At 43.6% G+C, this 143,737-nt stretch overlaps 1 protein-coding gene across 2 annotated transcripts; it reads right to left on the bottom strand.

Moving 5' to 3' along the window:
• Positions 1-31,918: 31,918 nt before the first annotated feature.
• LOC119970334 (hippocampus abundant transcript 1 protein-like) lies at positions 31,919-136,620 on the bottom strand. 2 transcript variants are annotated; one of them, XM_038804776.1, is made up of 12 exons: positions 136,207-136,620; positions 95,788-95,883; positions 82,388-82,450; positions 79,822-79,949; positions 78,579-78,693; positions 68,404-68,622; positions 67,022-67,135; positions 63,990-64,061; positions 60,695-60,807; positions 60,325-60,422; positions 40,192-40,337; positions 31,919-34,852 (listed from the first exon to the last, which is right to left on the bottom strand). In XM_038804776.1, exons 1-12 carry the CDS (start codon positions 136,582-136,584, stop codon positions 34,643-34,645), a joined length of 1,752 nt encoding a protein of 583 aa, XP_038660704.1. In that variant the 5' UTR covers positions 136,585-136,620; the 3' UTR covers positions 31,919-34,642. The 2 variants fall into 2 exon arrangements, with proteins under 2 accessions (XP_038660704.1, XP_038660705.1); XM_038804777.1 differs by having other exon boundaries at positions 95,788-95,880; positions 136,207-136,619.
• Positions 136,621-143,737: the final 7,117 nt, after the last annotated feature.

Here is a 143,737-nt window from a genome sequence, read left to right as displayed (position 1 = left end):
TCTACATCTATAATTTGGACCGAGGGACATGTATAGTTGCTAAATTTGCTGATGACACAAAGATAGGCAGGAAAGTAAGTTGTGAAAAGCATGTAGCCTGCAAAGCAATAGGTTATAGATAGTGACGTGAATGGGCAAAAATCTGGCAGATAGAATATAATGTGAGAAAATGTGAATTTGGCCACAGTGGCATGAAGAATAGAACAACAGAATATAGTCTAATAGAGGTTGCAGAACTGAGGTATATGGATCTGGGTGTCCTGGTACATGAATCACAAGTTAGTACACAGGTTCAGCACGTAATTAGGAAGGCAAATTAAATGTTAGTTATTGCAAGAGGAATGGAATATAAAAGTAAGAATGTTTTACTACAGTTGTACAGTTCATTGGTAAGACCACATCTGGAGTACTGTATATAGTTTTGGTCTTATTTAAGAAAGGACATAATTACATTAGCAGTTCGAAGAAGGTTCACTCAACTGATTCCTGGGATGAGGGGGGTTATCTTATAAAGACAGATGGGCCTGTATCCATTGGAATTCAGTAGAATCAGTGGTGATCTTATTGAAGCATAAACAATCCAAAGGGAGCTTGACAGAGTTGATGCTAAAACAATGTTTCCCCCTGAGAGACCCCAGAACTAGAGGGCACACATCAAAACTGAGAGGTCTCCCATCTAGGATGGAGATTAGGAGAATTGTTTCCTCTTGAGGGTTTACATCTGTGGAACTCTCTTCCCCAGGGAATGGTAGAGGCAGTGTTATTGAATATTTTTAAGACCAAGATGGATAGATTTTTGACGAACAAGGGAATCAAAAAGCGTAGGTAGGATAGTGGCTTTGAGGTCACAATCTGATCAGCCATGGTCGTATTGAATGGTGGAGCAGCCTTGAGGGCTGAATGGTCTACACCTAATTGTATGTAACTTTTCCAGTTATTTGGTTTAGCAATAAATGTCAAGATGCATATGAATTTCATCATTGAATGTATTTTCAATTTGCATCTGCTTCAACAGAGTTGAAAGTGAAGATGGAAAAGAACTGTAAATGGACAGCCACATCAAACAATGTTCAAGTATTTCACTGTTCAAGTATTAGATGTTCATTTCCTAAACCCATTTAAATCCATGAAAGCTATATGGTTCGACTTTCTGTTTGATGTTTTGAAGTACTGAAGTATGGATCTACTTAGCCATTTACTTTATGTCCTAGTTTTTTAAAAACAAAATATTATTTTTGGTAAATCTCTGACATTAGTTTGTGGAAATTCTGCTGTTACCTTTGTGCAGGCAGCTTGATGTCACTGTAGCAACAAGCATAAACATTTAAATTTATTGCTGCCAGCTTGACCCTTTCTTGGGTCGTAAAGGCAGTTGAAGCGAATAAATCAACCTCTTTTGTTTGTTAGATGTTAAATCATTTTATCTTGTGCGGTAGTAACGACAATCCGATTTCAGGTATTTTGTTGGATAACATTAATGACAGGATCAATCACTATTATAATCACTGCAGGTTTTGGCAGCATTTTCGACCAGTGATTTCCATATAAGTGGCAAATGAAGTATCTGATTCCAACCCATGGATTGAGTGTGAAATGGACCCGTTTTTAGCCAGGCAGATTCCTCAAATTCACTGTAGAAGGCGATTTCCCCTTGCTGATAGCTGGCCACCCGACCCCACTGCAGTATGTCTTTTATTTGACTTTGGGTACTTTACTTGGTGTACGTGTCACCAGACAATTAGATAGAATACGGTTTTTTCTTGAGCTCGTCAGTGTGAAGTGGTAGTATGCATGTAGATAGTGAACAGAAGACAGTTTTGTCCTCTCAAAAGCATGCCTGTTCAGTCATCGGTGATTTTAATGGCTTTGTGTCCAGTATTTTACATTGAGGTTCATGGCTGGGCATGACTGCCACCATTCTAGGAAAAGTTGATTAACCCATTTCAATCGCTTTGGTGCCATACGTTTCCGAGCAAGGTATGAAGATTTTAGTGGAACCAGATTTCCCTGGGTCACGACAATAACTGGACTGTTTTTTAAAAAATCTTGATTTAGTGAAACAAATGCAGAGAAAATGAATGGAATAAACTAAAAGATTGTATGAAAGTAGATTTGTACCATTGTACACCAATGCCAGTACTCCCTTCTTGCAATGAAGTGGTAATGCTGCTGAACTATACCTCTACTTCTGCATCACTGACACATTATTGTTTCTTGAGGTTCGCAGGCAATGCAAACTGGCACCTTGCTGAAATTTGGTTTAATCCAGCTACAGTTTTGTGCCAGAATTCAATTCAGGACTAACTTTCACTTCAGTGCATAAAAGTAGAAGTGTAAGTATTTGAGTAGATGTACTAAATTATTTAAACTCAATTGCAAGAAACCCAATTCACTAATGATTCATTCAGGTCTGAACAAGACTGACCTGAAGGTAAGACATGACTCTCCAGGCAGTAAATTAAAAGAAGAATGCTTATCGATACAGAGTGAAGATATAGAATTACTTAAATCTGAATGTTTGAGGGATTCATACGGGTAAGTGCACTTAATCGAACATACAATACACAGGTCTGCTTTTTCAATCAATTCAGTGCAGACAGTCCTCAACTTTACAAAGGGGTGGCATGGTGGCGCAGTGGTTAGCACTGCCGCCTTACAGCACCAGGGACCCGCGTTCAATTCCAGCTTTGGGTGACTGGAGTTTGCACATTCTCTCTGTGTTTGTGTGGGTTTCCTCTGAATGAGCCGGTTTGCTCCCACAGTCCAAAGATGTGTAGGTTAAGTGGGTTATGGGGATAGGAGAGGGGAGTGGCCCTTGGGGTTAATGCAGAGGGAGTGATGAGGCTCCTGTAAAACAACTTAACCCACGACACATACTTCGGCCCTATCCCGAATCGCTCCAGCACCGCAACAGATATCTCCACCTTATCAAAAGCCTTCTCTGCTTCCAGCGCCACAATCACTTCCCGTTCATCGCCCTCTGCCTGAGACAACGCCACATTCAACGTGCACTGCACATTGGAAGGCAATCGCTTACCCTTCACAAATCCCGTCTGATCCTCCCCAATGACCTGAGGGAGACAACCCTCCAACCTGAGCAGCAACGGCTTCGCTAAAATCTTTACATTCACATTCAACAACGAGATAGGTCAGTATGAACCAAGTTCCACCGGTCCTCTATCCTTCTTCAAATGGAGGCCTAACTCATCTTTACACAAAACCCCAGGTCCGCTAACAGCCCCATGACCAAACTCCATGCCGACCATCAAGCCAGCCCCGTCTCCAACACATCCACCAGGAGCGGAGAATGGTCGGCAATTACAATCGCAGAGTACTCCGCTCTCCCTACCCCTGGCAGCAGACCCCTCCCCATTATAAAAAAAGTTGATCCGCGAGTAGACCTTATGCACCGGTGAGAAGGAAGAAATCCCCCCCCCCCCACCCCCAGTCATAAATGGCACCAATATCTTTGCGCGCCCACCCTGGCCCCGATGGGGTAAGGACAATGTGCATCAGGCCTGGAGCGGTCATCTTTCGGGTTCAAGACCGTATTCAGCTTTCCCCCCCCCCCCCCCCCCCCCCCCCCCTCTTGCCATCCTCTTCATAAAGCCTACAATGTTACAATTCATCTCACCAAAACCACCAATTTACCTTCCAGCACTCCCACCACCATCACATACCTCCCACCACCCCCCTCCGCGATCTTCCACCACCTTCTCCAACTGGAAATAGATTCTTCTGTTTATCCCTGCACCCTACTATCAAAGCCGGGGGGCCCACTCTCAGCTATTATCCTTCTGGGTGCACTGTAGGAATTCAACGATATGGTGAACGGCACTCGCACGTTTATAAATTGACACAGTTTGGACTTTACAATGCCAGTTGGACTTTATGATGCCACACCAGCTGGTCTTTACCACTATTATATTCCTTATGTTCCGTGTCTCTCAATCTCAGGGCAGATTGCTTCTCCGGTAAAGGATAGAAGTGTCTTTGAAAGTGTAGGGAAATATACTACCGCAAGGCAACTGTCCATAAGGAAGAAAAGCTGCTGGAGTTGCTGGTGAGACATGGAATTTGAAGTGGGAAAACTGGGAATGGAAGTGGATGGCTTGCTATGACATGCATTCATCTGTGATCAAACAACTGTTGGAAATCACACTGGGACAGGCCCAATCAATTAGCTCGTAAAGTGGAATATGCAGAAAGCTATAATATGGAATTGGGGGTGGCACAGTGGTTAGCATCAGCTCCAGGGACCCAGGCTCAATTTCGGCTTGGGTCACTGCGGAATCTGCACGGTCTCCCCATGTCGTGTGAGTTTCCTCCGGGTGCTCCAGTTTCCTCCCACAGTCCAAAGATGTGCAGGTTAGGTGGATTGGCCATGTTAAATGGCCCTGACTGTCCAAAAGGTTAGGTGGGGTTACGGGGATAGGGTGGAGGTATGGGTTTAAATAGGGTGCTCTTTCCAAGGGGTCGGTGCAGACCCGATGGTCCGAATGGCCTCCTTCTGCATTGTAAATTCTATGATTCTATGAATTGCACTGAAGCAAGATCTCAAAACTCTTCGCTATTCAGTGACAATAGTGTAGGCCAATGTCAATTTTAAACATATTAATATGCATTTCTGCTCTACTTCGGATTGACACTTACCCATTATTTATTGGAGATATAGTTTAGCATGAAATGAATTGAGAAACATAGTAATATTAATCACAGTATATTACTCCTATGTTTTACATTTTGACTTACAAGTAAGCGCATACAATCTGATCCCAATGAGGAATTGTAACTTCAGAATCAAACTGTAGGAACCAATCTCCCATTTATAACATTGTTCCGACGAGTCAACCGGTTCCAAAGATGTTAAAGTAATACTTATCAATCCAAAACTGACTTTTACAACTTGACCGTTGATCAGGCTACAAAGTGGTCACCTCAGAAAAATTTTTGACAACACTTCTTGTCCAGAATCTTTCCTCTTCAGGTACTTCCAGTACAAAACCAGCAAAGAGCCTATCACAGCTTTGGGTTTTATCCCTTTTCATGAACATCACGCTATGTCAGGTCAGACTACTATTAGCTTATTGATTGATTCCGGCCGTTGTTTGGTTAATTTAATTGGTCTTTAATTACATAACATCTCAGTTCAAAACGGACAGTTTATGGAAGACAATAACTGCTTATTTACTAATCACGATCAGATTGTGAACGATGAGTGTTATTCTTCAACTAGATCTTGGCAGACCATGATGTTCCGTGGCTTATCAAAAGTCAGAAATATTACATTGTCTGAGCTGTTTTCTTCAGAAACAGGCTTACATTAATTTGGAATAAGAATCCATTCTTCCCAATATAGTTATCAATTGCGTTGTTTCACTATAACTCATTCAAGGTACATTTCTTTAAAAGGTTACTGGCTGTAACTTCCTCTGAGTGACAATCAGCAGCGGATTGTCATACACATCCACACCGCTTATCTGCGCTTAAATTCTAAAGCACCTGCCTTGTCTGACCTCAGGCTGAGAGAGACCCGGACAGTGCAGTGGGTCCAGTGGCAAAGTGTACAAGGAGCAGTACAAATGAGGACATGCTCCCTTTTATAGCACTTGCTGCTGTAAAGCAGGTGAGTTTAAAGGTCCAATTGACAAGGGACAAAATAGGTTTCAAAGGGAGGTGAATGAGATGTGGGGGGTTCAGACATCATGGAAGTTCAGACTCATGGGGATGGGGGTTCAGACATTGGAGGTGTTGGAGTGTTTGGACATTGGGAGTGGGAGATCTGGACAAAACCGGGGTTGGGGGGGGGGGGGTGGTTGGACATCTGGGTGGTGGAGGGTTTGGACATGGGGGGAGTGGGGTGTTGGACATTGAGGGGGAGATCCAGGCCTCGGGGGAGTTGGGAGGAAGGAGTCAGACATTGGGGGGTGGGGTTCAGGGGCATGGGGTGGCCGGGGTGGGGGAAGCATGGTCTGGCCTATTGTGGGGTGGAGGAGCCTTTTGGTCGAAGCAGAAGGTGGGGTGATTAGGTAGAAGGTGGGGCATTGTGTCCATGTGGGGCTCGATCTGGATCTGTAAATAGTTAAGCTGATGTTGGAAAATGCTTTTATTACCTCTAATTCTTTCAGAAGTGCTTTTATTACTTCTAACTCTTTCAGAAGTGCTTTTATTACTTCTAACTCTTCAGAGTAACTAAGTGTAAAACTGCAGTACCCTTCCCGAAGTTAGTGCAGTGCAATTGGTCCAGTGTAAATACGCATTTCTGGATAATTGCTGGGTAAACCCTTCCCTTTCAAGAGGGATTTGGCAGCACATCTTTAGGGAAGCCCAAATTTGATGCGGGGAGCCGGGAAGTTACAGGTCCTTGTGTTTCATAACTACTTTAATTATAAAACCAATATAGTAGTTTGTGAAATGAATACAGGAAGACGCATGCCTCGACTTAAAATGGCTTCTTTGACCATGTCAGCTTACTCTAGGAAGATAAAATGAAACTAGTGTGAAAATGGTTAAGTTTTACTAAAATCACTATTCAAATCCACTTGGTATCAATAATTTATATCAAATCTTGACTTACTTAAATGTAAACATGACAACGTTGAAATATTTAAAGAAGACTTAAAGAAAAAAACACGGATCTGTAATGTATTTAGAAATAAGTGGATGAGCTGCAACAAGTTGAGGCACCTATTGTTGGGCATTTTTTTGTTCCACATAAGAATATTATAGCTACTTGACTATCAATTTAAAAAAGTTAACATAGAACATAGAACAGTACAGCACAGAACAGGCCCTTCGGCCCTCGATGTTGTGCCGAGCAATGATCACCCTACTTAAACCCACGTAACCCGTATACCCGTAACCCAACAATCCCCCCATTAACCTTACACTACGGGCAATTTAGCATGGCCAATCCACCTAACCCGCACATCTTTGGACTGTGGGAGGAAACCGGAAGCACCCGGAGGAAACCCACGCACACACGGGAAGGACGTGCAGACGCCACACAGACAGTGACCCCAAGCCGGGAATCGAACCTGGACCCTGGAGCTGTGAAGCATTGATGCTAACCACCATGCTACCGTGAGGGCCCCTATATATTAACTACTATATATTTAATTCATTTGTGGTATTTTGTTTTTAAGTACCCAATTATTTTTTCCAATTAAGGGGCAATTTTTAGCGCGGCCAATTCACCTAACATGTACAGCTTTGGGTTGTGGGAGCGAAACCCACGCAGACACGGGAAGAATGTGCAAACTCCACACGGACAGTGACCCAGGGCCTGGATTCGAACCCGGGTCCTCAGCGCCGTAGGCAGCAATGCTAACCACTGTGCCACTGTGCTGCCCTTTCATTGTAGTATTTAACTACCAAAGTATTAACTCCCAAGAGGACACTTGCATTTAAATACATTGGCCTGCATTTTGCGATAGTATGACCGGCAAATGGGCTGAATGGCCTTGTGTGCCACAAATGTTATGATTTCTGTAATGATGGCAAAACCATCAACCTTTACGATCAATACTTCTCTGAAACTGACAGCAACTCCTTGAATCTCCGCATGTGCAATTAAATGTGCAAATTCAAAAGATTATGGGTCAATGATTCCCTATAAGTGTGCTGTTGAAATACCATCTCCCTCACTTCAGTCAAGTAGAAATCACTAAACCAAGGAAAATTTACTGTGAAAGCCAGTGAAATAATAATCTTCATTATTGTCACAAGTAGGCTTACCTTACCATTGCAATGGAAGTTACTGTGAAAAGCCCCTAGTCATCACATTTTGGCACCTGTTTGGGTATACTGAGGGAGAATTCAGAATGTCCAAATTACCTAACCAGCACGTCTTTCGGGATTTGTGGGAGGAAACTGGAGCACCCGGAGGAAACCCACGCACACATGGGGAGAACTTGCAGACTCTGCACAGACAGTGACCCAAGCCTGGAATCTAACCTGGGGACCCTGGTGCTGTGAAGCAACATTGCTAACCACTGTGTTACCAAATAGTGGCACCTTGTTAAAAGAGGTGTAACAGAGGGCAGCACGGTGGCACAGTGGTTAGCACTGCTGCCTCATGGGACCGAGGTCCCAGGTTCGATCCCAGCTTGGGGACACTGTCCGTGTGGAGTTACGCACATTCTCCCCATGTTTGCCCCCACCTAAAATTTGCCTGGTAGGTGGATTGGGCAAGCTTAAATTTCCAATTAATTGCCTCTTAATTGGAAACAATTAACTGGGTACTCTAAATTTTTTTTTAAAAGAGGTGTAACATGGTTTTTAACAACATACTGAGTTCTTACTGTTGACGAACCTCGCTAGCCCTGGAAAACAAATCATTGGTGGAGTGCAAAATTTCTCCATTAAGATAAATTTTATGTTTTTATAAAACTGTGATTATATTTCAGCTTCTTCATTAATCCCATGTGTATGTTCCAATCATTTATTTTGCTCTCTATAAAATAGATTTAAAAGTGAAGGGAAGTCAGTGCATTGTATTCAATGATTTACTGTATGTGAGAATGCTTTCAATGCTATTAGTTTCTTTACTGTGCTTGATGGTTTCAGTGCTGTTGGATACTTTATGATTCCCTTGACTTGGTGTCAGATTCAAACTAGCATCAGGAAAGGGGAATCACCCTGCAGAGAGTATTAGATTGTCGGAGCAAGTGTCATTGCTTTTGCCACTAATTGCATAACCTAGGGCGTCATAAAAATATTTCTTCAGTGAGTGCTTGGCTCAATGGGTAATACATGAGTCAGGAGGTTGTGGATTTGAGCTCCTTTCCAGGAGTTTGCAAGGAGTAATAATCAAAGTATCGTCTTGAATCATTGACTTTTCTATATGTGTTTCTGGAACCCATCTCTTCATTCACCTGAGGAAGGAGCTGTGCTCCGTAAGCTAGGGATTCTAAACAAACCTGTTGGACTTTAACCTGGTGTTGTAAGACTTCTTACTGTGCTTACCCCAGTCCAACGCTGGCATCTTTACATCAAGAGTAATATTGAGGAAGTGCTGCATTTTTGGGCGTGCAGTCCTTTGGATGAGATGCCAAATGGAGGGTTTTTTGCATTTCCTTTAGTATGCAGAACAATACTTTTCCCTGTACCTCGGTACACGTGAAAATAGATCAAAATATATTTGAGACTAATTGAAGAACTATACAGAATTAAATCAATATCCTGACCAACATTCATCCCCCGGACACCACCACTAAAATCAGATTGACTGGTCACATCATTGCTATTTGTGGGGTCGTGCTATGTGATGCATTGAGAGGTGTTTCTGATGCTAAGTAAATGTTGTTTTCTGGGGTGTTCTTTTAGGAATATTCCTTCCTCCTCCTGTGCTCACTGTTTCTTTGCTAAGTTGCCTTGATTCTTTTGTCACACTCTTGGTGAGAAAAATAAATCTTACAGTGGCATTAGCACCTGCTTTGATGCCTAAACATACAATTAAATTGTCGAGAGGCAGTTGGTAACTTTGATGGTTAAACAAACATATGGTATTGTTTTTCTCCACACATGCTACTTTCTTGATCTTAAATTGTGTCTCCTTGTAAAGCAATAGGAACAATCTTACTTTGTCATAACTATTTGTCATTTTGAAAAGTTCCATCAAGTCATCCCTGAACCCGTTCAATTTTACGGAAAAGTCCCGAACACCTCTGCATTCTTCATCCATGTAATCTCTTATCCTAGTCAGTCTACACTGCACATTTGCTGCTGTTTTATATCCTTGCTGTATTGTACTCCACTGCAGTGAAACACTAAGGTCTTGTTTGCACAAATCCAGCATTGTCTTTGCCCTTTTTGGATCCTATATCTCTACCTACAAGAGCCAAAAGTTCAATGTGACCTTTCATGGTATAATTTACTTGATTGCCATCTTTAATGATTGCAACACCAATTCTTTCACCTTGAAGTGGAAAGGGACCTGACTACTGTTCGTGAGAAACTGATTGAGGGAGTGTAACACAAAAGAATTACTAAATTGGACCCAGATTTTAAAAATTACATCAGTTTTAACTTATAGTAATATGCATTTCTACAAGCTGCTGCAATTTGGATTGACAATTACCCATCATTTATAGAAGAAAATAGTTTTGGCATTAAATACACAGTAATATTAATCACAGTGTATTCTCTGACAATTTATATTTTAACTTCTCAAGTAATTGCACACATCGGACGCCCAATGAGGAAGTTTATAAAATAAATACATTTAGAGTACCACAATTTGTTTTCCCAGTTAAGGGGCAACTTAGCATAGCCAATTCACCTACCCTGCACATCTTTTTGGGTTGTGGAGGTGAGACCCACGTAGATACGAGGAGAATGTGCAAACTCCACATGGCAATGACCCGGGGCTGGGATCAAACCCGGGTTTTCAGTGCTGTGAGGCAGCAGTGCTAACCAGTGCGCCACTGTGCTGCACTCCCAAAGAGGAATTGTAACTTCCGAATCAAACATCAAGGTTATGCTGGGATTTTCAGATGGGTATCTTTATCTATTGAGGATTTAAGTGCAACTTAATTGGTAGGTAATTATACATATTTCAAGGTTAAAATACCATACAGTAAACTGATTTTGCGAAATCTTTCTGCCTTTTATTCTTTGTTAAAGAATAAAAGTGAACAACACTTTTACTGCGCTAGGAGTAAATTTCTTTCATCTCTGCTTTTGAAGTTGTTGTCCAAACACAGGAAATTATGCTTTGAAAAGATCACAAAGGTGTCCACCTTATTCAGAAAGGCAGCATAAGACTGGTGAAACTGGAGACATTAGATCTCAACATGTACTTTAAATGGAAGTTGATGTCCATCAAAATACATTAAAAGTTTATATGCAAAGAATGCAAAGCTTTCATATTTGCATAATAAGCCTGTAGTGGCTTGCTGCCCCCTATTGATAATTTCACATAAGAGCAGAATGAATAGCATACAGCAGGCTTGTCCAACCCCCAGCCCATGAAGCTCACCATGCTTCTGTATTTAGGCCCACCTACCCCATTTTCAAAATGTCAGTAAGTGAGGTGGAAGATTTTGCAAGGATCAAGCGTGCCTGTCAGTAGCAAATGTGAGAGAGAATCAGTCTCTAAATGGAGGAACATACGACTTCGGAACAGGAATAAACCATTCAGTCTTTTAAGCCTGTTCTGCCAATCATAGCTTTTTAAAAATAAATTTAGAGTACCCAATTCATTTTTTCCAATTAAGGGGCAATTTAGCGTGACCATCCACCCAGCCTGCACATCTTTGGATTGTGGGAGCGAAACCCATGCAGACACGGGGCGAATGTGCAAACTCCACACGAACAGTGTCCCGGAGCCGGAATCGACCTGGGACCATCAGCCCGTGTGGCCGCAGTGCTCACCACTGTGCCACCGTGCTGCCCTCTGCCAATCAGAGCTAACCTGGTTGTCGTTTCAGCTCCAGCTTCCTGTCTGCCCACCGTAACCTTCGACGCCCTCACGATCCACTTCCATTTATCCAAGCACCTCAGCGCTATGGCCTAGAGCTCTATTGCCAGTGCAAACAGAAGGGGGGACATAAGGGAACATAGTATGCAACACAAAGTACCCTGATTCATCTATTTTGGGCGCATACATGCCGTCGATCCTTCTACAATTTCACCCATTCACAAATTTAGGCCCAATCCCAAACCTTGCCAACACCGCAAACAAATAACTCCACTTCACACGATCAAGCTCCTTCTCTGCATCCAACGACACCACCACCTCCAACTCCCTCCCTTCTGCCGGAGAAAGCATCACATTCAACAGACACCGCATATTAGACGACAACTGTCTGCCCTTTGCAAACCCCGCCTGATCCTCCCCAATCACCTTCAGGAGGCACTCCTCCAACCTAAGCCTTCGCCAGTATCTTAGCATCAACATTCAACAAAGATGTAGACCTATACAACCTACATTCCATCGGGTCCTTGTCCTTCTCAAGTAACAATGAAATGGACGCCTTTCCCATTGTCTCCAGCAGTGTGTCCTTAGCCACCACATCCTCAAACATTTCCACCAATAGCGGCAACAACTCCACCATAAACATTTGTTGCTCTTTTATCTTTATTAATAAGAACCACAAGGCACAAGTATGTTCCTTGTATTGGAAAAATGACCACACAGTATATTAGTTTAATTATTGTTTATTATTAAACATAAGCTTGGCTTTATGCGTAATAATCTACACGTGGCTCCACTTTAAACTATACCTAACGGCTTAACTGACCTTTACATAACTTTCAAGTGACCGGCTCTGTGCAGGTTAGACAAGGCCTCTGTCTAAATCCCCATGTTGTGGGCTGGAAGTTGTCAGGTACACCTAGGCTGCAGCTCGTCCTTCAGGTAGCGATCGTGGGTCCTTGAACTTGGCTGGTCATGGTGCTTCAGTTAGTAGGGGCAGAGGCCGGTCCCAAAAGAGACAGAATGTTGGTCGTGCAGTTCTTCTTATGGTCTTAGGGCAGCACGGTAGCATTGTGGATTGCACAATTGCTTCACAGCTCCAGGGGTCCCATGTTCTATTCCGGCTTGGGTCACTGTCTGTGCGAGTCTGCACATCCTCCCTGTGTGTGGCGTGGGTTTCCTCCGGTGCTCCGGTTTCCTCCCACAGTCTAAAGATGTGCAGGTAGTTGGATTAGCCATGCTAATTGCCCTAGTGTCCAAAATTGCCTTAGTGTTGGGTGGGGTTACTGGTATGGGGATAGGGTGGAGGTTTTGACCTTGTGGAGAGTGCTCTTTCCAAGAGCCGGTGCAGACTTGATGGGCCTAATGGCATCCTTCTGCACTGTAAATTCTATGAAAATCCTCCAATCTTCACGCTCTTTTGGGCGGTCTCAACAAGGGATCCAATGGATCGATAGATTTCGATCACCCTAATCGATTCTGGCCAATTAGGGGCAGGTACCTTGATAGCTGGGCGGGTCCTAGTTGTTATTGTCCAAGGCACACAGGCACTCCCAAATAAGGTAAATAAGTGTCCTTGAGTCTGTTACGGTTGCTATGTTTTAATCTGTGTCCCATTGTCCTGGGAAAATCGGTGATTAACCTTTGGCAGGTGCAAGTTGATGTGTTCGGCAGGTTGGTTCGATGTGGACTGCACTCGATGCAGGGAAGCTAGAAGCAGACTCTAACACTGGAGAAGATCCACACTGTTTTATTCAACGATAGAAACGGCTATACATATTCAGCTGTGGGTCAACACTATACTGAACTGACTGGAGACCTAGTAAGCCTGACCAGACTTACTACCGCATGGTGTTTGCACTTGCTAGCTCGTGGACTCTGACTATCTCATGGCTGGGTCCAGAGAGAGCGGGAAACCTAGTGCCCTCTGGCCTTATAGTGGTAGTGTCCTGTCTGGTGATTGGCTGCACTGTGTTGTGTGCTTACTGGCCATCCTGTGTGTCAATCACTGCCTGTCTGCACCTCATTATATTCATGAGTGGATATTATAACATCTCCCCCCCCCCCCCCACTTTTTTTTAAGATACATATCGTAGGCGGCGGGGCACTTCGGTCAGGTAGCGGGCGTAGAACTCTTCGCAGTGCCCATCTGTTGCGCCATAGCAGGGAGCCATCAGCCACATGGACAAGGAACGATCTTGGGGCCACTTGTTTGATCACAATAGCTGTGGCTGACCAGCCGCCCTCAGGCAACTGGACACAAACATGATCAGTCGGGGCCAGCTCGGGTAGATCCGTGGCATGAACATCATATGTGGCCTTCTGTTGGGCCCGGGACTGCTTGCATTTTCGCATGACCGTGAGGTGGTCAAGGTCTGGAACATGGATGACTGGAACTGTGGTCCTCAGAGTGCGATTCATGAGCATCTGCTCTGGGAGACAACCCAGTGGACAGTGGGTTGCCCTGTAGCCCGCATCGCCAGGTTGAAGTCGGAGCCTGAGTCTGCAGCTTTGCACAGCAACCGCTTTACAATATGGACCCCTTTCTCGGTCTTCCTGTTTGACTGCGGTAGTGGGACTGGAGGTTACGTGACGGAAGTTGTAGGACTGTGCAAAATCAGACCATACCCGGGCTGTAAAAGCAGGGACCGTTTGTCACTCATATACCGTGAGCGGTATCCCATGCCCGCGAATGTTTCTTTGCAGGCTTTGATTACCGCCTTCGACGTGAGGTCTGACAGTTGCACCACTGCTGGGTATTAGAGAAGTAGTCGACCAGGGTAGGTATCACGCCCCTTGGCATGGAAAAAGGGTCTACAACCGACTTTGGACCACGGAGAGGTCACGATCTCGTGCTGTTGCAACGTTTCCTTGGGTTGAGCTGGTTGAAACTTCTGACAGGTAGGGCAGTTGAGGACTGTGTCAGCAATGGCCTGGCTGATGCTCGGACAATAGACTGCTTCCTGAGCTCTGCGTCGGCATTTTTCGACCCCAAGGTGACCCTCATGGAATTGGCCCAGCACCATAGCTCACATGGTCTGAGGAATTAAAATCTGTCGAGTTTCAGAAGGATTCCTCCACCACCGTCAGGGTCATCGTTCACGTTATAGAACTGGGGACATTGTCCCTTCGGCTAGCCAGTGGTAAGGTGCGTGCATCACAAACGCTGCAGCAGAGGATCCTTGGCCGTCTCCTCACGAATTTGGACACCCGTTCGTCAGAGGCCGGAAGGTTGTGGCATACAACTGCACTTGCGCTTCTGCATGGCAGATTAAGTCACATTGTTCACACAGTGTGGTTAATGGACCTGGATAGGGCCTCTGCAACGTCAGCTCTTTGCCTGGCGTGTCGACAAGTTTCGAAGTTGTAGCGGCGTAGTTTAAGAAGAATTCGCTGTACTGAGGTGTCATGTCATTTAAATCCGTCTGGATTATGTGGACTAGAGGCCTGTGGTCCATTTCTACCGTGAAGTTTTGGCAGGCCATAAACGTAGTCCGTGAAACTTGACAATCCCTGTCAGGAGGCCCAAACATTCCTTCTCAATCTGAACGTACCGTTGCTCAGGTGGCGACATGGCCCTGGAGGCATACGCCACTGGAGCCCAGGACGAGGAATCATCTCGCTGAAGGAGCACTGCCCTAATGCCGTCCTGGCTTGCATCAGTTGATATCTTGTTTCCTTGGTTGGGTCGAAGAACGCTGGAACCGGGGCTGTGGTTAGCTTTGCTTTCAGCTCATGCCATTCCTTTTCATGCGTAGGCTTGCCACTGGAATTCCGTCGACTTCTTGACGAGATGGTGGAGGGCCGTGGCATGGGAATGAATTTCCCGAGGAGTTGACCATCCAGAGGAAGCGGAGGACAACCTTCTTGTCCTCCGGGTCTTCATGGTCGTTGATCGCAGAGACCTGTCGGCATCTGGCCGCACGCCCTGCTGCGAGATGTGTCACCTAGGAACTTAATATCCGATTGTCCAAATGAGCACTTGGGCCCTGTTGAGCTGGAGACCACGTTCATGAATTCTCTGGATACCTTCTTGAGGCGAGCAATGTGTTCCTGGGGCGTTGTGGACCAGATAATTACGTTGTCAACGTATACTCGTACCCCCTCGATGCCGCCATCATCTATTCCATGATGCGGTGAAATTCTTCGGAGGCAGTACGATGCCAAAAAGCATTCGGGGTTGTAGCAGTAGCGACCAAATCGGGTGTTGAACGTGCACAGCTTGCGACTGGACGCGTCCAGTTGTATTTGCCAAAAACCCTTTGAGGCGTCCAGCTTTGTAAAGAATTTGGCATGAGCCATCTCACTGGTCAACTCTTCAGGTTTGGGTATCGGGTAATGCTCCTGCATGATGTTGCGGTTTAAATCCTTAGGGTCAATGCAAATGCAAAGCTCCCCTGACGGCTTCTTTACGCAGACCATGGAGCTGACCCAGGCTGTTGGCTCTGTGACCTTCGATATGAGCCCTGGTCTTGGAGGTCCTGTAATTGCTGCTTCAGACGATCCTGGAGGGGTGTCGGCACCCGGCGTGGTGCATGAATTACAGGGGTGGCATTCGGCTTCAGCAGGATTTTATATCGGTATGGGAGCGTGCCCATTCCATCGAATACGCTGTGGTACTGCGTGATGATGTCATCTATGTAGGCTTGCAAGTTTCCATCAGACGAGGCCGGTTGCGTGTGATGATGACATGGTGTGGACTCACTGAACCAGGTTTCAGGAGCTTGCAGGCTCGAGCACCGAGCAGGGATGCTCTGTCAGGCCCGATGATTTCAAAATCGCAGTGGTTGCCTTGATCGCCTTATTGGATATCCCTAATTGACACGAGCCACTGACAGCTATGGCATTGCCATTGTAGTCAAGGAGCTGGCAAGCCGGTGGAAGAATGCTTGGTCTGACGCAGATGGTGTCGAGGTCGGATTTTGAGATGAGGTTCGCCAATGCATCGGTGTCCATTTTAAATCGGATGCAAGCCTTGTTAACTGTGAGGTCAGCACACCACTCGTCGTCGGGATCCACACTGAGGATCGAGAGGCGTTTCGCCGTTGTGGTGGAAGGCAACACATGCGTCGTTATGATGCCCACCCCGGTATGGGGACTTGAGGCACTCAGCATCTTTCTGTGACTCATGCACTAGCACACCCAGGTCTCTCTGCACAGCGGCATGCTTTAATATTTTATCGTTTAAATAATAATCCTGTTTGCTGTTATTCCTATCAAAATGGATAACCTCACATTTGTTGCGCAAGCATTCTACTGGCCTTCTCCCCATGCACATAATCACCCCTGTTACCTTTCTAGCTGCTTTACAGCCCTACCCTACCCCAAATTTGCCTGCAGCCTCTGCCGTTTCCTGAGTCACTCTGGCCTCGGTGATTCCGCGTAACTCCTGTCCCTCCGTAGAATTTCCTTAATCAGTCGGTCCGTCACTGCCCTATCTGTCCTATCCTTGTGTGCCCAGATTGAAATCAGCTCCCCTCTCATCACTGCCTTCAGTGCCCCCCAGAGCATCGCTGCCGAGACTTCTCCAGTATCGTTCACTACTGCAGGTAACTCTGCATGCATTTCCTCAGCCTCTCACACACCACCTCATCCGCAAGTAATCCAACTTCCAGCCTCCATGGTGGGCCCTGAAAGCTGTCCTTACAAAACTGCAGGTCTACCCAGTGCGGAGCATGGTCCGATATGGCAATTGCCGAGTATTCTGCCCCCACCATTTCGGCCAGCAGGTCCCTACTCGGGTCCATCCTCACAACAAAGTAGTCAATTAGGGAATACATCTTGTGGACGTGGCAGTAGTACGAGAACTCCCTCGCCGTCGGCCGGCTAAATCTCCACGATCTGTTCCCCCTATTTGCTCCATGAACCCTCTCAGTTCCTTTGCCATCGCTGGCAACCTGCCCGTTCTTGAACATGACTGGTCCAGGCTCGGGTCCAGGACTGTATTAAAGTCCCCGCCCATGATCAGCTTACGCGAATCCAAGTTAGGGATCTTCCCTAGCATCCTCCTAATAAAATCCACATCGTCCCAATTAGGGGCATACACAATGACCAGGACTACTCTCACCCCTTCGAGCTTACCCCTCACCATAACGAACCTGCCACCCCCCATCCACGACTGTGCCCTCAGCCTTAAATTGTACCTTTTATTAATCAGGAGCGCAACCCTCCTCATCTTAGAATCAAGCCCCGAATGAAAGATCTGACTGACCCAGCCTTTCCTTAACCTAACCTGGTCTGCCACTTTCAGGTGCATCTCCTGCAGCATGACAATGTCCGCCTTCAGAACCCACAGATGCGCAAGCACACGCACCCTCTTCACTGGCCCGTTTAAACCCTCTAACATTCCAGGTGAACAACCTGGTTGGGGGGCATTTCGCCCCCCCCCCCCCCCCCCCCCCCCCCCAGCAACACCATCCTATCACCTAACCCCTGCTCTAATCTAACTATATGCAAACCCCCCACCTCGGCTTCCGTTGACTAGCCCCACTCAGCTAGCCTGGGGCTTCCAGCCTTGGCGCCAGCGTGTCTCCCGCCCATTGTTCCCAGTCACCCCTCCCCAACCCATCCATACCACTTCCCCAGATCAGCCCTACTGAAGCAAACATTCTATACAAGTCAGAAACAACCGCCACAATAGCACAATTCAAGTTAAACAAGAAAAAAAGAGATAAGTAACAGGCACTCAGTCCTTCCCAGACAGACACAGAAAAAGATTGCACAAAGTTCCCCTGAAGCATCCATTTTTCCCAACCCTTTAAACTGTTTTCTTTATTCTTTTCCCCCAGCCAAACTCCAACTAATCAAAGAACCCAAACAGGAAACATTCAGGTAAACCACGCAAAAAACATGCAAAACAAAATACATCCCTACCACCTTCCAACCCCCTAAAAAGGTCTAAAAAGAAATGACAAAAACAGACCCAAACATGCAGGCACTTTCAAAACGGGAGAGACACCACATATACTTAAAAATTCTAACATGAGTCCAAATGTCCTCAGCTCAGGGCCAGCCCTTGCTTCTTAACTAAGTCCATCGCCTCTTCGGGTTCCTCAAAATAGTGGTGCTGACCCTTATACGTAACCCACAGTCGCGCCGGAAAAAGCAGCCGAATTTCACCTTGTTTTTATACAGTATCTCCTTCACTTGCCTGTAGCTTCCCCTCCACCGGGCCACCTCAGCGCTCAAATCTTGGTAAGTCCAAGTACAGCTTTGTGTGCTCTTTGCCCATTGCAGCACCCGTTCCTTGTCCAGGTACCTGTGAAAGCGTACCACCATCGCTCGTGGGGGACCCCCTCGTTGTGGCTGCCTCACCTGCACTCTGTGTGCCCTGTCCACCACCGGCGGGCGCGGGAACGCCTCATTCCCCTGCAACTTCTGAAACATACCCCCCACATATGCAGCAGCGTCTTGCCCCTCTGCCCCCTCCGGGAGGCCAACGATTCCCACGCTGTGCCGGCGAGATTTGTTGTCCAGGTCCTCCAGCCTTTCCAGAAGCACTTTGCTGGTCCCTCAGCCTCTGAATCTCCATATCCCCACCGTTTGAAAGTCAGCCTGCTCCTCCACTGACTTTTCCAACTCTGGAGCTTCTCAGCCTGATCATTCAGTCTTTTTTCCATCCGGTCATTGACTTCTGTAGCGGCTCCAAGTGTCACGCTTCAGAGCCAGAAAGCCCTCCTGCATAGTCTGCATCAGCTGCTCCATTGTGGCTGGGCTGTCAGCACCTTGCTCTGAACACCAGACATGCTGGTCTCTCTCACAGCCTCCCTGTGCCCTTACTCACCACTTCTTCTGTTTACGGTCCCTCCGGCTTCTTAGATCCATACAATTCTGTATGGGTCCTGTGCCTGAGCACTATTGCTTTCCAGTTCCCGCGCTCAAAGCAACCTTTTTGGGGGCAAAGGTCCAAAGGTCCGACCGAGACAGGAGCCACCAAATGTGCGACCTACTCTCTCATAGCCACCACCGGAAGTCAACATCATGGGCTCTTAACTTATTTAGCAGTCTCCTATGCAGAAGGAAAGGCCTTCTGGAAATCTAAATAGATCATAGACCCTAAATCGGGGCATATATATGCTGACCAACATCACCAACCACCCCTCCAAAGCACCCTTTACTATTATGTACCTATCTCCCTGGTCAGCCACCAACTTCTCCATCTGGAACCTCACCCTCTTATGCATCAGAACTCCAACCCCCAGGCCCTACTATCAAAGCCCGAGTGGATGACCTGACTCGCCCAGCCTGTGGGCGACATGGTGGCACAGTGGTTAGCACTGCTGCCTCACAGCTCAAGGGACCCGGGTTCAATTCCGGCCTCAGGTGACTATGTGGCGTTTGCACTTCTGCCCGTGTCTGCGTGGGTTTCCTCCGGGAGTTCCGGTTTCCTCCCACAGTCCAAAAATGTGCAGGTTAGGTGGATTGTCCATGCTACATTGTCCCTTGGTGTCCAAAAGGTTAGGTGCAGTTACTAATTTATGGGGATAAGGTGGAGCGCAGGCTTCAGTCGGGTGCTCTTTCCAAGAGCTGGTGCAGACTCGATGGGCCGAATGGCCTCCCTCTGCACTGTAAATTCTATGATTCTGAAGCCTCACCTGGTCCTTCACCTTCACGTGGTTCTCTTGCAACATCACCATGTCTGCTTTCAAGCTCTTCAAATCAGAGAAATCTCTCGCTTGCTTCATTGCTTCCCCCAGCCCTCGCACGTTCCACGTCACCACCCAGACAGGGAGTCTCTAACTCCCCTGGCCCTTCCTATCAGTCATAACTGCTACTCCTGGCCAGCCACTAGGCAGGACCCAGTCCCACCCCTAGACGCCGTCAGCCCCCCCCCCCCCCCCCCCCCCCCATCCACTTCCTCTTGAAACCACCTCACCAAGTATTGTCCCCATCTCCCACCATTCATACCTCCCAGGCTCATCAAAACCTGTCCATACAGGTTCCAACGACCGCAGCCACTCTCCCCACCTCACTCCCATTCACTAGCCAACTTGCATTTTCTCCTTCCCCACATTAAACAAACAAACCCCCCCCCCCCCCCCCCCCCCCCCACCCCACCCCACATACCAAAACCTTCCAAACTCCCAACACTGTAATACCTCAAATCCAAAAGAAACATCTCAACCAATCACTATAAAGTCCCTAACCATCCTTTCCCAAGTACAACGTAAGCAGAGAAAAAAGATAATCCCCAAAAGACAAAAGAGAAAGGGGAAGAGAAGAAAAACCCAATAGAACCCAATTGGGGCCTCACGGTAGCATGGTGGTTAGCATCAATGCTTCACAGCTCCAGGGTCCCAGGTTCGATTCCCGCTGGGTCACTGTCTGTGTGGAGTCTGCACGTCCTCCCTGTGTGTGCGTGGGTTTCCTCCGGGTGCTCCGGTTTCCTCCCACAGTCCAAAGATGTGCGGGTTAGGTGGATTGGCCATGCTAAATTGCCTGTAGTGTAAGGTTAATGGGGGGATTGTTGGGTTACGGGTATACAGGTTACGTGGGTTTAAGTAGGGTGATCATTGCTCGGCACAACATCGAGGGCCGAAGGGCCTGTTCTGTGTTGTACTGTTCTATGTTCTAGAAAAAAGATTAGCACCATCAAAGTCCAAACTCACCTCAGTCCCAGTTCTTCAGCTTTCACGAATGCTTCTGCCTCCTCCGCTGGCTCAAAATAAAAGTCCACGGAGTTGTGTGTGACCCTCAGCATTGTTGGATAGACCACCCCAAACCTCACATTGCTTTTATACAACGCCGCCTTCACCCGACCAAAGGCCACCCACCTTCTCGCCAGCTCTGCCATGAGATCCTGGTATCTGAATACCAACACCTTCCCACCTCGCCTCTAGGTTCACCTCCGGCTATATCGATCTTTTCCTTCATCTAATAGCTGTGAAAGCAGATGATGACAGCTCTTGGTGGTTCATTTACCTTTGGTTTCGGCCAGAGCGACCAGTGACCCCTGTCCAACTCATAGAGGGAGGGGTCCTTCTCCTCTACCATCAACTTGCCGAACATCTCCGCAAAGTACTCTATTGGCCTCCAGCCCGCCAGCTCCTCAGGCAGTCCCATGATACTTAAACTCTGCCTTCATTTAAAAAAAAACTTTAGATTACCCAATTATTTTTTCCAATTAAGGGGCAATTTAGAGTGGCCAATCCACCTACTCTGCACATTTTTGGATTGTGGGGGCGAAATCCACGCAGACACGGGGAGAATGTACAAACTCCACACGGACAGTGACCCAGAGCCGGGACCTCAGCGCCATGAGGCAACTATGCTAACCACTAGGCCACCGTGCTGCCCTTTAAACTCTGCCTTCATGACCAGATCCTCAACTTTGGCTCTCAACTCTTTGTTACTCTCCACCACCCTTAGCAGTTCCTCACCCTGGAGGTAAACTGGTCACTGTGCTGCAACAATGCCTCCTCTACTTCCTTCAACGCCTCTCCTTCCTACTGCACCTCCCTCAACGTCTTTGCCAAAGTCTCTTTCATCGGGGCAAGAGTTTTATCCACCCACTCCTAACCCTAACCTGAGGATCACACCTCAGGCAAGGGACAAGGTTGAGAATGCAGGGCCTTCATGAATAACCTCAGCTAGTATGGGAATTGAACCTGCACTGCTGGCCTTGTTCAAACCAGCTGTTCAGCCAACTGAGCTAACCTAGCCTCCAAGGAATAAAATGGAATACAGTAGTGTTGGGGGGAACAATATAGTCATCTGCAGCCAAAAGCCCAAATCATGTTGATTACCCAGTTAATGGATTAAGGACATTCCTTGAAGGTGGAAAGGGACTTAAGAGTATGAGGGAAAAATCCAGTTGTTGTGGTGCATGTGGGTATTAATGACATTGGGGGAACTAAGAGCTGGATTTTTGCTACTGAGGAGGGTAGCTTGAATAAGGAGTGGGTGTGGATTTAGTTGGGTTTGCTGTCCCTGGAAGCTGATCAGTGTTGCCCATAGGGATGGCTGGGGCCTGCCTCAGTTCTCTGGGACTTCAACTCAGTTGTTTCAGTAAACTTTAAACCCTCCTAACCCATCACCCCAACCACTGCCTCCGGCCAAATTCATGTCACCATACACTCCATTCACCCCATGTCCCCTTCTAACCCCCTGCCAACTTAATGCCAAAGATTCACCACGATTTATGCCAACTCAGCCAGCATCTGGATAGAATGGGCCTCATGAGCCACGTTGAGATGTAATAAATGAAGGTTTAAAATTGTAATAACGCCTTCACTATATTTTAAAAAAGGACATTCAAAGCTAATCTTAAATGGTTAGCCTTATAAAAACAAAGAGCAGAAATAGACCAGAGCCTGCTCTGCTGTTCAATATGATCAGTTGATTTTCTGCTTCAACTCCATTTTCCCACCAGCTCAAATAACCTCCATCTGTCTCTCTCAGCCTAGAATATGCTGGATGTTGGAACATTCCTAGCCCTCCGGGGGAGAGAATGAGAATGTTAACGTCTCACAACCCTCTGAGTCAAGATATTTCTCCTCATCTCACTTCTAAATGATCAATCCCTTATCCTGAGACTGTATCCCAATTTCGTAAAATTTCCCAATGGGGGAAGCAAGTTCTCATACCTATCCAATCACGCTCGTTCAGAATCTAGTATGTTTCGATAGGATTGTGTGTCATTCTTCTGATTCGGAGTATAGGCCCAATTTACTCATCACAGTATAACCCTCTCCTCCCAGGGACCAATCTAATGCAATGTTGCCGTGCTTCCACCAAATAGAAGCTGAAGATAGAGATCCAAACTCATGTGCTTAAATTGTTAGATGCACTTATTTATAATTTATTGAATCCTTATTTATAATTTCTTGAATCCCTTATTTGTGTAGAGGTAAAATATTTGTTGAAATGGGTTTTTGTTTCCTAGGTCACTTCTTTAAAGTAATTGAAGTAAATCATACTCATGTGCGTACAAATTGAAAAATTTAGACTTACTAGTTTCTTGTTTTAAGATTAATGTTAATCAGTTAAACAATGACAAGTAGTCACTTACTTTAATTTGCAACCTGTGACCTCCTCCAAATTGAATTCCCACCTAGCTTTGTATTGTGAACAAATGTATATTACACTCAAGTGGTTGGTATATTCCTGTCTGTCTTTACCATCAAGTCAGGGAGCCAAACTTGGTTCAATGAGGAGGGTAGAAGACAAAGCTAGAAGCAGCACCAGGGGTACCGAGAAAGGCTAGACCAACCTGATGAATCTACAACATATACATATTGTATGCATGGTATAGGCAGAGGTACATCGTTTTACAAGCAATGGAAAATTTACCTCAAATTTAATTTAATTTGGGAATTCAGGTGGCACGAGGATGGGACCAGCTACACAAGTTAAATTTGACCCGGCTGGTTGAACAAATGAAGGAGGCCTTCTGGAGATGGGACATGCTCCCGCTGTCACTGGCGGGGAGGGTACAGACCGTTAAAATTACGGTCCTCCTGAGATTACTGTTTGTTTTCTAGTACCTCACTATTTTTATACCAAAGGCCTTTTTAAACAGGTGATCTCTGGTTTTGTGTGGGGTGGGTAAAATCCCACGAGTAAAGAAAAGTGCTGCTGGAGTGAGTCGAGGGTAGGTGGGCTGGCACTGCCAAACTTTAGTAACTACTACTGGGCGGCAAATATAACCATGATCAGGAAGTGGGTAGTGGGGGGTGTGGGAGCAAGTAGAAGCAGCATCGTGTAAGGGCACAAGTTTGGGGGCATTGGTAACGGCGCCTCTGCCATTCTCGCCAGCCCGATACTCCACAAGCCCGTGGTGGTGGCGGCTCAGAGTTTAGGGACAGTAGCGGAAGCATACGAAAGTGGAGGGAGCATCGGTGTGGGCTCCAATTTGTGGTAATCACCAGTTTGTTCCAGGGAGGCTGATGGGGTTTCAGATGTGGCAGAGAGCAGGGATCGATAGGCTGAGAGATCTATTTATGGATGGGAGCTTTCCCTGTTTGGAGGATTTGAGGGAGTTCGAATGCCGGGAGTGAATGGGTTTAGATATCTGCAGATAAGGGATTTTGTGCGAAGGCAGGTTTCGACCTTTCTGCTCCTACCGCCACAGGGGATACAGGACTGGGTATTTCTAGAATGAGGGGTGGGGGAGGGGAAGGTTTCAAATATCTACAAAGAGCTTATGGAGTGGGAGGAAACCCAGGCAGATGAGCTAAAGGTAAATGCGAAGATGAGCTGGGGGGGGGGGGGGGGGGGGGGGGGGGGGGGGGGAAGAGAGAGAGAAGGAAGAGAAGAGGTAGAGGCTGGTCTGTGGGTGGATGCTTTGAGCAGAGTGAACACGTCCTCATCATGTGCCAGGCTCAGCCCGATACAATTCAAGGTGGTTCACCAGGCACACTTGACAGTGGCCTGGATGAGCAGGTTTTTCAGGATAGAGGGACAAGTGTGTGGAGTGTGCGGAAGGGCCAGCAAACCCTGTCCATACGTTTGGGCATGCCCGAAGCTTAGGGAATACTGGCAGGGGTTTGCGGATGTCATGTCCATGGTACTTAAAACAAGGTTGCGGCAAGTCCAGAGGTGGCGATCTTTGGAGTGTCAGAAGATCCAGGAGTCCTGGGGGGAGGGGGGTGGAGGAGGCTGACGTTTGGCCTTTGGCCTCCTTGGTAGCCTGGAGATGGATATTGTTAGCGGGGAGGGACTCAAAGCCGCAAAATCAGAGGTTTGGGTAGCACATGGCTGGGTTTCTCAGACTTGAGAAAATTAGGTTTGCCCCGAGAGGGTCAACGTTGGGCTTTGTCTGGAGGTGGCAGCTGTATATCGACTTCTTCGGGGAAAACTAAACTATCAGTGGAGGCAATAAAAGGGGGCGGGGAGGGAGTTAGGGTACTGTGTTTAGGGCAGGTGGGATTCGTGAGATGTTTTTGCACCATGTTTATGTTTGTATTGTAGTTTGTTATAAAATTATAAATGCCTTAACAAAATGTAAAAAAAAATTACAAAGACCCAAGTGACGCTGACCGGAAAAAAGAAACATGCAGGAATTGAGAAGAATCAAGAAATAGGTCAGGGTGACTGAATTAGAGGACAACATAGGTGAGGAAGGAAAGAAAAGGGTTACAATGCAAGAAATGCTAATCGGAGATCAACTGGTATTTTATAGAATCATAGATTCCTACAGTGCAAAAGGCCTTTTGGCCCATCTATTCTCTGAAAGAGCACTCAACCCAGGCCTACTCCCCACCCTATCCCTTAACCATTCTATATTCCACATAAACACGGATGATCCCAGGAATGGTAGGCCTAACATACGATGAACGTCTGAGGATCGTGGGATTATATTCATTGGAGTTTAGGAGGTTGAGGGGAGATCTAATAGAAACTTACAAGATAATGAATGGCTTGGATAGGATGGACGTAGGGAAGCTGTTCCATTAGCAGGGGAGACTAGGACGCGGGGGCACAGCCTTAGAATAAAAGGGAGTCACTTTAGAACAGAGATGAGGAGAAATTTCTTCAGCAGAGAGTGGTAGGTCTGTGGAATTCATTGCCACAGAGGCGGTGGAGGCCGGGACGTTGAGTGTCTTTAAGACAGAAATTGATAAATTCTTGATTTCTCGAGGAATTAAGGGCTATGGGGAGAGAGCGGGTAAAATGGAGTTGAAATCAACCATGATTGAATGGTGGAGTGGACTCGATGGGCCGAATGGCCTTACTTCCGCTCCTATGTCTTATGGTCTAAACATTGTGCAACATTAACATTGAATTCACCATCCCAATCTTTGTTCTGATGAGAGAAATTCCATCAATCTCGCATAAGAATAATTTGGAACTCCTCCTTGCTGTAGTTCAGAACACACAATGCAAACCAAATGAGAGAGGGCAACATCATTATATACATCAAAAGACTGGCAATGTTTGCCACTAGAAGTCACTGTTACTTCACCATGTGGGTGAAAATGACAAAAGGCATGGCAAGTACATGCTCCAAACTGCAAATTAAAGGCTGATGATAAGTTAGATTTTAAGGATGCTGAACCAGGGAAAGTTCAGCAATTTGAAAATCAAAACGGAAAACTAACATCTTTCCCAAAATATAGAATACTTAAATCATAAATTACCTGAATTAATGGTTGCTAAATAAAGACTCCAAGGCAAATGTATTTTTAAATCTTTATTTAAATGCAATTTGGGCCACCTGAAGGACTTTCATCTTTCAATTTACCATCTGATCTGTATATTCCGAGGAAATAAAAATGTTTTTCCATTACTTTCTCCCAATTAATTGCCATTTATACTTAATGAAATTAATTATTTGTGGGTCCAACACAAAGTATGCTATTCATGTGTTCAATTTGCAAATTTAGAGTCATTATCTACATTTTGTCTACTGGCATTATGCAATTCGTCATTGGAGACATTTCACACCACTGCGGCATAATGTACAGTTAAATTCTTCGCAGCCTTTACACAGAATTTGCACTACTTCCATAGTGATATTTCCTCATTTCTGCAAATGCTGCATTGCAGATTTGTAGGCAAAAAAAAAAACTGTTCTTCAGAAAAGCGGTGGAAAGAACAGAAAATAACGGGCAGGTTGGAAGGGATAAGGAAGTAAGAAAAAGATTAACTACAGTTTTAAAAAAATATAACCATTACTTCATGCAAGAATATCCTGCATTGCAGTCACCATCAGAAAAGTAACAAAACCCTCTATGCATCCTGGAATTGGACCATCGGCAAGTGTGTTAACATTTTATTCTGTTACGCAGCTACCAGATATGCAGTAGGATTCCTCCATACCCCTCTCCCCAATGAAAACACGATCAAGCTTCTGTTTGCAGATGTTACACAAACCACAGAATTCTGCAGCACATGCTGCTATTGATCTATTTTGCCTCAACATTAGGTACACACTAGGATTTCTGTGTAGCAGTATCAGATATTATTTAACAACAATGTCTGAGCCAGCAGAGATAAATGCGTTAATGGAGGACAGAAGCAACTGGTTTTCTGTAGCTATGTACAGCAGCTTATACATCAGAACCTATGGTACATAGCAATTTGAAGACTTAAAGGGAACCAAGTAGTTTAAGATGCTTTTTCCTCAAAGATTGATGCGCCAGCAGGGGCTAAACCAACACATGCAAGCTTGGTGCTCCTTCCCCAGTTCGGAATTGTGGGGAAAAAGACTAATCCAAGCAATTTCTTTTCATTAGGATAGGTACAGTGGTCAGTACTGCTGCCTCACAGTGTCAGGTACCGGGGCTCAATCCTGGCCTCGGGTGACTGTCCCGTCCGGAGTTTGCATGTTCTTTCAGTGTCTGCGTGGTTTTCCCTCCCACAGTTCAAGATGTGCAGGTTAGGTGGATTGCATATGCTATATTGCTTCTCAAGTGTCCATATGGGCGGCTTGGTCGCAGTGGTTAGCATTGTTGATTCACAGCACCAGGGTCCCATTCGATTCCCAGCTTGGGTCACTGTCTGTGTGGAATCTGCAAGTTCTCAAGTTTGCAAGGGTTTCCTCCTGGTACTGACTCCGGTTCCTCCCAGCAGTCCTGAAAAACGTGTTGTTAGGTGAACTGTACATTCTGATTCTCCCTCTGTGAACCTAAACAGGTGCTGGAATGTGGGGACTAGGGGCTTTTCCCAGTAACTTCACTGCAGTGTTATGTAAGCCTACTTGTGACAATAAGATTATTTTAAAAAAGACGAGTTGGCATTATGGAGACAGGTTGGGAATTGGTCCTGGATGGGGTGCTCTTCTGGAGAGTCAGGGCTGAATGGCTTCCTTCTGCATCGTAGTGATTCTATTCTATCCTTATGGTGCTTGTTCATGTTGTGACCAAGTTCCATAGCTATAGGTCCTCAGGACCTTCATTCATCAGTTTACACTTTGAATGATAGTAGCCTCATCAAACAGTGGTTTCAAAGAGTCGAAAGGTTGACCATGTTTCAACAGGGGCTGTTTAGCTCACAGGGCTAATCGCTGGCTTTGACAGCAGACCAAGGCAAGCCAGCAGCACGGTTCGATTCCTGTAACAGCCTCCCCGAACAGGCGCTGGAATGTGGCGACTAGGGGCTTTTCACAGTAACTTCATTTGAAGCCTACTCGTGACAATAAGCGATTTTCATTTCAATTCAAACTCGAGGATTGAGAACCCTCAGCTAAATTTTTCTGCCCACTGGTACTCCAGCTGAGATCAGTTAGATCAGCAATTTAAGGTGATACTGCAAATTACCGATTCATATGATTCAATATATCACTGCATTGTCATATACTCATCAATTCATCATGACAGCAGACTGTGTTTATTAGATCAGTGATAATGTGCCATCATTACGGGCAGCACGGTAGCATTGTGGATAGCACAATGGCTGCACAGCTCCAGGGTCCCAGGTTCGATTCCGGCTTGGGTCACTGTCTGTGCGGAGTCTGCACATCCTCCCCGTGTGTGCGTGGGTTTCCTCCGGGTGCTCCGGTTTTCCTCCCACAGTCCAAAGATATGCAGGTTAGGTGGATTGGCCATGATAAATTGCCCTTAGTGTCCAAAATTGCCCTTAGTGTTGGTGGGGTTACTGGGTTATGGGGATAGGGTAGAGGTGTTGACCTTGGGTAGGGTGCTCTTTCCAAGAGCCGGTGCAGACTCGATGGGTCGAATGGCCTCCTTCTACACTGTAAATTCTATGATATCTATGAGACAATTCTGTATTACATATCAGAAACAGAGGGTAATCTAGGGGAATACAAGAGTGTTGCCCTTCAGGTAAGAAATCCCAGCAAAGTACTGGAGAAATCACAGTTGACAAATTAAGAGTTTTTTTGAGGGTGTAACTAGTAGAGCAGATAGGGGCAACTCGTAGATGGTAGTATAATTGTATTTCCAAAAGGCATTTGATAAGGTGCCTTACAAAAAATCAATACCCAAGATAAGGACTAATGGAGTTGGGTTAAATATACCAACATAGATGAAAGATTGGCTAATAGGAAACAGAATCCAGATAAATGGTTATTTTCAGGTTAGCAAACTGTAGTGGGGTTCCATATGGATAAGTTCTGGAATTTTTGCTCTAATTTAGATTAACCATAATATATCTAAGTTTGCTGATGATTTAAAGCTAATTGGGGAATGCAAGCTGAGGAGGACACAGGCTGCAGAGTATGGACAGGTTAAGTGAGAGTGGACAACAGGCTGGCAGATGGCAATTAGAAAGGCAAATGTCATGCTGGTCTTTATTGAAAAGGATTAGTGTACAAGAATAAAGAAATCTTGTGGGCAGCATGGCGGCACAATGATTAGCACTGCTGCCTCACAGCACCAAGGACCCGGGTTCGATCGCGGCCCACTGTCCGTGTGGAGTTTGCACATTCTCCCCGTGTCTGCGTGGGTCTCATCCCCACAACCCAAAAAGATGTGCAGGGTAGGTGAATTGGCTATGCTAAATTGTCCCTTATATTGAAAAAAAAAATTGGATACTCCAAATTTAAAAAAATTAAATATTGTTACAATTGTAGTGTTTAATGAGACCACACCTGGAATACCATCTTTTTGGTCTCCACATTTCAGGAACGATTTACTTGCATTGGATGCAATACAGGGAAGGTTAATTGCCCTATGATAAGATGTTGAGTAAATAGGTTCTATATTCTATGGGAGTCTAGCACTCAACTGTGCAAGATTCGCAAGGGATTTGAATGCATAGACAGAGGTTGTTTCCTCCCTGCCTGGGGGAACTGTACAACACTAGACTGTCTCAGATAGGGGCCAATCATTGAGGACAGAGATGAGGGGACATTTCTTCACTCAGTATTGCGAATCTTCAATCTTGAATATAACGAGAGAAGGAAAAGAGAGAGAGAGAGAGAGAGAGCGCGCGGAGAGAGAGAGTAGAGAGAGAGAGAGAGAGAGAGAGAAGCGCGCGCGAGAGAGAGAGAGGAGAGAGCGCGCGAGAGAGAGCGAGCGCGCGAGAGAGAGAGAGAGAGAGCGCGAGAGAGAGAGAGAGAGAGAGAGAGAGAAAGAGAGATAGAAAGAGAGAGAGAGAGACAGAGAGAGAGAAGAAAAGAGAGAGAGAAAAAAAGGAGAGTAAAAAAAGAGAGAGAGGAGAGAAGAGAAAAGAGGAGAGAAGATAGAGAGAGAGTAGAACGGAGGAGAGCGGAGAGAGAGAGGAGGAGGAGAAGAGAGAGAGAGTAGAGAGAGAGGAGAGAGGAGGAGGAAGAGAGAAGAGAGAGAGAGAGAGAGAGACGAGAGGAGAGAGAGAGAAAGAAAGAGAGAGAGAAAAAGAGAGAGAGAGCGAGGAGAAAGAGAGGAAAAAGGAGAGAGAAGGAGAGAGCGAGAGAAAGAGGAGAGAGAGAGAGAGAGGAGGGAGAAGAGATGAGAGAGGAGATGAGAAGAGGAGAGAGAGAAGAGAGAGAGGAGAAGAAGAGGAGAGAGGAGAGAGAGAGGGAGAGAGAGAGAGAGAGAGAAGAGAGAGAGAGGGAGAGAGAGAGAGAGAAGTAGAGGGAGAGAGAAAGAGAGAAGTAGATAGAAAGGGACAGAGAGAGATTGATTTTTGGTCACTTGAGGATATCACAGAGAATAGGGGGGTGGGGGGGTTGGGGGGGGGGGGGGGGGGTGGTGGGGGGGCAGGCAAGAAAGTGCAGTTGAGCTGAAGATTGGCCACGATCATAACACCAGCCATGATTCAATAGGCTGCATGGGCTATTTGTGCTCCTATTTCTTTTTTTTTTTTTAAATTTAGATTACCCAATTCATTTTTTCCAATTAAGGGGTAATTTAGCGTGGCCAATCCACCTACCCTGCACATCTTTGGGTTGTGGGTGCGAAACCCACGCAAACACGGGGAGAATGTGCAAACTCCACACAGACAGTGACCCAGAGCCGGGATCGAACCTGGGACCTCAGCGCCGTGAGGCTACAGGGCTAACCCACTGAGCCACCGTGCTGCCTTGCTCCTATTTCTTATGCTCTTACTCCAGGCCTTGAACTCAAAACACAATGCATAACTTAGCAGTGACTTTATCCACAGTATGTGCAACTAATCATGTTCCTAAAGTAGAACTAATTCAACTAATTAGAAATCACAGAATCACTAGTGCAGGAGGCCATTCAGCCCGTCAGGTCTGCACCAACCCTCCCACCCGAAAGAGCACCCCACCCAACCTTTTGGATAAGATAGGGCAATTTAGCATGGCCAATCCACCTAACCTGCACATCTTTGGACTGTGGGAGGAAACCCACACAGACACAGGGAGAATGTGCAGACTCCACACAGACAGTCACCCGAGGCTGGAATTGAACCCGGGTCCCTGGCTCTGAGGCAGCCATGCTAACCACCAAAATCATGTGGGTGAATTCAAGTGAAACCAAAATGCCATCAACATTATTGCTGAAAGAAATGACAATGCTAGCGTAGGTTCTAGGTAATAATCCTACATAAAAATGGAGATTGTGATCCTTCAAATAGCAAAATAAAAAACTGGCAAGTGAATTATAAATGTCACAGGTACAACAGAATACACAGTACTACATGACCAGTTTGCTGGGTTTACTTATTTTAATAAATTACTTTGAAGTTTTTTTTTTTAAATGTACATTTTATACAGTTCCAGATGAGGCACATTTGAAGAAAGTGGTAATATAACTAACAGGATAGGAACAATACCAGTGCCAAGATGCCTTTAATCTCTGCTTTTGTGAACTAGTTCAGAAAAATATATTTTATAATATATACTTTTTTTAAAACTGGAAATGACTTTCCTTTTTAGGAATTTTCTTCACAATATACAACACATTGCACTTGAGCACAATCTGTGTGCATACAGATCATTATCAAACTCCACAAAAAGTGACCAGAAATCAGATGAGCCACATTTTCAGTAAATTTAGAAATTCTCAATTAAAAATTTAATGCAAACTTTAGTGCATCTGAAAAATAATGAAGGAACCAGTTATTTTCTCTGAAATCGAAAGCCTATCTTGGACTGTAATGGATAAGAAAATCAATTGGGTGGTTGAGGTTTTGTTGTGGAAAAGACCAATATCAAAGTGCCAATAATGATCTAACAGGTGAATCTGCCAGTGGCAAACTACACCTTGTATTGCCCTTCAGGAGCACAGTTTTATTAATGCTCAATTTTAGAAAATCACACCTCCCCCAACACAATCGCGTGATTGATGACAAATTCTTGCTCTTTGCCACTTTTCTCCACATCACTTATCCAAGTAGAAACTTTATATGGTTTCCAACCAGATATAGGAGTTACAGAATTTAACAGGAAAACTACTACCAAGTAAATTATCACCGTATTTTAAGGCATAGCCTATCCTCAAAATGACCATGTTTAGTGCATTTCTTTACTTGGTATTTGATGGCAAAATAACTCCAGTATAAAGGAAAAATCAAAAAGGATTGATGAGGACATCCATATAGATAATATTGAAAATTTGATTCACGAAAATTTGGGGGGGGGCTCTGAAAATTAGATTTTTCACTAATTATATCTGATCATTTAAACACAGCCACGGGGAAACCATTTTCCAAAGTTTACAAAAAAACATCTGAATGAAATGCACAAGTTATACATTTTTATAATCGTATCTAATATTTATTTCTACCAAATTAAGCTTTCTTTCTGGGATTACAAAATTATATTCAATGGAACTGTTTAATTAGTCAAGCTTACCCAAGTACACTGGGTCAAAAGGTCTTTCATGGGAATGTGCTTCTTCCATCAAAATGAACTTCTGGCAAAGCAGACGGTTCAATAATATCGAGAGATTTTAAGTGCCAAAAGAACCGCACAAAACAGCATTCCACTGGTTCACAAGTGAACTCAGTCCAGTTGGTTTATGCTCTAACGCACATAGTAGCAGAGAAGAGATCAGAATTAACGGTAGCAGGCCTACAAAGCTGCTTGCATATAGGATAAAGCTGAGGTAGCAGATTATGTGTTTGAGGCTATGCACGGTTAGCAGCTGAGGCCAAGTGCAAGGAAAGAACAGGGACATGGTTAATCTGCCAAACTGTGACAACTTTCTGCAGTTTTAGGGAAATCTTTTTGACTTTAAAAACAAAAAGCAGCTTTTCACTCCAGTACAAAAAGGTTTCTCTAAATTCCCCACAATATTTGCTTGAAACATTAAATATAAAATTCATGTCAAAAATAGTATTAGATAATCCATACATATTTGTTCTTTAAAAAACTGCAGTTACTTTCGCAGGTAAAGTTTTATCCTTACCTGAAAGTTATATGAAAAATAATCTCCTTTTAATAGATACTTCAAACCACAGCCTTCTCAAAATTAAAAAAAAAGAGATATGCAGTAGGCGCTTGAAATTTTCTTGCTTAACGAGCCTTACAAATGAAAAAAACAAGCGTTTCTTTTAATCTTAGTAGCTCAATTGCCTGGGATGTCGACACCAGAATCTACAGCTTAGTTATTACAACTGTTGCTATTGAATAACTTTTGTTCAATTCATCTATAAGCCAAAGTAGTGAATTTAATATTTCCACAATGTACTGTATTCAAATTTTGTAAGAAGGCTGAGGGAAGTTAGGGTTGTAGTTTCACAGATTGCCTTCTTTAATACTTTGCAAAGTGAAGTTACTTTGATTCTTCCTGATTTGCATAGCCATCTTCAAAAATCTATGTACACATTTCTATGCAAGTCATTTGGATCCCTTCTCTTCACTTCCCCACCTGTGGCATTCTGTGGAATTTCATGAATTCAACGGAAACAAATGCACTGTGATGTATACAGACTTGGTGGATTGGATGATTTTTCATTTTAGGGGTAATAGTATAAATTACCACAGCTAAAGGGAACACAAACTGAAATCCAATTGGTAAAGAGTTTATTATTACAGGGGTAATAAAAAGATCAGATCAACCTTAACAAAATTTTCCTTCCCTGTTTCAATTGGTGTACAAGTTACAACCCTGAGATGTGCCTCAATGTGTCCCTTCTCCAAAATTATCTGGGTGCTGATCATCAGCATCCAATGGAAGTTCTTTTCATCAGGATGACACTTTGGATAGTACTTTAACTGGCAGTGCTGAATATTGGATTCAAGTAGCTTGCATTAAAAATGAAGCAATTAAAACCACATGGCTACATCCACTTCCACAGATCTCAAGGTAGCCCTTCTTCAAAACGTTTCCAATTTTCATAGGCCATTTGGTCTTTCTATGTCCCGTAGATACAGTGGAGTCAACACATTTCTTTATTTAGATCTGCAATTTTTCTTCAAAGCTAATATCCTCACACACTGCTGTCCTGCAGCAGTGGCTCATTGTCCTCGTCACTGCTAATGGGGGGAGTGGTGGGATTGTTGCCAAGACTGCTGCTATGCTTCCTTGCAGTACTGGCTTTACCAGGGGTGCCATGTTCAGGAATAAATAAGGCGACCATAAAAGCTACCAGGACTGTAATGGCTCCAAACAAGAAAGGTGGTCCAGGGATAATGGAATCCTGAATGAAGAAGAAAGGAATGAAGGAATCAGCAATTGCCAACAGCTCACATTTATATTGCATCTTTATAACACTGGAAAAATATTCAAACATGTTTTACTTTGAATATTGGAATGGGGATTCAAATTTAGTCAAAAAAGCTTTAAGGGAGTCTTAAAGGAGGTGGTAGTTTTGGGAAAGAATTCTAGCAATGGACACCAGACAGCATGGATTTGTTAAAGGAAGGTCCTGCTTCACAAAAATGATTGAATTCTTTGAGAATCAGAAGGGTTGATGAAGGTAGTGCAGTGGATGTTCATAGAATCTCCACAGTGCAGGAGGCCTTTGGCCCATCGAGTCTGCACCAACCATGCAAAGCCCAATCCCCCTGCCCTTTCCCCATAACCCCATCTAATCTTTTGGACACACTTGGGGGCAATGATTATGCCCAAATGACCTAATTTGCACATCTTTGGACTGTGGGAGGAGACCAGAGCACCCAGAGGAAACCCACGCAGACAAGGGGATAAAGTGCAAACTCCACACAATCATCTGAGGTTGGAATCAAACCCGGGTCCCTGGTGCGGTGAGGCAGTAATGCTAACCACTGTGCCATGTACATGGATTTAGTAAGGCATTTGACAAGGTCCCACATGACAGATTGGTCAAAAAAAGTAAAAGCCCATGGGATACAGGGCAATGTAGCAAACTGGATAAAGATTTGGCTTAGTAACAGGAAACAAAGAGTCACCGTCAATGGATGCCCTTGCGAATGGAAAGTTTCAAGTTGTGTTCCACAGGGCTTGGTGTTGGAACCCTTACTGTTTGTTATATATTAATGATTTGGACAAGAATGTGGGGGGGGGGCACAATTGGGAAATTTGCAAATAACACAAAGATTGGCCCAGTAATAATCTCTAAAACAATATAGATGGTTTGCTGGAGTGAGTGATGAAGTGGCAGATGGATTTTAACAGAGGTGCGAGGTCAATTTAGGGCAAATATTTATAGAGAGTACACAATAAATGGGAATATACCAAGAGGGGTAGGTGATGAGAGATCTTGGCACACATGTACACAGGTCCCTAAAGGCAGCAGTTCAAGTAGACAAGGTTGTGAAGAAAGCATATGGAATGCTCTCCTCGATTGGCAGAGGCATGGAATATAAAAGTACGGATATAATGTTGGAACTGTATAAACACTGGTGAGGCCACAACTGGAATATCGTGCACACTTCTGGTCGCTACATTATGGGAAGGATGTAATTGCTCTGGAGCGAGTGCAGAGGCAGTTTACAGGAATGTGGGCTGGGAGAGAAAAATGTAGCTACGAGGAGATTAGATAGAGTGGGGCCGGTTTAGCTCAGTGGGCTAGACAGCTGGTTTGTAATGCAGAACAAGGCCAGCAGCGCGGGTTCAATTCCCAGTACCAGCTTAACTGAACAGGCACTGGAATGTGCGACATGGGGCTTTTCACAGTAACTTCATACTTGTGACAATGAAAGACTATTATTATCTTCCTTGGAACAAAGGAGGCTGAGGGGTGACGATTGAGGTGTACAGAAATAGAGAGTGGATAGGATAAAATTGTTTCCCTTGGCAGAGAATTTTAGAACCGGGACATAGATTCAAGATATGTGGCAGAAGGTGGAGAGGGGATAACAGAAAGATTTTTTTTTCGCGCAGAGGGTAGTGAGTGTCTGAAATTTGTTCCCCGAGTTGGTAGTGGAGGCAGATACCCTAAACTCTTCTAAAAAAAAGTACCTGGATCTGCACTTTAAGTGCTGCAAGCTACATGTCTATGGGTCGGGTCCAGGAAGGTGGGATTAGAAAAGGCACCTGGGTGTCCTCTGGCTGGCACGGATAGGATGGGTCGAATTGTCTCCTTCTGTGCTGTAATTTTTCTATGATTCTATAACTGAAAACATGTCAGGGGTTGGGCACAAAGTCGGTAATGCAAAGGCAGGCAGAAGTGACAGTTTGAGGGCGAGAGTTATAGAGCTGACAAAGGTTACAAAGATAGGTGGGGCTATGGAGAGATTTAGATATTCTCATTCTTGTATTTAAGAAATTGGGGGAACAGGGACCAATGAGGTTTAGCAAAGGCAGGGATTTCAGGTAAACGGGACTTCATGTGGGACAAGATATAGCTTTAGATGAGCTCCAACTTAAAAAAAAAAAAGAGGGTGAATAACAGAAAGCCAGCCTGTGGCGTTGGAATAAGCATTAGAGTAACCAAGTCCAGAACAAAAGGGGTTTTAGTGGCAGATGGACTGAGAAAGCATCTTGTTATGGAGGTGGAGCCAGCCAGTGTTTGTGATACAGAAGATATGGGGTTTGAATAAGAGCTGAGCCAAATAGGATGCTGAGATTGTGAACAATATGGTTTAGCCGGAGACAGTGACAGGAGTGGGAAATCGTAGACAGCGGCTGAAGTGGAATACAAAGGCTTGAGTTTTTCCAACAATCAGCTGGAGAGAATGGCAACTCAGACAAGGCTGGTTGGCGTATAAATAAACCAGCAATATAGACGCTCTAGTGCGCTTGAGAGAGGGTGTAGAAAAGTTAATCAGGTGGCATCAGCATGTAAGTAGAGCTTGATCTCATATCTGCAATGAAATCAGCAATATTACAATGAGGAAAAGCCAAGACTAGAACCTTGGGATAATCCAAAGATAATGATGGAAGGGCTGGAAGAGAAATGTTAAAAGGAGAACAAGCACTCATGGAGCTAGCCAATTTTACTTTGCAGATGTTAGGTGTTATTTTCCTTTGTGGCTAGTATTAGTTAAAAGCCACAGAAGAAAATGTCTTCCTTACAGAACAGAGTACTGGGGAAGATCTTCAGTTCACTAACTGCCTGAGGATAGGAGAGGAGATGTGGAAGAGAGAGAGGAAAGTACATTAAAATAGGTACTCGGTGGGCTTCCTGAACTTCTTGTGCAAAGAACAAATTGCAGATTTTCACAGAACAGAATTAGTTGCATTTTTGAAGTACGAGATTTCCGTAAACTGGTGATAAATTAACAAACTGTCCCATCTTTATGACAGAAGTTAAATACGGCACAATACTGAAGCATCAAAAGGTTTGTGCAACATGCCGGAAAATGATTAATAAAACGAAATGCAGCAAATCAATGTTCATTAGGTAAGGATTAAAGCACTTCATAGTCAAGACAAGGGCAAAAATAACGGGTAGGAATTTCCCACAGAGTGCTGACTGAGGTGGGAAAACAGACATGAAGCTCACCACTGCAGTCGACTTTTCTCTTCAGATAATAAAGCACTTGGTGCAACAAAATATGCAGCCATAGCCACGCTGTCATGGTTCAGGGCCCTGTTTTTAAAAAGGGCACTCCAAAACAAGATCTAAACCCCCACAGGCGAAGGGAGACCGCCCCTACCACAGAAAATGGGGACCCCTCAACCCTCCTGCAGAAAAGCGAGATCGCCCCCAAGCCCCCCACCCTCCTTTCCCAAAAGGAGCTTATGGAGGTTTCCCTTCATACCTGTGGGCAGTGCTGGGGAACTGCCTGGGTATGTTCCCGTCCCCTGAGGGCTATACTTACTTGAGCATCCCTGACTGGTTTTCAAAAATGTGAACTAGGTACTGGGAACCTTGCCAACGTGATGAGAATTCCTAAAGTGGAGGGATGATATGGTGAGGAAGTCTGTGAATTATAATTAAATATATTGTAATGAGGTTTCCTTGTTAAGTTACTGGCTGGGGGGCAGGGAAAATCAAAGTGAGATTTTGCAGGCGAGACTCTCGGTTTCCAGCTCTTACAGGACTTTGCGTCTTTGTTGCTATTTGTACTCGCGCTCGCGGTGAACACGGGCACAAAATTCCCCCCAACTTCATACTTTCAGTGTAATCAAATAATTTTCTTTTCTTTTTAAATAAATTTAGAGTACCCAATTATTTTTTCCAATTAAGGGGCAATTTAGAGTGTCCAATCTACTTATCCTGCACATCTTTGGGTTGTGGGGTGAAACACACGCAGACATGGAGAGAATGTGCAAACTCCACACGGACAGTGACCCAGGGCCGGGATTCGAACCCGGATCCTCAGCGCCGTAGGCAGCAATGCTAACCACTGTGCCACCGTGCTGCCCTACGTTATCAAATAATAAGTAAAAATCTGCTTCCATTTCAAAGGGAATTACTTGCCTGAAACCATGCAGAGGATATAAAAATGCTGCAACAAAGCATTAAATTGCAGATGTTAGAAAGACTATGAATGCAAATGTTGTTGTTTCTTTTGCATGAAGCTTTATCAATTAATTATTGGGAAGTGTGATCATATAGCATTTTTACTTATTGATTGGAGGATTGGACATAATAATAATAAACATTCCATCTCAATTTTCTGTTGACCATCTCGCTGGAGTACATTAATGCTCTGATTTAGGAGCTTGGGCACAGCACCACTAATAAAAACATGGGAGCAAGTTACTTTACCATCCTGAAACTAAGAAAATGCTGCATTGCAAGAGATAACAAGGTGGGAATATTTTTTTCAAAAAAGATCAGCTTTGTGATACGATATTGAAGAGATGACAAAGGGAGCGATTTAATGGCCACAGGAAGTTAGAAAGCTAGAGGCAGTTTCCCCTCGCTACCAGACGCAAAGCCTTTTCCACTATGGGGCTGGTTTAGCACACTGGGCTAAATCGCTGGCTTTTAAATCAGACCCAGGCAGGCCAGCAGCACAGTTCAATTCCCGTACCAGCCTCCCCGAACAGGCGGCAGAATGTGGCGACTAGGGGCTTTTCACAGTAACTTCATTTGAAGCCTACTTGTGACAATAAGCGATTTTCATTTCATTGTACCCAAAGACCGATTAAAAAGTGAAGTATTGCAATTAGCTTAAGATCCTTATTTGATGGTGCCAGGTTCGATCCCGGCCCCAGGTCACTGTCTGTGTGGAGTTTGCACATTCTCCCATTGTCTGCATGGGTCTCACCCCACAACCAAAAAGATGTGCAGGGTCAGTGGCATGACCACGTTAAATTGCCCCAATTGGAAAAAAAAATTGGGTACTCTAAATTTATAAAAAGAAAAAAAAAATCCGTTACTTGGTCTGTAAGCCACATGATCATTCATTGATATTAGGAGTCAGGCAGAAACGGATTTGTTTTTGAAATTCAAATTGAAATCCAAGGTTGATTTCAATGGAATTGAAAGGTAGTTCATATCCAAATAACAACTCAAAATACTATCAGAACTTAGGGTTACTGATGGTAGAACAAATTCAATGGAAACCAAGGTTTTTTTTAAGACCTTCAGTTGAAGTTAAATGTGAAATATTCTACTGTATTAGAATACAATCTCCTAACATGTCAGATGTCAAAATTTACCTCCATTTTGGAATTTTGTACATGGACCTTCTCGTCAGGGGTAGCATCCAGCTCCACATGAAACATGTAGAAAATAAAACCATATAGAGCAGGTCCAAGGCCATTGCACAACCCTCTGATTCCTGTGACCATTCCCTGCACAACACCTAAAGAAATCAAAATATTAAAATTATTTGAAAAGATACAGAAGCTTAACTGGCAACTTAATAATGATGTCACAACAATAATTTCCTTTCCTTTTAGAAAAAAAAAAAGAGGGAAGAAACTCCTGGTCTTAAAAAAAAATCCACCTTTTATCTTTGCAATTTGGTGGCTACAACAATAATTAAATGTAAGTTCAATGTTGGTATTACACTGGCTACCTCAATTCTTTTCAGTACCATCAAAAACCCATGAGGCATATTTCAGAGAGATCGGAATTTGAGGAAGTGTTGCATTTCCAGAAACGCATTGCGTAACTGAACTGCTCCTCGGATAATTATTGCCTTTAAGTTTATCAGAAAGGTGAGAGCAGGGGGATGAAGAAAAACAGTGTTTTTTAAAAAGTTAAAATGATAGATAATAAGGGAGAGTTAAGGGAGGTGGTAGCATAGTGGCATTGCCATTGGACTAGTGACCTGAGGCCCAGAGTCATGGTCTGGGGACCCAGCTTCAAATCTCACCACAGCAGATGGTGACATTTGAATTCAGTAAAATCTGGAATAAAAGTCTAATGATGGCCATGAGCCATTATCAGTTGTTGCAAAAACCTACCTGGTTCACTAATGGTGAATGTTCTTACCTGAAATGGCCTACATGTGACCCCAGACCCACGTCAAGTGGTTGACTCTCAAATGCCCTCTGCAATGGCCCAGCAAGCCACTCAGTTCAAGGGCATGGGATGGCCAACAAATCCTGGCATTTGCCAACAATGCCCACCTCCATGTATGAATTTAAGAAATCTACAACAAAATCAGTCTGCAAAAGGTATAGCGATTGGTTGGGGTGTATTTGCTACGTGCAAACCTGTGGCATCTACTAAGAAGTACAACTTGCAAACAGTAGCAACAGGAATTTGGTGCGGGGGGGGGGGGGGGGGGGGGGGGGGGTTGTTAATTTTAACCGAGGGATAACAGAAAATACACAAATAATCAAATCAGTAATTGTATAAATCAAAGGGTACTTTTATTTAAGAAAAAGGACGGGATTGCTGAAATTGTCTGCAATTCCTGTGCCGATTGGGATCTCCAGGAGGCGGTGTGTGTAGAAAATGCCTCCATTGTTCAAACACAATTTCAAGGTTTCTGAGCTTAAGAAACAAACAGTCAGAGGCATTTCTCAGAACACCTCTTGTATGTTCCAAGAGGTGGTCATCAAGCAGCTACAGATAGTTTCAGAGAACAGTAAGTAGGTGTCCATCTGGGAGGGTAAGAGGTGGCAGGCAGTGCAAGAACCTTCCAGGCATTTGCCACTCCCAAGACCAGTTTTCAACACTGAATATTAGAGCGTGACAACAGACTGGACTGGAGCCTAGAATACATCCATGCACTATGGGGCAAATAATTTTAAAGGGGAGGGGAGCAAGGAGGCACAAGAAAATGAAGAACTAGACTGTAAAGTTCAAATCTCACCCTGACACCCTGAATTCAATTAATTAATAAATCTGGAATAAAATGACAACCATCATTAGTAATAGTCATAAGATGCCCAGATTGTTCTCAGAAGTCATTTGGTTCAGTCCTTAACCGGTCTGTCCTAGCACAGCAATCCCAGCCCAGTCAACCACAAACGGTTCTCCTCATTAACATCTAGGGACCTGTACCAGAATTTGAAGAACTGTCCCACAGACTAATGAAGCAACAGCCTGACCTGGTAGGTCAATTACCACCTACAACAGATAGTGCTCCTTCATGTTGAAAACCGCTTGGATTGAGTAACAAGGGTATCAGAACACAATGCACTTTTGGGTATGAGAATTTAATTGTCACCACCAAGTGTCACTGGTTATCACCAATAACTGAGCTGGTTGATTCCTGAAGGGCATAGCTATTGAACGCATCTACAAACGAGCCTGTACGTGACAGGATCGATAAGCTTGGCCATTGCACAGTTCTGTAGAGACAAATTCCTTGACACAGGGGACACTCTCCACAGTGATATCAGGCAGTGCCACCAAGTTAAGCAGAATAGACTCAATAGATCTAGTAGTTCAAACTGAGCATCCAGACTTCCGGTGTGCACCATGGAGTGAGTGATCTCACAGAGGCAGCTCCTGCCCAAGGTTACAGAAAAGAGCTCTTTTTTGGGCGGCACGGGTTGGAATGTCGATGAAAAGGCGTAGGTGAATGTTCGAGGAGTACTTTCCCCCAGGAATAGTATGTTTCTTGGTTATCAGACCCTCAGAAACAGTGCAAGATTTGGCTGATTTGGCTGAAGCAGCAGCAGACAAAAGCCTCTGCAAGCATGCAGGCGGGGGAAGGGCCAGCTTAGAGGCCTCAAGCTGACTTGAGGGCCTTTATGAAAGCTGAATTCTAGCAGCAGAGGGAAGAACTGTGAAAAGATCTCACCAAGGCCATTGAAGAAGCGGGGACGGACTTCCGGTAGCGGTGATGCGGAGCTAAGCCGCACGTTCAGTGGCTCCCGCTATTTTCGGACTTTGGGGCTCTTTTAAGGGCTCGTAGTGGTGCTGTTTGGACTTTTCCCCGTGTGGGAACACTCCTTCTCAGATTCTCCACCGGTGGATGGCCTGGACTAGTAGTGGAGCGGTCAGAAAATCGGCTTTGGAAACTTCCGGTTGCGGCTATGCGGAGCTAAGCCGCATCGCAGCCCCCGCTACTTAAGGGCTTTTGGGCCGATTTGAGGGCCCCAAACGGCGCTGTCTCAACGAATCCCAGTGAGGGAAGGTGTCTAGAGGAGCATTCCCCATAATGTATGGTGCTCACCCGGAGTGGGGTAAAGGAAAAAGCTGCAGCAGCTCCCCAAGAAAAGCGGGGGAAGGAGGACAAAATGGCGGCCGGCGGAACACCCGAGGACTGGTGGAAGTGGGCGCAGGAGCAGCAAGCCTCTCTTCTGCGCTGTTTTGCGGAGCTGAAGGCTGAGTTGCTGGACTCCCTGAATGCGACTACCAACAAGCTGCTTGGGACCCAGGCGGCCCAGGAGGTGTCCATTCGGGAGTTGCAGCAGCAGGCCGCTGAGTGGGAGGAGGAGGCCGTGGTCCTCGTGGGGAAAGTGGAGTTGCACGAGGCACTTCACAAAAAGTGGCAAGACCGCTTGGAGGAGCTGGACGTTCGCACGAGGTGAAAGAATTTGAGGATCCTGGGCCTGGCAGAGGGGCTGGAGGGGTCGGATCTCCCATCGTACGTGACCACGATGTTGAGCTCGTTGATGGGAGCGGGGTCCTTCCATTTGCCCCTGGAGCTTGAGGGAGCTCACAGAGTGCTGGCCAGGAGGCCCAAGGCAAATGAACCCCCACGGGCGGTGCTGGTGCGGTTCCATCGACTTAGTGATCGGGAGTGTGTGCTGCGCTGGGCCAAGAAAGAGAGGAGCAGCAAGTGGGAGAATTCGGTAGTGCGAATCAAACTGAGCATCCATCAGGTGCTGTGGGCCATCTGCAGCAGAATCATATTCAATCACAATCAATAACCTCATGGCCCAGAATTTCTCACTCCACCATTACAATTAAGCCAGGCAATCCAACCATGGGTCAAGAGGAGTGCAGGAAAGTATGCCAGGAACCATGTATACTTAATGAGATGCCAAACTGGTGAAGGTAGAATACAGGACTACAAGTTAAAAAGCAACTGTATGCTATAGACAGAGCTAAGCGATCCCAAAACCAAGTCAGATCTCCTTGCCATATCTAGACATGCATGGTGATGGACAATTAAACAATTAACAGAGGCAGCAACTCCAAAAACATCCCCACCCTCAATCTTTCGATTGGCTGGTTTCACCCTGTGGGCAGGGACGGTAGCGAGGATAAGAAAGGTGCTGTTCCAAAGAGAGCAGCAGTCGGGGGGAGGGGGGGGGGCTTTGCCCTTCCAAACTTCTTGCACTATTACTGGGCGGCGAATGCAACGAAGGTGCGGGATGGAGTATGGAGACGGAGGCTCTGTGGATGCGGTAGGGGGCGGGTTCATGTAAAGGGTTGGGGGCGCTGGCAACGGCATGGCTACTGTTCGCCCCGTGGAGGTATTCGGCTAATCCTGTCCTGGTAGCCACACTGAATATTTGGGGGCAATTCCAACAGCACTTCAAGTTGAGGGCAGGGTCGAGGTCGATGCCAATAAGAGGGAATCACTGGTTTGAGCCAGGGAGGATGGATGTGAGGTTCTGGGGATGGGAGGAGAAAGGGGTAAAAGAGATGAAGGATTTGTTTCTGGAGGGGCGATTTGCAAGTTTAGAGGAGCTGGGGGTGATGTATGGGCTCCAGTGTGAGGAGGGCTTCAGGTATATGCAGGTGCAGAATTTTGCAAGAAAGGTTTTGCTGAGCCTCCCAGTGGCACAGTCCTCCTCGTTGTTGGAAGAGGTGCTGCAGGTGGGGGGAGAGAGGGGTCGTTTCAGCCATCTACAGAGGATTATGGAGGAGGATAAGGGGTGCGTGGAAGGGGGTATGGCCAAATGGGAGGAAGAGTTGGGAATGGGGCTGAAAGAATTATGGTGTGAAATGCTGTGATGGTCAATACCTCGACCTGGTGTGCGGGGATGGGGTTGATTGAATTAAAAGCGATGCATGGGGCACACTTAACAAAGGCAAGGATGAGCCAGCTGATTATGAGGGGGTGAAGGATAGTTGCGAGTGGTGCAGGAGAGGCCCAACCTATCATGTCCATATGTTGTGGTCCTGCCTGAAGCTGGAGAAATATTGTGGGCCATTTTTCTACATCATGCCCATGTAGAATTGGAGCCAGGCTCCTGGAGGCCATATTCAGGGCGTCAGACCTGCCAGAGCTGCAGATGGGCGGAGGCAGATATTTTAGCCTTCGCCTCGTTGATTGCTCGCAGGCTCTGTTGGGGTGGAGGTCAGCTTCTCCCCTCCAGTGCCTCCGTGTGGCTGGGGGATCTAATGGAGTTCCTGCGTTTGGAGAAGGTGAAATTTGCTCTGAGAAGAGGAAGAGGAGGGATTCCACCAGATAGGGGTTGTTCGTTTTATCTTTTGGTGACCTGGTTGTTGTCAAAAGGTAAAGGGGGTGGGTTGGGTATTGTAAGAATGGTAAAATGTTGAAAACGTGAATAAAAATATTTTTCAAAAAAAAAAAATACTGTGGCTAAACAACAGGGCAGGAGCTGGAACTCCTGCAGCAAGTAACTCACCGCCTGGCTCCCCAAAGTCTGCCGGCAATCTACAAGGCATAAGTCAGGGGCGTGATTGAATACTGTCCATTTGCCTGGATACGTGCAGCTCCAACAACTCTCAAGGAGTTTGACACCATCCAGGACAAAGTAGCCCAATTGATCAGCGCCCCATCCACCATGTAAAGCATTCATTATCTACACCCCCCACAGCAAGCAGTGTCTGCAGTATACATCAGATATGAGCTGCACTGCAATAACTTGCGACGACTCCTACAACAGCACTTCCAAACCTACAACCTCCACAATCTAGAATGACATGGCAGCAAAATACTGGTATAGAGGTATTATTCCCACCTCTGGGAATACACCACTTTGACTTGGAATTTCATTACTGTCATTGGGACAAAACCCTGGAACTCCCATCTGAAGGGAGTGTGCCCATGTTTTTGAGACGAACAGGATTATGTGGTCAGAAAATAACACGGTCAACTCAGTGAACAGTTTATATCAGTGCCCTCAATATCCTGTCCTAGACAATCCATGGTGTAGAGGAAACCAACTTTTTTTTTTCGTTTGAAAATCTCTTTATTGGCTTTTCTCATATTTATAAACAGTTGTTACTTGTATACATTGCATTTTTCTTGCCTGCGCTAATTTGCTTTATTTGACAGAGAGATTTGTTTTGTCCTTCATTTGACTAACTGTACGTACATTTTGCTGCCCTCTGGATCGGTCTATGATATCACCCCCCCAACCCCACTGGTTTCAGCACCCTTCCTCTTCTCTTGTGGTTTATCCATTTTTCTCCACCCGCCCCCCAGGTTGCGCAGTCCTTTGGTTCTTCATTTTTTTCCCCGGCTTACTCCGTTCCTCGCCTTGAACAGGTTTTGGAACAGGCCGACGAATTGCCCCCAAGTATCCAGGAAGCCTTCCTCTGGCCCTCGGATGGCGCACTTAATCTTCTCCAGGTGGAGAAATTCCGAGAGGTCAGCGAGTCAGTCTGCAACTTTGGGCAGTGCTGCCGATCGCCAGCCACGCAGGATTCTCCGGCGTGCGATTAGGGAAGCGAAAGCAAGGGCATTGGCACCCTTCCCCATGTGTAGCTCCGGCTGCTCAGATACCCTGAAGATTGCCACTATTGGGCATGGCTTCGCCCTCACCCACACAACCTTGGACATTGCCTTAGAGAAGGCTGTCCACAACCCAGCAAGCTTGGGGCAAGCCCAAAACATGTGGATATGGTTGGCCGGGCCCCTCTGGCACCATTCACATTTGTCCTCCACTCCCGGGAAGAACCTGCTCATTCGGGTTCTGGTCAGGTGCGCTGTGCACCACTTTGAGCTGCATTAGGCGTAGCCTTGCACAGGAGGAGGTGGAGCTCGCCCTGCTCAGTGCTTTGCTCCACAGTCCCCATCCTACCTCTGTCCCCAGTTCGTCCTCCCATTTTTGTCTGGTCCCATCCAGTGGTGTTCAGGCTCTATCCAGTAGCTGTCCGTATATTTTCCCTCATAGGCACAAGATGCGGGAAGGGTGGGGGGGGTGGGGGGGGGGTGAAGAGAGATCAGGTTCTCTAGTTGTGCGCTTTATGGGGACTCAGGGTACCCTACTGTCCCTTTGCAGAGGAAGTGCTTTATTTGGAGGTGTCTCAATTCCTGTCCTCTTGCTAGTTTCCACTTTCTCGTCAGTTCGTCCAGTGTCACCAGTCTGTGAACTACATAGAAGTCCCTGACTGTCGGTGTGGCCCCGTCCCGCCTTCATCTTTTGAAGGTGGTATCTAGCATGGCTGGGGGGAATCTGCGATTGCCCACAGATGGGGGCCATAAGGGACATTTTGGTTATCCCGAAGTGCTGTCTCAACTGGGCCCACGTTCTCGGCGTGGCCGCTACCACTGGGCTCGTTGTGTGCCTTGTCGAGGGGGATGAGAGTGCTGCTGTGGCCAGGGCCCGGAGGGTTGTTCCTTTACAGGATGGCGCCTCCATTTGTACCCAATCTGTGTCGGGTTCTTGTACCCATTCCTTCACTTTTTCTGCCGTTGCTGCCCAGTGGTAGTATTGTAGGTTCGGTAGAGCCAGGCCCCCTCTGACGTTCCCTCTTTGCAGTGTCGGTTTGGGAATTCTCAGGTTCTCCCCCCCCCCCCACACCCACACAAATGCCATGATTAGCCTGTCTATGTTTAGGAAAAAGGCCTTGGGGATGAAGATCGGGATGGATTTAAACAGGAAGAGGAACCTTGGCAGTGCATTCATCTTGATCGTCTGCACTCTTCCCGCCAGGGAGAGTGGGAGTGAGCCCCACCATTGAAGATCTTTACTTCCTCCACCAGGCTGGTCAGGTTCCACTTGTGGATCTGTGTCCAATCTCTGGCTATTTGGATGCCCAGGTAACTGAATCGGTTCTGGGCCGTTTTGAACGGGAGCCCCTTCAGCTTTGTCCCTTCCCCTTTTGGGTTCACTGGGAATGTCTCGCTTTTGCCCAGGTTACGTTTGTAGCCCAAGAAGGTTCCAAACTCTTTCAGTATTTCCTTCAGTCCCTCCTGTGGCTTCGAGACAGAGGAGCAGGTCATCTGCATAGAGTGAGACTCTGTCTCCTCTCCGGATTCTCTTCCAGCTTTTTGCATCCCGCAGGGCTATGATCATTAGTGCGAACAAGAATGGGGGCAGGGGGCAGCCCTGTCTTGTTCCTCTCTGTAGCTGGAAGTATTCAGAGCTGGTGCTGTTAGTTCGGACACTCGTTTTGGGAGCGTTGAAGAGGAAACCAAATTTGACATCGTGTCCTTGGATGAACAAAGAGGTGGACAGGAACCGACTGCGACACGTAGGATGGTAATATCAGAAAACACAACTTTATAATGGACACAGGATCCAAGTAAACAACAGGTGGCAGGATAGGGTTAAATCATGAGCTGATCACAAGTCATATTTTGCTTAAAGTAAATTTTTACCAGATAATATAAAAAAGTGACAGCTCTAAGGACTGGATCAAGTCCAACTGGGGTGGGCAATTGGTGTGTTTTTACCAGGGTCAGACAGATTGATTTTGGCATTTATCCCAGATATTTCTCCCATGTACATGGACCAAGCTTGGAATAATAAAGCCGTCTTAACCAGGTTGATGTGCGTCTGCAGATCTGTGTATTCAGCTGTGCCATAACTAAGAGGGAGGAACCCCATGTAAAAGTTAGCTCAATACTCAGGCTGCGGAAATGCTCCTACACCATCCAAGAGCACTGCAGCATAGAGGCACCACATGGACTGCAGCAGTTCAAGAAGGGGTCTCACCATCAGCTTCTCAAGCTCATATATAGACAGGCAACAAATGCTGGCCTTGCCAGCTATTCTCACAATCCGAGAATGAATTTTTTTAAAAGTTGCAGTGTTGGGCAAATTTAATTGTAGGAAACTGGAGATGCATGTAACACGAAACCAGTGATGTAGTAATCATGAGGGACTTTAATCCTAGCATTGACTGGGCAAACCAAATTTACAGATAGTGTGGAGGACAGGTTCATGTGAAGGATCAGCATGTCAAGGGACCAACCATGCAGCATGCCATGTTAGATTCAGAAGTGATAAGACAGTATTAATTATTTATCATGCAATAAAGAAACCTCTAGGGAAGAATAATCCAAAGATGAATTTATATTGAATTTACGAGCTATTTAATGGAGTTTGAGACTAGGGTCTTGAATTCAAACAAAGCAAAATACAAGTTGGCCAAGATTGAATGTGAAAGTAGGTTTAAAAATTATAGATAAGCAATGACAAACATTTAAACAGATAATTCATAATTATACATTTTCATGAGAAATAAAAACTTGATGGGAGAATGCATCTAACCATGGTTCATTAGAAAAGTTAATAGTGTGTCAGATGAAAGGAAAAGCTTTATTAATGTTGCCAAAAAAGGTAAGCCCGATGATTGAGAAGATTTTAAAATTTAGTAAAGGATGGCCAAAAAAGAGAACAGGATCAAGGTAAACGAGCAAGAGATATAAAACAGCTTATAAAGGCTGCATAGATATGCAAAAAACAATCAGCAAGAGTAAACAAGAGATCCTGACAGGCAGAGAACAGAGGAACTATTGTGAGGAGTAAGAAAATGGCAGATATTAAACAAATACTTTGTATCTGGCTTCCTGGTAGAAATCATAGGAAACATTCTGGAAGCAGAGCGGAAGATTTTAATGAAAACAAGGAAGGTAAAGAAAGTAGAATTGGTAAAGTAATAGCACTGGAGAAATGAATGGGATGAAAAGCTAACCGCCTTCCTGGAACTGAATGATTACAACCTAGGGTTTTAAAAGTGGCTATAGAAGCAGAGGATGAATTTAGCTTTAATAGTCCTGAATTTTCCAAATTCTAGAATGGTCCCGCACAGGTAAGACAACAGTCAGTTAGTTTGACAATAGTAGGGAAAATGCCAGACTATTAATAGGGTCGTTGATAACAGGGCACTTAGAAAATCTTAATATGATGAGGCAGAGTTATAGATTCAGGAAAGAGCAATTGCATTTGATAAATTTGTTACAGTTTTCAGGTGTAATTAACTGTGACTATGGGGAATTTGGATTTTCAGAAAACACCCAATAAAATACCACACACAAGTTATTACAAAAAATTAGGACTGAATAAAATTGGGAGTAACACATTAGCACAGATAGAGGATTGGGTCATGGAGAGAAAATAAAAGGAATAATGTATCTTTTTGGGGTTGACAGGTTGTTACTAATGGAACTACAAGGACCAACGCTTGGGCCTCGGCTACTTACAATGTGTATCTTAGGAGCAGGCCATTTGAGCCTGCTCCACTATTCAATAGGATTGTGGCTATCTGATTGTGGTTTTAACTCTTGCCCTAGGGCAGCACGGTAGCATTGTGGATAGCACAATCGCTTCACAGCTCCAGGGTCCCAGGTTCGATTCCGGCTTGGGTCACTGTCTGTGTGGAGTCTGCACATCCTCCCCATGTATGCGTGGGTTTCCTCCGGGTACTCCGGTTTCCTCCCACGATCCAAAGATGTGCAGGTTAGGTGGATTGGCCATGATAAATTGCCCTTAGTGTCCAAAATTGCCCTTAGTGTTGGGTGGGGTTACTGGGTTATGGGGATAGGGTGGAGGTGTTAACCTTGGGTAGGGTGCTCTTTCCAGGAGACGGTGCAGACTCGATGGGCCGAATGGCCTCCTTCTGCACTGTAAATTCTATGTTCTATAACTCTGGACTCTCGTCTATCAAGAATCAAATTCAGCCTTCAGCAAATTCAATGATCCAGCATCTACTGCACTCTGGGAAGAAGAATTCCAGATTAATGACCCTCAGAGAGAAATAAATTCTCATCTAGGTCTTAAAAGTAGGCTTACTCTGAAACTGTATGCCCTAGTTCTAATCACCCCCAACAAGGTAAACACCCTCACAGCATTCACCCTCTCAAGTCACCTCAGGATCTTGTATATTTCAATAAAATCACCTCTCATTCTTCTGAACTCAAATGGCTATAGGCCAAACTTGTGGGCAGCACTGTGGCAAGCGCCGCTGTCTCACAGCACCAGGGACTTGGGTTCAATTCCGGCCTTGGGTGACTGTATGGAGTTTGCATATTCTCCCAGTGTCTGCATGAGTTTCCTGCAACAGTCCAAAGATGTGTGGGTTACGTGGGTTGGTCATGCTAAATTGCCACTTTGTGTCCAGGGATGTGCAGGTTAGGTTATGAGGTTATGGGGATAGGGAGGGGAGTGGACACGCTCTTTCGAAGGGTCAGTGCAGACACGATGGGCCGAATGGCCTCCTCCTGCACTGTCGGGATTCGTTTATCCTTTGTTTATAAGATAAGCCCCTCAGCACAGTAATGAGTTGTATGAACCTTCTCTGAACTGCTAATGCAATTCTATCCTTTTTCAAATGAGGGGACCAAAACTGTACACAGTACTCTAGATGTGGCCTTTCAATGCCCTGCACAACTGTAGTACAACCTGCCTACTTTTATACTCCATAATATAACGCATCATCAAAATCACTGATAGAGATCATAAACAGTTGAGGTCCCAGAAATGATCCCTGTGGCACTCTTAACTAGCTACAGCTTACCAATCCGAAAAAGACCCATTTATCCCTACTTTCTACCCCTCCGATTCCTGTTGGCAAACCCATCCTTTATCCATACTAATATAGGTTTCTAATGTACCCTGCTATACCCTCCTTAATAATAGACTCCAGCAATTTTCCTCTGCTGTTGTGCTTTCGGTCTCCCTCCTTTCTTGAATAAAATGGTGGTACATTTGCTATTTTTCAATCTGCTGGGTCCCTTCCAAAATCTAACAAATTTTGGAAGATTATAACCTCGACAAATGCATCTTGTAAGCCCCGAACATGCAGGCCATCAGGCCATGTGGACTGGTCAACTTTTGGTTCTAAAAAAATTTCCAGCATCTTTTCCCTGGTGTTGGTAATTGTTTTAAGATCCATTGCTTGATTTTAAAACATCTTTGGGAAGTTTCTGAAGTCTTCCACAGTGACTTTAATGAGGAGATCAAGTGTAACATATCTAAATTTGTTGATGCATAGCTAGGTGGGAAAGTTAAGTTGTGAGGCCGCAGAGGGATCATGGAGTTTTAGTGAGTGAACTTGAACATGGCAGGTGGCATATAGTGTGAAGTTATTCCTCTTGGTGATAAGAAGAGCAACAATATTTGAGAGAGACTGGAAAATGTTGAATGATGGCATAACCTGTGATGGCATTACCTGGAAGAGACTGGACTTCCAAGGTTTTCTGGCGCTGCACAGAAGCCCTGGGACGTGGAGCAAAGGAGGTCTTCCAGACACATGCTCAGAATGGGGTGGAGTAGACAGTCAATGCCAGGACTCCCAAGCTCAGAGCACCTGGATGCAGTTCCACAAGAAGTTCGATGACCTCACATGAGTGGCCAAGCCTAGTGAATGCGTTTACAAATGTCATATTCAACCAATTACACCAAGTGGCGTACATTTCTCATCTCACCACATCCCCATAAATCACCCATCAACTATTTATTATCACTACTACACCTTCACCTCATCCTCACAGATTTAGCACTGTTACAAGCCTCACCCACATCTTAGAACTTGAACAGACAGTCCACTGTTCAATCTAGACAGTCCACTCATTATCCAAACAAGCACACTACCACAATTATAACACCTCTCTTTCTCTCCCTCTCTTTTCAAGACAAGGTATTGCATAACCAAACAGGCAGAGCTACATGCTCTTAGCACCATGAAGGAGATGGTGTTCACCATCATTGCAGCAGCCATGGCTAGCAGTAGAGCTCAAACCAATGATGCCAGTATGTTCATGCACCTCTCGGCTTCCCACCAGTCTTCCCTCACTACAACTCTACCTTTCTCCTTTCCATTACCCAAGAAGCACAACCTGGTGAGGCAGCTGAAGAACAGCAACATGAATATGAATTAGACCAGCTCAGATACTAATGTTATTGTGTACAGCATTTGGAGTATTGCGTACAGTTCTGGTCGCCTCATTATAGGAAGGACGTGGAAGCTTTGGAACGGGTGCAGAGGAGATTTACCAGGATGTTGCCTGGTATGGAGGGAAAATCTTATGAGGAAAGGCTGATGGACTTGAGGTTGTTTTCGTTAGAGAGAAGAAGGTTAAGAGGTGACTTAATAGAGGCATACAAGATGATCAGAGGGTTAGATAGGGTGGACAGTGAGAGCCTTCTCCCGCGGATGAAGATGGCTAGCACGAGGGGACATAACCATTAAATTGAGGGGTAATAGATATAGGACAGACGTCAGAGGTAGGTTTTTTATGCAAAGAGTGGTGAGGCCGTGGAATGCCCTACCTGCAACAGTAGTGAACTCGCCAACATTGAGGGCATTTAAAAGTTTATTGGATAAGCATATGGATGATAATGGCATAGTGTAGGTTAGATGGCCTTTAGTTTTTGACTTCCCATGTCGGTGAAATATCGTGGGCCGAAGGGCCTGTACTGCGCTGTATCGTTCTATGTTATGGGTAATTTAGAGTATAGTTTGGTGAGGAACCGGGCTCAATTGGCATGTAGCACGGATCAAGCAGGTATCAGCTCATGAAGACCAGCTCAGAACTCAAATAAACATGTCAATGTGGCAGCCTAAAAGAGAACACTAACGATTGTATAACAAAATACTTCAATGAATTGGGAAACCTGCAGTCAATATAACGTATGGTGCAGGGCAATGCACAGAGCTTTGAGCCCATCCTTTCAAGGAGCATACCTCTGGACCCAAAGATGCTGCAGTGCCTAATGGCTCAGTTTCCACTGCAGCACAAACAGCTTTCACCAGGGGAAGTTCAGACTTAATAAGTAATGACAGCTTGCTGCCTTATAATGTGCAAAGAGAAAGTAATTGGTCCAGCAGATTATTAGCATTGCTGAGGGACCATCCTGGGGAATTGGCAGTCTCTTCATAGAGCACACACCTATTGTCCTCTCTCAGGAAAACAGCATTCATCCTCCTAGCTCGACTACTCCACCTGTGCCTTTGCTATCACAGATGTCGGTGAGGATGCTATCAGAGATGGTGCAGTCCAAAGCTGGGTCTTCAAAGCCAAAAGCTGACTACGGTCAGCATGTTCAAGTTGAGATGTAGGTGAGGCTTATAACAGTGCCACATCTGTGAGGATGCTATCAGAGCTGAAGGAAATGAGTATTAATCAAGAAATGGTTTTGGGGAAATTAATGGGATTGAAGGCGGACAAATCTTCAGGGCCTGATAATCTTCATCTCAGAGTAATTAAGGAAGAGGCCCTAGAAATAGTAGATCCATTGGTGGTCATTTTTCAAAATTTGCACTTTGGAATAGTTGCTATAGATCGGAGGGTAGCTAATATAACCCTGCTATTCAAAAAGGGAGGCAGAGATAAAACAGTGAACCTAACGTCAGTTGTAAGGGAAATTGCTAGAGTCCATTATCAAAGAATTCATAGCAAAGCATTTGGAAAGCAGTGGTATAATCAGACGAAGTCAGCATGGATTTACGAAAGGGAAATCAGGTTTGACAAATCTAATAGACTTTTTTGACGATGTAACTAGTAGAGTTGACCAGGGAGAACTGGTGGATGTGGTTTACTTAGACTTTCGATAAGGTCTCACATAGCAGATAACTAAGTAAAGTTAAAGCGCATGATATTACGGGTAGTGTCTCAAGATGGATAGAAAGCTGGTTAGCAGACAGAAGGCAAAACATTGGAATAAATGGGTCTTTTTCCGATTGGTAGGAGTGACTAGTAGGGTAGCACAGGGATCTGCGCTAGGACCCCAACTGTTCACATTATATATTAATGATTTGGACGAGGGCACTAAATGCATTATCTCCATATTTGCAGATGATACAAAGTTGGGTGAGAGGCTGAGCTGTTGGGAGGATGCAGAGATGTTTCAGTGGGATTTGGACAGGCTGAGTGAGTGGGCATATGCATCACAGATGCAGTAAAAATGCGAAATAGTCCACTTCGGAAGCAAAAATAGAAAGGCTGATTTTTATTTGAATGGGTGTAAATTGAGAGGTGGATACTCAGCGAGACTTTGGTGTCCTCACATGCATCAGTTGCTGAAAGTAAACGCACAGGTACAGCGGCAGTAAAGAAGGCAAATGGTATGTTGGCCTTCATAGCAAGAGGATTGGAGTATAGGAATAGGGATGTGTTTACTGCAATTGTGTAGGGCATTGGTGAGGCTACACCTGATGTATTGTATCTGAGGAAGGATGTTCTTGCTATGGAGGGAGTGCAGCAAAGGGACCAGGCGGATTCCTGGGATGGCGGGCCTGTTATGCGAGGAGAGACCAAGTCAGTTACGATTATATTCATTAGAAGAGTGAAAGGGGATCTCACAGAAACTTATAAAATTCTAATACGATTAGACAGGGTAGATTCAGAATGTATGTTCGCGATGGTGGGGGAGTCCAGAACTAGGGGTCATAGTTTGAGGATAAGGAGTAAGCCTTTTAGGATTAAGGGGAGGAGAAATTTCTTCACCCAGTCAGTGGTGAATCTGTGGAATTCACTACCACAGAAAGAAGTTGGGGCCAATATGTTGTGTAATTTCAAGAAGGAATTAGATATAGCTCTTGGGGCTAAAGGGATCAAGGGATATGGGGAGGAAGGCAGGATCAGGGTACTGAACCGGATGAGCAGCCATGATCATAATGAATGGCGGAGCAGGCTTGAAGAGCCAAATGGCCTCATCCTGCTTATTTTTTTTAAATGCAAGTTTCAATTGAGACAAAGCCAAAAGCTGACTGAAGTCATTCTGCAAGGTCATCTTGAGGCTCCTCAACTGAATGCCAATAGCCTTTCACCGGTCACATGCAACCACTGGGATAGCATTGCAATAGAACATTAGAACAGATAAAGGTATACGGAAGTCGGACATGGTCATGCATAAAGGTGATTAGTTGCCTTTTTATATGCATTGTGGAAGACTTCATTGATAACTTACTTTGGAATGTTTGAATTGTGGTCAAGCAGATACTGCCAGAGTCAATGTCAGAGAGAAGGTAAGAAATGTCAGACTCTTGTACTCTTCACAGATGGCTCAGCCTACAGGGGACTGGCATTATTACCCTCCTCCTTGTATAACTGGTGGCAAAAGCTGTCCACTTCATGATAGTGAGGTTGTGCAGCATGCAGATGACAAAAAATGTTGGCACCCACTCTGCAGGCTAGTATAATACTTCCACCTGGACAGAGGAACCTTCCAGGATGTGCATGAATTGCACTGGAGTCAACTTTGGGGTTAGCAAATAGCTCATCGCTCTGAAATCATCCTTTGGTTTGCCATGATGACCTAAATGCAATTTGCAGAGCAGCCGTCCACAGAATGAATGGATCCCAACAACCACCAGGGATGACCTACAGATTCTCTGCCTTGGGTCACACACACCAGTGTTCAGTTTCTGTATAGGGCAGGGTTGACATATAATGTAATGTAGGTGCAGAATGAGGGAAACTGACATCTTCATGAAGCTGCACGCGCACTCTGCCCTCGCGGTCGACAGGGAATTGTATGCAATTATCACTCAATGGAGAAAGAGCGTCCGTGACTGCTCTTGTGTAACACTGGGAGATGTTGCAAATACCTCCAGCTTCAGTCCGGAAGGAGACAGGCAGTTCATCGCTACACAAGAACTGTGTGATCCTTGCCCCGCTGGGAGATTGCAGTTACAGCTTCTGTGTGCAGCAGATTTCAATGTGGGTGTCTTATCTGAAGTGTAGATGTAGTGCTGTATCATTTTGCAATTGTATGATTCTAAGTACAATCCTTCACTACTTTAACTAGCAAATTTGTAGTGGGATTTAAAAAGGAGCCAGAACATTACCTTGGGGACATAGGACAAGGAACAGAACCAAAGGCCACATGTCATTAAGAGCATTAAAAACTCAACTTGCAGCTTAGTTGATGACAAAATTAACTCTGAAAACAATTAATTTAACTAAAAATTGTACACTTGCAGTATATCTCAAAAAACAAAGACATTTTAAATAACATTTTTGAATGAAACTCCTATCTTACTAAACCTTTTTGAGGCGATAACGAACACGAATATGTAGTGATTGAAACAGGAGAATGACTTCAGAGGCCATTTTGCAGGTTTCCTCAATTACCATTGGGTGGAGCCCAATAAATTTTAAAAAAACTTTTAATGACAGGAAACAAAAATAAAAGTGTAGGCCATCAATTAAGCAAAACCAAAATCAACTCACCCATAGACAACAGTTCTTGTCTTTGTCTATGTAATTTTGTTGGAATAATCACGGCTCCAAGAACAGCAATAAGGGCTGGTTTAGCACACTGGGCTAAATCGCTGACTTTTAAAGCAGCCGAAGGCATACCAGCCGCACGGTTCAATTCCCATACCAGCCTCCCCGAACAGGCGCCGGAATGTGGCGACTAGGAGCTTTTCACACTAACTTCATTGAAGACTACTCGTGACAATAAGCGATTTTCATTTCATTTTTCAATAGAGTAGCAGTAATTATTAATTTTTTAAGAATGTGATTAAGTCAATCTTATTTCTGTATACACTTGTTACTCAGTAGCACATTATAGCCATTTAGACCAAGGTAAAAGGGTTGAATTCAACCTTATAATTGTCACTAGTGACAGTCAAAGCCTCCCAGATACCTTTTCAAAGTCATTAAAGTGCTGAGATTAAAAAAACAATCTGTTTGTTTAGTAACTTAATTTATTCAAAACAGAGTTGAACTGTATCCTCACTCAAGTTCACAAAATATCTATGTTGGCAGACACCAAAGCAAAGCAAGGGGGTGGGGGGGTGAAACATACCTAATTTCGAGAATGAGGGGGTATGGGCAGTTGCAAAGTTCAAGAACAACAAGAACTTAGATCTTGCAAAATGTCAATACACCGCTTCCTTCACACCCTTGCCCATGAACACAATATATCTTTTCACTACAATCTCAGTATTTCCCACTTTTGTCATTGTGAATTTTAATGAAATATGTGCCAAGTCTTAAAGGCATGTTCCAAAACAGATTAAAATGCAGAACTGAACCTTAAAAATAAATCAAGCCAAATATATGGAAGCGGCCACAAGCAATATTTTATGGTTTATGGTTTCATCTGAAAAGGCAGGCTGGGTTTGTGTTTAACATCTCATCCATAAGCCTTAGTCTTCAACAATATAGAATTGGAATATCAGCCTAGACGTTGTATTGCAGTCACTATAGTGGCACTTGATCGCATAATCTACCAACTCAGCAGGCAATATACTACCATGAATAACGGAGTTCTTGAAAATTTTGTTAACATTCACGAGCATGTTCCACGGCAGCTGGCACATTCACTAATTTGTGCACGCAAGATGTACGATACTAATTGCAATCGTCTGTCCATATTCCTTCTGCAATGGCTGTGATGATATGCAGTGCAGAAGTAAATGTGCAAAATTACTGTGCAACTTGGTATGCGTAGCTGATCTAAGACTTGGATGGGCACAGAACAGTCCTGGTAATTGGCCAGGAAACATGGCTGATGTCTGAAGGCAACAGTGTTGGCTGCACTTGCTGCCATAACGATTGTCAATGTGTGCTAATTGTTCTCATTCCTTATCAGAATCTCTAATATTTCCCAAATATAGATAGTTCTATTTGAAGTTCTATTTGAGGTTATTGAAATCTCTCCGGATCAGTCAACTCATGGAACTAGATAACAGGCGGCACAGTAGTTAGCATTGCTGTCTCACAGCACCAAGTCTGGTATTGTCAAAGGGCCATGGGGCCAGTACTTTAGTGTGAGGCAAAATAAATCACTCGGTGAATGGATTCTTGGGTCAGAAACTGACTCGCAACACTGAGCGGTTGCAACAAGTCAGGAGTGGGGCTAAGGGCAGTGAGCGAGGCGGCAAACAGCCAGCACAAGTCGAGTGAGCTCAACGACTATCCTTTGCTTTGATATTATCCCCATCGCCACTGTCGCAATTCCATCTCTCACTGGATATCCAAGGATAGGACTGTGTTCATGCCCCTGATCTCAAACACTTCCTGTGTTAACAAAAGTGCAGTCCGCAGCTATTCTGGATCTTGTCCGCGACCCACCCACGCGTTGCAACCTGGAAAAACCCCTGACCTAGATTATCACCAAGTCCTAAAACAGACCTTGAACTTAACCTTCTGACTTAGGAGGTGAGAAGTCAAAGATGCCTCTGCGTTGAACACCAATCAGCTCACAATGTAGTAACAATTTTACTGTTAGTTTACATACAGAAAATAAACTATGAAGCAAGTCACACTTTCAGAACCCCTAACTTAATCAATAATCAGCACAGATTAGTTTATTTGCAGTCCTCAACTGATAGAACCATACAATGCAGGAGGGGGTCATTTAGTTCTTGAAAGAGTTATCCCACTCAGCTGCTCTATCGCTGTAGCTCTGTAAATGTTTCCTTTTCATGCATATATCAAATTCTATTTGAAACATATAGAATACCTACAGTGCAGAAGGAGGCCATTCAGCCCATAGAGTCTGCATCGACTCTCGAAAGAGCACTCCACCCAAGCCCCATGTCCTCACCCTATCTCCGTAATCCTGTAACCCGTCTTAACTAAACAGTGGCTGGCTTAGCACACTGGGCTAAATCGCTGGCTTTTAAAGCAGACCCAGGCAGGCCAGAAGCACGGTTCAATTCCTGTACCAGCCTCCCCGAACAGGCGCAGAAATGTGGCGACTAGGGGCTTCTTTGAAGCCTACTCGTGAAAATAAGCAATTTTCATTTCATTTAATCTCAACTTTAGACACGTAACCAGTCTAAACTTTAGGCAATTTAGCATGGCCAACCCACCTAACCTGCACATCTTTGGACTGTGGGAGGAAACCAGAGCACCCGGAGGAAACCCAAGCAGACATGGAGAGAACGTGCAAACTCCACAGATGGGTTCAATTCTGACCTTTGGTACCAGAGTCCCCGGCGATGCAAGGCAGCAATGCTAACCATTGTGCCACCCCCAACTTCCACAAATCTCTCCAATCACAACACGCCATGCAAAGGAAAATAATTTTTCCTGATTCTTTTGCCTCATATTCAAAAAGCATAACTCTGAATTAATAAGAGGCACAGCAAGAAAATCTGGCTAAAAGTGCCAATGCAGTACAAGCAATTTATCTTCTAAATCTTACTGCCAAAATGGAATCCTCTGCATGCATCAACATGTATTCCAAGCTGCTGGAATGTAGATTTGCTCTTCAAACACTTTTACGTTGGCAATACCTCAATTGTCATTCCTCATTTTCATTATAAATTGAACGTTAACTAAGCATGAAATTTGCTTGCTGCAATCAAAATTGTGATGGTGAATCACTCACCCTGTTGATCAGAATCTGCATTTCTTGAAACCAGAGCACTGACTGCTGGAAAAGTAATACTGGACATAGCTGCCACAGCTCCTGCTGCCCACATCATCCTAAGAAAGCAAATGGCAATTAAAGACAGTGCCAGAATATTTACTTTAAATATCCTGTTCACGTGGTAGAGAGAGGCTCATCCTTTCCACTCAGGATCAAAATTATAATTTGTATCTGGAGATCTTGAAACCAGACCGCCACAAACATACACCAGGAATTTGAAAGTTCACGCATTCAAAATTCTACATAACCGGTTTGTGTTGTCACTGGATTTCTATAACAGCATTTTACAAAATACATGCCAATATCCCAGTGAAGCATGCCTGCTTACCAGGGCTGGGATCCAAAGCCATACCAAGCCAACTGCGACATCTGAAATCCGAGGCCTAGGAGAACAGTGTTCTTATTACCTATAGACCTCATTAGTATACTAAGAAATACAGTCTGTGAAAACAAAAATATGGTTAAAAAATCATTAATGCAAGCCTAATTCTTTTTAAAGAACTTTTGCACCTTTAACGATGAAGAATCTACTTAGTAGGAGAATGGGGGTTGGGGTGAAATATTTTATTCCTGCAGAAAAAAAATCTCATTATCCTTGATTCACCAATGGCCAACTTTTAACATTCTGACAAGCAACAATGAAGTTATTAAAAATCTTTTGTTCGAATACGGATGCATAAAACACTTATTGCTTCCATGTTTCTACTCAGGTCCTGTCCAAAATGTCTTGGATAGAAGCTTAATTCTGCCCAGCATATTTGTGTAATAGCCGAGTTACAAAACACACTTTATGAAGGTTCAATGAATAAATGACCACAAAATCTGGCACCAAGACAAAAATCACAAGATCCCAGAGTTAGCCCTTTTCGTTAAGTTACAGTTAAGGGAGCAATAAAACAAACATCACTGCTTACACTCATGGTTACCATCCAGCTAGCCCAGCTAGATAGGTGTAGCAAAAGAGATCAGGTGTGCTGTAGTACCCCCAGAGTCAATTTGTCTACTAACACCGAAAGATGAAAAACATCCATTTGGGCCAGAGTTGCCCTCCATCCATGAATTCACCAAAATAAATATTCCTTTTCAACAAAATGAATTAATCATTAACACAAACCAAGAAAATTTTAGTCAGAGGTGCAATAATGAAAGGATGGCTCTACTGGAAAGGGGTTATTTTACAACATCTGTACACGTGGAATCACATCTCATCAGGACTCGTGAGAATGGGGATAAGATTGGAAATATAATACAGGAATGTGAATTCATTAAAATCAATGCCAGTGACAAAATGGAACTAGGACAACTGGAAGAGAACGGATCATAGTGATCTTTTGACGGCTATTAACTTCTTCCAAGCATATTCTACAGATGCTCATATGTAGCCTTTGCTTATTGCAAGTACAGTGGAATAAAACTAGAGGGCATATTATTGGCCTAATACAACTGAATATTAACACCACTGGACATGAAATTTCTTCAATCAATAATTTTAAATAATTGGAATCAGTAAAAAAACCGGATTTAACATGAATTAAATTGAAAGAAAATAGGGCGGCACGGTGGTTAGCACTGTTGCCTATGGCGCTGAGGAACCAGGTTCGATCCCGGCCCACTTGTCTGTGTGGAGTTAGCACAATCTCCCAGTGTCTGAGTGGGTTTCACCCCCACAACCCAAAGATGTGCAGGTTAGGTGATTGGCCACGCTAAATTGTCCCTTAATTGAAAAAAAATGGATACGCTTACATTTTTTTTAATTAAAAGAAAATAAAATGCACTGTATGCTACCACATTACAATTTTTACATTAGATTGGCAAGACTCAAATGCACCATCCTTTATGCTTTATATAAAAACAAAATAATTTAGTTCCTGGGATATGAGCAGGGCAAGGTTGAGTGTTGCTGGGCTGCACTTATCCGGGCAAGTGGAAAGTATGCCACTACACTCCTGACTGGTGTCTTGTAGATGGTGGAAATGCATTGCGCAGTAGTCTTTACGTAGTCTTACTGTGCTGTAATTATGACATCTTTCTCTCTAAGCAGCACATTCTATCCCAGTATCTTTACATTCTCTCCCCTCACATCTTTCAGTATTTGTTTTGACTTGCAAATTTTAAAAGCAGATTAATTTCTGAATTAGCACCCGAGCAAATGGTCAGAGTAAATAAGAGCGTTGAATGCATAGCTCAGAGTTGATGTGGGAGAAATAGGTTTCGTATCATGGGGCACTGCCATGACTATTGGGAAACTGGGAGCAGAACCATTGGCAAGGTGAATGGTGTTGGAAACAGTTTTCTGGTGAGTCCTATAACTAACACGGTACAAAGGCTTTGAACCAAATAGTACAGATCAAGTTTAGAAAGACATGACAAACAAAAGGGAAAGGATAAGGCAAAAGACCAAGGTAGCGAAAAGGATAATGATAATCAGAGTGTGACAGGAAGGGCAGTGCAAAAAAAAAAAGTATGCCAGCAGACACGATCAGAGGTTGCAAAAATTGTTAAAAGTTTGCGTTCGAACATACCAGTTGAATTGTCCGATGGTGGGTATCAGTTAATTAAGCCTGACATTAGTACAATAATGAAATGACCTTAGTTTCAAAGATCAAGATGTAGAATCAGTTTGGGTGGAGATAAGAAATAGCAAAAGGAAGAAGTCATTTGTGGAAGTTGTTTATAGGTCCCTAGAAGTAACCATAATGTAGGACAGCATACACAGGAAGAAATAAGGGAGCTTTAGGAAAGTACAGCCATAATCATGGGTGATTTTCATATTGATTGGATGAATCCGACTGGCAAAGGTAGCTTGGAAGAGGAGTTGACCGAGTGCATTCAGGACAATTTCTTAGAACAGCAAATGTTTGTGCCACCAGGGAGCAAGCTGTTTTAGACCAGATAATGGGCAATGAGACAGAATTAATTAATGGACCTCATTGTAAAGGAGCCCACTAAGTAGCAATGATCATAACATAATTGAATTTCACATTAAATTTGAGGAAGAATGGGTCTAAAACTAGTTGCTTCAGACTTTTAAAAAAATGCAATTACAAGGGAATGAAGGCAGAAGTGGCTAAAGTGAACTGAGAAATTAGGTTAATTAGTAGGTCAACAGAGATTTAGCAGACATTTAAAGAGATATTTCATAATACTCAGAAAATTTCCTTTCTCACTGGAATGCAAGACTCTAAGAGAAGGTTGCATAATTTGTGGCTAACTAAGGAAGTTAAAGGTCTTAAAGTATACAATCACATGAAGATTAGTAGCAGTTCAGAAGGTTGGATCGAGTATAAAAATCAGCAAAGAATGACTAAAAAAATTATGAGGTAGAAATTAAGTGAACAAGAGAAAGCTAGCTAGAAATAGATAGTCAAGACTTTTTCTAGGTACTTAAAAAGGAAAAAAATAAAAGTGAACGATGATCCTCTAGACAGCGAGTCTGGGGAATTAATAATGGAAAATAATGAATCACAAAAAGTTAGTATGCATGCAAGTGATTAGGAAAACAAATAGAATGTTAGTCTTTATTGAGGATGGTAGAATTTAGATTAAATTTCTTGGTGGCAAATCATTACATGTTTGAAGAACAGATTGTAGTGCAGGTTGACAAACAATTATTCAACACTCACCTGCGCTATTATAGAGAGGATTCCCACCACAGCTATAAAGGCTGCTAAATTCCCAGCAGAAAAGTCGATAACCTATGAAGAGAAAAGGTTGCAAACAGGTTGAAAAACATTTTGATATTGGTGACTTTCCTTGCTAATAGATAGCTATGCAAGTTAAAATGGCCAAAATAACCACAGAAGCATTTAAATAGCACTTTTTCCATCATCGTGGTTTCTAACATTTGATCATTTTATTTTTAAGCTTAATGATCAAAGAAAATATATACATCCTACAGATGGCGAGTAAAAGTTCTCTCTGATATGGGCTGAATTGCTGATTTCCACCACAAGGCAAAGACACTCCAAATACTCAGTGCCTTGGGTTCAGGCAAGGGTGGTAGCAGAGAGAATAAATAAATAAATGGGAGAATCAAGACACAAGCATTAGAGTGGGGGAGGAGGCTAATCATCCCTTTGAGCCTGCTTCATCTATTGATAACATTATAGCAGATCTGATTTTGGTCTTGACGCCACTTTCTTGTCCACTCCCATAGCCTCCAATCCCTTGTTTATCAAAATCTACTTTAGTTTTTAAATATATTCCTGACTTGGCCTTCAATGCTTTCTAGGGAAGAGAAAAAAAAAATATCGACTTATCTCAATCTCCTGAGGCAGACCACTAATTTTTATTTATTTTTTTTAAAAAATTGAGTCCCTAATCCTCATCTCCTCCACATGGATAAACATCCACCCAGGAACCACCCTGTCAAGTTCCCTTGAACCTTTTATGTTTAATTCAGATCACCTCTCATTCTTCCAAACCCAATGGGTATAAACCCAACCTGTTCAATCTTTCCTCAAAGGATAATCCCTTTGGCTCTGTAATCATGAGTGAGATTTATCTGCACTGTTTCCAATGCAATTACATCCTTTAAGGAGACCAAAGCTGTACACAGTATAATGTGGCCTCTCCAATACCCTGTACAGCTACAGGAAATACGTCCCTACTGTTAAGTTTGATTCCACTTGCAATACAGGCCAACATTCCATTTGTCTTCCTTATTACCTGCATATTTGTAAATCCTGTATCAGAATACCCAGATCCCTCTGTACCTCAAAGAGTTCTGCAGTCTCACTCCATTTCTGCTTCTCTATTCCACCTGCCAAAGTGGACAAGTCACATTTTTCCCCACATTATACACCATCTGCAAAATACCATCTGCCAAATATTTGCCCACTCACTTAATCTAGCTAAACTCCTTCTCGACTCAGTCTTCTTGTCAATTACTTTCCCAAACCCATCTTTGTGCCACCAGCAGTTTAACTACCATATATTCGGTCCTTTGTCCAAGTCATTGATATAGATTATAAATAGTTGAGGCCTGAGCACTGACCCTTGCACCATTTCACCAGTAACAGCGTGCCAACTTGAAAATGATCCATTTATCCCTACTCTCTACTTCGTTAGCTAACCAATTAGTCATCCATGCTAATATGCTGGCCCTCCACAATCACCCACTCTAAAAGCCCCCACTTTTTTCTCCCTGTATACTCCATCCTTTTTTGTTTAATTTAGAGTACCCAATTATTTCTTTTCCCAATTAAGGGGCAATTTAGCGTGACCAATCCACCTATCGTGCACATCTTTGGGTTGTGGGGATGAAACCCACGCAGTCATGGGGAGACTATGCAAACTCCACGCGGACAGTGACCCAGGGCTGGAATTCGAACTGGGTCCTCAGCGTCATAGACCCAGTGCTAACCACTGCGCCTTGTGCTGCCCCCTGTATATTCCATCCTACAATGTAGCTACTGTTAGGAGGGCTGTAAATTACTCCTACAAATGACTTCTTGGATGTATTCTCCGGCTTCCCATCTCCGTGTTTTGTGGCAGTGGGATTCTCTGCTCCCGCTGCTGTCAATGGGCATTCCCATTGAAACCACCCCACAGTGCCGGGAAACCTGTGGTTGGGGTGCACTGTCGGTGGGACAGGAGAATTCCACCCCCCAGCAAACAGTCTGAGAATTCTGGCCCTTATCGTCCCTATTTCTTCTTGCTACCCAAAAGGATTCTGCCCCTTGATCTTTTGAACAAAGGTCAACTCTCACTACTGTACTAAACAGAGGTACCCCACCACCTTTTCCTCGCTTTCTTTCCTTCTGAAATGTCAAATACCCTTGTGTAGACCTCAGCCTGGGTCACCTTGCAACCACATAATGACCATCAGGTTATACATATTCATCCCTATTTGGTTTATCAATGAATTTGGACACAAAGCGATAATTCTAACATTTTAACCATTCTTGCAAACTCTGGCCATATCTGCTGGAGCACTTGCACTGTCTCTTCTTCTTACATTCCGGTTATTACTTAGGTCGTTTTCTTGCTCGATTGCCTTGCTATTTCTCAATTTTACCACATCTCCCCTCACGTGAGCCTTACCCTCACTGTTTAGTTTAAAATCCTTTCTCCCAACCTAGTTTTAGGACTCACCAGAAAACTGATCCCATCACAGTCGCCCTAATCTCATTTACCCTATCCTAATTTACTTATGCTCTGCTAGTAATTCAAAGGTAATCATTTTTGGGGTTCTGCCTTTTGATTTAAGTCCTCCGGGAATCTTCTCCTGATCAATATTTTGCTGCAAGGGCACACGCCTAAAGTTAACAGTGCTGTAACCCTCATTCAAAGCCAGGTGATCTGCTGACATGTTAAAAGCTCAAATATAAATAATGGTTACTTGGGAAAGATGTCAGTCAATTGATGCCTGCAGAGCTACATCCTTGGAAATGATAAGCATCTTCAAGGAAGGAGCAGTGGTGAAAAAAAACTGGCACGGACATTTTCCTTCTCAAAATCACGTTCAGATTAAAAGCCAAAAGGACACCTTTACATAATTGCTAGCCTTCTGTAATAAAGCCCAATTTTCATGAGGCTAGAATAATCGGTGTTTCAGCTTGCATTCTCATGTTTACAACAGATTAATAACAATTCTTGAAAATGTATACGGCAGCAGGAAATGCTTAAGGGGGAAAAACATTGGCAGACACACCTGTTTAAGATAAAGGAAAAAGCTGGAGTATTGTCCAGCCTCAGGCAGGTATGAAAGAAATACAGTTATACAGATGAGCAGCACAGTCGTGTCTTTCCCAACCTTTTTCAAGGACTGTAACAAAAGAAACAACGTTACCGTACAAATGTTGTCAGCTTTAAGTTGCTTTTGTATGGTACAAGTTCAGATCAGAAACAAACAACCTTCAATGCTTGATCCAGCATCCTGGAATTTAATGGCACTGCACGAAAAATACAAAACAATGCAGCTGTAAAGATAGTAGCAGGGTTGGTGGGAAAAAGTGTGACTGGGACTAACAGTTGTCTTGAAATTCCTGAAGACAAACAGGGATGAGGGATAGTAGATTTTGGAAGTAATTTTGCATTTGTTACAGCATTTGGCAGGCCCCAGCTGGCTGCGAGCCTCAGTATCATATCTAAGCTATAACCTGCCTCTTTGGACCAGATTAACTTCTCACCCAATTCTTAGCTACAGTTAAAGCCATGAATGGGTGATTTGGACAATGAATGAGCATGCTGGATAAAGCAGTTTATTCGATTTTAAGATCTTGTATAACTGGTACAAACATTCACATTTGTAAAAGCTGCTTTTAAATCAAACATGTGTGTACTGAGCCTTTTTGTTTTGTTAACATAATTGTTCACAACATTGCTCCCAATATTAAATTCTCAGTCTGCTCAAAAAATGCAACACAATCTAGACTCGTCCAACTAATGCTGCAAGATGAACGAGTGCTTCCATGAAAGATGAAATTCTGTATCAAGAGTAGCTTGATGCAGACATCACCAATGTGCAACACTGTCAAATAATATCGGTGCATTCAAGAATTAATGAATAAAACAACTTTTACTTGTAATGCCTTCAACATAGTCAAACTTCTTAAGGTGCTTCACCAGAGTAGAATTTTGACACTGAGCCTTATAAAGGGATATTACAGTAGGTGACTAAAAACTTGTTTAAAAGCATGTTTTTAAGGAGCAGAGGAGATGTGGAGTGTTGAGGGAAGAAAATCCAAGACTCAAGGCCTTGGTAGCTGAAGGCACAGTTTACCAGTGCACATGGTGGAGTGATTAAAATTGGCTAGAATTGGAGAAGTGCATATTTCTCAAGATGGTTGATGAAGCTGGAGATGAACACAAGCAGCATGGTCATGGAGGAATTCAATAACAAGTGCAAAAATGTTAAAATCACAGCACTGATTAACTAAAGGCCAATGGAGGTCAGTGAGCACAAGTGATGGGTACAAGTTAAGACATGCATAGCAGCATGACCCTTTACATGGGTATGGTTTATTCAAAACTACAGCAACAAATCCAGTGTTTTGCTAATTATAGTTCAAATACAGATTATTGAATACTTACAGAAAAAGGGTCTGCTTGCTCCCAAGAGAAAGGTGAGCCCCGTGAAGCTGGTCGAACCTTCTCAGGGAGAGATTCGGGCACAGCCACCAAGATAAAACAGATGTCCAATGCTGCAATCACAGTGGCAACAAGTACCACAAGGTTATCACCATATTTACTTGAAAGATAAGCACCAATGGCGGGACTGGTCACCAAGCTTGCTGCAAATGTTGCTGACACCTAGAGGAGGAGCAAAAAAAGAAAGTTTTACTTGCAAGCTCATTAATATTTAAAATATGAACATTCCCAAAAACAAGAGAAGCAACCGAAGAGATATAATACCCGACAGGCACAGTGGGGATAAAATTGGTTATTGAAAACAGGCTCAAAATGAAACTGGCAGTCGATTCCATATTGTGCCCGATTTTCCTTTCAACAGACTTCAATGAACAAGAAAATCAGGCATATTCTAGCATGGCCAGCCAATTCACCACGAGCTGCTCATTTCCACTACTGGCAGAGGCCAATTTTCCCAACCATATTATTTTTGAACTTTAAGTATTTCCTTACACTTAGACCACCAGAAACAGGAGCGAAGAACTCAAATGCGATAAATTGTACTGCTGCAAACTGGCCATCAATCTCATTACTGCTTGACCATGCATTCCAACAAAGAATTAGATCCAATTTAAAAACCTGACCCAACATCATGTATTTTGTACTGGAGGCAAAATGGATTTAACAGGAGCCGAAATCTTGATAATGATTCTAGTGAATACAACCCAGCAAAAATGCTGCCAGACTCGATGAAAAGCTGTATTGCTTGAAGGCTCAGATTTATCACAAAGTGTGCTGACACCACTTGAGACAGATGCCATAGAATCCCATTATATAGTGATATTTATTTTAAAAAATTAATTTGTACAATTAAACAGTTTAAAATGCAAAATGAAATTTGTAATCTCAGCTTGACAACAAACAGATCAAGTAAAAAGAGTTACTTTGCTGAAGTGGTTCACAAATCAGGTCGGTCAATATCATTTTTTAAAATCTAAATTTTTGCTGGTTACTCATTACTAGAACCAAATTCTTCAGATGATCATTGATAACAGCTAATATATTGGGGCTGCACGAACACAAGTCACTTTTTCCCTTCTCCTATGACTAATGACACTGCACTTGGCATGATGTAGTGTGTAGCCAACAGCAATAGCAAGCCATCATCTGGCAATTATTTTGCAATGAAACATAAAACAGGACATGGTCTTTTTGTAATATATTAACTCCTTTAAAAAGCGAAAAGTATAAAACTAGAAAACATATAGACCATTGTGAATATTAGTTTTCTTCATTTTCAGTTTCTTTGGATCACAATAGCCTAAGTTGCGATCGAGAGCTGCAAATGTAAACTTTTAGGTATTAAAATTATTAATAAAATTCTATGTAAAAGTACAGATAAATTTTCTTTCATCAGGAAATGCAAGTAAAATTAAATAAGTAGAATTATACTCCATGAAACAAAATGATCCAGGCTATATATTCTATTCAATATTATTTGCAAAATATGTAGGAGCAATAGGGAAAAACAATACTTTAAAACACATCTACTATTCTGTGAAATTAGAGAATGCAAAATAATATATGCCCTGCTGATAAAATCAAAGTCAATTTCAGTTATTTTTAAAAAAAATTTAGATTACACAATTATTTTTTCTAATTAAGGGGCAATTTAGTGTAGCTACTTGCACATTTTTGGGTAGTGGGGGTGAAACCCACGCAGATACGGGGAGAATGTGCAAACTCCACATGGACAATGACCCAGGCCGGGATCAAACCTGGGACCCCAGTGTCGTGAGGCTGTTGTGCCAACCACTAGGCCACCGTGCTGCCCTTCAATTTCAGTTATGAACACTAGTTCAAAATGGAGAACAAATGCTGTTAAGGGATTGCTTCTTTAAATGCTTTACAATAAATTAATGTGCTTTTTTTTTAAAAAAAAAAGAAAAATCATTCATGGGATTTGGGCATTGCTCGGCCAGCATTTACTGGCCATCCATAAATGTCCTTGAGAAGGTGATGAGCCTCCTTATTGAACTGCTGCAGTCCATGTGGTAAAAGTACACCCACAGTACTATGAGGAAGGAAATTCCAGGATTTTGACCCAGGGACAGTGAACGAATGGTGATAAAGTTCCAAGTCAGCATGATGTGCAGCTTGGAGGGGAACATGCAGGTGGTGATATTTCCATGCATCTGCTGCCCATGTCCTTATTAGGTGGTGGGCTTGGAAAGTGCTTTCAAAAGGAGCCTTGGTGAGTTGCTGAGGTGCTTTGCGTATATAGTCTAAATATTATTCAAACAGAGTTTTACTATTCAAAACAGTCATAAGGCACCATGCCCGATTTTCCAGCCTTGAATATAAACGGGTGTTAAAAAATAAGCAGGCTTCTGTAAAGGCATCTGTTCCTCTCGGCTTGATATTTTTATCTTCATTGTACCGAAGCAATCCAATAGTCCCAGGAGCAAGAAGATCCAGTCCACCATCTCTATTTGTTACTTTCTCTTTCATTTCCCACAGGGAATTTAAAATCTATGGAATCTAGCATAATAGCAAAATATTGTGTAAACTGGAAATCTGAAATAAAAACAGAAAATTCTGGAAATACTCAAAGGCCTGACAGCATCTGTGGAGACAGAAACAGGTCTTTATTTTGTGGTGTTTCAGGTCTGTGATCTTGTGTTACATGGGATAACGGTGTATGCACATAGGCTTCCCTACGTCCAGATGGAATGGGCTGATAACAGCAGCTAATCTTTCCTCTCGGATTTCATTTGTCTTGCATCCTGTAAGCAGGAAGCAGAAATATTTCTTAGCCGGGTAGATTAATTTAGAGCTCAAAATAACTTGGAGCCTCAAATTAGCGAACGAACTAGGTACAAAGTTGATAAAAATGGAATCAGGTTTGAGGATAAAGGCAAAAGAAGGAAATCAAATTAATACAAGTGAAAGAAAAGATAAAAGGATAATCTAGAACAGTCCTCACTGGAGTTGAAGTAGCCCCTTTACTCACTGATTTTCATCAGAATCTCTGACTCTCATCTCCTATCTAGGGCAACAGATAGGAATTGTGCTTCCAGGGTCTTTAGGAATGGCACACTAACTACTCATCAGAAAGAAAGTTTCTCTGGTTGACTTTCCCTCCCACCCTCCACGAGGAGCAGCGTTAAGTTGCTTGGTAAACAGCTAGTGAAGGACAGAGAGCAAACTTGTACCTGACTATTCCATGTAATTTAATATACTAATGAGTTTTTCTATTAATTTTATGGTAAGTGGTGCCCAGCAGAATTTCAGCACTACTTGGCATCCAAGTTACAGCATCACATCCTGCTGCAGATCATTCAATATTTCACATGCATTAATCAGCTTTGATCACCAAATATGAACCATTGATCTTGCATGCAATGAAACTGCTCATTTCAATATGAATTGAACATGTCTAATCTTTAGTAAATGATGCAAATAAGCCACGTTTATCATATACTTAGGAGAAGGTTGTGCAATACAATCAGAAATTGAACAAAAACGTGAAAAAGGCAACCGAGTTTCATCTACTCAAAGCCTAACTGCAGAGTGGTAACACCACTGGCTTGGCAGAAGGCCACAGCTCAACGTATAATGACAAACAGGACAGAGATATCACATGAGGTCAAAGAAATGTAGTGACGCTACAAAGGACCAGAATCACATCTACAGTTTAAACCCCAGTACAGACTAAACAGCTAATTGGAAGATCAAAAAATATGCTGCTCCTCTTTTCCCATCTTCCAGTTTTTGAAACAATACCAAATATCCAATTTCTTTCCATACATCATGTTCCCAGTGTAATATTTCATTTTACAAACTGATGAAATGTTAAACTGGGTGCCGGAAGTCTGTATTTTGACATCAGTAACAATTGCAACATTATGTGAAAGGTTGTTGTGTCTGATGAGCTCACGCAATTTGGACGCAAGTGGAGGAGATAAGGTTGTGATAAGTTCCAAAAGTACTCAAGAGCTATCTAAAAGTACCTAGGAGTACATTCTTGTACCTTGCTGGATCACTTTTTATGTAAGAGAATTGCTTCAAATATTGAACAGCATAAATAATGTACATTACACTGTAATGGAAAAGTCCAGATTGACAAAATACACCCAGGGCCCATAACTATGCTATACCAAGACACACTTATGGATCGAATGTCTGTTCATAATTGATAGTGGGTCCGGAGGTCACTAAAAAGGTCCAATGCTGGATTCATAGAATTTACAGTACAGAAGGTCAGTGCAGGAGGCGGCCATTCTGCCCACGGAGTCTGCACCGGCCCTTGGAAAGAGCACCCCGCTTAAGCCCACGTCTGCGCCCTATCCCCGTGACTCAGTAACCCTACAGAATGTTTTGGGCATTAAGGGCAATTTATCATTGCCAATCCACCTAACCTGCACATCTTTGGACTGTGGGAGGAAACCAGAGCACCCAGAGGAAACCCACATGCACATGGGGAGATTGTGCAGACTCCGCACAGACAGTGACCCAAGCCGTGCTAACCACTGTGCTACCATGCCCACTCTGCCACAGGTGGGAGTAGTGTTTGATGACGCACAGACGCTCAGATTTTGGTACACTTCTTCCACTGTTTGCACTTGGCCTCCACCTGACCCTATCGAAGATGTTCGGAATTATTGACACCTCCATGGACAGTTCTTCTCCAGTTTGGGCCGTCTCAAGCAAGAGATTCCATAATATTGATGGGGATGTTGCATTTTTCCAGGGAGGCTTGGAGGATGTCCCAAAAATATTTCTTCTGCCCTCCTGGTAGCTGCTTACTGTGACAAAGCTCAGAATAGAGAGCTGTTTTGAGAGTCAAGTGGCCCGTTATTATGGGCCAGAGTTTAGAGAACCCCAAAGTGTATCACGGAATTCACCTGACCCACAACTTTTAATAGATAGTGGCATGGGGAGCAGACAGCCCACTCTACAGGTGTGGTAAAGCAGAAATGGAAAGTATTTTTAAAGCAAAACAATGTTTAGTCTATGAACTCAAGTTAACTTTTTAAAACAGTGAAAATCTTAGCAACCATCAATTCAAATACAACACCCAAAAAATGCAACACCAAGTCATCCTTAATAACTTCCCAAACAACATCCAGAAGACAAAAGAAACACCTTTTAACAGAAGCACATTAGGTTTACATTCACTACTGAGAACATTTATAATTCTGAATTCACCAAATGATGAAGAGATAGTATTTTCATGCCAGAGACCAATAGTACACCTGCTCTGTCTGGCTTCAGCTCCAACACGGAAAACAAAACTAAAACTCACTTGCAGAAAACAGCCTAAAACAAAAGCAAAAAGTTGACAGACACCCCAGTTCCACCCACACTGACAAGCACCCATTTCTTAAAGGTACTCTCACATGACACCTGTCCAACATAGCTGTTAGCCATAACCAGTGCCTTGATCCTGGGGTGCGGGTGCAACGAAACAGCTCGTCTAGAGGTGCAGTAGCCAATGCAGCTCAGATCCATTGACCTTTCTTATGTCAAATGCGCTCGGCCATTTTCAATGTCATGCGAAGTGAACCGAATTGCAAAGACTAACAGCTGTGATGTCGGGGACCTCAGGATGAGACACAGGTGGATTATCCACTCCGCACCTCTGGTTGAAGATGGCAAATGCTTCAGCCTTGCCTTTTACAATCGTATACTGGGCTCTGCCATCAGGAGGATAGGGGTGTCCATGGAGGAGCCTCCTCCCATCAACTATTTAAATTACCACCATTATTCACTACTAGTGTGGCCACTTTACTCTCACTCCAGGATCACTAAAGTTTATCTACAGTCTGCTGTTTAGAATGCATGTAGTCTTGTATTATAGCTTCACCAGGTTGGCACCTTATTTTTAGATTCTCATTGAACCAGTGCTTATACCCTGGCTTTTATCGTATATATTGGGGGTTGGAACCAGGACCTCTGCTTTTCTTAATATGGATCAATATACACTAGTGTGAACAGGGCACAATTTTTAAATTTGCAGATGAAACAGACTTGGAAGCACTGAGAATTGTGAGGAGCATATTGATGAGCTTCATGATGAGACATGTTGGTGGAATGGGTGAACACAAGTCAGATTAAATTTAATTCAGAAAGTGTGAGCGATTCATTTTGGCAGGGAGAGTAAGGAGAGACAACACAAAATAGAGGATACAATTCTAAATTCGGGGAAGCTGGTACGGGAATTGAACCGTGCTGCAGGCCTGCCTTGGTCTGCTTTAAAAGCCAGCGATTTAGCCCTGTGCTAAACCAGCCCCATCTAAAGTGTTAAATGGTTACGATCTGTAATGTCTCAGTTTTGCGCAGGTGGATTCAACTGTGGTTTTATAAAGGGAATTGGATAAGCAGCTGAATAGAGGGGGGAAAAAAAAAAGAGAGGGGGTTTCCAGGTGGAACTAGCCGAGTTTTCTTGCAGACAGCCAACACGAACACAACAAGCCGAACTGCCCCATCGATTTCCGGCTTGGGTCAGTCTGTACAGAGTCTGCACATCCTCCCCGTGTGTGCATGGGTTTCCTCTGGGTGCTCCAGTTTCCTCCCACAGCCCAAAGATGTGCAGGTTAGGTGGTGGATTGGCCATGCTAAATTGACCTTAGTGTCCAAAATTGCCCTTAAATGTTGGGTGGGGTTACTGGGTTCTGGGGATAGGGTGGAGGTGTGGGCTTGGGTAGGGTGCTCTTTCTCGGAGCCGGTGCAGACTCGATGGGCCAAATGGCCTCCTTCAGCACTGTAAATTCTATGATCTGTGCTGTAACCATTCTATGATTCAGTTCATTGAATTTTTTCTGGTCAGCTTAGCAACCATTTTATCACTTGCTGGGAATAGCTTGCCTCTGTGAATGCGAAATACAATTTTCTACTTGTGTAGGTCACAGATGAGCTACCTATGTGAGCTGGATCACAGAACGGTTAATGCACAGGAGGGTATTTGGCCCACTGCATCTGTGCTAGCTCTCCGTAGGAGCAATTAACCTCATGCCATTCTCCCATCATTTCCCTAGTAACCCTGCATTTTCTTCCTTTTCAGACAACAGTCTAATTCACCTTTGAATGCTTCGATTGAACCGGCCTCCATCACACTTTGAGGCAGTGCATTCCAGATCCAGATTCTATTTGCTGCGTGAAAAAGCTTTTCATGTCACCAATCATTTTTTTTTATTTAGAGGACTCAATTCATTTTTTCCAATCAAGGGGCAATTTAGTGTGGCTAATCCACCTAGCCTGCACATTTTTGGGTTGTGGGGGCGAAACCCATGCAAACACGGGGAGAATGTGCAAACTCCACATGGACAGTGACCCAGAGCCAGGATCGAACCTGGGACCTCGGCGCCGTGAGGCTGCAGGGCTAACCTACTGCGCCACCGTGCTGCCCTCATGTCGCCAATCCTAACCGCTCGCTGTGTGAAAAAGCTCAGGTTGGCATTGCTTTTTTTGCTAATTATCTTAAATCTGAGTGGCTTTTAAGATGCAAAGCTCATCAAGGTGAGTAGCGAACATTGAATCACTGGAAAGATTAGGTTATTGCACCTGTCTATGGTTTTCATTTCACACTAGTTGCTTTTTCCATAGGTGTAAAGATTGTCAAGAAAATCTGCTCGCAGTTTGTATGTTTCCCTGAAACTCATTTGTGATGGGCAGTTTAATTTAGAACTATTGCAGTTTATAGTACAGAAGGAAATTAAGGGTTATGGGAAGCTGGTGGAAAAGTGGAATAAGGCCACAATCTGGTCAGTGCCGATCTTATTGAATGATGGAACAGGCTGAAAAGGACAAATGGTTGACTGATGCTCCTAATTTCTATGTTCTTATATGCTATTTGGGACACCTAGTCTATGCTGGTTGTTTGCTACAATAATTAAACCTCATTTGACTGTGCCCATCTATCTTGCTGCCCAATGTCTTCCTTTGTTTTAAGTATTTATCCAATTTTCCTTTGAATGGTCTCTGCCGCAACCACACCCACATTAAAAGAAATTGATTTTAATCGCTCCCCTTGCTCACAATAGATGTTTTAAGGGAACAATCACTTTGTCACAATCTCCTCAGAGGAAGCAGTCTTTTCCTCTTCAATTACCTAAACTCTTATTTAAGAACTAACAAATCTCTCCTTTGTAGAAAACAGTCTTAGCATCTCAAGTCACATTATAGCTTCTCATCCTGTTATTTTGGAGACTCCCTATTGCTTTGAAGTTTTTATAATGTGGCAACAAACAGTACTATGACGTAATAATATTTTCTACCAAATGTATTACTTTGCTCCTGCATTCGAATCTTCTAATTTATGAATCCAAAATGCTATCGGCTCCCTTATGTCTGTACTCACTTCTATTTGTAAAAGCTATATATATTTTTTTTAAAGATCATCCTTCGTCTCAGCTCAGGGCTCAAAAGAGAGAAAATATTAGCTTCTAGTAAAATTACTATTTCCCCGAAATACGAGGCAAGGACTCAGTTTGCCTTGCCCACAAAAGTGTTACAATCAAGAAAATGGGCAATTTAAACAACTGAAAAGAACTGATAAATCATTTTGTAACTATCGTTTTGACAGATGCCAAGTATGTGAAAACTGCTTCATCATTTTGCTATGTTTACTTCTGCTTCAGTGAAACTGTACTTCCTGATAAAGGGCTTGCATTGACTGTCCTTCACCAATTCACAATGTCCCTGTTTCAGTATATACAGCAACTGTAAATTGGGTTACTCTTCAGGGCTCCCAGATTACCTGCGCAAGTCACATCTTTGCCTGTGGAAATTTCCCTTTGCATCAAGTCGAATGACATATCTGCAGAATTATAATCTTTTTCCCATAAAGCTCCTGCAGAGTCCAATATTCCAAAGAATGGAGCGGTTTAAACAAATTGCGGCTGTCCGCCAATTACTACAATGCTAAAGCTTCTCAATGCCACTCAAAATGCCAAACACTGCACCTTTCAGGCCACCAGAAAGTAATGGAAAATAAACGAACTCGATGCCACCACTTAAAAGTGTGGAATTACCTCAAATAAAATGCTGCAGAGCAAAAAATTGGAGTAACATATTTCACAGTTGTGTACATTTTGTAGAAACTTTTGTAAGATCGGAAAGCATTTAGATGGAACCATTTCAGTTAATGTTCAAATGTGAAATGGCAGTGGAATCCCAAATCAATATTTATCTACCTGATATGGTACTTAGCTATACTCAAGAGGTCGGTTTGAAGAAAAACGGTGGGCTTGACAGGTAAGAAAGGAAAGACTTTGCATATATAGACCGCCTTTCACAACTTCAAGACATTCATTTCAGGGTGCGTATCAGCCTTTTAAAGTATAGATATTGTCGAAAACCCAACGGGCAACGTGACAACCATGGGGTGACAACAGACAAATCAGTTGAAGAATAAATATTGGCCAAATCATCGAGTAGAATTTGCCTGCTCTTCTAAAGAGTGTGTGTTGGGTGATCTTTTGTATCCACCTGAAAAGGTAAATGTAGTTACATATAAATTGCCTGCTCTGCTGCAGTTTGATTCAATTTTATATCTTCTCCTTGGCGAATCCTTACAGCTCTGAAGTTATTTTTACAATGGGCGATCCATAAGACAGCAGTGGAGTACTGGAAATGCTACGAAGTGTCAACCTAGATGATGATTTGTGGTCTTCTGACTCATTAGAAAGTTTTACTCATTGAAACACTAGTTTGGTCTCTCTTGGGAAGTCAGTTTTAGAATCCCAATGTTAGATGCTAGTGTTATTCTTCCAGGGGACTTCTCCCAGTGTCTGCGTGGGTCTCACTTACGCTAAATTGCCCCTTAATTGGAATTTCTCTTTAAATTTTAATTAAAATTCTTCCAGGACCAAGATTACAGGCTCAGGTGAGACTTAAGGAAGATTTAAAAATCTAGTCCTGAAGCATCATGTGTACCACCTCAGCACTCAGCAAAGGACAGGCATGATTCAGCCTATCAAAACATACATGTCGAATCAGGATTGGAGTCAGGAATCTATACACAGCAGACTGAAGAAAGATGAGGGTGTAAATAGAGGGGGGGAAAACAAAGGCACCTCAAAACAAATGCAAAACTTTCAGGGTCATATGTGCAAAGTATAAAAAGTGCATCTTACCAACCCATATGCTGTACTTCTCTCGTGTTCTTGAGTAATGTCAGCTACATATGCAAATATTACTGAAAACGTAACTGCAAAAACACCAGACACCGAAATAACAGCAAAATACCACCTACAAAAACAAACAGAAACAAGAGTAAGGAAAGAAGCACAACAAATGACACTTTCATTATAAATTAAAATTAGCATTTCACTTCAATCCGTAAGATTTACTTTTACAAGCATGTTTATTTTACTTTAATATTACAAAGCTTATCTCGAAACATAATTTGAAAATTAGAGTTGAACCTAGAAAGAGTGATACTGGCATTCAACAGTTTTTTTGGTGACACAATCTTCCAGACATCTCATTTTGCGCAGGAATCACTTGATTGTATGTTGACAGGGATAATTAATGCATTGGAATCCTCCAGCCAACTATCCCAGCACTAAGCAGTCCAGTGGGCACAAGGCACTGATGAGACAACTAAGGATTCACATGGATGCCTTTTAGAATGAATTTTGCAATAAGAGTTTTTGGATTTTCTAACTGGTTTGCTCCTTCCTAAATTTGAAGCCGATGTTTTCAGATTATAAAGATTTGGATTTGCTGCTGACCTGTAAAGAAAACATTCATGGTCCAAGCGGGTTGTGCCAGATTTGACCTGAAGTCAGGAAAAAAAAGAGATCAGATGTGCTATTTAAAAAACCAAGCTCTGAATTTTTAATGTTCCCTCCTCCTATAATAATAATAATCTTTATTAGCGTCACAAGTAGGCTTTTATTAACGCTGCAATGAAGTTACTGTGAAAAGCCCCTAGTCGCCACACTCCAGTATGTTCGGGTACAAAGAGGGAAAATTCAGAATGTCTAATTCACCTAACAAGCAAGACTTTCGGAATTTGTGGGAAGAAACCCGAGCACCCAGAGGACACCCACAGACACAGAGAACGTGCAGACTTTGCACAGGCAGCGACCCAAGCTGGGATTTGAACCAGGGTCCCTGGCGCAGTGAAACAACAGTGCTAACTACTGTGCTACCGTGCTGCCCATCTGACCTCAAATGCTATTTTTATTTAAAACATTGTCTCATAGCTTAATCATTCATTGCTGATGTGCAGCAACCATGGCAGCAAATGGTCACAATGCAATCTGTTTATTAAAAATAGCAAAATAGTCAAAATGTATTGTAGGTTGTTTCTGCTGCCAGATGTTTATATGTGAACACATAGATTCCACAATTCTAACCTACAGTCCTTACCATGGACTTATCCTCATTAAAGGAATTGGAACACAAGTGAAGAACACCGTCAGCAAGAGGAATGATCTCCTCCCCCACACATCAGACAAAGCACCTATTAGCGGAGCACTCATAAATGATAAAAAACCCTAAAAAAAGGAGAAAACACAAAATTAGACCCATCTGCAGTAGAGCAGATAATTTATACATTGCTGCAATAAGCTGTTCATTATAAAGGATTTATATTTTGGTAAATATTCAAAAATAAGGTACAGCTTTAAGGTGATTTTAACCTGTACTTAGATTCACGCGAGACAAAAGATGTGAAGGGGGGGGGGGGTTACAGCATGAAGGATAAATAGATTAACGGTATGCTTTGCAACTGGGGGCCCTCGTAAAAACAAAAAAGGCTTTTAAGTTTTGGGTGAATTGGTGGGCAGTTAGACAGGACCTCGGGGAGTGAACATCTCTCAACTCTGCCAGAAGACAGGATGGGAGCTGCAAAGAGGCAGGCTTCCTAAAGCACAAGTTACAGTCCAGATAACCAGGGAACTGGGACAGAAAGAATGCTTAATATGACTGGAGTAAAGAGAAGAGACCACGGTATTGCTCAGAAGAGTAAAGGAAGAGTAAAGGAAGAGTAAACAAAGTATTCGCTGTTAAAGAAACAATTGCAGATTTATGTTGGACAGCAGACTTCAAAAAGGTAAATCAAACATCTGATGCCATTTTAGTACAGTCTTGGAAGTGAGTGTAAAAGCAATTAAGAGCAGTGTGCACAGCAGTATAGACAAAGAAATCCTAAAGGGGTTGATGCAAAATACTGCACTTGATTCACTGTTAAATGTGGAGCGGAAGCTTTGTTTAAAAGTGTAACTTGGAAAATCTCATGTGGATTGCAGAATGCAATCCGCGAAGGCAAAGCACAATTGTGAGAGTAGATTTTAAAGTATGTTTTTGGGAGTGGAGTTTGGAATCTCTCATATGACAATCATCTGGAGGACCCCGAGGAGACATTCACAAACATTAATTTGGGGTTCAGAATGGAGAGTATTTGCCCAGTGTGCTTAAAAAAAAGATTGTGCGTTAATTAAACCTTTGTAGATTAACATGAATTTTGTAATCAGTGTTAATCCTAAAACCTGTGTAATTGTTAAAAAAGGGAGAGTAAAGGTGTGTTGTATCATGATCCAGTTTACATGTACAATAAACCTTTTTTTATTATTAAACCTAATTAATGGTCCTGTGACTCTGTCCCTCCACGTTTTATAAAAAAGAGTTACGGTCATTTGAGCCAGAATTCCATTATGGGATCATCCCATTCAGTTTTCTCAACCAAGGCAATAAATGCACGATGGCTTTTGCATCAGGGAAGCCAAAATCTGCAATTCTTCTCAAAACAAAGAATTAGAGCTTTCAAAAATTTAAGTGCCAGAAATAAGGTTTCAGTGAGAGGTATTATTTTACCCAGCTCTTCCATATATTCTGCTGATATAAATTAGCCTAATCAATCAGTGACATTAGTTCTCTTAAATACTGCACATCACATCTAAAAATGATTAAAATTTGAAATCAACCTGTCGAAAACACTGTACAGCTAATTAATGCAGCTTAAGTATATGGAACAGAGTGGAGTTACACTGCCTTCAAATAATGCAAACTTGGCTGTTGAATCCCACTGATTTTCTTTCACTGCTTGCGAAAGTGATGCCTACATGTCTGGCATTGAGTCCTGCAAACATTTCAGCAAGTCAGATTTTGGAGGTAAATGAAAGTAACCTAATATGTTTGGAGCAATTTTGTACTCTTGATTCTGAATTGAAATCTTCAATTAGAGCACTGCACTGTCAACAAGGGGTATGGAAATAATATTTAAATACAATGCAAAAAAAGTGGAAACACTCCCAAAAGTCACAATTCAACGGTTATAACAGGTTCCAGCATGGTACAGTACACATTGTTGTTGTTTTGACAAGCTGCAGAAATCCTCTGGAGTGAAAGCAATAAATTTGGCAAATACCATCTGCACCATAAAGTCTGTTTATCCAGGGCATTCCTTTCGCAGTCATGCTCAATAACTAGTGCTGACTGGACCTGAAATCTCACACACATCTACGTCTCTATTCCACAAGTATTCAGTTACATTTTTAATATGTTGAATCTGCCAGATCACACACAGACTGAACAGTTTCACATTCCAAGAGAGGCAAAAGATGCAAAGATACCGTGGTAGCAACATTAAGACTTCCTGAGTTTCATTGTGAAAAACATTTCACATTGTGATTGAAAACTAAGGAATTCCTAGCAATGCAGAGCAATCTACCACGTTGTCTATATATATTTTGTAACTAAAGTAAGGGATCCCAGCAGCCAGGCCCGGGGCAAGGTGGCAGCCAGCACCGAAAGATTAAGAGAAGGTACAGGACAGTGATACTATGAGCAGTAGACCGAAGGGGGGGGGGGGGGGGGGGGGGGGGGGGGGGGGGCTTAAGAGTTTGAATTTGTTCACTTTATTTGAAATCATATAGTAATTGCATTATATCCAGAGATTTATTTTACTTGCACGCAATTACAGAAATATTCTTACCTTTACACCCTGAATAAGGCCGTTCATCAAAAATGTATGCTTGGGAAAGGTTTCATGCAGAACCTGTCAAGAGAACAAAAATATTAAATATACAAAAGACAGACACCGAGAATGTTTAATTTACAAAATGAAAAGAATTCAGAATTAACAGGCTCCAATTTTTCATGCTTTAATTTTGTTGGCAGCAGCTATATTTTTAGTGATGCAAGTAAATACTACACTAGTTATGTGGAGAATGACACTAGCAACATTCCCTCTCTTTTTTTGACTGCGCAGGTGGTTTATTTAAACAAACAGCCCGTTTAATATTTTTGTGAGACTGATTTATGCATGGCAATTTTCAGGCTGCTTGCACAGTTTAACATTTTACAGGAAACACAGATCAATAAGAACAGAAAAGCTGTTCCAATACTAATATTTTGTTTTGCTTTATACCAGCATGGTAAAATACGATTTTTATATTCTATAATTAACAACCGTCCCCATTTCCCAGTAATTGGCACATTAGTCATGCCACTGGACTATAAAATACTACCTACTTTGCCAAACAACTATTCTGTCTGCAGGTGAGCTCCTGGCCTCCTTGTAGCTTGCCAATGTAACTCCCTTTCCAGCCTCTGGATGGGCCCCCCCCCCCCCCCCCCCCCCCCCCACTGTTGCAAGCTCAGGAATAATATCTGCTTTTTCTCTTGGAGAATCTGCAGCCTTCTGCTTGCAACATTGACATTAGTTAACTCCAGAATTAAATAATATTTCTCTGTCTACAAGAAGACTGCACAACAGAAAAACAAAGCCAATATTTCAGCGGGGGGGGGGGGGGGGATTCAAAAATATGAAACTGGCTAGAATATTGGAAAAAGGTTAAACTGAAGAAAAAGAGCAAAAAATGGATTGTGGGAGGAAGGAAAGATCTGCAGATGTAGGTCAAAGCGAAACTACTAAATAGCCTGGCCATTGATAGCTATCACCAGAACCATGTTCTGACAGAAGATCAGCACTCAAAATATCACTCCACCACGGCTTTGTATTTTCCTCTCCCACCGCACAACTTCGATGGATCCACCTCCTCATTCTAAGCACTGCTGGAGAGAGAGAGAGAGAGAGAGAGAGACAGAGAGAGAGAGAGAGAGATAGACTGCTGACTCAATGATCTCATTGCTGTTTGTGGGATCTGGCTGTACGGAAAATAGCTGTGTTTCCTGATATTACAACAGTGACTACAATTCAGAAGTACTCAATTGTCTGTGAAGCACTTCCGGTCACCCCAAGGAGACAAAAGATCCAATTTTAAAAAAAGAAATGCAGGAAGTACCAGCCGTTAAGGTACCATCCTTGGACAGGAAAATAGAGTTAATTCTTTTGGTCTATGTTCTGACGAAAGGTCCCAGACCCAAACCATGAACTGGTTTTCTCTCCACAGATGCTGCCAAGTATCGCCAGCATTTTATGTTCTTATTTCAAACTTCACCGCATATTGGTTTTGTAAAAGAAAACGTAACTTCTTTACTTTCAGCAGCTTCTGCTCAAATGTTCCAGCTCACCATGATTAATATAACATTCACTAATTTTAATAGGTTTGCGTTGGGGAAACTTGCCTTGTCTAATTTACCCAACTGTCTCAATGAATCACATCAATTTAATAGGAATGCATGCAAGATCACTATGGTATTCCTCTCTGCACTAGTGTATTACTGCCATCATCAACCACTACAATCAGTTAACAATTTCCTCTACAGGTCAGCAATGATATTGTAGGTAGCAAAGTTTTCAGTCATTCCTTTAACTAAATCACAAGCTATTATTACAGTACATTCTGATTCCCGTAAGATCAGTTTTAAGTTACGCAAGATCAGTTTTAAGTTACATTACGGCCTTTTACCAAATCAATATTATTTTTTCTTAAATTAATTGCAGTGAGTGCAATAGGATTGTTTGGTGTCTTATTGATGAGATCTTGAGACTTGTATGTTTAAACATGAACCATTTATTGATAATGAAAATGAAGACCGCTTATTGTCACAAGTAGGCTTCAAATTAAGTTACTGTGAAAAGCCCCCAGTCGCCACATTCTGGTGCCTGTTCGGGGAGGCTGGTACGGGAATTGAACCGTGCTGCTGGCCTGCCTTGATCTGCTTTAAAAGCCAGCTATTTAACCCCGTGCTAAATCAGCCCCTCATTAATCATTAACATGTACATATCCCTGTTACAGCTAAGCATGGTGCTGCTCCCATGTAGGCTCCTTCTAGGCTGTTCTGAGAGTCTATCACCATGTGACTCTATATCATATTGCGGGTGGTGCTATTCTCCAGTTCCGCATTAACCCTTGCTCTATAGAGCACATTTACTTTTTTAAAAAATAATAGTTTTGTTGGAATTTTAGCACTTGCTCTCAAAATTTACAAACCAGAATAAAAAGGGGCAGCATGGTAGCATAGTGGTCAGCACAATTGCTTCACAGCTCCAGGGTCCCAGGTTCGATTTCTGGCTGGATTATGGGAACGGGGTGGAGGTGTGGGCTTGGGTGGGGTGCTCTTTCCAAGAGCCGGTGCAGACTCGATGGGCTGAGTGGCCTCCTTCTGCACTGTTGATTCTATATGTATTACAGGTTGTCACAGTGTCTGTGACCATAGCTCAAGTTATAACGTCACCTTATTTAAAATGGTGTGCATAGTAAAGAGAATATATTATTTACAGTGACTGAAGGAATCAAATTAGTCCATCAGTTACAGAGGATGAGACAGGTGCTCCGTCTCCCCTGCCTCTTATGTGGGCAGAGCCTGTGCCCTTTAAGCAGTAGGGCCAGCCTCCCAATTTCTCCTCAATGTTGCATGCGTTTCTCTGCCGCCCCCCCCCCCCCCCCTTTCCTCCGGATGTTCTCCCTTCCCCCAGCCTGTGCCACCCATCCCTCCCCTAGTTGCTGGTTACGAACAGGTCTTTGGAGAGATCAGTACATTTTGTCCATGAATCATTATAATTTCTTCTCAGATCTTCTGACTGAGAATTTTATTTCTCTGCCAGATCTGAGAACCACTCCGAGGCTCTGGGTAGCGCTGCCAACGTCCATCAGAGCACAAGTTTCCACCGGGCAATCAGGGAGGCGAAGGCCAGGGCCTCCGCTCCTTTTCCTGTGAAGAGCTCTGGGTACTCAAATAACCCCTAAGATCGCCACAAATGGCCATGGCTCCATCCTAACCCTCAAAACCATGGATATGGCCTCAAAGAATGCTCTCCAGAACTCATCAAGCCTGGGGCAGGATCAGAGCATGTGGGTGTGCTTGGCAGGGCCGACACCACTCACGCCTGTCCTCCAACCCAGGGAAGGATCCGCTCATCTGGGTCTTGGATAGGTGCACTCTTTGCAACATGAGTTGCATTAGACGTAGCCCAGTGTAAGAGGAAGTAGAGTTGACCCTGTGCAGTGCCTTGCTCCAGAGTCCACACCCAGTTCCTCCCCACATTTCCATCACGTTTCATCCAGCAGGATCCTGATCTTTTCTACAAGTCGTCCATATATGTTGCCACATTTGTCCAGTCCAGCATTACCATTCTGTCTAAAAGTGTGCGTGTCCAGGAAGCTGGGAGAACATCTTGGTCTCTGTGAAGTAAATCACGCCGCTGCAGGTACCGAAGCTCCCTTTCGAGAGTTGGAGCTTCTCAGTCAGTTCCCCCAGGTGCCAGAGCACATTTACATGACAATGACATACAGGCACATACAATAAGAATAAACATTAGGATTTGGATTTGTTTCATTGTCATGTGTACCAAGGTACAGTGAAAAGTATTGTTCCGTGTATAGTCCAGACAGATCATTTTGTACACGAAAATAAAACACAGGACATACATAAATACATAATGTACAAGATATGTACGAAGAGGATCTGTGTGAGAGAGCTCGCAAGAGAGTCATCACGCTCCGGCACCATCTTGCTGGTATGGATACTCCATTACACTAGCACTTTTTAAAACTCAGATTAAAATAATCCTAATTTTAAACAAGAATTGCTTGCAAAATTATGTATCTGAATTTAACACAAAGACAGAAGATGGTTCCAAGAAAAAAAAATATTCAAACTATCCAATTCCAGTAACTTTAAATGGCACAAATGTTCTGGCATGGGAAGAGGCCTCCAACACCATTAGTGAATTAGGAGTAGGCCATTCAGCCCTTAGAGCATACTGTCACGCTGCTGATGCTCGTCAGGACCCAGAGGAAGTCCCGGCATACACATATCCACAGTACTTACACAGGAAGTTTAAATTCCTGATTGTTGGTTGACCCTGCCCAGACTGCTGCATTATTCCTACATCAAGTGGTCATATCCACAGAGACTTGGGCCATTTGTGCTGTACTTACACAAAAACAGAAAATACTGGACAATCACAGACCTGACAGCACCTGCAGAGAGAGAAAGGAGCTTCCGTTGAGTCTGGATGACTCTTTTCAAAGATGGAGAGAACTGAAATTGGGGTCAGATTTCATGGGCAGAAAGACAAAGGGAATGTAAGTGGCAGTGATTAAGGCTATTAAAGGTGCTGATAGTGACACATGAAGAGATTAGAACGTATTCATGGCAGAACAATGGTGAGTGGTGTCAGAGGGGGGGAAACTATGGCAAAGGAAAAACAGATCAATGGAAGGAATGAAAATAAATGGATGGAAATAAAAATGAGGTGAAGGTGGAGGAGAGTGTTCACAGTCTGAAGCTGATGAATTCAATATTAAGTCCAGAAGGCAGTAACGTGCCTAAATGGAAGAGGTGGTGCTGTTGCTCTAGTTTGTACTGGGCTTCACTTGAACACTGCAGCAAGTCAAAGACGGACATATGAAAAAGCAGAACAGCGTGTTGAAATGGCAGGTGACAGGAAAGTTTGGGACCTACTTGCGGCTGGACCGGATGTGTTCTGCAAAGCGATCACCCAATCTCGTTTTGTTCCTCCAATGTAGAGTAGACCGCATTGAGAGCAGCAAATGCAATAGACCAGCTTGAAGGAGGTGCACGTGAAGCACGGCCTCACTTGAAAAGAGTGTCTAGGGCCTGAGATGGTGAGCAGAGAAGATGTAAGCAGGCGTTACACCTTCCGTGATTGCAAGGGAAGGTGTCATGGGAAGAGGGCGAGGTGTTGGAGCTGATGGAGGAGTGGACCAGGGTATCCCAGAGAAAATGCTGACAGGGGCAGAGGGGGGAAGAGTTTATTTGATGGTGGAATCATGCTGGAGTTGGTGGAACTGGCAGAAGATGATTCTGTAGCCATCGCAGATGGCCACCCCCAAAGGACCATGGGAATTATGGCCAACCCAGGACTCAGACACACTGAGCTTGTGTGTGTATTTGCAACCCAGATAGCTAGATGCAATCGAAACCACCGCTCGTTTGCATTATAATGGCCCATTTCCCCAGAACAAAAAGGACTGCTCTCGGGTAACCGATACAGACTAACCAGCACCACTCCCTTTGCTAAGAAAGCCCAAACAGCCAAGGTCAATGACCGCTCAGGATACGCCCAGCCATCAAGGCACCCACCCCTTTATAGGCCAAAATAGAAGGCAGTGATCGAAGCCTGTCGAATTATTGGGTCCAAAGCTAAGGACCGCCCCAAAGAGCGCGAAATCCCAGAAGGATAAAAAGAGACACAGCCATGTGTTCAGTCTCTCTTGGCCCCGGCCTACACCTTAAACCAAGTGTCCCTCAGAAGACAAGTTCAAGACAAACAATCGGTACTAGACAGATGAGCCCAGGAGAAATGAAGCCACTTCTTCGACCCAGCCACGCAAGATCCGAACTAAGACCTTGTTCATCTGCAAAGAGCCGGTTGCTCTTAAGTATAGGTTATTGCAGTTGTTAGATGTAGTTTAACTTGTAGTGTTTTATGTTGCAAGTCGAAGTAATCCTTGTGTGTATATCAACTATCTTTGAACTTGAACTGACTAACTGGTTGTTTGGTCTTTCATCGACATCCGCTAAAGCCTTGTGGTGGTATCATTTGATACCTGGCAACTCTGAAAACCATCATTAATAACTGCCATATCTAGTTAATTTGGCAACGTTATTGGTGATGCTGGTGGGATAGTATTCCACTCATAAAAAGAGCAACATTATTGGTGACTCCGGTGCCAATTGGCAACAATTCTCCGAATGGTTGAGAGCCCTTCTATACTTACACTGGTTTTTACATGGGTACAGTAAAATGGTAAGTGGGCTGATTAAATTTGGTCGGCGTCAAATTCAAATGTATCCGCTGTGACACTGATATGAAGACCTGGGCCAATGTCTTTTCTGACAGTGCCCCCTCATAAATAATAGTTATTCCAATTCAGATTGCAAAATATAGCTAAATTACTACAGTGATAATCCTGACCATGATTTAATCGGAGACAGTGCGCAAGTGTGCAGTGTCAAATAAATACCAGACTTGCAGATTGAAATTGGGAGAGGATGCAGGTGAAGAATGAAGAATGGGAGATTGGTAAATGAAGCAACTCCATCTTTTCACTGCACAGGAAAAACATTGCTGTAAACTATGATAACTGCCAATGGTCATCACTCAGCACTTTTTATTTCACATTGCTGCACATCTGAGATGGCCACTTGCAAAGGACCATGGGAATTATGGCCAACCCAGGACTCAGACAGATACAGAACCTCTGTGTATTTGAAACGCAGGTAGCTAGACCCGATCGAAACCCCCGCTCGTTTGCATTTTAATGGCCCGTTCCCCAGAACAATAGGACTCCAATCAAGAAACCAGTACAGCCACAGACTGATCGGTGCCACTCCCTTTACTCAGAGAGCCTGACTGCCAAGGTCAATGTCCACTAATGACCTACCCAGCTACCAAGGCACCCGCCCCTTTATTGGCCGAAATCGAAGGCAGGGATGAGACCCCTGTCAAACTATTGGGTCCAAGATCAAGGGCTGCCCCAAAGAGCACAAAGTTCCAGAGGGAAAAAGGGGACACAGCCATGTGTTGTCTCTCTTTTGGATCTGGCCTGTACCAGCCTCCTTTGAATCCGGCCTGTGCCAGCCAACTGTAGCAAGAACAGCCAGCCAAGTTCAAGACCAACGATCGCTACCTGATGGATGAGCCCAGCAGAGATAGAGACACTTTCTTCGAACCAGCCAAGTGAAATCCAGATAAAGGCCGTATCCATTTGAACAGTGCCGGTCGCCCTGAAATCAAGTATAGGTTATTGTAGCTGATAGGTGTAGTTTAAGTCGTAGTAGATATTGTGCTTGCATGTCAAAGTAACCCTTGTATATGTAAAGAATCCATCTTTTGAACTGACTAACTAGTTGTGTGGTCATTTGACCAATATAAGAGAAGGTTTGTGGTTCACTGAGATAAATAGAAATACCCACAGTATTGGCAATGCTGTTGGGACATTACATCACATCATAAAGAGCAACATGCATCAATACAGTTGCAACCAACAATAACCAGATCAGGTGAAATTCAAGGGACATTTGAAACATATTGACTGAGCATCTCAGTATTAAAAACTGGTCAATGAGATGCTCAGTCAATATGTTTCAAATGAGGCAAATGTTTGCCAAGGAATTAAAAAGCTTGCTCTTGGAATAAAAAATGCCATTTTTTTTTTTTGTTCAACAATGACCCAAATAAAACGATAGGACTTGATTTAATGTTTCATCTGAAAAGATCATAGACAACACGCAATAATTTAGTGCCAACTCAGGTTAGATCCTGCAGCGGTCCTTGAACCCAAGGCACTTTGACTCTTAAAGTGCCATCTGAGTCAATGATCAATGGTTATGATATAAAAGTTAAACCTTTGTTAATACTCAAAAATGCGGCCATAGATTAGATTAGGAATTCAACAACAGAATAGTGATTTATTAAGAGGACACAAAGTAGAATTTAAAATAAATCATGAAATCTTGATACATCAAAACAGTACTGCTGCAGAATGAAATATGCTGCAAGTTTGTTTAACTCATGTCTTCATAAAGTTGGTTAACAATCCAACTGTGCTGTGTACATTTTCTGAATTTATAATGTACAGATCTACCTTTAAAAATAAATACGGGATGTGGCCGCGCTGACTTGGCCAGCATTTATTGTCCTTCCCTAATTGCCCTAGAGAAGGTGGTGGCGAGTTGTCTTCTTGAACTGCTGCAGTCCCTGACGTATAGGTGCACCCACAGTGCTGTTGGGGAAAGAGTTCCAGGATTTTGACAAAGTGACAGTGATTGAACGGCAATATATTTTGAAGTCATGATGGTGGGTGACTTGGAGGGAACGTCGAGGTGGTGGTGTTCACAGCTGCTCCTGTCCTTTTAGATGATAGCGGTCAAGGGTTTGGAAAGTGCTGCATAAGGAGGCGCTGCAGGGCATCTTGTAGATGGTACACTGCTCGTCAGTGGTGGCGAGAGTCAATGTTTGTGGAAGGGCTGTCAGCTGCCTTGTCTGGGTGGTATCGCGCCTACTTTGGGCTCGAAAGGAAGAGTCTTCTATCACACTGCTGACTTGTGCCTTGTTGTGACAAGCTTTGGGGAGTCTGGTGGTCAGTTAGTCACTGCAGAATTCCAAGCCTTTGGCCTTCTCTTGTACCCACAGTATTTATATGGCTAGTCCAATCCAGTTTCTGTTCAATAGTAGCTCCCGGGATGTTGGTAATGGGGATTCAGCAATGGCAATACCACGGAATATCATGGGGCAATGGTTAGATTGTCTCTTGTTGGAGTTGGTCTTTGTCTACCACTTGTGGCACAAACTTTCCACTTTTCAGCCTACACCTGGCTATCACCCAGGTCTTACTGCATTTGGACATGGACTGCTTCAGCATCTGAGGAGTTACGAATGGTGTTGAACACCGTGCAATCATCATTGACCATTCCCACTTCTGACCTTATGATGGAAGGAAAGTTTTTGATGGAGCAACTTAAGATGGTTTGGGAAGTGCCCGAGGAGCCTTTACCACCTGGAAGCTAACTTAGCAGTTAACAGTGGGTGCGAGTCACCAGCTACCATAAATCAAGTTTTGCAGCAGCAAAATAGCAGCACAGGGTGGAGATAAAGCCAAATTGTGATGAGAAAAAGAGGGATAACTTTAGAATTCGTAATTGTTCAAAAGCATTAATTTGGTGAGCATAGAGACAAGTGGTCAGTAATTTAAACTGGTACAGTACTGCGAGTTTATTAGAATTGCATAAGGATGCCTTTCAGGCACTCACCAAGGTTCCTTGGGAAACACCTTACAAACCCACAACCATCTAGAAGGCAAGGTTGCTATATAACTAGGAACACCACCACCTGGAGGGTCCCCTCCCAGACCCACACCACCCAGACTTGGAAATATATCGCCATTCCTTCACTGTCGCAGGGTCAAAATCCTGGAACTCCCTTCCTACCAACACTGTGGATACACCTACAGGGGTTACAGTGGTTAAAGAAGTCTGCTTACCACCACCTCTCAAGGGCAACTAGGGATGGACAATATATGCTGGCCGAGCCACTGACTGCCACATCCCACAAATCAATTAACCCATGTACAGCTCAACTAGTTAAAATAGTTAATATAACTACAGATAACAGTGGAGTGATAGTTCTAAACTACAAAAATAACTAGTTAAATAGAACACAATAAAGTAGAAAGGGCAGGTAACTTTTTACAACTCCAGCATGCAGGAATTGTTTGAAACCAACATGATCCATGCCAGCATATCTGCGGTAATAGCTCCAGCTCAAAGAACGAGAAGTCCAGACACTGATGCATCAGGGAGTTGGAAAGTTATCAAAACATGTTCTAAAAGAATAATAAACCTGGGGATTGGTATTCTTTTAGAAACCAGCAAAGAACTCCCAATACAAAATAGTATGTGGACGTCGCTGGCTAGGCCAGCATTTATTGCCTATCCCAAACTGCCCTGGAGGTGGCGGTGAGTTGCCTTCTTGAACTGTTACAGACTATGTGGTATAGGTACACCCAGAGGGTTGTTAGTGAAGAAGTTTCATGGCTTTGATCCAGAAAGTGAAGGAATGCAGACATATTTCCAAGTCAGGATGAGGAATGACTTGGGAGGGGAACTTCCAGGTGGTGGTCTTCCCATGTATCTGCTGCCCATGTCCTTTTATACGATAGTTTGTGGTCGTGGGTACAGAATGAGAGGTCAAAAGGAGCCTTGGTGAGTTCCTGCAGTGCATCTTGTAGATGGTACACATTGCTGCATATGCATCGCGAGTGGAAGGAGTGAATGTTTGTGGATGGGGTGCTAATAAAGTGGCAGAATTGTTCTCGATGGTGTCGAGCTTGAGTGGATAAATCACTGATCCAGCAAGTGGAGAGTATTTCATCACACCCTTGAATAGTACCTTGTAGATTGTGGACAGGCTTTGAGGAGTCAGATGATTTACAAGTAACAGGATTCCTAGCTTCTGACCTGGTTTTGTAGCCACAGTACTTATATAGCTAGTCCAGTACAGTTTCTGGTCAGTGGCAACCCCGAGGATGTTGATAGTGAGGGACTCAGCAATGGTAATGCCACTGAACGTTAAGGGCGATGGTTAGATTCTCTCTTGTTGAAAGCCAGAGCACCAGGAGGAAATCCACACAGACATGGGTAGAAAGTGCAAAACTCCACAGAGTCACCGCAAGTCGTAATTGAACCTGGATACAAGGCAGTAGTGCGAACCATTGTGCCACCATGTTGCCCATAACTGATACTTAAATGGCAGATTTCAAAATAATTTTGATGACCAGCAGCATAAACCACAATTTTTACTCTCCCATCTCTAGCCCCCCTCCCTGCGGCCAACTAATTCCTTCTGGAAATTACACTGTCTTGGTCTCAACTACTTTTTGTGCTTTTGTGGTAGTGGTAGAAGTACCACTCTCTGGGTGAAGAAATTTCTTCTCACCTCAATCCTAAAAGGTTTAACCCTTATACTCAAACTATAACCCCTAGTTCTGGACTCCCCCACCATCGGGAACATTCTTTCTGAATCTACCCTGTCCAGTCCTGTTAGAATTTTGTTTCTATGAGATCCTCTCTCACTCTTTTAAACTCCAATGACTATAACCCTAACTTGCATTTATATGCCACATTTCACAACCCAGAACACCCCAAAGCACTTTACAGCCAATAAAGTGTACACTGTTGTAGTGCAGGAAGCACCGCCAATTTTCACACAGCATTCTCCCAAAAACTGCAATGTGATGATGAATAGATAAATCTGTTAGTGATAGTGATTAATGGATGGATCATTTGCATCCACCTGGGTGAGCACATAGGAGCCTCTGTTTAACATCACATTCTAAAGACAGCACCTCCGTTAGTGCAGTACTTTGAGTACAGCATTTGGATCTTTTGTGCTGAAGTCCTGGAATGGAACATATGCCGAACAATATGCAGACTTGGGAGGCGACAGTGCCATCAACTGTTCACACTCTAAAAGCTAAGAGAACAGGCAAATAAAAATTAGCAGAGCTTTCTTGAAGAGTGTTTTTTATTTGAAAATTAATTGTTTTTGCAATGAGGGAACACTGGCACAGCACTGTGGAGCTTAAGCAATGTGGGAGAGGAATCACATGTAGGTCAGACAAGATAGGAGTGGCGGGTTTCCTTCACTGAAGGCAATTTATAAACTAACTAGTTTCAGATGACTGTCCTGCAGCATTCATACTAACATATAAAGTAACAGATTTATAGAATTTGTCAGCTGCTAGGAAGCTACTATACCATGGAAAATATTTATTTAATACATATTCAATAAATTTCATATTTAGCCTATGAAGCAAATCAGAATTGCTCTCAACACGGTGGCGCAGTGGGTTAGCCCTGCAGCTTCACGGCGCAGAGGTCCCAGGTTTGATCCCGGCTCTGGGTCACTGTCCGTGTGGAGTTTGCACATCCTCCCCGTGTCTGCATGGGTTTCGCCCCCCACAACCCAAAGATGTGCAGGCTAGGTGGATTGGCCACACTAAATTGCCCCTTAATTGGAAAAAATGAATTGGGTACTCTAAATTTAAATTTAAAAAAGAATTGCTCCGAATATTGATAGAATAGAAAAGTTACAGCACAAAAGGAGGGCAATCGGCCCATCCTGTCCATACTAGTCCAAGGATATTCAGGTGCCCTTTCTGATCCCATGTTCCTGCACCCAGTCCATAGCTTAGAACACTTAAGATGCAAATCCAGGTATCTTTTATTGAAGCGTTATTTCAAAACATGACAGCGCTCATCTCAGGAACAATTGTCCATATTTTAAAAATCACCTAGGCAATATTAATTCTTAATTTTGCACTTTGAAATTTGAAAAGATGATAGAAAGATAAAATGACTTTTGTTAGGGTTCGAAGGTACCTCTGAAATTATTTTTTTCTGGCTGGCACTCCCCTGATTTAGTAAGCAATCAATGCTTAGGTTTGAGTATGATCATTCTAAACTATTTAGTTTTAGAACATAGAACATTCCAGCGCAGTACAGGCCCTTCGGCAGGTCATCAATTGGGTGCAATTCATTTTCCAGAACTAGTTCAAGCAATGCTCACTGACTGTTGGGGCTACAAAATTGGGGCTGACTGGGAACAGTTTTAGACATATTCCCAATAACATCTCCCCGTTTATCCCTAATTACTTAAAATGTCTCATAATTATGACTTCATTGTTAGTAGTTACAAATTGTCGTCGTCAACTTCCTTGCCACTCTGACAGTTTATTCCATTCTCCAACAGTAATGACTGCCTCCTTGCTATTCCATCAGTGCAATCAGAAAAGGATTTTGGCTGAACAAATTGTTCATTTCACACTCATACTAGAACAGTCTCAATATTGTTATGTCATTTCCATCCCTCTTGAATTTTGCACGTAGGTATATTTATTGGTAATCTTGACTTGGTTGTAGCCACACTCTAGCTCCCATTACTTCATTGTGATTTGCAATAACATTTTCCCAATGTACACTATGTATAAAAGGTAATAATTCACCTCTGTTTAACATGATGAAAGTTTTTGTATTGAATCTGTAACTTTGCTGGATGCAGTGCAGCAAACTAGCATAAAACATTACCATGGTAGAAATTTCAGCATTTTAAAAAAATGGCTTAGTGCAAGTCTATGAAATATCGCTGGCACAGGAGGAGATATAAACAGCAGTTAACGCTCTCTATTTCCTATGTTCTTATGCAAATTCATTGCTACTGTCTACATTATGAAGCATGACTAGAATTTCAAAGCTTCTTTATAGATAGTAATGACCCAAATGGAAGTCAGATCAATTGGTAAGGTTTCCAGATCAAGGACTGTGCTGCATTTAAAAGGGTTTTCAATATTCTCAATCCAAAAAGAGGAAAAAGACAACATGTATTACTGGACCAGTTCTGAATGGAGTCACATTTTCTTTAATGTAGTCGGCATGTACCATGAAGTGTACTGTACTTACGGTTAGCATCGGCGTGGTCAACAGTCCCCAGGCAAAGAATTCTAAAAAGATGACAACTACTGCATGATAAACACTGGGCCGTCCAATTCCGTGCTGCTGAAAAACAAATATGGAATAGCTTACCATCAGGACCAAATCATTCATAATAATTATCACAATGCACACAGATGTTTTGTAAATTCTGGTGCTTAAGTAACATAGTATTTCCAGTAAACAATCATTCAAAAAGAGAGCTGGTTGTCGATATTTCATCCAATGCATGAATTCATATTTTGTATAATAGTAAATGAAGGCATAAATCATGTGTATGGAATTAAAGGCACACATACACATGATACATGTGCAATTAGCTAGATTATAGTAATTATGATTCTTACATTTAAACTAATCCTGATCCTTCTGTTCTCCCATCTCAATCTTCTTTTTGACCTCTTAACATTTCTCAAATACGTTCTTGTGTCCTGCATGCATGCCCAGAGTTCTCTCAAAATTTCTGCTCAAATTCCTCTGGTCTGCCTGCCATCCGAACCAGAGTCACAATTTGCTGATGTTTCCGAATGCTACCCTTCTTTGCCTTCACTGATTTGTCTACAAGTGCAAAATACTGCAAACTTTGGGAATCTGAATGAGGAAAATAGGAGAAGTAAGCAATTTGGCCCTTTTGAGCCTGCTCCACCATGGAGCAAGATGATGGCTGATCTGGTTTGGGTCTTAGCTCCACTTTTCTGTCTGGCTCCCTTGTCCAACAAAAATAATCAAACTCTGCCTTAAATAAATTTAGAGTCAGCTTCCACTACTTTCTGGGGAAGAGAATTCCACAAACCAAAGACCCTTTTGGGAGAAAAACAAAAAAGGAAACAATAACAGAAACTGCTGCAAGTGCAAAACGGTATTTGATCTGCAAGGTTAGACCGGTCTACCATGTTTTGCAGTGAACAATGTTATCCTTCCCCCATTGCCCTCCCTCTGTTCAGCTTTGTAGGAATGCATTCATGTAGTATGCAACAATGAAACATTTATGGAAGTTATCCAGACTGAACATATGAATGAGGAGAAAGCCATGAAATCTGTGACAATCATGAAAAAACTCTTTTCTACAAACAGCAAAGGGCTCGATTTAATTTTTCATTTAAAATAGTACTGATACACACCACACATCAACAAGTAATGATTAGGCAAAACGTGAATAGAAAATATCATTCAGATGATTAAACTGCCCACTTGCACCATTCAAAACAATAATGATTTTCCTGTATCTATTTATATGTGCACTATGTAATATTCTTGGATCTGCATTAATTTTTAAAATCTGACAAGCAGTTCATCAGTTAGGGGAGGTTGCAACCATGCCAGTTGCTCAAACTAAAACCCTGCATTAAAAAAAATTTCCGATGCTCAACAGATGCACCAAGCAAAGAGATGTTTTACACAGAGGAAGGCAAGGAATTTTCATAATCCCAGATGAAATTGTAGCTATCATATCTCACAGTCATAGTATATTAGTATAGTAGAAGCCAGGGAAAAAGATTGCCATCCTTTGAGCGGGGTATGTTTTTTTCCCCCAAAAATTGATCTCATGTACCCAGCACTTCATGGATCCCTAGTTTGGGCTGTTGAATCTGTCCAATGGCACCAATGCAACCGTACACAATGAAAGGGGTCCACAAGCTTGCGGCTTGGTTTTGCTTTCACAAAAGACTGCAGGGCGAGATGGTGATGTAGTGGTAATATTGCTGGGCTATTAATCCTGAGTCCAAGATTAATTCTTCGGTAGTGGGGGTGGGATTTAAAATTTAATTAATAAAATCTGTAATTCAAAACTAGTGTCAGTAATGGTCCCCATTAAACAATAATCATGGTCATAAGAACCCATCTGGTTCATAATGCCCTCTAGGAAGTAAATCTGTCATCTTTACCTGGTTAGGCCTACATTAGACTCAAGACCCACAGCAGTGTGGTTAATTTAACTGCTCCCTGAAATGAAGCCACCATGGGGAAAAACGCTGGCCATGCCCACAATCTACGAAAGAATAAATAAAATTCTACCAATGCACTGTATGAACAGGTGTACTTATGAGCAAGTGAAAATAGGGTGAAGTAGGTTCCTTCTTTCGGTTGGTTCCCTCCCTCCTCATCCTAGTCTATTAGCCATGTTCTGAAGGATTTAGCCAGCAGTGATCACAACCAAAAGGGGCTCAGTGTGCAAGGATCCTCCTGTTTAAACCCTGGTTGTTTCCTGCTTTCCCTTTTCTTTTGTTATTACAATTTTGACCTGTGGATGATTTGTGAACATGTGTCTTGAAGGTAACCTGTATCTTTAACTCAAGCAGACGCAGTGACTTGAAGAAACAGTCTGCATGATGCAGTCTTTAATTCAAAGCAGCACATTCCAGAGGGCTGTGCTGCCTTTAATTCAAAAAAGCAAACATATTCCCGAACAATTTGACAGACTTGGCTGGCGGCCAATGGACTGGCTTGAAATGTTGGGCTTTGCCGATAGAACCTTGGTTCTAATTTTTCTGAAATGTTTCTCTCTCGCCAGTAAGGCTGGATTCTTGTTTTGTTTTCAGTGAAGAAGCATCTCGGATTTTCTCTCTCAAAGATTTGATGAATTCGTAAGAACTATTTTCTTTCCCCAGGAAGGATGGTTGTAATTCTAGTGAAACTACAAAGGATTGAGATTAAAATTCAGGCTGGAAGCTGGGTTTAATACAAGACCAAAGGAGAGACGTAGTCTCAAAAATGGACTTTTGAACTGAAGGCTATAAAGTGTCTGTCCAGAGGAAATCCTATTGCCCGAGAGTGCTTGTTTCTGCCAGAAGACAATCACCAACTGTACAGTCGTTGTTTCTATCACTCATCATGCTGGGAGGGCAGCCTGTGGCAAAGAATTCAAAATTGATAGCAAGGACTCTTACTTTTCTTTTTAACTTGCTCTTTATTATTTTTTACCCCTTTCCACCCACTTGTGTTTGCCGGCCTTGTGTGCGCGCATGGGTAGAGGATGGGAGAGCGGAAGAGGGGGGGCGGGTGGGGGGGAAAATAGTAGGTTAGCTTGCTGCTATTCCATTGTAATTACTGCAAATGTCATATTTATTTCTGCTTTAAATAAACAGTAATTGTGTTTCAACTCGTAAACCTGTTGACTGTAAATTATTGCCATGATGTGGAGATGCCGGCGTTGGACTGGGGTGAGCACAGTAAGAAGTCTTACAACACCAGGTTAAAGTCCAACAGGTTTGTTTCAAACACGAGCTTTCGGAGCACGGCTCCTTCACTCCAATTAAGGGGCAATTTGGCGTAGCCAATCCACCTACCCTGAACATCTTTGGGGTTGATTCACCTGAAGAAGGAGCCGTGCTCCGAAAGCTCGTGTTTGAAACAAACCTGTTGGACTTTAACCTGGTGTTGTAAGACTTCTTACTGTAAATTATTGAGCAGCCAAGGGCCAAAGTTTGATATTTTATACAGATTTCTGGTTAATTCACTTTCCAGGCCTTTGGGGCTGGAATCAACAGCGCACTAGCCCAGGGTATCGTAACAAGTGTTAAACACGGAAGTTCCCGAATCTAGAGAATATTGCGTGTAGTTACTTCCCTTTAGTACTTCCTCCAAGCAACATTTAACAGAGGAAAACTGACCAATAGTGTTGTGGGAATGGCGTTCAGCAGCAATCAACAGAAGGAGGTTTATTTAATTTAGTTTGACTTGAAGCCTGAAAACTTCATGACATGTGCAATGTTGAGAATGTCCAGGACTACTTCCACCTAAAAGCTATGCCCCACTTGATGGTGGATACATCTTTTCAACAGGACAAGGTATACCTAAAAATTGGTGGAGTCAAATAGAATTGCAGCAGAAATAACTTTGCTGCTCAGTTAAAGAAATACTTTAAATGACAGGATCAGATGGCTCATTACTAAAAGCAGCAAGTTTGTGACATCACCCGAAATGCAACATTACAAGCAAAGTTTTTTTTTAAAACTGCTAAATACCTAACAGAAGACTGGTAAATATAGTCTTAAACACAAAGGAATTTGCATAAGGCAAACAAGCAATTAAAAAAAAGCAGCGAGTATGGTCACTTCATTCATAAAAGAAAAATCAATAGAATCAGCTGTAGGTTGGGCCATCATTTGTCAATTCTTAAGTTAAAAATCCCTGATCTTACATTCTCACATCAATTTTCAAAATCAATCAGGGCAGCATGGCGGCGGTGGGTTAGCCCTGCGGCCTCACGGCACCGAGATCCCAGGTTCGATCCCGGCTCTAGGGCACTGTTTGTGTGGAGTTTGCACATTCTCCCCGTGCTTGCGTGGGTTTCGCCCCCACAACCCCAAAGATGTTCAGGGTAGGTGGATTGGCTACGCCAAATTGCCCCTTAATTGGAAAAAATTATCGGGTACTCTATATTTATTCAATCAATCAATCATACAGTACTCTTGAAATAGATTACCCAGATGATCTAAAATAAATCTGGTACAATACCGGAATCATTTATTTTGAGAATAACAGCATTACATTAATTGACTGAAGACAACTTCATCCAACTATAAAAACCATTATAGAAAAACAAAAATACGGTGGATGCTGAAAATCGGAAATAAAAAAAACAGGAAATGCTGGGAAAGCAGTGTAACAGTTGACATTTGAGGAATTTGATCATTTTTTCAATTTGAACGCAATACAAAAGAAATGGTATGATTGACTTAAGTCAGAGTTATAAATACCCCACACTCGCCAGACTGTAATTTCCTGTTCTCTTTTTTTTTTTTAAAAGGCTGGAAGGTGGGGACTGGTGACAACAAAAGTAGAAAATAACTACCATAAGCAGCATTAACACAAGTTATACCAAATGCGCCATGAATAATTCAACGTCATTTTTCAGTACACATTGAGTAGGAAAAGTTTAAAAGCAACTCATCCAGATATTCTCCAATTCCCATAGCGAACTTAAAATTAAATTTCTCACCCAAGCTTTTACAATTGGAGGTCTTATCCAATGCATAGCCAAAAATAAGCTACGGGATTCAATCCAAATCTCACCCACTGCATTCATCGATTATAAACCACAAGCAACTAAAATAACGGTCCCTCATGTCTCCATATCCTCTATCTTTTGTTCATTGAGGTACTGGGAATAGGCGGGACACACAGGACATTGAACAAGCCAAATGAAACTTGCCAAATGAATCATAGCAATTCTGCTCTGATTCACAAGCAAAACATTGAAAATCTCTAGCCAGATACTTACTGATGTTAACTTATTTGAGCAAACATCCCAATTCACTTTCAATCAGCATCCTTAACTTCTAGGCATGTGTTGACATCAAACGTCAAATAGCGGTGTTGTGTAGCTGTTTTACAAAGTAATTAATAACTTTGTTCCTCATCCCCCACCCCTCCCAATTGACTAAAAACAAAGTGGACAAAAACGGAGGCTTTTACAATCTTTTTTACTGTCTTTACTTGCTAATTCCTTTCTTCTCCAAAATATCCCACATCAAACACTTTTTTTGCTTGTTCCTACTACAAATAAGAATTCATTTCCTGAGGCGGTGTACTTTTTGACCTCTGTCACCCTTGATGTGGATTTCTTAATAAAAGCTAGGTTTGCACACAACTAGATACAAAAACAAGAGCTTTATTGGAAAGGTGTTTACTCAACAGGCCATCAAAACGTCATGTAATCAGATTCTAAGTGACCTTGCTCCAACTAGGAACAAACAGGAATACATAACTCACTTGTCAATTGATTCTGAAAGAATTTACGGTGAAATCTTGCCGAACATGCACTGCACACTGTTGGAGAGAATACTTTAAAGTTGTGACATCAGGCTAGAATGTTTACAATGTTTAAGATGGAAGAATACGTACGATGTTTAAGATGGGATTGAGCACAGCAGCACCCTCCCTGTCCCTTCCCATTGGCTGAATGGTGTGTTTAAAAGGAGGCAGACATACGTTTATACAACACATTATGTTCCAATGCACTTCACAGCCAATCTTTGCAGAATGTAGTTATTGTTAAGCAAACGCAGCAGCTATTTATCCAAAGCAAGGTTCAAGGTCAAGCACACATTGGTGGGGGGAGTCTCAGCTTGACATCTCATCGAAAGAGTAACATCTCCAACAATACAAAGCACCTTTCAGTTCTGTCTGGATCAAGTGCTCAAGTCATGAAGTAGTGTGGAATACAAGTTTGCAAGAGAGAAAAGTACGCAGACACTCATGAACATATACATAAACGAGTTAATAATTTCCAATTGGAGCATACTATAATTTTCATCATAGTGAACTCTCATTAACAACCATGTCAGACGGTGAAAATTTAAATTGCTCCCTGGAGGTAGGCAAATTACAGGGAGTTACAAAATTTTAAAGAAAGGTTGTCTGCTCACTCTTGATTTAAATGATACACAGCGCCATAATTGTTTATTTTAAAGAGACGACGATTAGAACCATCAATACATTACAGGAACAAATATATCCTCATTCAAAATGCAACCTATTTTATAAATGGGTGGGAGAGTAGAGTACAATTTGAAACTTCTTAATCTACAGGAGCAACTATCTAATTAATCTACATTACAATTATGAGCATATTTTGAGGTTTGCCAAGATAACGAAAGTACAGGGTAAAATCTGGTTCAGGTTAACATTCAATGCACAGGGGGATTTCTTTCACTTTAAAAGTTATCAGTGACAGCAGTAACCTATTGGGAAGACGTCATTAATCTGCCAGTCAAGGAGAAATGAAGCTTGATTATCAAGGTAAACAGAGGATGAGAAGATTGTTGTTGTAATATTGTTGTATACATGCCAGTGCAGATAATGACATGTACCTTTAAGAAGCTGCATAGTCACATCACTATGCCATCACGCAAGAGGCTGGAGGACAAAAGGTACAGCCTCCATGTTCACACTTCACCACGATCTCTACAGCAGATGTTCACCACTAACTGTGACTCTATTACTGAGACTTCCCGCTTATAAATCAGGCATATAGTCAAGTAATTAGCTTTTGTAACTGTCAGGACCCAGGCTAGATCAAGGCCTGTGCAAAGCTATATAAAGTTGCTGCTAGAAATAAACTGTGTTCGACCAGAACCCTAAGCAATCTCAATAATGGCCTGTAACCTCCTCAGGGTGGCAATCCCCAGTGGATTGATACTTTCGATGGACTTATCGACTTGAAGTTGCAACGCCCATCGTGCAACCTCTTCACTTAGGCTGGGTGAGACGGCAGCAGTGAAGTGCACCCCAGGCTGGTGTATGGAGTAACTGGGCTGCAGAGAGGAAATACGTGCCCCCTTTTAGGTCATCAGTTGCCATAAAGGTGGCATCTGATTTAAAAGGGAGAAGTTTCAACAGCAAGTAGTTAAGACAATGGAAGGGGTGGGGGGATGGGGAGGAATAGTCAGGTCTGGAAGGGGCAGGCGTGGAGGACCCCCTAGAGGGTCATGTGCATATGGGGGGGGGTCCCATGCAAGGCTAGGTGTTTAAATAGTTACTCCGGAGTTAGAGCCGATTTTTGCTTCTAACTCATTTATGGTAAAACTGACAAAACCATCCGAAGTTGGTCATTTAAATTTTTTCTGTCAGATAATTCCCAGCCAGCACAATGTTCCAGGGGAAGTTAGCACTCCTGGACAATTGTAGGGTAAATGCTTGCGTGGGAACTGCCGAGAGAGATTTGTTGGGGTACCTCCTAAATACAATGCTGGGGAACCAGGAAGTTATGGACCAATATCTTGCTCAGTGTTGAGACAGATACCTTCAGGTCTATTTGGTGACCCTCAATATATGGTGGCAGCAGACGATAAAGAGACCACAATTGTGGACTGTTTTCTTCCAGATTTGTATCTAGACACTCAATCTGGTGATCAATTGTTTAAAAGATTGTAACTTTTGAGTACTGCTAAGTTTTTGATTTTTCAAGCCCGGTCCATCAAATCCCCTCTCAAACACGTGAATGAATATCCATCCACAAAACCTTTTGCATTTGTTCAGGTGATGGGGTGGTCTCCACAACATGACCAGGTTTTCAGATGAACAGGTAGTTTCATTTAAACTGAAGAATTTTTAAAGGGTTTGCCCCTTTGTGGTCCACTCAGTATTTTTTTTAAGTCGCATTTTTAAGACACATGTCACATGAAAAATCGAAACGTTATCCTGATTGCAGGTTCTTAGACATGCTATGCCTGAGTGATGATTAAATAAATGGAACATGAATTAAGTTTCCAAAGACAACTGGCGTGGAATCTATGATTTACGACTATTTTAAACCAGGCTCATTCTAATGAAATTGGGAGAATCGGGCTAAACAAGGGACAACACGGAGTGCATTTCCAGGTTCAATTTCTGAGTTGATGGAAATGCAGGTCAGTAATAATTTTCAATTTAACAGAGGTTAACTGCAGAGAGAGAAGAACAAGATTATGATCTGGCATTAGTCCTCAAGTGTGCTGCATTGTCAGAATGAACATACCTGCTCCTCATCTTCTTTGCTACGCCACATCCAGGTCACAGCCTGACAACAAAGCAGTCCAATTTCTCAAGTGGTCATAGAATCATAGAATTTACAGTGCAGAAGGAGGCCATTCGGCTCATCAAGTCTGCACCGGCCCTTGGAAAGAGCACCCTGGCTTAAGCCCACATCTCCACTATATCCCCATAACCCCACTGAATCTTTTTGGACACCAGGGGCAATTTATCATGGCCAACCCACCTAATCTGCACATCCCCAGACCATGGGGGGGAAACCAAAGCACCTGGAGGAAACCCACGCAGACATGAGAATGTGCAGACTCCGTACAGACAGCGACTCAAGCCGGGAATCGAACCCGGGGCCCTGGAGCCATGAAGCAACAATGCTAACCACTGTGCTATCATGCCGCCCCCAAGGGGCAGAAAAATATGCTCCAAGAGCTATGGCGGGCAGACTTTAAATATTGAGGGCCATTGGGACAAAGGTACCTCTTTGAAAGTGGTGCTATGCTGGACATGGTGATAGCTTTGAAAGTACACTTGTAAGCTTGCATTGAGAGTACTTGGTCCCAAAACAAACCTTCAGCTTCTCATTAGAATATAAAACCACTTTGAACATCTGAAAATGATCAAAGGCCAATTACAGCACCGTACATTTTCCAGAGGTTCATGAGCAAAATTGGTCATTTTTGTTCTCGAGTAAGAAAATGGGGACGTGCACAGTAAGGATCGAATTTTCCCAGCAGTCTCATGTAACCAGAGGTTTTATGGATCTATCTCTTTGCTGCCGGGATTAGCAATACAGGAACAACGGGCAAGCAGGGATGGCATTTAGGTTTGTCAAACAGGCAGCACGGTGGTGGTGGTTAGCACTGCAGCCTACGGCGCCGAGGTCCCAAGTTCGATCCCGGCTCTGGGTCGCTGTCCATGCGGAGTTTGCACATTCTCCTCGTGTCTGCGTGGGTTTTGCCCCCACAACCCAAAAGATGCGAAAGGTAGGTGGATTGGCCACGCTAAATTGTCCCTTAATTGGAAAAAATGGATTGGGTACGCTAAATTTTTTTTTTTTTTTAAAGTTTGTCAATCCACCTGTTGATCAAAATCCAAGCTCTGGAGATACAATCGTTTACATAGCACTTGAGACGCAAGAATTGTCCCATTTCACATGAGCATTATTAACAAATTTGACACCAAGCTACCCAAGATTATATTAGGATGTGTGCCCATAAAGCTTGATAAAAATGGTAGGTTTTGAAGAGATGGGAATTCCAGGCCTTGCCCACACATCTGAATACAGTGTCACCAGTGATAATATGTATATTGTACAGTAAATGAAGTGTTAACAATTTGATGTGAATGCTTCCAACTACTAGATGGTGATCAAGAGCACACACGTGAATCATGTGATACCTTGATTTGGGGAGCAGGTGATTAGGCAGGATAGAGTGTAGTCGTGTTTTCAGATGCTCTGTAGATAAAATAAGTCTTGAAATGAAATGAAAATCGCTTATTGTCACGTGTAGGCTTCAATTAAGTTACTGTGAAACGCCCCTAGTCGCCACATTCCGGCGCTTGTTCGGGGAGGCTGGTACGGGAATTGAACCGTGTTGCTGGCCTGCCTGGGTCTGCTTTAAAAGCCAGCGATTTAGCCCAGTGTGCTAAACCAACCCCTTAGTGTATTTTGTAATATTTGTATCTTAGTAAGTTAGTTCGAATCTAGTTTACTTGCAGCGTTAATAAATAAGCTTTGTTTGAAACATAGCTTGATGTTCTTTGTAAGACACTACACTTCAAAGCCATCATCAAAGCAAAGCAAAGAACATCACAACACCTGGTAGAAAAATTCAAACTGGGATTGCTCAAGACGTTAGAGTTGGAGGAGTGCAGATATTTCAGATGGTAGTGGAACTGGAGGAGATTGGAAAACAAAGTTGAAAAGTGAAAATGTTTAACAGGTGTACGTCAGTAAGCAAAGGAGTAATGGATTAACGGATTTGATACAAATAAGGACCTGGGCAGACCATAAGTTGACAGAGGACAGAATGTGGGTGACCAAGCAGGAGTGCATTAAATTAGTCAACTTGAGGTAATGAAGGCATGGCCTAGGTTTCAGCAGTAGAGGCAGAGTCAAATGACATCTGGAGGTGGAGGTGTTAGTGATCATATTTATATTTGAAAGCTTATCTCAGGGTCAAATATGACACCATGGTTGCAAACAGTATTATTTTGCATCAAGATAGTTGCCAGGCATAGGGATGGAGTGGGTAGTTAGGGGCGAAACAGTTTTTAATGGGAACTAAAGACAACAGTTTTGGAGGGATTGAAGGAAATTTCAGTTACGCATTCATGATGTCAGAGAAGCTGTTTGATCATTGTACTAGAAAAATGGAGAGGTGACCTTATTCAGACATATAGGATTTCTTTTGTTTTTTATTCACTAGCGGGATGTGGATGTCGCTGGTTAGGCCAGAATTTATTGTCCATCAAGCAGCTGCTTTGTCCTAGATGGTTGAGCTTTTAAAAAAAAAAAAAAAAAATTTTTTTTAGAGTACCCAATTAAGGGGCAATTTAGTGTGGCCAATCTGCCTACCCTGCACATCTTTGGGTTGTGGGGGCGAAACCCACGGAAACACGGGGAAAATGTGCAAACTCCACACGGAACATAACCCAAAGCCGGGATCGAACCCGAAACCTTGATGCCATGAGGCAGCAATGCTAACCACTGCACCACCGTGCTGCCTGTTTCGAGCTTCTTGAGTGTTGTTGGAGCGGCACTCATCCAGGCAAGTGGCGTGTAATACATTACACTCTTGACTTGTGCCTTGACAGGCTTTTGGGGGGGGGGGGGGAAAAGAGAAAATCAGGAGGGGAGTTACTCACCGTAGGATTCCCGGCCTTTGACCTGTCCTGGTAGCCAAAGTATTAATGTGGCTAGTCCAGTTCAGTTTCTGATAAATGGTAACCCTCAGGATATCGATTGTGGAGGATTCAGCGATGGTAATGCCATTGAATGTCATGGGGTAATGGTTAGATCCTCTCTTGCAGGAGATGGTCCTTTCCTGACACTTGTGTGGCGTGCCAACTTGCCACTTGTCTGCCCAAGCCTGGATATTGTCCATTTGGACATAGACCAATTCATTATGAGGAGCCGTGAATGGTGCTGAACATGTTTGTGCAGTCATCCGCAAACATCCCCACTTCTGACCTTATGATGGAAGGCAGGTTATTGATGGAAGCAGCTGAAGATGGTTTGGCCTTGGACACTACCCTGAGGAACTCCTGCAGTGATGTCTTAGTGCTGAGATGATTGACCTCCAACCACCACAACGGTCTTCCTTTGTGCCGTATGACTCCAACCAGTGGCAAGTTTTCCCCCGGATTCCAATCGACTCCAGTTTAGCTAGGGCTCCTTGATGGCATACTTAGTCAAATGCTGCCTTGATGTCAAGGCCAGGTACTCTCTTCTCAGGGGGCTTGACAGGGTAGATGCTGAAAGGTTGTTTCCCCTGGTGGGAGACTCAGGACCAGATGCATAATCTCAAAGTAAGTGATTTCCCATTTAAAACAGTGATGGGAGAAATTTCTTCTGAGTGTATTCGCTCAGTGACTGTGGAATTGATACCACAGAGAGCTGTAGTGGCTGGTTCATTATTTTCAAGGCTGAGACAGACAGATTTTTAATCAGTAAAAGAATCAAGGGTTATGGGGATAAGGCAGGAGCGTGGAGTTGAGGATCATATCAGATCTGTCATGATCGCATTTGAATGATGGTGCAGATTTGATGGGCCGAACGGCCTACGCGAGAGAGAAAGAGAGAGAGAGAGAGGAAGGGGTGGGGAGGGAGAGAGATCCATCTACAAAAGCTATTCAAGGCAGCACGGTGGCACAGTGGTTAGCATTGCTGCCTCATGGTGCGGAGGATCTGGGTGGGATCTCAGCCCACTGTCCATGTGGAGTTTCTCCCAGTGTCGGCGTGGGTCTCACCCCACATTTCACAGATGTGGAGGCTAGGTAGAATGGCCATGCTAATTTGTCCCTTAATTGGAACAAAAATATAGTTTGGTACTCTAAACTTATTTTTAAAAAGATAGAAAAGCTATTCAATCCAATCCACTGTGGTGCCAGAGTAGGGCGGCCATACTCTGAGAGAAATCAAAGTGCGACATCACAGGAAAATGGAGAGGCGATGAGCTGGTTACTATTTTGCTTATTTGTCTTCAAAACTCATGTAATGTATTAGTAATTCTAGGGTTTTATTAATTGCAGTAAGGTTTATTAGCAGAGTAAAGATTATTGGGAACAATTGAGTTTAATCATTATAAATTAATTAACAGAAGATAAAGATCACAGAACTGCAGAATGTGAGAGATCCTGTGCACTGGAGTGAGCCAGGGCAAACAAGCATCTGCAGCTTGAGAACCTTCAGCTCCGAGTCATTCAACTGGATGCCAATCTGCCAACGATGCATGCATCAGGGAGGGGGAAAAGTTACCTGGCCACTTTGTACCAATGAGATAGTCACACCCGTAGGATAGATTCTTCTGATTTGGTCAGTGGTCAGGAACAGGCAGCTGTGAGTGGGGTAGGTATGGGGACGTTCAAGGTAGAAGTGAACAAATCTCAGCCTTTGTACTTGTCCAATAAGTTTAAAGTTCTTGCCTGTACAGATGAGTGGTGGCTTCAGAGTGGATGAACAAACTCGCCATGGCACCACGGTATAGGAAGCCATTCAAGCAGTGGGAGATGAAATGAATGTAGTGGTGGTCAGCGACAGTTACAGTACTTGCTGCTGAGAGCAGCAGTCCAGATGACTGTGTTGCCTGTCCGGTGCCAGGGTTCCACACATCTGCTCTGGACTGAAAAGGAACTTGCAATGGGAGGCAGGAGAATCCGGTGGGCTGGATACAATTAACATAGAATCAGGAGGTATAAGAGAGGGAGATAAAACAATCACCAAGGCACACTGAGAAAATTATTAGAACTAAAAGTTAACAAGTCCCCAGGTCCTGATGGACTGAGGGCCTTAAAGAGTGGCTGCTGAGATGGTAGATGCATTGATTTTTTTTAATTCCCTAGATTCTGGAAAGGTTCCATCAGATTGGAAATAGTGAATCTGTCCCCTCAAGAAAGGAGATTGAAAAGAGGAAACTACAAGTCAATTTGCTTAACATTTGTTCCAGGAAAGTGCTTTAATCTATTCGGAGGAGGTTACAGTGGAGCACTTAGAGAGAATCTCAAAGCAATCAAGCAAAGTTAACATGGTTTTGTGAAAGGGAAATCATGTTTTCTAAGTTAGTGTTATTTGAGAAACTACCAAGCAATGTGGATGAAGGAGATTTCCAGAAGGCATTTGACAAGGTGCCACATCAAAGAGCACGATGCTAAATAAGAGCTCATGGGTGTATAGGCTAACATATTAGCATGGATAGAGGACTGATTAGCCAATAAAAGGAAAAAGCAGAGAGCAGGTCATTTTTGGGTTGGCAAGATGTGATGAGTGGAGTGCCACAGGGAACAGTGCTGGGGCCTCAACTATTTACAATCTATATCAATAACTTGGATGAAGGGACCAGATGCATGATTTCTAAAATTGCTGATGACACAAAGGTAGGTAGGGGAGCAAGTTGTAAAGAGGACTTCGAAATCTGCAAAGGAACATCAATAAGTTAAGCGAATGGGCAAAGATTTGATAGATGGGAGTACAGTATAATGGAGAAAATGTGAATGTGTCCATTTCGGCAGAAGGGTAGAAAAGCAGCATATTACTTAATTGGAGGGATTCCAGAACTCAAGGTATGGAGGAATCTGGGTGTCTCGTACATGAATCAGGAAAAATTAGTATGCAGATAATGCAAGTGATTTAGGAAAGCAAATGGAATGTTAGTCATTTGTATTGATCCTGAACCAACTTCACAGGCTGGATGCAGAAATTGGGTTAGACTAGAACCAGAGAACACAGTTTAAACAAGGCAGTGATGAGAATTTTTTTAATTATGCTTTCCCTCCGCTGCTTCCATCCAGGCTTCACCCTTTGCCTTAGTCTTAAAAGAGTGCAATTTAACGGTAAAAATTTGAAGTGTCATTTTGGCCGTGATTGGCAGGGCGTTTCTTGATGGCCACCAGGACAAGATAGAGGCCCATATATCATGGAATTTAGCGCCAAAAATGAGCCACGAGCTGCTGGACATTACAGGCTGTCTCAATGTCTGATTGGTCAGACTCCTGCCTCCACCTCTCACCACTAACAAGGGTGAGCTCCTTTTAAACACTCCCTCGCTATTCACTCCAGTCAACAGATAAGCATGACAGTGCACAGACCTGCTCCTTGCTTTGGGAATGCCGACCTGGCCAGGCTTCTCAACGTCATCTATGCGGGGCAGGACATCCTGTTTCCCTGAGGGGGGTGGAGGACCAGCACCACGGTCAGCAATATCACCTGGGAGGCAGTGGTAGCAGCTGTCAGTGTGGCAGCATAACAAGGAGGGCGACAAACTATCTCCACCAAGCTGCAAGGGCAAGTTACAACCTCTTTCACCGCATCAGTTCTGCTTGCTACCCTGCAAATTCTCAAACCCAACCCCCAAAAGGAAAGAAATTATAATAATCGCTGGCTGACACCTTGCACCCTCCGCACATCCGATCTTCCTGTTGTTCGTCATAACCTCCTGGCATCCACCAGCACAACCCTTTCATGTCCAGGTGTGGTCCCCACACATGCCACCTCGGGAGTTGTTAATGTCAGACAAAATGATCCTTCCCCCTCACTGACCACAAGTCCATTCTCTTGCACGATCTTCATCTGATGGGACCGGGCCAGCCCGGAGTTATTTCTCCTCTCTCTCTCTCTCTCTCTCCTCCCCTTCCTCCCTTCCTCCCTTCCCCCCCCCCCCCCCCCCCCCCCCCCCCCCGGAGTCATTTCTCCTCTCTCTCTCTCCTCCCCTCCCTCCCCCCTCCCCCCCTCCCTCCCCCCCTCCCCCCCCCCCCACACTTTCCCCTTCCTCCTCCCCTGCCAAAGAAACCACAGAGAATTCAGAGATCACCATTGAAGCATCACAGTTGTCCCCACCACTGTCCACCAGCACAGATACACACCTCGGTGGATGACATTAGTGGACAGGCTTCTTGGGCACAATTTAGTTTGCACCACGTTGCTGATGGACATCAGGTGGAGGCAGGAACATCCAAGGGAGGCAGTGGAGTAGTGGTTTTGTCGATGGACTAGTAATCGTGGGACCCACATTTGAATCCCACCACGGCAGGTGGTGGAATTTGAATTCAATAAAAATATCTGGAATTAAAAAAGTCAATGATGACCATGAAACTATTGTAGAAAAAAACCTATCTGGTTCACGAACATCCTTTAGGAAAGGAAATCTGCCATCCTTACTTGGTCTGGCTGACATGTGACTCCAGACCTACAACAATGTGGTTGACTCGCAAAGGCCCTCGGAAATGGCCTAGCAAGCCACTCTTCTATTCAATCACTACAAAAACACAAAAAAGGAACAAACTAGCATCAAACCAGGCACCAGAAATTACAACGGCAAACCCAGCCGTGTTGACCTTTCAAAGTCAGTCTTACTAACACCTGGGGGCTTGTGCCAAAGTTGCTGTCTCAGACTATTCAAACAACAGCCTAACATAATCATACTTTAAGAATGCCAGACACCACTATCACTATTCCTGGATGTGTCTAGTCTCACCAGCTGGCATACCCAGCAGAGGTAACAGCACAGTGGTATACACAGTCGGGAGGGAGTTGCCTTGGGAGATCTCAACATCAACTCTGGATCCCATGAAGTCTCATGGTTTCAGTTAAACATGGGCAAGGAAAGCTCCTGCTGCTAGGGCAGCACGATAGCATAGTGGTTAGCACAGTTGCTTCACAGCAATTGTACAGGGTATTGGGGGAGGCCTCACCTGGAATATTGATTTTGGTCCCCCTACCTAGAAAAGGATATTGTAACATTGGAGGGAGTCCAAAGGAGGATCACCTTGCTAATTCCTGGGATGGGATGAGATTGTTGTCCTATCAAGAGTGACTACATAGTCTGGGTCTGTATTCTTTAGAGTTTATAAGAGTGAGTGGCGACCTTACTCAAATAGAAGATCCTGAGGGGGGCTTGACAGGGTAGATGGTTTCACAAGTGGGAGTCTCTAACAAGGAGACGATAAAGGGCCGGTTATTTGAAACTGAGTGTAGGCGTTTCTTCTACGTGGTGAATCTCTGGAAGTCTCTGCCCCAGAGTGTGGTGGATGCCGGATGATTAGAAGTATTTAAAGTGGAGGTGGATAAATATTTGATACACCGAGGAATAGAGGGCTATGGGGCACAGAAAAGGAGTTGAGGCCAACATAGATCAGCCATGATTGTATTAAATGGTGGGGCAGGCTTGGCCTATTTCAGCTTCCAATTCTTGCGCTCTTGCCTACAAGGAGTAGCTCCACCACACTAACTACAGCTGTTCAGAAAGAGAAGAATGAGCAATAAATACTGGCCTTGCCAGTGGCTGCCATATCTGCAGATGAATAAAATAAACCGTCCTAAAGACCTTCCATTTCGATTTATGGTTTACAACTAATAGGCCCGCACATTTCTGAAAATTTCAATTTCTGGGGATTTAAACCAGTGTGTTATTCCTTCAAAGTAAATATTGGATTTGTTAGAAGAGAGAAAGCGTAATATGCTCATGTCTAATCTGCACTTTCAACTTGATTCTTAATTAGATTTAATGCCTCAAAAGGTCAATCATGTTAACACCCCACTTTGTAAAAGAAATCCTGCATCGCAAGTTTGCTAGTTAACAAGAACATTAGTGACTTCTTTTGGTTATTAGCTTTTCAAGCACGTATTTATTGAGTGACTTTAATGTAGCAAAATATTAACTAGCAGAAAAAATGTTGCCAAAAAAAAATCTCAGTTATAGTCCAAACGATTATAGTAAACTAGTTTCATTTTATTTTACAGATAGTTTTACAATCATGATTCAAACATTTCTGACAAAATACATGTGCACTATTGTCATTTCTACAGCAATTTATTTGGAAGTTTTGAATTGACTGCCATGACTCATTAGGCAAACACAATCCCTTTAGCCCTGCATACTCCAATTACTCAGTTAAGTTGCTTAGAGCCAAAATCAGATTGCCTCTTTTTGTTCAGCATAGTTCCTGAAATTAAAGCATTGAAAAGTTTCACTTCTTCAAAACTTATGGGAAATGGTTGAATAATTGAACAGTGGGACATAGAATCCCTCCCTCAAGTTCCCTCCCTCAAGTTCCAGTACACACGAACAACCTCAATCAACAACTCCAACCATGCAACTTCCCCCATTGACCAAAAGACAAACTTTCACTTTGTCAGTTAATACCTACAGAATAATGCCAATTCCAAAATTGTCCCTCCCGGTAGAGACTTGTAGAAATACTTGAAAAGTTTTGCCTAATCTGGGGCTGGTTTAGCACACTGGGCTAAATCGCTGGCTTTTAACGCAGACCCAGGCAGGCCAGCAGCACAGTTCAATTCCCGTACCAGCCTCCCTGAACAGGCGCCGGAATGTGGCGACTAGGGGCTTTTCACAGTAACTTCATTGAAGCCTACTCGTGACAATAAGCGATTTTCATTTCATTTTCATTAATCTGTATTGAACTGTGAAATTCCAGTTTTGCATCGAAGCATCTCACCAGACATCTTCCTTTTAAAAACAGGAAATGTGATCATAAAGTTGATTCTGTCAAAGAACATGTGGCTCCAATAAAACAAGCTCCTGGTCTGCAAAGGTTGGCTCTGCAGCAACTCTAACATCCATGACAGCACAGGCTTCACCAACGCAAGTAACATCTGACAGAAGTACAAATCTGCAACAGCAATCAACTGTGAAGGAGCTATTCCAGGAATTTGAGTCAAACCAAAAAACATCTTTCAAAAAAGATAACTGCCATAATCAGGCAGGTCTACTATATCATTTTTGTGTTTAATTATTCTGACTATATTTCCTCAAATGTAAAGAATGTTATGCTAATACAACTGCTTGCTCAAGACTGTACTTACAGAAGGGGTGCAGAACAGAAGCACAGCATGTATCAATCTAGACATGCACTGTTGCTTGCGGAATAGGAAAATATAGTGGAAAAAAAAGCCCTCGAGCTCTAAAGCCAATAATAATCACCCACAGCCTTAAGTGTCAATCTAACGTTTCCAAATTTGTCACCTCTTTAGAGAGTTCACTTCACATGTGTGCACATTCTCTCTTCCAAACTAGATTCTGTGACCTTCCTTCAGAAATGGGGGTTTTCACTGCTGATTGCACATTTCTTCACTACCATTCACAACTAATCACGCCTGCATGTAGCAAGATCTGAACAACATTCATGTTTGGGATAGTAACGTTCATGCCACACAAGTGGCAGATCATCTCCAAGAAGAATGAATCCAGCCGCCTGGAAAATCCTGAAATGGCCTAACAGCACTGTGGATGAAGATACACCATATGGATTTGTAGTTTAAGAAGTCAGCTCATGACCATCTGATCAAGGAGAATTAGAAATGATCAATAAATGTTGGTCTTGTCAATGACACTCATTCCAAGTCCCTCGGTTCCAGATTTTGTGGCCATCTCTGGAACTCCACGAGGGCAGCACGGTAGCATTGTGAATAGCACAATGGCTTCACAGCTCCAGGGTCCCTGTCTGTGCGGAGTCTGTACATCCTCCCAGTGTGTGCGTGGGTTTCCTCCGGTTTCCTCCCACAATCCAAAAATGTGCAGGTTAGGTGGATTGGCCATGATAAATTGCCCTTAGTGTCCAAAATTGCCCTTAGTGTTGGGTGGGGTTACTGGGATAGGGGGAGGTGTTGACCTTGGGTAGTGTGCTCTTTCAATATTAATTGAATAATATTTTTTCCTGGGCCTTTACTTCCCCTTTCCCCCTTCTCAGTCTTTGTCTGTCTTAGACCATAAGACATAGGAGCAGAATTAGGCCAATCGGCCTTTCAATCCCTCATTTTTCTAAACTCCAACGTGTACGACCCAGAGTCCTCAACCGTTCCTCGTACGATAAGCTCTTCATTCCGGGGATCATTCTTGTGAACCTCCCTCTGGACCCTTTCCAAGGCCAGCACATCCTTCCTTAGATACGGGGCCACAAAACTGCTCACAATACTCCAAATGGGGTCTGACCAGAGCCTCAGAAGTACATCCCTGCTCTTGTATACTAGCCCTCTCGACATGAATGCCAACATTGCATTTGAAATGAAAATCGCTTATTGTCACGAGTAGGCTTCAAATGAAGTTACTGTGAAAAGGCCCTAGTCGCTACATTCCGGCACCTATTCGGGGAGGCTGGTACGGGAATTGAACCGTGCTGCTGGCCTGCCTTGGTCTGCTTTCAAAGCCAGCGATTTAGCCCTGTGCTAAACCAGCCCCTATCCTAACTGCTGACTGAACCTGCACGTCAACCTTAAGAGAATCGTGAACAAGGACTCCTAAGTCCCTTTGTGCTTCTGATTTCCGGAGCATTTCCCCATTTAGAAAATAGTCAATGCCTAAATTCCTCCTTCCAAAGTGCCTTATATTAAATTCAGGATGCCATCTTTAGCAATATAAAGAGTTATCTATTTTCTCAGGAATGTTATTTTTTTTTGTTTAAATTACCTATAGTACAAAACTCAATTACTTGATCAGTTTAGAAAAACCAGGCAATATAATTGAATAAATAATGGCATTCTTTCCTGCATAGCTTACAACACCATTACCCAAGTCTCTCACTAACCAATACTAAACATTTTCCATATCATGAAACAAAATTCAATGATTTATAAAATGTTAATATTAGTTGCAAATAATTGAGTGGTACATATCAAAATGATCCATTTGTTCTTAGATCTGTTGCCTTTATGCATTAATTACTTTATATAACTATTCAGGTTAGTTAAATTGGCCACTAACTTTCCAGTTTATAAATAATGAAGATTTGTGCTGCACACGGAGTTCTGCATCAACCATACACAGAGTGTAACTATAATACCCAACCAGTACTAGAAAATAACCTGTTAGAAGTCTTACAACACCAGGTTAAAGTCCATCATTCACCTGAGGAAGGAGCAGTGCTCCGAAAGCTAGTGTTTGAAACAAACCTGTTGGACTTTAACCTGGTGTTGTAAGGCTTCTTACTGTGCTCACCCCAGTCCAATGCCGGCATCTCCACATCAGAAAATAACCTGGTTTTATATAGCACCTTTCCTGACCTTAGCATGTCTCAATTAAGTACTTGGGGGTAGTTGTGATGTTGGAAACAGGGGAAACCAATGCACAAACGGCAAGGTCCCACAAATAGCAATGAGATAGAGCTTCCTTCATTCCTTGTAAAGCACGAGAGATCTGGTGGTCATGAAAAGTGCTATATAAATGCAAGCCTTTATTTGTAGTGACTAAGACTTTGTGGTGATAATGATGACAAAGCTCTTCAGTCATGATGCCACATAAATACAGCATCTTTGGGAATCCATAAATGCATGGCATAATGCACAAATCCGCAGTTGCTGGCAACGATTTTATGCTAAAGGAGGGTGTGCCACTACAGTTCCCCAATGTGAAATCCTGAAGTGAACAGGCATAATCTTCCACTTTTACACGGTCAGTCTTACCGTTAAACCCATTGAAAAAGGCTTGTTGAATGAGATGCAACTGGGTTTTTAAAAACAGCCTACCTAGTTCACAATTATTGTTAAACAATTTAACTATTCCTATAAAGCTAATTTTATGACTTCCGGTGGCAGCTATGAAGGAGCAAGTCGGACATTTGGTGGCTCCCGCTCGGGTCGGACTTTTGGGCATTTCCCCCCGATTTTCTACCGGACGTGAACTGTAAAACTGAAGACCGAGGCAATTGTGTACTGAATTCCCACATCGGTGCATGGAGAGACGGACTAGAAGTGGTCGTAAAGGCAGAATCAGAAAGACAGAGAAGGCTTGGGCTGAAGCGGGAGACAGCATGGCGGAGGACCGGACCTCTGGTTCGTCGATCCAGCGGTCAACAGAGCAGCTGGTGTAAGTTATTCAGGAAGGCTTTGCTAAACAGAAACGGGACTACTTGGACCCGATAAAAAAAAAGTCCATTGAGCGGCTGGAGCTTAGATTGGACGCCCAAGATCAGGCGATCCAGAAGGTGGAGAAGTCGCTGGCTGAGCAGGAGGAACATCAAACTGCAGTGGAGTTGTAGGTGGGGATGCTGAGAGACCAGCAGAAGAAGCTCCTGAGAAGGTAGAGGACCGAGAGAATAGGTCCCGCTGGCAGAACTTGAGAATCATTGGGCTCCCGGAGGGGTGCGACGGAGCGGGCGGATGCTGGGTCACACATCGCAGATATGTTTTGAAAAGCTGCTGAGGGATGAAGCTGCTGAGGGATGGGGCATTCTCCCGACCCTTGGAGGTAGACAGGGCTCACAGAGCACTCATGAGGAAGCCACGAATGAGAGCGACCCCCCCTCCCCCGGGGGAATGGTGGTGAGATTCCACAGGTACTTGGATAAGGAGAGCATTCTACAGTGGGCCAAGCAGACACGGGAGCTGTAAGTGAGACAATAGTATCCTGCGGGTCTACGAAGACCGGAGTGTGGAAGTGGCCACGAGAAGAGCAGGCTTCAACCAGATTAGGTTAATCCTTTTTCAGGAAAAGGTGAAGTTCAGACTGCTGTATCCAGCCCGTCTCTGGGTCATGTACGAGGAACAGCACTTCTACTTCAAGTCGCCTGAGGACGCACTGGACTTCGTGAAAAGGAAAGGACTGGTGGTGCACTGAGAACCTTTGAGCTTTGCTGCAACGTTCATGTTTTTGTTTTCTCTTTGTTTCTCTGTCCTTTAAAAAAAAAGTTTATCGTATTTAGTTCTGTATTGATTTGGGAGCAGTGGCACAGCTGAGTGAGTTAAGGTTTTCATTTGCACTGTTGGGGGATGGAGGTGTGCTTGTTTAGATTTTGGTGTTTTTCTGTCGAGCAATTATGTGGGGATTGTTTGATGTTAGAGTATGTTTGTATGAGCTGGGGGGGGGGGGGGGGGGGGGGGGGGGAGGGAACAATAGGTGGGAGGGATGTCCGGCGCCAGGGATGGAGGCCACCAAGCTAGCTGCACGGGTTAGCTCATGGAAGCACGGTGGAGGCTGTGCATATGTTTGATTTATCAATGGGGTTGGGTTACAGAGTGTTGTTACGAGGGTGGGGTAGAAGAGAAATGTTCTGCTGACGGAGGGGGGACTTGGGCCAAGGGACAGAGACTAGGCTGATCACCTGGAATGTTCGAGGGTTAAGTGGGCTGGTCAAGAGGGCACATGTGTCCACGCATCTTAGGAGACTGAAGGCGGACATGGTAATGTTGTAGGAGACGCACTTTAGAGTAACTGACCAGATTAGATTGAGGAAAGGCTGGGTCAGTTAGGTCTTTCACTCGGGACTGGATTCAAAAACTAGAGGGGTCGCGATCCTGATCAATAAGCTGGTCGTGTTTGAGGTGGGTAGAATAGTTTTGGATGTGGGAGGTCGGTATATTATGGTCAGTGGGAAGCTGGAGGGGGTGCAGGTGGTATTAGAAAATGTGTATGCGTGAAATTGGGATGATGTAGAGTTCATCAAGAGGATGCTGGGGAAGATACCGGATCTGGACTCGCACAGGTTGGTCATGGGAGGGGACTTCAACACAGTTAGTGACCCTGGCTTGGACCGATCAAGCTCAGAAACAGGCAGGGTGCCAGCAATGGCAAAAGAACTAAGAGGGTTCATGGAGCAGATGGGGAGGGGGGGTGGATCCATGGAGATTTGGGCAGCCGAGGGTGAAGGAATTCTCCTTCTATTCACACGTGCATAAATTGTACTCCCAGATGGATTTCTTCATTTTGAACAGGGCCTTACTGCTGGGGGTGGTGGACACTGGGTACTCGGTGATCAGAATCTCAGACCATGCTCTGCACTGGGTTGACCTGCAGATTAGCAAAGACCGTAACCATCGCACACACTGGAGGTTAGATGTGGGACTTTTGGCTGATGAAGGGGTGTGCGAGCAGCTGAGGAAATGTATTCAGAACTACCTGCAGGTCAACGACACGGTGGAAATTTCAGCAGTGATGGCCTGGGAAGCACTGAAGGCGGTGGTCAGAGGGGAGCTGATCTCGATACAGGCCCATAGGTAGAAGGTGGACAGGGCAGAGATGGACCAACTGGTTAAGGAGATACCACAGATCAATGAGGTATGCGGAGACCCCAGAGGCAGGGCTTTTAAGGGAACAGCAGAGGCCACAGGCAGAGTTTGGCTTGCTAACCACAGGGAGGGCGGTGGAGCAGCTGAGAAAGGTGAAGGGGGGGGGGGGGTGATCTATGAGTATGGAGAGAAGGCCAGCAGAATGCTTGCGCAGCAGCTCAGAAAGAGGGAGGCAGCCAGGGAGATAGGGAAAGTAAATGACAGAGGTGGGAACCTGGTTGGAGATTCAGCAGGGATGAATAAGGCGTTTAGGGATTTTTACAGTAGGCTGTGTAGGTCGGAATCCCCTATGGGGCCAAAGGGGATGAGGCACTTTTTGGGGGCGCTGAATTTCCCAAAGGTGGACGGGGAACTGATAGAAGGGCTGTGGGCCCCGATCGGGGTGGAAGAGCGGAGGGTCTGAAGGCCATGCAGGCAGGTAAAGCACCGGGGCCGGATGGGTACCCAGTGGAGTTTTATAAAATGCTCTCTGGGATAATGGGGCCGGTGTTGATGAGGATGTTCAATGAGGCAAGGGAAAGAGGGGTGCTGCCCCCTACGATGTCACAGGCCACGATTTTACTGATTCTGAAGCAGGACAAGAACCCGGAGCTGTGTGGGTCCTACAGGCCGATATCCCTGTTGAATGCGGACGCCAAACTGATGGCCAAAATATTGTCCTCCAGACGGGGTTTGTTAAGGGCAGGCAGTTGGTGGCCAATGTAAGAAGGTTGTTAAATGTGATCATGATGCCCCCGGAAGGTAGGGTGGTGGTAGTGATCGCAATGGATGCAGAAAAGGCTATTGATTGGGTAAATGGGATTATCTGTGGGAGGTACTGGGATGGTTCGGATTTGGGTGAGGCTTTATTGACTGGGTCAGGTTGCTGTATCAGCCTCCTGTGGCAAGTGTACGGACGAATAGGACAACATCGGACTATTTTAGACTGCACTGGTGGATGAGACAGGGATGCCTCCGCTGCCCTCTGTTGTTCGCGCTAGCTATAGAGCCATTGGCAATTGCTCAGAGAGCCTCATGGGGCTGGAGGGAGGGGGGGGGGGGGGGGGGGGAGGGAGGTAGAGCACAGAGTCTCGCTCTATGCAGACGACCTGCTTCTGTATGTATCGGACCCATTAGAGAGGATGGAAGAAATCATGAGGATTCTGGGGGAATTTGGCCGGTTTTTGGTGTATAAGCTAAATATGGGGAAAAGTGAGACGTTTGCGGTCCAGGCGAGGGGACTGGAGAGGCGATTGGGGGAGCTACCGTTTTGATTAGTAGGGGGAATCTTTAGTTACCCAGGCATTCAAGTGGCGCGGGAATGGGACCGGCTGCATCAATTAAATCTGGCCCAGCTAGTGCACCAAATGAAGGACAATTTTCAGAGATGGGACGTGCTCACATTGTCATTGGCTGGGGGGGGTGCAGACGGTAAAGATGACGGTCCTCCCGAGATTCCTGTTCGTATTTCAATGTCTCCCAATCTTATTCCGCGGTCCTTTTTTAAACGGGTGTAGCCACCAAAGCTCGCCACTTCCCGACATAAAATGGAGAATTGAAATGCATGCAGGGAAAATTGGACAATGTCAGAAAGACAAGCAGGCTGACGAATCTCTGTGTATTCTGCCTGCGAAGAAACCAGACAGCACTGAAACTAACAGCTGCGCATATTAATTGAGCAATTCCCAGTGATTTCCGGGCACAATGGACACAATTAAGAATAACAAAAGGTCAAGCTAGACTCTTCGGCGCCAGTAGGAGTCCCGGACAATAAGTTACAAACAGCCCCAAGAACCGCCCAGCGATCGGGAAACAGCCCCAGTATTGGGGAATTCATACCAATCGATTGGTATGAGGTCCAATCGATTGCAAGCAGGTACAGGGTCCGCCCAGATGGGCATGAAGCCCCTGTGACCTTTCAAGGACAGATCCCAAGTCCAGCTCTCTCTCTTAGCCGGCCCTCCCAGCAGAACACCTTTGCAGCAGCTCTCTAAGAACTTGAACGTGAGGAGAGGCCTGGCCATTCGCTACACCGACAAGTGTCATACAACACCCGCAAGAGAATAGACACCCCTGACCCCTTTAGTCCACACCAACTGGAAGCTTGTGGATCCAGGACAGAGCAAGAGGCCATTGTTCCCTGATCCGGCAGTTCCCTTATTCCAGGTAAGTATTGGACTAGTAGTGGTAGGAATAGTTTAGTCTTAGTATTATATGCATGAGTAGTAAATAACTGTAATAATAAACCTGTCTTGTTTGAACTTACTAACTGGTGTATTGAGTCATTGATCTGAACTTGAACCTCGTGGCGGTATCATAAAGATACCTGGCGACTCTAGAGCTAAGGAATAAAACAGAGCCAATTGAGTGTAAAGCACACTCACCCAGAACGAGCAACACGGGTCAACAAAGTGATCTCTTGGCAAGATCCCACGGTAAGGAAGGTAATGCTTGAGCGGAGTCGGGGGGAGGGCAGGCTGCACTGTCAAATTTTAGTAACTATTACTGAGCGGCAAATATAGCCATGATCAGGAAATGGGTGGTGGGGGAGCGTATGGAGACAGCTTCATGCAAGGGCACCAGTTTGGGGGCATTGGTAACTGCGCCTCTGCTGTTCCCGCCGGCACGGTACTCCACCAGCCCAGAGGGTCTGGGGGCAATGGAGGAGATATGTGGGAGCATCGGTCTGGTCCCCAATCTGTTTGGCCTGGGAAGTATGGATGGGGGGGGGGGGGGCTCCGGATATGGCAGAGAGCAGGGATTCAGAGGATGGGGGATATGTTTCTAGAGGGGAGCTTTCCAAGTATGAGGGAGCTGGAGGAGAAGTTTGGGTTGGCGAGGGGAAACAAATTCAGGTATCTGCAGATGCAGGACTTCCTACGTAAACAGGTGTCAACCTTCCCGCTCCTACCTCCAAGAGGGATACAGGACAAGGTAGTTTCCAGAGGGTGGATAGGAGAAGGGAGCATCTCAAACATTTACAAGGAACTTATGGGGTCAGAGGAGACACAGACTGAGGAGCTGAAGCGCAAGTGGGAGGAGGAGCTGGGAAGAGAGATGGAGCATCGTCTATGGGCTGACGCATTGAGCAAAGTCAATGTGTCCGCAACTTGTGCCAGGCTCAGCCTGATACAATTTAAGGTTGTTTATTGGGCTCACATGACAGTGGCCCGGATGAGCAGATTCTTTGGGGTGGAAGACAGGTGTGTAAAACGTGCAGGAGGATCAGCGAACCATGTCCACATGTTCTGGGCATGTCCGAAGTGGAGGGGATTTTGGCAGGGGTTTGCAGATGTCATGTCCACGGTGTTAAAAACAAGGGTGGCACTAAATCCAGAGGTGGCGATTTTCAGGGTGTTGGAAGACCTGGGAATCCAGGAGAAAGAGGCAGACGTTCTGGCCTTCGCTTCCCTGGTAGCCCGAAGACTGATACTACTAGCTAGGAGGGACTCAGAGCCCCCGAAGTCGGAGACCTGGCTATCAGACATGGCTAGCTTCCTCTGTTTGGAGAAAATCCAAGTTCGCCTTGAGAGGGTCATGGTTAGGGTTTGCCCAGAGGTGGCAACTGTTTGTTGACTTCTTCGCGGAAAATAAATCGTCAGCAGAAGGAAAGGGGGGGGGGGGGGGGGGGGGGGGGGGGGGGGGGTTAGTTTAGCTTCGAGTAGGGGGTTAATAAAGGTGGGACCTGTAAGGGAGGGAGATGGCTTTTGCACTATGTTTATAGTTCCATGTACATTGTTTATTGTGTTGTTGTTATAATACCAAAATTACCTCAATAAAATGTTCATTTTTAAAAAACTAATTGTATACTTGTGGAAAGTCTAATTTCTTCATTATTTAAATAATAAAAAACTCATTTTATTTAGCTTAATCTAATCAATTATTATAAAAGGTTAAAGGTGAAGGGGCAATACATATTTCTAACTTGTTGGTCTGCAAGAATACTTAAATGTGATAGTCAGCTAAATAAGCAGCCACCTGGACCTGGAAATTCTCTTGACAAGTCAGATTTAAATAGCCACCAGAAAAGGGGAAATCTGGACCACAAATCTTTCTGGGCAACTCTCTTCAAGGTCGGCGGTTGCTTCACAGTTGACCACAAAATCCAGTCTCATTAAATTGGATAAACTACTTTTAGTGATGTTGGTCAAGGGATAAATTTGGTCTTTGTTAGTGCCACCTGAAATGGACAAAAATCACACCTATAGGATTGCAATACTCCCTTAGTGCCAAACTGGAGTGCCTGGTTTATGTGCTCAAACATGAGACTTGAACTTCCCAACTTAAGGGGTGAGATTGTTACAACTAAACCATGGTAGGTATCTGGAGAATCTATAGTGCACAGTCAATCAAAGACAAAGCTCTGCAGTCATGCTCTCTAGCGGAACTATTTTGAATGTTTTCAGAGTAGCCTTAAGTAACTACTTTCACAAATTCCTCAGTTTAAATTTACAAATGTCTGGGGAATCATAGAATTTACAGAGCAGGAGACCATTCGGCCCATCGAGTCTGCACCGGCTCTTTAAAAAAGAGCACCCTACCCAAGCCCACACCTCCACCATATCCCCCAAACCCAGTAACCCCACCCAACACTAAGGGCAATTTTGGACACCAAGGGCAATTTATCATGGCCAATCCAACTAACCTGCACATCTTTGGACTGTGGGAGGAAACCAGAGCACCCGGAGGAAACCCACGCACACACGGGGAGAATGTGCAGACTCCGCACAGACAGTGACCCAAACCAGGAATCGAACCTGGGGCCGTGAAGCAATTGTGCTAACCACTATGCTACCGTGCTATCCAATCCACACTGGGGTCAAAAATCATACATGCGGTGGATTGCTACTCTCTGAAAGGAGATTAGGAGTCTGATTAGCACCAGACTCTTTTCTTTAATTACCTTTTCAGCAATGTAATGCTCAAAAAATGAAGAAAGCTTCCCTACATAATCCACACAATGTGTTTCAAAAGTATTAGACTGCAAATGAAATGGTGGAGGCATTTCTGAGACATGACAACGGTATGCTTTTGCAAGCCATTATTGGTTTTGCCTGCAACGTTCAGGATACAATTTATAACATGATTGTGTTCGCCCCGACCCACTTTACTCTCTTACACATCCAATTTATACACTTGCCTCTCGCTCAATTGCGAGTGCCTTTGGGGCCTTAACTTTCTATCACTGGAATATGGCATCTAGTTATGTGAAAGGGGGCGGATTCCCCAAGATCCCTGCACTACAAAGGAAAGATTTCTCAGAATAGGTACCCTCTGCATTTCCAAAAAGGTCCAATTCAGCGGTCTGGCCGAGAAACGTGGAGCGCCCGAGTGTAAACAAAATCAACCTCCATCAACAGCCCTTTAACATCAAACAGGAACCCCCACCCCCCAACCAGCTTTGGCTCTGCAGATGCTTTCCCTCTTCTCTCACCCCACCCCCAGTCTCCCACCACAACTCCTCTATCCACGTCACAGGCCTCAGCTACCCTCCGTGCCCAGAGACCCCATATTTAAGTGGTCCTGGATTCCTGGAACATTGCCTCTGAGAACTACTTGCAGCTCTCGGCTTGTCCACTGCAGCTTCTGATATCCCTGGGACTAGTGGCTGGCTGCTCTCTTAGGCGGGACTTCTTTCCTCATTCATGCCTTAAATGGCTGCAGGGCAGCCAATATCGGAAGCAATGCACTCACTGCCGACTCCTTGGGTGGCAGGAAGAGAAACACTGCCACCTGAAAAATATTGGCTGAGGTATTAAATGCTGCCTGATTGAGACACAAGTTTGAGGGCTTCACAGGAGTACTCAAGGATATGTTTTTTTTTTAAAAAGGTTTTGTTTTTCACTATTCAGAAAGCATGTTACAAAATTATATATAAATTTAAAGCAGAGACTGGCTACTTAGCCCAACTGATCCATGGCCATTTTATGCTCCATACAAGGCACTTCCCATGCTATTTCACATCCTCAATTCCTTTCCATCTCTTGAATTTATAGATTTTCGTTAAATGCATCTATGTTAGTTGCATGTGGCAAGTTCCACATTCCATTAAATCTTTGAATATAAAGACTTACTGTAAGATTTTTTATTGTAATTATTATATATTATCTCTAGCTTATACTTACCTCTCTCTCAATTGCGAGTGCCTTTGGGGCCTTAACTTTCTATCACTGGAATATGGCAGCTAGTTATGTGGGGTGGGTGGGGGGGGGGGGGGGGGGGGGGGGGAATTCCCCAAGATCCCTGTACTACAAAGGAAAGATTTTTTTAAATTTTACAATGCTTATTGCTATTTCCTACACTGAAAAGGAACATGCATGAGGATGTTTCTCTTAAATTCCAACAATCTAAAAGGTGTTAACTCTTTAATATTTTTTAAATGTCACCCGTGGCTCATACGCTCATCTTAGTCAGTCAGAAATCTCATCCGAAGCGAGACTTCAGCATGTAATCTGGGCTGACATTTCAGTGCAATATTCAGGGAGTATTACACTTTCAGATGTGATCTATAAACTGTGATGTGAAGTGTCTCTCTAACGTAGTTAAAAAAAAAGTCAATGGCACTGTTCCAACAAAAACAGGAAGGGTTGTCAACAGCCTGGTTAAGATTAACCCCATAACCAACATTTTTAAAAGATTAACTGATTATTTATCGCACCAGCTATTTGTGGGAATTCACAGTCATTAAAACCAATAAGAAGTCTTACAACACCAGGTTAAAGTCCAACAGGTTTGTTTCGAATCACACCCCCTTCCTCAGGTGAATGCTCCGAAAGTTAGTGATTCGAAACAAACCTGTTGGACTTTAACCTGTTCTTGAAGACTTCCTTACTGTGCTCATCCCAGTCCAACGCCGCATCTCCATATCATGGCTACCATTAAAACCAATGACCATACTTCTAAGTAATTAATTGGCTGCAAAACAGACTTTCAGGAGGACAAGATGGAAAATTGATCCAACTTTCTTTTTCAAAGCATATTCAAAAATAAAACATATGGATCCACATTTTGTGTGTCTGCGTGGGTCTCACCCCCACAACACAAAAAGATGTGCAGGGTAGGTGAATTGGCTAAATAGGGAAAAAAGAGAATTGGATACTCTAAATTTATAAAGAAATAAAACATATGGATCCACATTTAAAAAAGGTTGCTGCAAAGTCTGTTCAAAGACAAAGCAATCACAAATCAACAAAATGCAAGTGCAAGTCTCCCAATTCCCTGAACCAAGCACAGCCTGGCACACAATCAATATCCCTCAGGGATAACCACTACGAGAACTCAAAAGGATAACACTGCAGATGCAGAAATAAAAATCAAGAAAAATGCTCTCAATGCTCAGATCTGGCAGCATCTGTGCAGAGAAACGGATGCTAGACACAACTTATGACAATAAATTTAATTAATGAGTTCAGCTATAACAGTTGCTCTGGATACTCACCTTACTGTGAACTAATGCTGTAAAAATTATTTTTTTTTTTTAAAAATGTTATTCCTTTCTCAGAGTTAAAGGTTTTGATCCAATTCTATCAAGCTTAGTCTTACTAAGTGTTTGCTTGACTCGTCTTCGAAGAGCCTCATGTGAAAGATATAAAAATTCAGTTCCAGTGAGACCCTGATGTCACCCACCCCAGACACGTCATTGTACAAGTAGACACAGGGGAGAGCAAATGAACTCCCAGAGAAATAACAACCATTCATAGAACTGATTGACCTCACTGAACCTGTGGAAGTATCTGCATCAAACATGAATTTATAAAAACTGCAAGTGAAGACTATCACGCAGCTTAAACATGTCCAACTTCCTGTCCAGTACATGATGCGGAGATGCCGGCGTTGGACTGGGATGAGCACAGTAAGAAGTCTTACAGCACCAGGTTAAAGTCCAACAGGTTTGTTTCAAACACTAGCTTTCGAAGCACTGCTCCTTTCTCAGGTGAATTATTCAGAATGATTCTCAGGTGAATCATTCACCTGAGGAAGGAGCAGTGCTCCGAAAGCTAGTTTTTGAAACAAACACTTTAACCCAGTGTTGTAAGACTTCTTACTGTGTCCAGTACAGATATGCAAGTGCACAATACAAGCAACTTGACACTTGGAAAAGTTGTCCACAGATAATCAAAGGTTATAGTTTTAAAAATTAGATCACAGAAATTTGTTCAGAATTGTGGCAACAGTGTAATTAGTGCTCACCCCGAAATGCCCAGAGAGGATGGGCTTTCTTTTTGAAACACTGCAGTCCTCAAGGTTTTGCCAAGATTATAACCCAAAAATGAAAAATGTTCAAGTCAGGGTGATTTGTGTCTTGGAGATGATCATTTTTGCATTATATTGCTGCTCTTGTACATCTTAGTGGTATGGGATAGAAGGATAGGAAGAGTTATGCAAATCAACTTGACAAATTGCTACAGCAAAAGATTGTGCAGACAACAGCCCCATATTCTAGAGTTAGCACATGCAAAGCAGAGGCCGCCTGCCATGTTCTGGATGTTGAATTTCTTTTAAGAATATCTTGGAGTACAGGTGAGTGGCAAGTGTTGCATCACATTCTTGGCTGCAATTCTGTAGATGGGAGAGGTTTTAAGCAGTCAGGTGGTGAGCCACCCATCATGTCCAGCAATACACATGGCACATCAATATGGTTAGCCTAGTCTACTTAATTTTCTGGTTAAATGATGACTTTCAAGGTGTTGATGGTGGGGTCTTGGCGACGTTGGTGGTATTGGAGATCCAAGAGAAGTGGTTGGGCTCTCTCGAGTTAGAGATGTTATTTCTGCACTGCACATATTTACTGTCACTTATGCCAGCTGTGTCCATTTTACTGTACCAATTGGATTGCCAAAGGCATATGTAGAATCGTTAAAGACTAAAAGCAATCAGGGGTGTGGCAATGGTAGGTCACTTGCCTCCTTTCACACTTGCAGCCCGAGTCAAGTACGTCTAGTCTGCTGGCATAAAAGGCGTCATTGCCCGTTAGCTGCAGAGGAGATATTAATTGAATTGGAGCACTGCTATTCTTAATGGGGAAGGAATATTACCAAATTGTTAATTAAGTACTAACTGGCAACCAGGTACAACAATAAGCCCAAAAGTTGATGAAATGGGAAGGAAAAAAATAACCAGTGGTGCAGAGGGTGTGTTTGAAGTTGGGATGGAAGCACACTCCAGGTTAGAATACAAACTTACCCCCTCTCAAATGCCACTGATCACTACCGTCTACTTTATTTCTCAGGACAATGTTACTCCAGCTTTTCACTTGCCCCTGAATGTTTCAAGAACCAAAATTTTGTACAACCTAACTAACCTCCACCCCTGATTTACTGGCTTTGTCTTTTCAGGATTTTTAACTCTGCTCCTACACTATGGATCTTGTATATCCATCTACATGTAACTGTGCGTCACTTGAACAATGACCATTCCGGAAATAAAACATTTTTCACCTCACCTCAAAAAACCACCAACACATTTAAACCAACAGCAGCCACAAGAAGAGAGATCTAATTTCTTCAGTATGTTCAAAGAATTCAATCTGCCTGTGTGGAACTAGACAAACAGGAAACCTGACATTAAGGAGACTTGAGAGGCAGTTTGGGTTATATTCTACTGATAGTTGGAGACCAGTAGTGCTAATATACAATCTGCAGTCAGCAAAGCTCAACTTAAAAATACTCAAAATTAAGCCTGCTGCTTAAATGGAGTTTAAGAATAAATTGCTTTGATTTACAAAGTAACCCAGAGTGCAACCTTTTTAAAAACATGCCCCAGCACTGTTGAGAAATTATAGTGTGTGTAACATCAAGGCAATAAATTGAGAAAAGTACTGAGATGCAGCTCCATGGATAGTATTTCACAATACAGTCAGAATGGGTAGCATTGCTGATTCTTGTCAGGGTGGCACAGTGGTTAGCACTGCTGCCTCACGGCACCGAGGACGCAGGTTCCCGGCCCATGTGCAGCGTGCACATTATCCCCATGTCTGTGTGGGTTTCACCCCCACAACCCAAAGATAGGTGGGTTGGCCACCCTAAATTGCCCCTTAAAAATGGGAAAAAAATAATTGGGTATTATAAATTTATTTTTAAAAATTTGTGTTTCTTGTCTAGACACACCAAATAAATGTATTTGCATGCCAACACGTTTGGTTCAAGTAGGTTCAATTAGTTACATAGTTACAGTACAGGGCTTGGGTAAAGAAAGTACTTCCCAACTTGACCACAGAAAGGCACAGCTCTAATGCTCCCTTGTCTGGACTACCCACCAGAAGAAATAGTTCATCTTAAAAATCCATCACCTATAAAATCCTTTAATCATGTTAAGTATCTCATTTAGATCACACCAGCATCTTCTATACTGAAGGGAATGCAAGCCTAGTTTGTGCAACATGCCGTCAAATGTGGCTCTTTCAGCCCCAGAATTTCTGCCCCTGGGGCAGCACGGGAGCATAGTGGTTAGCATAAATGCTTCACAGCTCCAGGGTCCCAGGTTCGGTTCCCGGCTGGGTCACTGTCTGTGCGGAGTCTGCACGTCCTCCCCGTGTGTGCGTGGGTTTCCTCCGGGTGCTCCGGTTTCCTCCCACAGTCCAAAGATGTGCGGGTTAGGTGGATTGGCCATGCTAAATTGCCCGTAGTGTCCTAAAAAGTAAGGTTAAGGGGGAGTTGTTGGGTTACGGGTATCGGGTGGATACGTGAGTTTGAGTAGGGTGATTATTGATCGGCACAACATCGAGGGCCGAAGGGCCTGTTCTGTGCTGTACTGTTCTAAATTCTAAAATCATTCTGGTGAATCTGCATTGCACCCCCTCCAAGGCAAATACATCCTTCCCAAGGGGAGATGCCCAGAACTGAATGTAACACCACTGTTACCTCCTCAAATACATTCCTAGTAACATTGAAAAGCAGCTTCAAAACCCCCTTAAAATGAAATAGTCTCTAGCAGCTTATATGAGGCTTTTATATAAGGCTTTACCAAAGGCTTTTGGAATCACGTTGCTCAAAACTGTAGCAAACATTGTTTCAGTGGCTCAAATCCAATGAAAAGATACATTCCTTAAAAATTGGAACTCAGCAATAACGATAATTAGATGTATTGTGTTTAGGTTGGCAGTCAAAGACCAATTTTACAAACACTTCCAAACAGAATTTCACTCACCAGGAGGATTACACATTAGGATATGACTATTTTTAATGGATGCAAAAATATTCCAAAATTGCATTCCTGGGAGGCAAAGCATACTGCTTGTGGCAGCTATGTAAATTCAGTTCCAAATGTTTTCAGTCTAGAATCATAGAATCTCTACAATGCAGAAGGAGGCCATTTGGCCCATCTAGTCTGCACCGATCCTCTGAAAGAGCACCTATCTCCGTAAACCCAACTTGGACAATTTTGAACACTAAGGGATAATTTAGCATGTCCAATCCACCTAACCAGTGGGAGGAAACCGGAACACCCAGAATAAACCCACACAGACACTGGAAAAGTTTGCAAACTCCACACAGTCACCCAAGACGGGGACTGAACCGGGCCCTGGTGCTGTGAGGCAGCAGTGCTAACCATTGTGCCACCCTGTTTATTTCCTTACGCAAAAAAAAGACTGCAATGTCTGGGTGCTAGTCATAGCTAACATGCTGGAACATTTAATTGCAAGAAATAGCTTGGTAAAACCACATGTTGGTGCACAAAAAGCTTGTTACAGAAATAAGACAATGATTCACGCCTATACTCGCCTCCAAGTTCCTGATCGCTGATAAGCCACTGAGAGGTGGTTGTGAATGAAACCACAGAAGTGGAAGAAATAACAACTTGGGTTCTTGTACAACTTCTTGTAGGGAAACAAGAGTGGTTGTGCTAGACGGCTGGAGCTAGGTCACAAATGCCACAGGGATGACAGTGCATAAATAACACTTCCACAGTAGAGTCAAGGTAAAACTTATTACCTAGCCATCCAAACTGCACTACACATAACCATGAAGTGCACAAAATATGTTAGGTAGCAATAATGCTACACTCCTTCAAACTTAAAATGAAAGGCAAATAAATTTAATATTTGTGTTTAAAAAGTGGTATAATGTAATGATTTTCAAACTCTTTTTCCAGCAACCCACTTTTACCAAATAGCTGGTCCCCCCACATCACGTTCACTGATGACTTAGGTGAGACTGTCCTCCCTTTCCTATTTATAGATATTTTTATTCTCTCCTTTTCCACATTTTTATCCTAATTTACACCCACCAACAATCAACAATAACAAATACAAAGCGAATCCCCTGGCCAACAATCCCCAACATTTTAAATACAAACATTAAAAAAAAGGATTCAGGAATCCACCATCCACCCATGCATAGTCACCAACAACATATACAGTCCAATATCCCCCCACCCCAACACCCCCCCTTATGTTCAATGTCATCCAATTCTTGAAAGTGCATAACAAACAACACCTATGTATTGCAGAACCCTTCCATCCTTCCCCTCAACTCAAACTTCACCTTTGAGTGTTAAAAACTCCAGCAGCAATTTTCTTTTTTCCTCCAATACCCCTCCAGCTTTGGGCAGGACCAAAACATATGAACATGATTTCCACCCCCACCCCCCCATACCCAACTTGCCAGCAACAGAGGGAAATCATCCCACCTTGCGGGATCCGCTTTCACCCTCCTCACCAGACTAGTAATGTTATACCTACCGAGTCCCCCCCAATCCCGTGTCACCTGCACCCCCAGATATCTAAAGTGAGTCCACGCCCTACGGAATGGAAGCCCCCACCACCACCAAAACCCCTGACCGAGACACCACAAATATTCATTTGTCTAAATTTAGTTGCCTGTCTTCCCTTTTATGCATTTAAAATTAATATAATTGATTTTCCTCACTAAGACAGTAAATTGCATTATGTTCTGAAAACCTAAAGCCAAGATGTTGCATGCCAACATAATATATACAACACCTTGTATATATTGCAAATTTCACTCACTCAGCAACAGTCCCTAACACGTAAATCACTGATTTTGCCCATTCGCACATTTCAAACTTGAACCTGAAATTTAACTCTGGCCACCAAAGTACCAAATGGCTGCTCAACCAATCTGGGTATTTGATGTGTACTATCTCACCTACCTAAACACATAATCGCTGATCTGATAGTGCTGTATCAACACAGATACCCAAATTCAGCTTTAAAGAAATGATAAATCTTCCTCTCATTTAACATGTAAATTCAAAATAAATGTCCAAACTCAGGCAGATTTGTGCATCAGCCGTCCACGTTTTCCAGGCGTCATCTCATTTTGAAACTGATTCAACAGCAAAATATTTTAATGCACACGGGGAAATATAATGCAATGGATTGTGAGATAATGACAATACCCGTCAAACTCCTGCCTTCATGGTGGGAGATTCGAGACATAGGCAGAAGCCACTGACTGGTGCTGCTTCAGTCGCAATCTAAAAAGGATTCACTGCACATTTAAAAATACACTTTTCTCTCCCAATTCTTACCTTTTACTTTCATAAAGTTCACATAACTTGAATTGTATGAGGCAGTACTAAGCTTTTGCTCCACATCAAAAGATTGCATGCTGGCAATGTCATTGTTTGAGGTCCTCATTATAATACCACCTTCTACAAAATGCACACTATAAAAAGAGAACAGAACCTGACCTACAGGTAAGTTATTAAGATCCCAGACCATATCCCAACACTGGCCAGGATACTGGACCAGAACCCCAATATTTTAGTGTATTTTAAGACTGTGCAGAAAGACTGATTCGCTCCAGGAGTGTTTGCATGAAAAAATGGGGCTTTGTTATTTCTAAAACAAAAAACTTATTAAATGAATACAATATTAACTTCACACCGAAACAAACAGCTTACAATTACCTCTTAACACAACTATACAGTTTCCCATTAAACGACAAGAAACAACTTTTAATCCAGTTTAAAATTAGCAGGGCATAGAGTAATACTTGCTTTATAAAACAGATTTGGCTCCGGTTGGAACCCCTTTAGACGTTGGCCAAATGCCTTCAAATAGCTGCTTCGACTAGATTGCTCATCTTTAGACAAGACTGCTCGGCTTTTTAAAAATTTTTTTTTTTTTTTTTTTTAAAAAGCTATCCTACTTGGAATGAATCGTGGATCAGAAGGCCGATCAGAACTCAGCACCTTTCTCTCCCAAGCTTCTCCATATTTACTGCCTCTCTTGAGCTCCACACAGCAATGACCTCATCTCCCCAAGCTGTAAAACAACTTATCTCTGTAGGCAGCAAAGTACATTAACTCCACAGAGACTTCCCCAGTCAAAGAATTGTCCATTAGTCGAGACTGAAAAACACATTCATTCATCAATTTCACCTCCTGTTTCTCAGAAGCAAAACAAAATCTTTTTTAAAAACATTTTGCAGCCAACACACTATCCCCAGGCTTTTAACTCTTAACTTGTCCCCACACTTAGAAGCCAATATTGCTAAAATCCTCCAATCGTCACAAACACTACACTAATGTTGATCCCACAGCAATTCCAAATATTAGATTTAATAATGAAACAAGGTATATTGGCTAGGTATTAAATTTAACTTTATGAATGTGAAAGGCCAAACTATACTTTAAAAAAATACACCCCAACCCACTTTAGAGTTCAGCAAATAAGGATATAGTTATAGCAGCAACTGTCTGCCCAATTGGATAGCCAGTACTGTATTACAAAGGTGCATCATGTCAGCATTGCTCAACTCCAATTACTTGAGCATTTCTGGGAAATTTTAATGCATTGCATTACATCCTGCAGCTTTTTACACTGCAGGAATTTCCCCAATTGGTAAATCATTTGATGTGTCTCAATACGAAATAATATAAGTCAAATTATTTTCGGTCAATAATAGCAATTTATTTAAAATGTTTATTACAATTATGTAAAGTTTACTCAATATATTTTATAATAACCTTTATTGTCACAAGTAGGCTTACATTAACACTGCAATGAAGTTACTGTGAAAAGCTCCTAGTCGCCACACTCAGACACCTGTTCGGGTACAGAGGGAGAATTAAGAATGTCCAATTTATCTAACAGGACATCTTTCAGGACTTGTGGGAGGAAACCGGAGCACCCAGAGGAAACCCACGCAGACACAGGGAGAATGTGCAGACTCCACACAGACAGTGACCCAATATATATAAAAATAAATAAGTCATCTTGTAAGACACCGAGATAAGAAACTGCAACATTGAAACTTGTGCATCACCTCAATAATCTCCCCGATCTTTTTACCATATGTGTCTTTGCAACACAATACGTGAAAAAGAATCGTTCTGGCTTTGAAAGTTTGCACCAGAAGTTACAATTTAGTGACAAGTTGTATGTGAACATTGCTGCAGTTCAATTTTTTTTAAATCAACAGAATGGCAATGAAGCATTATCCACATCACTGATTTTTATGCTGCCGTTACTTTAGATTTTTTTTTAAACCTCCACCTTTTGCACATCCAAAGGTCCTGAATAGATTCATATGAACAGCCAAATTTAAAAGTTAGTGGACTATTAATATTTTGGGTTTTTAAAAAAAGTGATAGTTTGATTATTTAGATCATATGATTATTTAGATCATTTACGAAGGTTCAAATTCTGCTCCCACTGCTTTGTTCCAGTTTCACAAGCCACACCCCTACGTTACGTTATCATTTGCGACATCAGGGAGTAAAGGGAGTGAATATTTATTTTTACATTCACCATGTTTGATATACAAAAAGGTAATAGAGTTACTCAAAGACTGAAAAATATCCGCCACTTCGGCGAATTTACAGAAACCGTGCGAAATCGTACATTTCGGCAGATAAACAAGTTGATGCGAGGGCGACAGTTCCCTGTTTAAGAAATTCTAATTGGCGAATACACTGATAAGAGGGGCAACTGGGGAAGATGTCCAACTCTGTTTCGCTTCTGTCAAGCACATTTTATTTTGTAATGTGAAAGCAAGGAAGGCCACTGGCAGAAAGGCGTCCGGTAGGGTTTTAAAAGATGGCAGCTTCTTGAGTTGGGCCGACATCACAATATATTAGGATACTGTAGTGTTTTTTTTAAATCATGGGCGTCTATTCTTGAGGTAAAACGATGTTACAAAACCTCATTTTACAAGTCATCTGCTTGAAATTATCTTCATTTTAAAAAGCCATCAGAAAATTGGCAAATACTGTACTCAAAATTTGAAAAGAAAATGGAGAAATGATGCATTTTGGAAGGATTTGATATCCGTCATGTTTCCCACTGGGGAAGGGAGCCCATGAATATCCTCAAGCGGTTTTTGTTTACTGTACTTTTAATCTTAAAACAAGAGATGCGTTGGATGTTGGTGCAATCTGTCTCAACATCCGTCCGGAGAATACCGGAATCAGTTGCTCAAATTCTATTTCTTAAATAAAACAAAACCCGGTATCGAGCAAGTCCAAACTCCTCGTTCAACCAATTTTCGGAGCAATGAAGTGGAAAGCAAATCTCGGGGGGGGGGGGGGGGGGGGGAGCTGAAGCATTACAGTCGTCAGCCATTAAAAAAAGTCATTAATTGTTGCAAAAGACACGATTTCCCCCAAAGACGGTACACACACAAAATAATAAAGCTTCTAGATGTCTATACAGCAGGTCACGGTAACTTAACTTTAGGGGGGGGGGGGGGGGGGTTTACAATAATTACAGAGCGCTTTACTGAAATCTAATTACTTACCGGACTAGGATCCCTCATGATAATATTTTTGGCCAGCATGACGGCACGGCTTGCTCTTTTCTTTTTCTCCTGTGTCATCTTGTCACATTGTACCGGGGTTGCAAGGCGCTCTGCCGCCTCCGCCTGCGGTTGGGGTTTCCGGCCGAGGCGAGGCGGCTGCTGGCCGGCAGGACTGAGTGTGGGAGTGCCGAGCGAGGGCTCTGCGCTCTCACTCATCAAGGGATACAATCCAACCTCAACCTTGTTCCCACTCGCAACATTGTGGCCGCCACATTCTTCACTCCCGCTCCCCTCCGCCGCCGTCATGTGACCCCGACCTGCAGCAACGCGAGAGCCAGAAGCTTCTCTCAGAGGAGAGCTGCTTTCGGCGCCAAACATAAAACTAAAAACCCTTACGGTGACCCAATTTATTACGGGCTTACCAGGGTGCTATTTATAGAGACACAACAGGGATTGCAGTCAGTCCAGTCTGAACCTTAAAGAGGCGGATGCTGGAAATCCCAAATGAAAACAGAAAAGTATCGGGGCATACACAGGTCATGTGTATCTTTTTTATAGCCTCAGATATATGCAAATATTTTAAAGTTAATTGACAACTCAAGAATACAAAAGAATCAGCAAAATGCTAAAAAGTCACGAAAATCAGTAATTTGCTGAAAGTATTTACAAGACGCCAAAAAACATTAGAATCAGGGGCTGTTTAGCACAGGGCTAAATTGCTGGCTTTGAAAGCAGACCAAGGCAGACCACGGTTCAATTACCGTACCAGCCTCCCCAAATAGGGGCCGGAATGTGGCGACTAGGGACTTTTCACAGTAACTTCATTTGAAGCCTACTTGTGACAATAAGCCATTTTCATTCATTTCATTTCGAATCACAGAATTTACAATGCAGAAGGAGGCCATTCTGTCCATGAAGTCTGAACCAACCCTTGAATTGAGCACCCTACTTAAGGCCACACCTCCACCCTATCCCCTTAACCCAGTAACCCCAATGAACCTTTTTTGGACATTCAGGGAAATTTAGCATGGCCAATCCACCTAACTTGTACATCTTTGGAATGGGAGGAATAATAATAATAATCTTTACTGTCACAAGTAGGCTTACAGTAACACTGCAATGAAGATACTGTGAAAAGCCCTGAGTCACCACATTCCAGCGGGAGAATTCAGAATGTTCAAATTACCTAACAGCACGTCTTTCGTGACTTGTGGGAGGAAACTGGAGCACCCAGAGGAAACCCATGCAAACACGGGAGAACGGTAGCCCCAAATCGGCGGAAAGGCACCCAAACGAGCAGCAAAGACCACAGAAAAAATGAAAATGAAAATCGCTTATTGTCACGAGTAGGCTTCAATTAAGTTACTGTGAAAAGCCCCTAGTCGCCACATTCCGGCGCCTGTCCGGGGAGGCTGGTACGGGAATCGAACCGTGCTGCTGGCCTGCTTGGTCTGCTTTAAAAGCCAGCGATTTAGCTCAGTGAGCTAAACCAGCCCCTAGAGGACGCATCGGTGTAGGGCACGGTGTTGGAGAGAGAACACCCCTCCCCTTCCAGGAACACAATTCAACCCAAAACAGTCCCTTAAAACAAACCAACTGCAAAACCAGCACACGGTACCTCTTTCCCCACCCCTTGCCAATGGTAACCCCACATTGGTGGAAAAGTACTCAAATAAGCAGCACATATCACCGGAAAAGGACACACTGATACGGAGCATGACAGATGAGAGAGAGGGAGAGAGTGCCCTTTACAAAAAAAACAAGACAAAATACAGAGCAATACAAGAAACCCAACAGCATAGACCACCGGAAAAGGACGCATTGGTGCAGGGCACGGTGTAAAAGAGAGAGAGAACACACCTCCCCTCCCAAGAGGGGGCATAGTTCAACCCAAAACAGTTCCTGTAAACAAACCACCAGCTACAAAGCCAGCACACGGCCATCTCTCTGCCCTCCCCAGAACTTCCCAACGGCAACCCTACATTGGTGGAAAGGTGCCCAAATGAGCAGCACAAACCACTGGAAAAGGACACACTGACAGGGGGTATGGCTGAAGAGAGAGAGAGAGAACTCACTTTACAAAGAAAAACAAGACAAACTACAGAGCAACCACAAGAAACCCAAATAACAACAAACTACAAGGCAAAGCAGCCAGCATTCAAGCCAATGCACTCCTACCCCCCTTACCCTCCCCTGGTTCAAGCAACAGCCCCATGTTGGCGGAGAGGTGTCCGCAAGCAGCACAGTTCACCGGAAAAGGATAGGCAGCGCACGGTTGAGGAGAGAGACAGAACACTCCTCTCCATCACTAGCACCAGGAGTGGCCCTTCAACCCCCAGTGCACAGAAGCAGGAGGGCCGCAACTGGCGAGCACCCAGCCGCTAGGCACAAAGAAAAACAATACACAACAAAAATACAATAAGAACCATAAAATCCCCCAACAATAAAACAAAACCAACATCAGTACAAGCAGTACAAATAGTGAATTTGGCCACTGTCATGCTGCTCTCCCAGTTCCAGCATCCGGTTTCCTGACACTATCCAGTCCAAAACTGCAAAATCGAGTCTGTTCTCCTCCACTTTTAGCCCGGCAGCAGGCTAACCAAAATCTGTCCCGTGCTCCACTCCCAGCTGATATGCAGAAAGGCAACCAGTAACAAGTATGAATCCCAGGCATGGCAACTGCAGACAGGTAAGTTCTCTCCTCTCTCTCCCCTGCAAGCAACTGGCAGCAGCAACAGGCTCCTCTTCCCCTTCATCCAACCGGTCATAGCACCGCTCTCCCTTGCCATAGTCCAGGCTTCCAAATACGGAAAAGACAGCCAGCATACAGAAGAACATAACAGGTCCCGAAGCACGGTTACAGCCAGAGCAGCAAGAGCTCAGAGAAAGATTCCCCATCTACACCTCAGAGCATGAGCTTCCCAGGTGATTGGGGGATACCCGTTGGATATAAGCCCCGATCTGTGAGAAGCAGGGGACTGCAGTGGAGAGTGGTGTATTGTTTGCAGTAAATAAACCGAGCTGTATTCTGCCTACTTGGCCACATGTGAAGTATTTGCCTTCGGTCTTAACACTGGCGACAAGGATAAAGTGGAGCTGCCACTGGACATTTCGCCACCAACCAGCTTTATCTGGGCTAGAACCTCTGCCCCAAATGGTGCCATGGCGTTCATCGGTAAGCTAGAACTATTGACAACAACACTGAAGATTGGTCCCCCGTATGTTGTGCGGTTAAAACTTTTATTTTGTACGAACGCCATCACAAATGGCGAATAACAGACCGTCACACTGCTGACTGCTGTCAGCGGTCCGGCCTAGTCATTAATCAAGAACGTTGCATACCCAGACAGACCAGACAGGCTGCCGTTTGCAAAACTGGGGGCAGCACGGTAGCATAGTGGTTAGCACAATTGCTTCACAGCTCCAGGGTCCCAGGTTCGATTCCCAGCTTGGGTCACTGTCTGCGGAGTCTGCACATTCTCCCCGTGTGTGCGTGGGTTTCCTCCGGGTCCTCCGGTTTCCTTCCACAGTCCAAAGATGTGCAGATTAGGCACATTGGAAATGCTAAATTGCCCTTAGTGTCCAAAATTGCCCTTAGTGTTGGGTGGGGTTACTGGGTTATGGGGATGGGGTGGAGGTGTGGGATTGGGTAAGGTGCTCTTTCCAAGAGCAGGTGCAGATTCGATGAGCCGAATGGCCTCCTTCTGCACTGTAAATTCTATGAAATCTATGAAACACTGATTAACCCGGTCGAACACACCTGAATCCGCAACCCCCTATCATGGTCCTGAGATACTGATTTCACATGGCTTCACAGGCCCCGGCTGAATCGAATGGAGAGTTTTAGGCGTGCCTGCGAGGACTCTGATTGAGTAGATTACACAACCCTGAGAAAACGAAAGATAAACGGTTGGATGCCTAAGTGGTTGAAGTAGATGCGAAAATGCGAGATATGTTCAGCATGAGAAGCTCTGAACAAATGATTCCACAGGTGCTGTCCTCGGAGCATTATTTCAGATCATCATCAGTAAATGGCCAGCTCCAGTACAAGAGGTTCCCACAGACTTTAGAACCATTTAGCTGTATCATGATGAAATTGGCATGTCCAACGGAGTAATTTCCAAGAGTGGACAAGTAGTAATAATAATAAACTTTTATTGTCAAAAGTATGAAGTATGATGTGTAAAGCCCCTAGTCGCCACATTCCGACGCCTGTTTGGATGAGCTGGTACGGGAATTGAACCCGCTGGCCTTGTTCTACATCACAAACTAGCTGTCTAGCCCACTGAGCTAAACCAGCTTGTCAGTGCTGATAACTGAAGCACTTTGTCAAGATATCTGTGTTCATTTACAGCAGGGTCACATCAAAGAACAAGACAACTTGCATGTGAGACAGGTTATTAGCCAGGGTTCAATAATGACATAGAATGAGCTGTGAAGATGTGTGATGCATCAGCCAAGTCAACACAAAGGGCCACCTCATCTTCATGATCTTCTGGCAGATCTATGGTCAAGAATAACCGTTGATTTGGTTACAGTCAGAGATTTGGTTACTTCTCCAGATTTCCTATCGTTCGCCAACTGAGGGATAGATCAAATACAATTTTCAGTCTTTTTGGTTACCTGGAGGAGATAGTGTCAGACAATAGTCCATCATATAACAGTTAAACCCTTCCAAAACATGTGTGCGAAGTAGGCTGTGAACCACCTAGCATTATCACCACACTAACCAAGATCAAATGGGCTAGTCAAAAGGGTAGAGCAGTAAAGTCACTGTTAAACCTGCCTGCTTACCACTGGCTGGGGACTAATGACTATTCCACAATCCTATGGGAGTATGAGCTTCCCCAATGAGGGGGGGGCGGAGAAATCATTAGCAGCAGAAGCAGAAGCAAAAGCAAAAGCAAAAGAAGCAGAAGCAAAAGCAAAAGCACTGCTGCTTCTTTGTCTTCTTCTCACGCTTCCCGATCCAGCGCCTCGTGCAAATGGTGTCCGGCCAGGGCAGCACGGTGGCGCAGTGGGTTAGCCCTGCTGCCTCACGGCGCCGAGGTCCCAGGTTCAATCCTGGCTCTGGGTCACTGTCCGTGTGGAGTTTGCACATTCTCCCCGTGTTTACGTGGGTTTCGCCCCCACAACCCAAAGATGTGCAGCGTAGGTAGATTGGCCACACTAAATTGCCCCTTAATTGGAAAAAATGAATTGGCCACTCTAAATTTATTTTTAAAAAGTTGTCCGGCCTGCGGCAAAACGAGTCCGACGCCCTCCTTCGCCAGGGTCTTCAGTGGATTCCTTGGACTTTGGGGGGGGGGGATGTTATAACCTGCCTGCTTACCACTGGCTGGGGACTAATGACAATCCCACAATCCTATGGGAGTATGAGCTTCCCCAATGAGGGGGGCGAAGAAATCATTAGCAGACTCCTTGCATAAATAGAGCTGGCCAGTTTGGAACCAGCAGAGAGAGAGGAGTGAGCAGCAAGGGAAGTTGCTGTTGCTGTTTATATATGTTATTGTAACTAAATGTTATTTCTTTGCATCCTGAAAACTCGTGCCGGATTCTTCGTGGCCCTCACAAAAGTCACTGAATTTGAAATGTAAGGAGACCAATCTAGATGTTCAAATAGCAATGATACCTATGAGCAACATCACTAGATACAGGATTACCATCCCCAGCAGAGATCATGATCAGAAGGCAATTCAGGATTTATCTTCCAAATCATCATCTGATCAGTTCATATTGGTCCCAAAATAAATTATTAGAAAGATAAGAGGAAATGAAAATCACACATGACAACCATGCCGGTGTGGAGTTGCCTCCTCCGCATGTAATGCAGGAGATCAAAGTGATCAACCCACAAAAGAGGACATGATTCCCTGCAGAGGTGTCAAAGATATGTAATGAGCTGCAGTCAAATGAGGTGATGCAATGTTGAGGAGATTCAGAGAGTTAACCAACAGCATCATACCAAACACTCCTATGGCATCAAGAACGAATGTACAATCAAGTTCTGAGAGTGGAGTTTTAAAAAAAATTCAGAGTACCCAATTCTTTTTTTTCCCAATTAAGGGGCAATTTAGCATGGCCAATCCACCTGCCCTGCAGATCTTTGGGTTATGGGGGTGAGACCCATGCAGGCACAGGAGGAATGTGCAAACTCCACATGGACAGTGACCCGGCGCCGGAATCGAACCCAGGTCCTCGGCGCCCTGAGGCAGCTGTGCTAACCACTGTGCCACCGTGCTGCCCTTCTGAGTGTAGAGTTAAGGGAGATGATACATACAACACTCAAGTGCAAGATAATTGGGAGTATACTCATGAGCCAAGAGTTGACAATTCCAGATCTCAGCAAAGTTTCACTGTTTTTTTATTTACATAGAATTTACAGTGCAGAAGGAGGCCATTCAGCCCATCGAGTCTGCACCGGCTCTTGGAAAGAGCACCCTACCCAAGGTCAACACCTCCACCCTATACCCATAACCCAGTAACCCCACCCAACACTAAGGGCAATTTATCATGGCCAATCCACCTAACCTGCACATCTTTGGACTGTGGGAGGAAACCGGAGCACCCGGAGGAAACCCACGCACACACAGGGAGGATGTGCAGACTCCACACAGACAGTGACCCAAGCCGGAATCGAACCAGGGACCCTGGAGCTGTGAAGCGATTGTGCTATCCACAATGTTACCAGATCACATTGAGTCAGCAGACCTTCTGTATGTTTCAGAGATACTTAAATAATGTAATGTGAGAGTCAATACATGTGTAAATAAATTAACCTTTTTCATGATGTACATAGATTTTAACTTGACTTTTTTTCTGTTCAAGGAAAGTGAGATGTTGTGATATTGCTTTGTCGTGCATGCAGTTAACATACTGAATAACATGTTGCTCAATATGTAAACCATATTACAGGAAGTGGTGCAAGTTTATATGTGATATGGTAGATGGAGCGGTGTTGATCAGCCAGTAACACACGCATGGAGAGCTCTCCTAGAATCCTGTTCTTCTTCATTAAAGAACCCTTTGTCTAGTTTGCCCATCATTGTCATAGTGTTTGGTGTGGCTGTGTTAAGAGACAATAACATAACACTTCTTCAGACAGATTCCTTACACCCATCTGTTCATGCCCATGGGACCTCAGTTGAACTTCATTCAAAACCTAGCACATTTGGCAATGCATGACATCCACACGACTGCACTAAAATGCCAGCTTGAAGTTGTTGAATGGGACTTGAATATATAATGTTTTGACTCGAGGTATGTAGTATTTTGGTGACTCATACTGTTAAATTATTACAACTGCTAGTTCAATAATGCTGACCTCCACAGTAGTATTCACTCACTTTGACTCTGCAACTGCTATAATTCAGTTCAATTAGGCTGCATAACACTGAAACTGGAAAAGAGGCAAAAATGCACAATTAATTATAAAATATTAGGAGAATTGTGGTTTTAAAGAAAATTAGAATTTTTGATTTGTAGAAAACATATAAATCTATAGTTCACAGAGCCCACACCTTGTGTT

This window comes from Scyliorhinus canicula, chromosome 8 (genome assembly GCF_902713615.1).
Source record: "Scyliorhinus canicula chromosome 8, sScyCan1.1, whole genome shotgun sequence".
NCBI lineage: Eukaryota > Metazoa > Chordata > Chondrichthyes > Carcharhiniformes > Scyliorhinidae > Scyliorhinus > Scyliorhinus canicula.
The sequence above is the reverse complement of the archived record's forward strand: the minus strand, read 5'-3'. Positions and strand labels throughout refer to the sequence as shown.

Excerpts from the sequence above, each read along its gene's own strand:
- LOC119970334 (XM_038804776.1), bottom strand. The coding sequence starts at position 136,584 with ATGTTTGGCGCCGAAAGCAGCTCTCCTCTGAGAGAAGCTTCTGGCTCT. Across the intron at positions 60,423-60,694 it reads GGCTTTGGATCCCAGCCCTG|GATGATGTGGGCAGCAGGAG; the intron begins GTAAGCAGGCAT and ends TTGCTTTCTTAG. Across the intron at positions 34,853-40,191 it reads TACAAAATTCCAAAATGGAG|GATTCCATTATCCCTGGACC; the intron begins GTAAATTTTGAC and ends TTCTTCATTCAG.